The following is a 110,073-nucleotide window of genomic DNA, read 5'->3' as shown; positions in this document are numbered from 1 at the left end:
CTATTTAAATCATTTTGGTCTTCTAACTTTTAAAACGTCTATTTTATCCTCTCAGTTCTAAAAACTAATAATTTTAATCAACTTTTAAAATGTATATTTGAATTCTACGTTACAATCAATTAAAAAAAATTTATGCGGCTTCAATACATATCCAAATTATCACATTAATATACCAACTCAAAACTATTATATCCAAATAAGAGAGACAAAATTATAAAAATACTTATATTTTTAAAATTCAACACTAAACCAAAATAGGATAAAAAAAAAAAGTTTAGCACAAAATTTAAGGACTAAAATCAAATATACACAAATATTTTATAACATAAAATTTATGCACTAAATTTGATCCAAGCATTGAATTGAGGAGAAGAGCGAAATTTGATAAACGAAAGAAATGTGCGGCTGACCGCGAGGTCCAAGTGGTCCCCACAAAGGGTCAAAAAGGTCAGCTCAACGTGGGAGGGTAAAATAGTAACTTCGGCACCACCCTCCTGCAAATCGTGCCCCTCCAAATTACTTTTACCAGCTACCTGTCTACTATGGAAGTGAAGTGACTGCCGCTCCCCAGTTTTTGGTTAAATTCTAAATTTTCAATTTTTTCAGCAGAAGAAACTACCATTATTTGTCTCCCAAAAAACTACCATAAATAGTTCAATTTAATGCTATGTAGTATGTAAGACAAAATTAATATCAGTTTTCACTTTTTTCTTTGATACTATGGCATCTAATAATTATTAAATTATGTTTTCGATGGTTATTGAATTCTTTCTAACAAATTACCAAATGCATGACACATAAGATATCACATCCTCGTATTTAAATTTGCATTACAATGAGTAACATAGTTATTGAACTAAGAAATAGATTATAGAAGTAAAAATAGAAAAGTATCTAAAATCATTTCAATAATTTGCTCACTCAAACTTCTGGTTAGAATTTGTTTTGATCTCTTTAAGAGAATTTTCATCGACTAGTTTGAACGGAACACGGAACGGAGGGATGGGAGAAAGAAAATATTAAAGAAGTGGGTGGGGAGTGGTTTGGGCTTGGGGCTTGGTAGCTGATCTCTGTTGTCCCCCACACCCCACGTTGATCCATGTTGTTGAAAGAGAGTGATATAATTTAATATGATTTGATCGTGTTTGTGGAAGTAATTAAACAATTGGAACAAAGTTGATTAATCAATTGGAATTGGTTGGGTGTCAGACAAGCATAGCACACTAGATCCATAAAATACTCAGCTGCAATGGTTGAAACTCGAAACTTGAAACCGAAAGGAATCCAAATCGCCCCTCTTTGTTTGTCGAAACTCGAAACCAGGGAGAGCATCTGAGAGAGACCCATCATCCTTTTCAATCATCAAAAACACCATGTACTAGAGTAGACCCACAACCACAAAAGCAACAACAGAGTTCAAAAAAATCAAAATGGATCCAGCGGAAAGTAATTTGGTGCTTTTGTTTTCTTAGAGAAATCCATCCCAAAGATTTAGAATACAATACAGTGAAACCCTTTAATAATCTGATTCTGCCAAAAAACAGTGTATATCTCTCTCGGCTCGAATGGCAGTTTCAGAACCAGACTCAGGGGGAAACAACAACATGATTAGCATGGGAAAGGCGAACGCAGAAAATAACAAAGCATTCAGAAATTAATCAGATCTGCCGTTTGGTTCCCCAAGATTGAATCCGATCCCCTCCGAGTCATAGCAGCCGATGGCGAGGGCGAGGGCGAGCCCCATCCATGTGATGATGAAAACAGGGTGTGCGCGTGGATTGTGGTTCAAGAATCGGTGTAATCGTGCCAGCAGATGAGCATGGTGACGCAGCGGCGCATGATGTAGAATCTGGCCCTCTGCTCCTTGACCAATCGGGCGCACTTTCTGGTGAAGGAGCACCTCCTGTGGGAGTTGGAGTTGGAGTTGGAGTTGGCGGAGCGGTCTTTCTTGGACATCTTCCATTTGTCATGGAAGTAGAAGGGGCCGGTGCCGGTGCCGGGGCCGGGGGGATCAGCAGCAGCAACCAGGGAAGCCATGGATTGAGGGTTGAAGACGAAGATTGAAGAGAGATTTGGGGTTGAAGGGGGTGGGGTTAGTATTTATAAAGTAATGGAAATGAAATGAAATAGGCATAGTAGGGAGTAGCAGTGGGTATCACCTGGCGCTGGTGCTGGGCCTTGGCTTTGGAGAGGCCCACACCCACCCGCTTTTAAAATTCCCAAAATGGGAGTTTTAATTTAATAATAAATATTGTTATGTTATCACGAGGAAGCAGACGTCATGACGCTGGGGCTAGCCTACCAAACTAATGACACAAAGAAAGAGATGAATTTAATGCATCAATATCTCACTCATCACTCACCTAGGCTGCGCTGCAGAATCACATCTTTTTTTTTTTTAATAAAATATATTTTGATTTTCAATTTTTAAAAAAATTTGAGAGAAAAATCTATGTAGAGCCTATCTGAAAATAAAATGGAGACAATAGGAGTTAGACATGTCCTACAACATCCCCTCTCATTCTTCAATTTGAGAAATCAAGATCCGAGTTGAGGAATCCTTGTTTAGAGATGAAGATGAATTTCATATAGCCCAAAAAGTTATTGGTTTTAGTAATTAATTTTATCTATTTCTAGAGTTTACAAAAGCACGCTAATTTCATTTATTATTCTTCCACCAAAACAGCAACCAAACATTTCTTTAGAAATTTTTCCATTACTACACTACTATGGATGATTTTACATGATACTGTCCTAAATGAAATTAAAAGAATAGTGTGGTTCCAATAAAATAAAATAATATATTGCTTCTCTTTTAATTTTAAATGTCGAAGTCGACTCAATTTATATAAATATCAATGAAAGGTCGATATCGGTAATAGTTAGAGAAATTAAAAAAAATCATAAAGATTATTTAAATTAGGAAATAAATATTTTCTATTTATAAATAAGTTAAAATTGATTAATATAAGTATTATGTTATATTAGTGATACTTTTTTTTATATATATTTTATCGATTTCTTTATAATATGATAGAAATATCGATATCGAATCCATGCACATGAAAATGTCGACGTATCAATGAATATTTAATACATCTTCACAATCAAATCAGGCTCTTTGAGAAATATTGGTTGAATTTTAGCCCAACATCCTAATAATCATTTCTAGAAGTCTTTTACAATTTATTGCATGAAATTACAAATTTAATCTTTATAATTTGAGAATAGTTTTAATTTTAGTCGTTCTAGTTTAAATCTTAGTTGCAATTGGATTTTTTAATTTATAAAGATAAATTTGGTCCTTATGATTTAATCAAATAATGCTCAACTATCATTTACATTATAAAATGATTTAATTAAAATTTTTAAAAATGTATAACTAAATAAGTTTAAATTTAATGGATCAATTTTGTAATTTAACAACCTTTTAATTTTTTGGTTTTATTGATAGCATGAGTCTAGATATGTTACTATAACAATAATTTAATGATAGGTCAATTTTTTATTAACTTAATTTAATATTTTTATTTAACAATTTAACTTAAAAAAAAAGTTTTTTTTTTTTTTAACAAAATCCAACAGCACTTTTTACTAATTTACTTAATTGAGAAAGTTTGACATATTAAAAGTAAACTTGAAAATTTAAAGAGATAAATACAAAATTAAAAAATTATGTTTGAGGTTAAATGATAGCCCGCCATGTGGACCAATAAGAATGGATAGTCGTACCTCGTTCATTATCTCGACATACTTACCAACATTAAACTTAATAATTGGGCACTTGATTGATTGACTAGTTGATAAAACACATTGATCATATAGGTCGTGCTACCTCATATTACTCCTCCAAACATAAAAGTCTAGTTACACGATAAAATCAGTTACAACGGTGCAATCGTGTAACAACCTCTGCAATGACTATAACAAAACGGTGTGTCCCCAACATTTATAAATACACATTCACTCTCATACTAGATGTATGTGATTTTGTCTGAAATCCAATCTACTAAGCACAGACTTTAAACTAATTTGAGTATCGGAAAATTTATTCCTTACATGTAAATCTTTTTACATAGTTCACTCCGTATAGTTGGACTAGAAAAAGCTCACCACAAATATGGGATGGTCCACAATCTAGCATCAATAAATTAAGTAGAAAATTGAGAATATTTTGCATATATAACCTTTTCAATATTAATTAGAATGAGCCATTTTTCGTAATTACTTTTAAAGAGGTAAAATTTGAAAAGGAAAGTGAAAAGTGAAAATAGTAGTAAAGTCGAAATATTACCACATTACTATATTTATGTTTTTACCCAAGCCTAGTGGGTTCAATAATTGAAGGGTTTATTTGTCTGCTTCTTCAAATGTGACGTTCTGACATTGCGTCAAATTGGTTCCTTTGAGCATCTAGAATTTTCTCACTCCCGCAAAAATTTACATCATAAACATCATTTTTAATTGTTATCTACACTTCAAGAAAGAAAAATAACCGACGATTTATATTTATTTCACTGTTGACCAATAGAAATTTTACTTCTCAACTATTTCTTTTTTCACCCATCTTTCTTCTTGTCCTTTGGAGTAATAAATACAATCAAGGGGATCCGGACTTTTTTGTTCTCTTCGTCTCTCAATGGAATTATCATTTCCATAGAGAAAATTTCAATTTTATGTTTATTATTTCGTGAATTATTTAACAAATTCATCTGTCTATTAGATATAAAGTTGAAAGTTTCTAATTCTATTAGAAACAAAATTCAATAGTTGCACAACTCAAGTCGTAGCAACGTCCTGTCGAAGGTTCAACAAGTAGCAAAAGTAAAATATGTAAAATATTAATCACTTTGATTCGAAAGGTTTCTTTCTAGTCGAAAGGTGCTTGTGTATAGGATGTGCTACTAGAAATCAGACTTGAAGCTCCTGCCTTTCCAATGAACCGACGGTCGATGGCTGTTGGTCAAGACTACTACCACAAAGTTACAACGAAGAAGATCAATATTTCACATGGATCATGAACGTGAATCTCTAAGTTAAATAAGTTTATAAATTTTGAAAATGTCTAAGAGATAGAAATTAAAAGTTTTGGATTTTATGAGTTAAAATTTGATGGACTTAAATTCCTACCTTGAAATTTGGATTTAAAATAATAAGGTGTAAACTTGATAATATAGTAAAATAAAACAAAACAAAACACAAATTATCCGGAAACAGTAAAGAATCCTAGAAAACTCAGAGAGTTGAAAGAAAGAAAAAGGTGGATTGATTTGATGGAGACAAGTGAAAGAAGCATAGGTGTATAGAATGTGGCCTTCTCATTTATGGGCTTTAAATGGAAATATGAATGACATATCTTTTCAAATTTTGTTTTAATGTTCTCTTTTTATTTGTCCTCACTTGTGCAGCTGTCCAAGGATTGAGGCTCATGTGCCCCTAATCTTAATTTCAGTAATAATTAATCTTAGCCCTAAATTAAAATCTTCTATTTATCTTATTTATTTACAAGGTGCATATAATTAAGAGAGAGAGAAAAGAGTGAAGAAGGGCATGTGTTTGTCTTTTTGTAAATGTTGTCATCTTCCCAAAGGAAGAAAAATGTCTTTTCACACACATACTAGTATATATCTGTTTTGTAAAGACCCTCTAATCTCTAGAGCGGAGGGAGGGTCACTCTTCTGAATAATTGTCTTTGGACTTTGAAAAGACATGTCCATCCAAAAGGGTGTATTATTCGATACTCATTTTTAAGAAATGTTATAGTTTAGAGCTTTTTATGAAAGTATAGATAAAAATGCTCTCTTATTATTTTCTATTGAATGTCTAATAAGTATACAAATAAATAAATATAACATAAAATTTTAAAAATTAAATATTACAACAATGTTACAAATCCTTAGTGTCTTATTAGGAAATAATTCTGGCTTTGAATGTGTCATTTCTTGGGAAATTAATGGGAATAGTTTATGATTTGGGGCAGGGTTCAAAAAGGAAAAAGGAAAAAGAGGGATTTTTATTTTTTGGAGTGGGAAAATGCCCAAAACCCAAAGTGAGACTTGTGAGGTGAAGGCCTCGAGATGGGTCTGTTTCCTGCAGTGCAGGAACCCACCGACCAACACAAGTTAGTGTTTCAAACACCATTATTATTGCAAAAAACAATCTGTTTTATTTATTTTTTTTTAATTTTTTTGTTCTCTTTACAAAATTAATTAATGTTGGTCTCTTTCACCCAAACTAGATAAGGTATGCTGCTTTCTATTTTCTATTTAACCCCTAGCTTTTTTCCCATCACTTATATTCTTCAAATCCAATGAGCTTAGAAAAAAAAAAAAAAAAACCTTTATCTTCACCTACCGGCTACTTTTTTCATTGAAATTAATCATTAACACTACAGTCAACATCCCACATAGATGAGGGAGAGATTTTTGTAGCTTGTTGAGCAGAGATGTATTGAGATTAGTGGAGTCAAAACAACATCGAATCGGACTAGGGAAGAGTCGGGATCGAGCCGCGACGCGTCGAGATCGAAGCAGGGATGAAAAAAGAGAAGCAGAGCACTGCAAGCCATTCGGGTCGCGGCATTAGGGGACAGCGCCGCAGCACTATCCAGATGGGGGGCGTGCATGGATTTTTCCGTCCGTAACGCCATGACGCTGTTTCGACATTTATAAATATGCAATCTCGGGTTTTAGGGTTTGACCAGTCGAACAAGGGGTTATTTGCAGCTATTTTTTAGCGGGTTTTGTCAGCAAATCCGTGGCAGCGGCTCGGACATTGACAGAAACTTTGGGGTTTATCAAGATCGATATTATCGAATAATTGTATCTTGATTCTGTGAGTTTTTCATTTCTGTTCCTAAGTATTAATTGTGTAAAATACTTAGAAGCTAAAGGGTTTTTGTTGAGACCTCTAGGGGATATTTTGGGGAGTGTTATTGTATCCAATCTTTAACAATATTAGTGTTGGTGAATTACCCACATCTGAGTGGAAGACTCGACGTAGCCATTAGTGGTGAGGCAATATAATTTGCTGTGTCGTATTCTTGTTCTTTACTGTGTTCTTCATATTTGCATATTCTTGATTGTATTGGATTTCATATTTGCATATTCTTGATTGTGTTGGATATTTTCTGTGGAGGAGGAAATTATTCAAGTCAATCAATTTCCCAACAAGATGAAGCAATAACTCTTCTCTCCATTGATCTTTGATTAAGAAAATTATACAAAAACATTACAATTTTAAAAGTTTCTCTCTAATTGTTCATTCCTCCGTTATATATATACAGAATTCGGAAAAAATAATATCTTTTTCATAAGCTACCAGAGTGGGAGTTACATAAGGAGCAACCAAACCCATGAATACATATAGCATGCCAATACGGCATATGAATGAACCCATCATCACATAAACATAAAAATATTGTTCATACTTCATATAGAAGAATATGGTACATATGAATGTGATATGATGAACAAGGAACAATGGGTGTGGTTGTTACTTGTTAGTGTCAAAACACATAAACAAACAAACAAACTCTCAAATTTTGCACTCTTTTTCTTCATACTTTTTTACAGTGGCTTTCAATTTCCAAGTTAGAAAAAATTAATCATTCAGTGTGATGTGATTGTACGAAATCATGGTGATCTCTTTCTCGTTGATGTGGGCTTCATGATGGGTCGACCATTTAGGATGAACAGGGAGTGGCTCATCCTCAAGGGTCAGCCAATAAATAGCATTCCAATTTCAGCTTTTGCTGTGTACTCGAACATGAAACCCCATTATTACAACCTCTCATCATTTTTGAAATACATGTGCTACCATCCATCCCCATTAAAATTTATTAAATTTGAACTTAATTCACCTCGTTAAAACTTTATACTTCGAGGCCAAAATTATATGCTACTGACCAGTTCTTCTAAGAAGGTTACCATCGGGCTTCAACACTCGGACATCGAGATACGGATGGAACCCCTCAAGCATCATAACCTCTGGGCAGGGATCAACTTACACATCAACTCGAACCAACGGTCCGTGGCAGGTCACTAGACCGAACAGTCCAATATCCTAATAGGACAGGTAACTGCCTCCTTGACTACTATAAATACACCCCCACACCGTCAAACCAGTACGAGAATCTATCTGAAGCTAATTGGAGCGTCAGTGGCTTACCTGTTCCTGCAAACAACTCAAAGAATCTCCCGACAGCTCAGGACTTAGGTAGATTTTGGTATCAACAATATTGTTTTGTCAAACGTTGACGTTTAAATTCACATTCCTACATGGTTGAACTAAAAGAATGTCAAGTTTAAATTGTATCTAACAGGAGAACAAAAGAAGGGTTAGAACACAATGCAATAAAAGTTGAGATTTTAAGCCTGATGCAATGTCAAACTCTTTCTTCTAAAATTAATTTGAATAAAAAAAGGTGAAATTATAATTATAATCTGCGTACTTTTGACATTGTTAATAATTTTATTATATATGCACTTTCATTTGTTTTATGTTTGTACCTACCTTTTTTTGAAATATTCATCATCAATAATAATAATTATATCAATGTCAAAATGTACTAATTTGTTTATAAGAATATAAAGACAAATGAAACAAATTAAAGTATAAAGATAGAAGGGCGGCAAAAGCAAAACCAGTGTAATTCACCTCAAACAACTATTTATGAATTGACATAAAAATAAATAAATTAATACCCTATTTGTGCAATTATATCTATGTTGAAACTTTGTTTGTTAGAGAAATCAATTATGCAAGGAAGTTGTTCACTTTTTAAAGGGTAAATTTGACTTTATAGTTTCTTCTATTAAATTATATGCTCATTGAAAACTTTGTTTTATGGAAGGAATTATTTATTTAGGAAGTCATTTTGGTATTATGATTTTGACTTTTTGAGTTATATACTCATTGAGTGAAAACTTTGTTTAGCAAATGAATTAGTTATGTAAAGAAATTACTTAGGGGTAACTTTTTAGGGTAAAATATCTTGAAAGTTTTTGGCAATTAAATGAAATCATCATCATTGAAAGTTTTGTTTATCGAAGGGATTCATTATTAAATAATTTAACATTGGTGTTAGTCTTTTAGGGTATTGATTGCCATTTTGTGGCTTATATTTTAATTTAGTTGTATGAATTAATTGTTTTTATGTTAACTATTTATTTATTTTATAATTTCTGATAGATATAAACATTTGTGCATAAGGAAGAGTGTGAAACATTGAAATCTTATTTTTGGCTATGTTCCCTTAAGTATATGAATAAAATGCCATATGGAGATTTTGTTGTCTGTTGCAATAATAAGGTTATTCTTAATTTATATAAACATCTAGAGAAATTATAATCTTTGATATACTGGTTTGTATTTCTACACAATACCCAAATTATTAGCAGCTTAATATTCCCCAATAATTATCCAAATTTATTGTAGTTTTTTTTAATTAAGTTTATTGTAGTTGGTTGTGCAATCACTTTAATTTATGATTTTCTGATACTACATAATCCAACTATATTGTATTTCTATATTCTGAAAATTATTGATTCTTTATTTTCTAAAATTTAAAATCATTATTCTAACAAGTAAATTGATTTTTTTTTTTTTTTTTTTGTTGTTGTAATGTTGTTAATCTGTGCTTGTCAATCGTTGTCTAATTCTGGTGCTATCAAATGTCAAATATAATATTTAATCAAAGTGATAACTACAATTCATAAAATATTCCAATTTATCTAGACATCTAGATATATTTTTTATTTCTTATATTAATAACAAATAATGAAGAGGATGAGCATATACTTTAGTTTAGATACCTAAAATCGTCTCCTTCAAATTTGTTACACAAATAATAATAATAATAAAGGGAATAGAAACCTACTGCCTTAAAGAAGGTTATTAATATTTTTAATTATTTTTTTAGAACAACAAATACGAGCTAACAGATATTTGAACTTTCAATCTCTAGCAAAATAGATGTTATTTACTTTGAGCTATACCCATGTCAATTAGCTCGACAATCAATTTTTACTATATTCAGACCAAAACGAATATAACTCAATCGTAATTGACATAGCATGTATCCAAACTTTTGTTGTAGAAGGAAAAAAAAAGTCATATCTTAATTTTAGATTTTCACAAACATCTATGGATCAGTCAGCTGGCCTGAAGAAGGCTTGTACTGTACATTTTGTTGGAGTTGCATATGGTTGACCTTGAACAGGCAGCCCAACATGAGGTTGGCAGTCCAATGTTGGAGCCCAGGTCCAATTCCTTTTTTGTTTGAGAAGAAGCCCAAGCCCAATTCTTAGTTGTTAACAAGCCCAACAAGTCTCCTATACCTCTACCTTTCCAAATTATGTCAAGCATTTTGCTAGACTTGGAATTAAAATCTTATAAATTAATGATGTTATGATATAATTGGATTTATAATTATCTGCTATCACATCTAAAACACGAATTTAAGCGTAACTGATTAAGATATAATACATAGAATCTCTATTCTCAAAATAAAAAACTGTATAATCCAAGGAGAATGACAAAGTATAAATTTTTACTTAAATAATAAAATTTAATTATAAATTTAGTCCATGAACTTGTAAATTTATATTTGATAAGTCTGGACTAAAGAAAAAGGTATAATAAGTCCCCAAACTTTTAATTTGATACCTAATAGATCTTATAACTTTAAAAGTGTCCAATAAATTTCAAAACTTTCAATTTTGTGTATTGTAGGTCTTTAATCTTTTAAAAAATGTCTAGTAGGTCTATACACTTTTAATTTTATTTCTAATGGGTAGTTGAACTTTTAATTTGTTTAATATGGTATTGGACTTTTTGTTTGTCTAATAAATCATTCATCAAGATTAAAAGTTTAAGGTTTTATTAAAGACAAAATTCAATTCTATGCATCATCTGACGAGAGGCTATAAAAAGAGAAAAAAAACCAATGCATTAATTTTAAATTTTTAAAAATATATTAGAGACGACTATTAGAGGAAAAAAGTTGAAAGCTTTTTTCTTTTTTTTTTTTTAAGGAAACAAAAAAAAAGTTGAAAATTGGGAGACATATTTAAAAGTTTAGAAACCAAACTTTGTAATTCAACTAATAATAATTTTTTTTTACAATAATATGTCGGAATAGGAATTTGAACCTATAACCTTGTGGTCAGGATTTTTTTTAGTAGAACAAATGTGGGGATGAAAACCTCCGACCTCGGAAAAGGGAGTAAGTACCTTAAGCATTGAACTGTGCTCATGGTGGCTTTTAGTCGGGATATATGCTTTAAACAGATCAATTGTTGGTTAATAACATACTCACATGCATATGTTTATGCATTTATATTTGAAGTCGTGAATATGGATATCACGCATACCTAGGTTTAAATAGAAAATAAAAACTAAAGAGTTATCCAGGCAAAGTAAACCAACATAATTTTACCAAACTAAAAACTTCAAAAAAAAAAAAAAAAAGGAAGGAAATGTTTATCAAATGAAAGAAAAAGCCTATATTTCATAACTAATAGTTTAGTACATGTACATTCATCTTCCTGAAGAAAGCAACATATTTAAAAAAAATTGGTAAAAATCAACCTTCATAGGCAGCAGCCAGTGAGATTGATAATTAAAACTAATCCAAGAAAATGGCCCTTTCGCAACCTAGTACAGACAGTACATCAAACACAAATCGGTGTGAGAGTCAGAATGCAGAGAAATAAACACAAAAAATATAATAAAAGAAGAACCCAGGCGCTGCCGCAGCCGCAGCCGCCCTTGGAGATAAGTACATTTCCTGAACAATTTGGTATTAATTCCAAGTAAGCACATATTAAAGAAAGAAGTTGGAAGTAGAAAGAAGAATAATGTAATAATGTAGGGCATAAGCCATTTATTGCGGCTGCAGCATCATCAAGATTCTCAATGATATCCATGGAATTGGAGGAGTTGTGAATCTTAATGATACTGCAACCGCAACCAGTGGCTGTGTTATTTTACTGTTTTAGGCATCAAAGGAAAGAGTAGAGATCAGTGAGGAATGGATGTGGAGGGCAATGTTATAAGTTAAGTATTTATAGAGATTTTGTGAGGAAGCCTGAGCCTGAGCCTGAGCCTGTGTTCTAACTTCTAACTAGAGAGAGAGAACAAAATGGAGCCTGTTTATATCTATAAGTAGAAGAGAAGAAGAGGGGGATATTTACGTATTACAGTATTATTTACTATTAGTATCTATTAGGGCATTAAAATTAAATGGGGTTGGAGGATTTGTTGCGTACTGTATGAGCATTATGATCAAGTGGGGGCTGCACCAAAAATTGACACTTTGACAGGCCCTCTGCCTCACAATTCTGACTTCTGATCCACACTATATTTTTTTATTGCCACTTTTGGGGGTTGTTTATAAGTTTTGGCTGTTTGTATTGTATTGTATTGTATTGTAGTAGGGATCAAAGAGTGGTCAGTGGTGGGTTTAAAGATTAATGGGTGGTTTTTATGAGGAGGATTCACATGTTTTGTAAAGATAATCTTGATCTTGACTTGATTAGAGAGAGAGGGGTGAAAATGAAGGAGTTTAAAGGGAGATATATTATTCAAATTAAAGAATGAAAATCAAATAGAGTTTTTTTTTTTAATTGTGTGTGTTTGTCGTCATAAATATGTATAAAAGCATTGTAATGTTAAGTTGTCTCGTGATGGTTTGAAGGAGTGGGAGCCACACACATGTCCCCTCGTACGTCCATCTGCCTTATTCTCTTACAATTTTCCATTCCCTAACTTCCTTTTTTTTTCCGATGGATTTAGTTTTAGTGTTTTGCCTGTGTGACATCCAAGTAGAGAAGAGGTATATGGATGAATCGATACCATGTACAAATGAGAGGAATTATAAAATATGGAAACATGGTTGAAATACTTAAAAAAAATTGATAGTTATTACTTATATTAACAAGGTTGGTCCTAGGGGAATGGCAGGTCAATCAATTGTCAAATCCGAATTTTGAATCTTAGTTCAAATCCTTGACCTCGGGTGTTAGAGCTGGTTTGCTACTTACTATCATTAAAAAGTGTACTCACCTAAGCATCTCAATTTTTTTAGTATAATAAATATGGAGGGTTGAAATTTGAACATGTGAAAGAAGTTATTAGTATATGCATATTCTGCTCGTGAGCTAGATTTATGTTGTGATATTCTGATCGAACATAGGTGTCTTACACGTTAAGCTATGTTTAGGTAAGCTGTTATTCATTTCTTTTTTTCATTCAACAAATGTGGGTGAAAAATGGTACCTCCAATCTTAAAAAATGTAACTTTGTTTGCTTTTTTTTTTAGTACCGAGATCAAACTCACAACCTCTTGATTTGAGATATATATATACCAATTACCACGGTGCTATGCTCGCTTTTAACGCTTATTTAGTTTTGATTTTATGAAATTTATTTGGTTGACATCATTACTAAAATATAAATGTGACTCATTAATTGGATTTGGGTGAACGGGTGTGATAATTTGCCACATCGTGGCATCACAAGAAAATAAGCTCTAGTTTAATAAAATAAGGATAACAAAAAAAAAATCAATTTGAAATGTATTGCCTCCACTTCTCATTGATTTTCTTTGCACACCTACCATAATTATTTTTTTAAGTCGACCTACTCTCCCTATTTCACATCATGATAATTAATTATCACTAATTATTTCATTCAATATATCATGTCAATAGTTAAATGATAATATTAATAACATGAACTTGTTCAAAATCAAGATGGAAAAGTTCAAAGATGTAATAAAAAATATTTTTTTTAGTTTGGATACTAAATAGATTCACTAATAAAGCTTAAGCCATGCATGTTGGAATTAACACAATATATGACTACATCTTTGGATAGTACTGGTAAGATGAATTAAAAAAAATGCATTTGATAGTTAGAAGAATAGCTTAGAATAATAGATATATTAGTATTCGTTGTACTTGAAAAGTGATTCAACAAGTCTGCCTCTCAATAATACCGTTATTTAAATTCTCTCCCAGTTTGGCATTACACATTTTCATTATTGTTTCTATATTTCACTATATAAATATCGATTCATTACTCGTTTCGACGTCAAAATCTTAGACATATATGAAAACGTGGTCATGTCGATGAAAATTTAATACCGTGATTTAGATAAACGAAGAGGTGAAAGAGTTACGAGAGAGTGGCAGTGGTCAGTGAATGATCGAAATGGTGAGTGTTTTGAAGAACAAGTTGGAATACGAAAAGGGAAGTGTAGTGTGGGGTGGCACTGCAAACTGCAAAGTCTCCTCGATGATATTTCATAGTGGAGTGGGGGCTCTACGTACCATTTTCACCTTCTTTTTCTTTCCTTCTCAATGAATGAAATCCAATGCCAAAAGCCTAATTCATCATCATATTTACGCCAATACGCCATTTGTTTTTCCATGTAAGAATCTTAACCTCTCTTTCAATCCCTACACCCACCTTGTATCATCTATGTGTGTCTTTGTAGCTCAGAAATCATTTAAATCATTTGTCAAAACACAAGACAGCCAGAAATTTCGCTTCCCATACCATTTATTTGCACATTTTTTGAATCCCTCTACTTGCCTTTTGCATTTACTATCCCCTACCTTTACTTCAAATGGAAACTCTACCAATTTATGCTTTCTCCCTACGGCTTACCCATATTTCACAACTTCTCCTTTGACTTTCTTCCTTTCTATTTTTGAACTCCCTCCTAACGTTTTACATGCCATAATATGTTTGGGGATATGTATGTTACCAGTGCATACAAAAGTTGGTGTTGCAACAGAAGGAGATTTAGGTGAAAAGAGAGTTGTTGTATTGTGGAAGAAATCCATTGCTTTTGAAAACAATTTCGACACGACCATGGTGTTAAATCGTTCGTTCAACAATTGAAAACGAAGCTCAAAATATTTTTTTGTTAAAAACCAATGGAGTAAAACCTTTTCCTCTTCCGATTACTTCACAAGTAACCCATCGAGGTATAAAATAATAGAGGAAAAGACAAAAATATATAACGTTAAACAAAAATTAATTTAAAACGTAACTTCTAAATCTATAGTTATTTTGCTTTATTTCAAAAATAAAATAAAATAAAATACTCGTAAAATACATTTTTCTTTTGACATTCCCAACAGTTGGTGGTGGTCTATCGCGTGAAACCAAAAGTCAAGCCAGAAGGGTTATTTCTAAAAGTGGATTGTGGTCCTTAACAATACATGATTGTCTATACAACTTGAGAAGACAAAAAAGGCTTTAGAGATTAGTTAGAATAATGAAGAGAAAGGAAAAGGGAGGGATTAGGTGAAAGGGTTGTCAAGGTAATTGAAGAGAGTAGTAGCAATAGTAGTAGTAGGGGTGGATATATAGAATAGAATAGAAGAAGTGATGAAAAAAAGAGAGGTACAATAATGAGATGAGAGAAATGGTTAGTGAGGGAGGATCCGTAAAAGTAAAACTAATAAAAACCACCTGAAATGGGTTTAAAAATTGTGGAATCCAATGGCAGAAAGGTGAGTAAATAGGCTCACAAACTCACACAGAGATGCCCCAAAGAGCAGAGGATTAGTACATGGGTGCAGTCGTACCATTACCACCCTTTAATTTATTCACTGACTCTTCTTGTGCCAACGTACAATAATTCACAACTCTTCATAATATACACATCCAAATTAGAACAATCCCATTAATATAATATAATATATTCCAACGTAACTAGCTATAACTATACAAATTCAATTACAAGATGGATGGAATGGGAGCAAAGAGTCTGATTTTGAGGAAACACGACTGGGACTGTAGGCTATATGCTTGGCAATTGGCAGTCATCATTTTGCCGATCAGATCAGATCAGAAGAGCCACAAGAAATTGAAATATTGTGAAAGTAAAGTAACGGAATTAATAATTTTGTGAAAAAAAGAGGCTTTGATTCTGAATGCTGAATGCTCATGCATGCATGTACAGTAACCGGGGCCGACGTCCTTCCCTACATCTGCACAAGAGGGCCACGGACCCCAGGCCACACTATCATTCTAACTACATCATATATATATCTGTCATTTATATAATTTAATTCATAGATGTTAAAGAGTACATCTTTTAGCAAATATTTGTTAATATATTTTGATAGAAAGTTTACATTTCAGAATCTAAAGGTGTGACAATTGACATAAGGGAAGGAAGTGACCTATAGTATTATGGTATGATAGATGATGACGATCATCTCCATTGTTACGAGACTTTTTGAGATTTATATCCAAAGTGGACAATATCTCTCTATTGTGAGGATACTTGGGGGTACTAGGGTGCAAATTTCTATTAAAAATATCTTTGAAACATTACGGGCAAAGTTCAGGGTACAAAATTCTTTGTCATTAGTTCCATGCAAGAAAAAATTAAGCGTCAAATATCTAAATCTTTGGTTAAAATCTGAACAATTTATCGACTTGTACCTGCCATCATAGTCATATTATGACTGAGTTGATTTTAATTGGTTTTGTTCAGGTTAAGTTCGATTTTTTTGAATTAAATTTTGCTATTACTTTTTACTTTTTTTTTTTTTAAACGAATTCAACAAAGTCATATGCAACTGAAAATCTTATATATGATAGTGAATTAATAAAGCACGTAGATTTGATGAAATCGTTAGGTTAGACAAGATATGTATAGATATTCTGGGTGTGTAATTATTAAATATTCCCAAGGTCCTGAAACCTATTACAGGGTAGACCAGTTGATTATATTATGCTATATATTACAGCTTTTTAAGCTTATAATGACGAAGACTTTACTAATTTAGATGTCTTTTTGTCCGTCTCATCTGACTGGAACTTTGTTTTAACCTGGAGACTGAAAGGGTGTACGTAGATCCAACTTTTTAGTTGTCAAATATTTTATTGTTATATTCAAAATATTATTTTAAAATAAAACAATGGCTGTGAATATGTACAACTATGGCCTGTGTTTACATATACCTCTGACCTATTTGTAACTAATCATAAATGTATTACTGTATTAATCTTTTTTAATTAAAATAATAATAAATTTTAATGTTATAAAAACTTATTTAATATTAACAAATAATAAATAATTAAAATAAATTACATCAACTAAAATTATAAAATTTTATTAGAACAACCATGATTTAATATAAAATGTTATTAAATTGTATTGTTTGGAATTTTTCCAAAAAATAAAGTTCATATTTTCAAAAATGTATTGATATTAATTAATAATAATAAAGTAAAATTAATTAATTAAAAATTAAGTAGAAAATTGTATGAAATCACATGTGTTTTTATTAAAAGAAAAATTAATAGTGGTGTAAATAAAAAAATAAATAATAAAAATGTAAACAATTAATTAAAAAGTAAAAGGGCATGGTAAAAGTCGTAAAGTAATAATTATAAAAGGTGTGTGGACATGGAATAAGAAATAAGATTGAGATAGATAATAGGTTTTAGGAGAAGAATGAGATTACACACACCTGCAAAGTGATTACATATTGAAATAAACATGACTTAAATAATAGAAAAATACTCCTTCCTAAATCTACAATCGCAATATAGTTAGCTTAATTTGAAATTATAAAGGTTGATGCAGCACAATTTATATAATTTATAACCCAGGAGTCAAGCGGTCCTTTGCGCACTGTCTCTATATCTGTTATGTAAAGGATATTCCTTAAGGTCTCAAGTCATCCAAGATATCCCTTCGGGTCAAAAATTGCTATATAGTTAAAAAGAATCTCCAAACAACAGTTTCAAAAGCTTGAAACGGATTAATCTATGCGCAAACGCACGCAATCATACAACGTAATGAATGAAAGTATTCCATAAAGATATCGTTCTCGAATTCTTTAACTATTCAAACAGACTTTATTCTTCTATTATGCGCTTAATTTAGTTTTGCAAGTTCAAGAATTTTGAAATATTTAAAGAGAACTTTTTAATCAACAGCTCAAAACCCTATGTAGTACATATATAATGAAACTTTTCAAAAAAAAAAAAAGAAGAAGAAGAAAGAAAGTTGTGTATCCTCATAATTAATTCAAAGTTGGTCCAATTTAATGGAACTTTAGTTTCACTCTGTTAACCAGTATATTTAGATTAGTAGAACAAAATAATAGGATGAAGTGGGAAGCAAGAACTACTTTACAGTAATTGAATGATGTAATAACAAGTAGCCAATCATTTCACGTTCCAGACAATTAATATTATTAGTGTTATTATTGCAGGGTTCAATTAGGTTGAAAATAAGAACAATCTCTCTCCACTTAAGATTATAGGTAAATGGGCCTTTTGTACTGGAAATTAAAGAAGTTTAAAAAGTTGAAAAAGTTAAATCTCTTATTAGTTTTATTAATCGAGAACTGATGTTATATGAATAATCATTTCAGTGGAAGAACAGAAAGAACAGCTCAGATTACACCATTTTTGCAGAAACTCAAAGGCTTTATTCATGAAGTTTTTAATTTCTTCAGTTGGGTCCACTGTAGCCTATAGAACTTACTCCCCATAGATCACACATCATCCTCTTTACTTCTGTTGCTCCAGTTTTTGCAGAAACTAATTGCCCAAACCCTAAAATGGGAAAAATGCAGCTACCCTCCTCTAATAATTTTTCTTAAAATGGAATCAACCACTTAACCCCAACCGTAAAATATACCACAAATGTACGGTACAGTGGCAAGTGCTTAGGTATTGAGGTACCCTCTACTTTGAGGTCTTAAATTCGAGCCGTGTGTTGGTAAGCAACAAGCTCTATTTCGAAAAATTAAAAAGGTAAAAGATTGTAGAAAGATTTATATTTACCTTCCTCTAGGAAAAAAAAAGAGACAAAATCCTGTTGCCATTTTGGACAAATTTAAGATAAATGAGCAGAGACCACACAAATGTCTGCACACATTATGGCTTGAAAGAGATCAGAGGAAACACTGTGGAAGGAATGATGGTACCTTTGATCTGAAAAGCCTTACAGTTATCCAACACCATTAACAAATCAAAACATAAAGCAGCTGAGCTGATGATGATGATGATGGAGGTAAGAAACTGAAACAGAAGATATATCTTGGGGAAACCCCCAAAACAAAAGCCATCCACCAATTAAAAAAGGCACCCCAAATCAATAAAATCAAATTAATGGTACCAAAATTGTAAGCCAAGTACAGACATATCTGGGACCAAGGCCCTAGCTCCCATCAGAAAGATAATTAAAAATTCTGGACATGTGTCCTAAGAAAACCCTTTCCAAAAGTAAACCAAAAAAAAAATAAAGCACTCAAAATAGAACCACAGACATTACATAGTTTTACCACTTGTATCATGCACAACATCTTTTCCTCCTCTTTTCCTCACAAAAATCTATAAACTTTTTCACTTATACAAAATACCCAAATGAATTTAATGAAGTTGATTACATTATAACATGATAAAATTAAGATCTCAAATCAGAAGGATATATCCACAGTATATTACACCACAAGAAAGTGAGAGAGCCATTTATTGCCGCTGCAGCATCATCAAGATTCTCATAATACCAAAGGGGACCATTGGAGTTGAGTTAAAAACACCAACACCCCAACAAGAACACCCAATAAAGCCTGTGAATCTTGAAGATGCAGCAACAGCAAACAATGGCTGACGATTCTCCAGAGGATCGGTCGCGGCCAAGATTATGAACCAATAAAACAGGAGAAGAAAAAAGAAAGCATTTTGAGGGCAGAGGGGGAGGAGAGAAAATGAAATGGAGGGAGCTAGGGGAGAGCAGGCTTAGCTTGAAGAGAAGTGAAGATAAATGAAATGGTGTTTAGGAAATATGTATATATAGAGTTTGGCATTGGCATATGGAGGTGATGAAGAAAGCAAAGGGAAGGGGTTGTAAAAATTCTAATTAATAAGAGAGAGAATAAATGGTGTACCTACAACTAGAACAGTTAGCCATCGTAATCCTAGGTACCAGATTTACCAAAACCTTTAATCCTCTCTGACCACTTCTTTCTTTCCACACATGTCAATACAACATAAAACCAAATTAATCTTTCAGATCTTGGGATGTCTTCTTTTTGATTGGTAAATTGGGCCTTCATAATACTCATTCATCTAATTATGCATATTTTGATTGTGGAAGAGATTAAAGAGAGAGTTGGGGGAATAGTTTTTGAGTTGTTTTGTGTGCGTCCTTTGAGAGGGGGGGACGGCTCCGAATTGACATGACCCTGACCCTGACCCTGACCCACCCATGAAGCAAAAAGGTACAGTACTAAAATTTGGTGGCCTTCCTCATTTCTTTTCTTTTTTACTCTTTAATTAACCACAGTTTATGAGGGGTTTTGTATAAAGTGTGGTTGAATTATTTCGGTTTAAGACCTTCAAAATGTTTGTGGGTTTTTCGAGTTTTGAAGTTTTAACAACATATGGGAATGTTTTGGGATGAAGCTTTTTACAAAAGCATTTCAAAGTGCTGCTTGTAAAAGAAAATTTTGAAATTTGACTTTTGATATGATACCCAAATGCCCATTTAAGCTGTTTATGTTATATCTCCTTTGATATGGTGCATATATGTGATCTAAGTATTCCCATATATTCCTTCCCTATCGTCTCTCTCTTATTGAGTTATGTGTATATGTAAATAGAAGTAGAAGCTTGTCATTTAGAAGTGTCGTCCATTTATTTGGCTGTCATTAATTACTTGATTATAAATGTTCTTCTATTACGACAAATGTAGGGTATTTGAACTTTCAACTTTAAGAAGAGAAATAGATGTTTGCTGACTGTAATGACCAGCAAATTAGATTAAAAATCAATATCTTAAAACTTTAAAGTAAACTATTCCGTGGCCATCTTTAAATTGAAGAGTAAAATAGTGACGTAGCATTTTAAGAAGATGTTATTTCTATGTGAACTAATATTTTCTTAGATATTACTTATCGATAAATTTTTATCGGGTCATATTTCATTAAAAGCTCACTTGGTGGAGTATTATTATATGACACCCTATATTTCACTTAATTAAAAAGAAAAGAAATGTGGATAAAGTTTTGTCAAAGGAATCTGTCATGTCATATGCTATTGTTATTCACTTTTTTAAAGTTTTATTTCAAAAATTTTGTTTGAGAATTTTAAATACTAAAGACGAGATTGAAAAGTGAGGTAGAAATATGAATTCAAATTTCACCCAAGGGATACCATGAGCCTTACCGAAAGATTCAAAACCATTATAAGATATGATTTTATTTCTTAGTATAAAATGAACATTAATACTTCACTGAATTTGTATAATATATATTAAGTACTATGAAGATATACATATTAGAATATTATTTTATAAAGATATTCCTACCACCTAAAGAAAAAGTGTAATCGTTTTTCGATAGCTTCTTTTGTTTTCCCTTTTTTTTTTTAGTATCGATATTTTGTGTAATGAAAAAATAAAATAACTTATTTCTTTCTAAAATCTTGATGTACAACATGTCGTGCTTTTAAAAATATACACAAAACTTAAATTGTATTTTTCAGAAAAAGAAGATAAATCATTAATAAAAACAAAATATTGAGAGGTGAATATATACTATTATTTGGGAACCATAGATGTTATTTCCTATTAATTATTTGATAATAATTTCCACCCATTTTCTATATGGAAAATCCTTGGTTCCTTGATAGGAAGGAACAAATTTTGTCCTTGCCCGTTGAAAATTGACAAATTAAATTTTATAAAAAGTCACTAAGTTTGCATTTCTCTCCTTAGTTGTGAAATATTTAAGGGTGGCAAGGACAAAATTCATGTTACGATTAAGAAGCTAAGTATTTTCCTTCTTTATTTCTCATTTTGTTCTCTTACTCTTTCACTCTCGAGTAGGAAACAACGATGCCTGGGTGATCTTTGTTCATCGTCATAAAAGATCTTTGAAAAATAACTTTCTTACCTTTAATCGTCGTCTCATGTCGGAGAATAAATATTTGAAAAGTCTCCCAAATTAGGCAAGGACGGTAGTAGCATGCATTGAAATTTTAAAAAAATAATATTTTCTCCAACTCCAAAATGAAATTTGTTCTCGACATCGAGAGTCTCTTTGAATAACGAACAAGGGTTATGTTAAGTATATAAGAAATAGGAGTACTATATGTTGATTATCTAAACCTAGCATTAGAATATAGTGAAAAAGAAAGCAAAATGGGGGATATAAAGACTATAGGAGTTTGACTAATGGAAAATATAAAAATGACACAGAGATATAAAAGTGTTATGATGATAGTTTGTAGATACAAATAAAGAAATTAATTGGTAGTTGTGTTTGGTTAGAAAGAAATGACATCCCATCGAGAGAGTAGAGAAAAAGAAAGAAGCTGAAGAAAGGGGTTTTGCTTTAGTTGGAAGGAATGATATATGGTTCACACCAACTCCGCTATATGCTATGTGTGTTGTGTGTATGTGGGACTCTTGCTCTTCGGCCATTAACTTTCCCATTTTTGGTCCTTTCTTCTCTCTCTCTCTCTCTCTCATCTATTATCATATCAGGTTGTTGCCTTACCAATACCAATTTTCAACGTCTCTCTCTCTTCATCTCGACAATCATCCATTTTAGCTTTCATAGTTTGATTGTGGTTATAATGCAATGAAACCCTAGCTACTATGACTACGTCCAGTCCAGTTTTCACCTATGTACGAATTCTACCATGATTTGACAATAATGCAGCATACAAATCTCTCAATACTCTCTCTAGATTGGAATGAAAAGCTTCACCAATACTCACCAAAACAAGTTGCCGACAACGTACTACAATCCTAGAACTCTGTCCCTTCTGCTATGCTAATACACGGCCGTTGCACGCTCTATTTTGTGCCTCTTAGTCGTCATGAATTCTATGTTCGTGGAACAACACAACACACAAAACCTAAGCTAAAAGGTCTATAAAGAACTATGCGCTATAGCGTTGAGAAGCTAACAATAACATCTCAACGCTACGACTTGATAGCGTGAACGCCTGCACGCCTCTCCACGTTTTCTTCTTACTTGCGATAGCGTTGAGACGTTCTGCATAGCATCTCAACACTGTTCTCTCGACCAAGGAGCCATGTAGCAAATCTTCCTTCTATTCTGATTCCATGATCCCAACGATAATTTGGTTAAACTTGACCAATTATATTCATAAGTAATATCACGTAAAAAGAGGTGAAAACTATAGATACTAAATTGGATTGGAGGTAAAAAAAATTTTTAAGAAAAAGGTCCAAGGAATAATGTAATGACGTATTTCGTGATTGAAAGAAAAAAGGGAATTGGTAATTCCAAGGGTGTCGGATGAATTAATATGTGATGTGATTTAATGACGGCCAGGCGAATGGTATATCATCGGAGAAAAAGTCTGTCAATCTTTCAACTTTCAAGTTCCGCCATCTCCGTGGCTTGGGAGTGCGTGACTTCCTCTTCAACTTATTTGCTTCAGACCTCTCACTGCATATCAACCAACTCAAAACTTCTCGTTCTTCTCACACTTTCAACTTATCCTCTTCTTGCTGGGCTTTGCTTATTTGGCCCATTTTCACCTTTAATGGGCCGCACTATGGCCCGCCTATCCCATCAATCTTTCTTTTCTTTTTTCTTTTTACAGAGAAATTCGGCTTTGCTGTTTAATTGATTATCAATTTTTGTTTGTTTGTTTGTTTATAAGAAGAAAGAGATGATTTACTATTGAACTCAAACTACGAGTGGTAATAGTCTTGAGTTGGTTATCACATGATATACTTCCGCTTAATTGTTCATCTGAAGCTACAATTGAGAGGTAATTGCCTTCTTCAACTACAGTTTAGAGTTAGTAAGGAGTTGTTGATCTACTCAATTATATTGTCTTTTCTATTATTTATTATACTAATTGTTCACGCTTCTAATCTATATAGCTTTGTATTAGTGAAGCCTTCTTCCAATAAAAAAATTCTACTATTTTGAGAACACTTTTAGTTATCCATGTCCGCTTATTTTCAAATTCATCAATAGGAGATCTTATTCATAATTACAATCAAATTGTAATTTAATTTTCGTTAAAAAGAAACAACAATTATTAGTTTGCTATGAGTTAACATTTTGCCCTTGTTTTTCTCTCTAGTGTTGCATTGCATGAGCTAAAAAAAATGGATTGTTTTCTCTATTTCTGTTAGTACTTTAGATTTCAGAAACAAAACAACATTGAGAATATAGCTTAAAGTATATACTTTCAATTACAAGATGATGATTTGAAAGATCTATATGGAGCAACAAAAATTAGGGAAATTTTAAATAAGCATATGTATTATTTACAAAATATATGTACCTACCTTCCTTTGGAAAAAAAATATATGTAACTTGTAACTCAAGTCCAAAAATTCTTAGTGGGGTGTGTCATGGCGAGAATAGGAGTTCAATATTTGAATAACGGAAGTAGCCACTCTTTAGTGGATTGTTATATTTCGTCAGCTTGTAAATTGGTTTCTTCCTCGGTGTTGGTCAAACAAGTCATCGAAATTTTCCAACCGGTGTCCTGACATCTTGCAACATCCTAACCCCTAGCACCCCATATTAAACAAACTATACTATAAATTATATTAATTTATATTTGAATAATTAATGACTTTATATGCACGGTATAATATATAAGAAAAAAAAGGTGGGCCATCTCCAAGTTGGGGTTGGGTGGGTGTGGGAGCGTTTGAATCGGAACCACATGTTTCTTTCCCGCCAAAATTAATGGTGGGATGAATTGTAATGCATTCGATATGTGGAGCCCTTGGGAGATTTTAAATCGGGCTTCGACAGTGGGCTTAGAAGTTGCTTTCTGGGCCGGATCAGATCATGATCCAATCCGGTCCAAATTCAAGTTAACGAGGTACAAACCCTACCCGCCAGCTAAGGGAGGGAGATCTTGGTTTTTTTTTTAATATTTATTTTTACACACATGACCGTTGCAATGCAGAACTTTCCAAACAAGCCAGAAATTTTGAAAAAAAACGCTCCTTTTGTGTTTCTCCTTTATATTTCAGCCCGCTTCTTGACCGTTACCTCTTCGCCAGTGACCAGTGATCGGCAAAGAAGAGAGAAAGAAACAGAGAGGACTTGTATCAGTTTTCTCTGTTGCATTGATTTGATATTTTTATTCTTGTGCGAGATCCGGAAAGCGATTTTCTTTCTCAGATTTGAAGAAGAAAGAAGAATAGGATCATATGGATTCACCTCAAACAAAAAGTGGGCTCAATCTCCCAGCTGGAATGACCCAAAGGTCGCTTCGGCTCGAGACGTTTTCGGGTTCTTTTCGGGCGATATCGAGCCTCTCCTCGCCTTCCAAAACCTCTACTTGCAGCGACAGATTCATTCCCTGTAGATCCTCTTCCAGGCTGCACACATTTGGGCTGAATGAAAAGGCTTCCCCTGTGAAGGAAGGGGCTAACGAGGCGTATTCCAGGTTGTTGAAATCCGAGCTTTTTGGGTCTGATTTTGCTTCTTTTTCTCCTGCTGCAGGTTCCCAAGGCCAAGGCTCCCCAATGAGTAGTCCCAGCAAGAACATGCTCAGGTTCAAGACCGATCACTCCGCCCCTAATTCTCCTTATTCCCCTTCCATTTTCAGCCAAGATCCCGCTTTTCCTTCCGAAATCTCGACCCCTCCGAAGCCGCCTCGGAAAGTCCCCAAGACCCCACATAAGGTCTCTTCTCTCTTCTCAATTCTAACCTTCTCGTCTTGAACTCTGTTTCCTGTGTGTGTAGTCAGCTGAGTCCTTGATTCTGTTATTGCAGGTTCTTGATGCTCCCTCGCTTCAAGATGACTTCTACTTGAATCTTGTAGATTGGTCCTCACAGAATGTGTTGGCCGTGGGACTTGGAACTTGCGTTTACTTATGGAGTGCATCAAACTGCAAGGTAAATTCTCTACCACCAATTTACCAAACACCTCATTGATCAACTCCTATTCGAATTCAAACAAATGGGTGTGTGTGTTTATCCCATTTTCAGGTCACTAAGTTATGCGATTTGGGACCCAATGATGGTGTGTGCTCAGTTCAATGGACCAGAGAGGGTTCCTACATATCGATTGGTACAAATCTTGGCCAAGTCCAGGTAACACAATACAATAGAACATAAAGATTGGAAATTGAGTTCATGTTTCAGTTCTAAAATGTTTGTTTCCTTTTCTTTTTCTGTTGTTGTATGTGATTAATAGATATGGGATGGGAGTCAGTGCAAGAAAGTTAGAACCATGGGAGGGCATCAAACAAGAACAGGAGTGTTGGCATGGAATTCTAGGATATTAGCATCTGGAAGCAGAGACCGTAATATTCTTCAACATGACCTACGCGTTTCTAGTGAGTTTGTGAACAAGCTCGTAGGCCATAAATCTGAGGTGGGAACTTAATAACTGAGGCTAAATCACAGTTACCTTTGTAACAACGTTAAAAGCTTATGGATTCTTTTAAATCAATCCCCTGTGTAGGTATGTGGGTTAAAATGGTCAAACGATGACAGAGAGCTGGCCTCCGGTGGAAATGACAATCAGGTAGATATAGATATGATATCCATCCTGCAAAGAAAAGCCTCTTCCTTTGCGAACATTTAATAACAAAGCTTTTGTTGTGGTATCAACAGCTGTTGGTATGGAACCAGCATTCGCAGCAGCCTGTTTTGAGACTGACGGAGCACACGGCTGCAGTTAAGGCGATCGCCTGGTCGCCGCACCAGAGTGGCCTTCTTGCATCCGGTGGGGGAACTGCGGACCGATGCATTCGATTCTGGAATACTGCAAATGGCCACCAGTTGGAGTCTGTCGACACTGGAAGCCAGGTTTTGATTGCTTATGCTGCTTGTAAAGAACTGATATGATGGGAGCTGTTTCCCTCAGCTAAAACTTGATGAATTTTGTCAAATTCTTTCTCAGGTTTGCAATCTGGCATGGAGTAAAAACGTAAATGAACTTGTGAGCACGCATGGGTATTCCCAGAACCAGATTATGGTGTGGAAGTATCCATCAATGGGGAAGGTTGCTACTCTAACTGGACACACGATGAGGGTGTTGTACCTTGCAATGTCACCCGATGGCCAGGTATTTGTTCAAGTGTAATTAATTATCATAATATCCTCTTTCCCATAAGCAATTTCCTCTTTGAGAGTCTTATAAATGGCTTCTTGCAGACAATTGTAACAGGTGCTGGAGATGAAACTCTTCGGTTCTGGAATATCTTCCCATCAATGAAAACACAGGTAAAAAGGGGGTGACAGCAAAACAACCATCATCTTTCCAGAAAAATACTCTTCAGATTTTCCCTTCCCTTAATTTGCCTTAAGATTTAACGCTAACTTTGTTTTTCCAGACACCAGTCAGAGATACGGGCCTTTGGTCGCTCGGGCGAACCCAGATTCGGTGATGAATGCCTCACATCATCACATAGGGAAGCCAATTTTATTCATTCGTTTGTAAATGCAGTTTGATCCTGGCTCTGGAATTTCCACACAATTTTATTCAAAGAGTAACAGTGCGGTTGAACAATGAACAGTGAAGAGTATTCTCTCTGATTTGTAGAGAGTATGATATTGTTTGTATTCTGATTGTAAAGTATATGAATAAGAGTGTTCTTTTTTGGTTCTTGGTTCACACAATTTCAATGGAAGTCGTACTTCTATATTCATGGATTTAGATCTGAAAAGAACAAGTTAATAACAAGTAATCTAATGGCAGCCAAGTCTACTAAACAAATCTCATAAGTTAAATATGCGTTCTTATGACAATTAATAGCAAAAAGGTACCACTACGTCACTCAACAATCAACATAGTGATTTGAATCTTGATCGGATCCAAGCTTACAAAGCTCGATTCGATGTTGCCAGGGAACTCTGCTTCAGTCTGAAGGCTACCTTTTTGACTTGCTACATTTGGGTCTCTGGAGTAGGCTGAGGATTTAAGTTCTCATCCCAAATTTTGAAATTCTATTTTCTTGCCTGCAAGCTTTGACATATCAAATAAATCTCTCTTGACGACGATCTAGTAGCCTTGGGCCTCAACCAGGATGCCTTTCTGAACAGCGGTTTCAACATTCGGCTGAATTCTGGGGTAAATAATAAAGGAAGAAAGTAAGGATAATCCAAACATACATATCCTACATTAAAGTTTATGTGGAAATAATACTCTACCTTGGGTATCTTCACTCTCCAAAAGTTTTACGACGAGGTGGCCTCCTCTTTGTAGCAGACCATCATAATCTACAACTGAGGTTGAATCATCCACGCTGTCCTTTCCATGCATAACATCATCTCCAGAGCCTAATGCAGCTTCCCCAATAGCCAAATTAACTGCTTGCATCCCCAATTCAACTGATAAAGTCGCATCTCTAGTGGTGATTCCAGATACTGAGGGGCACATGTCGGAGAGTATTACAGAAAATCCTCTCTCCTGCAAGACCAATCAATAGACAATGTAACTTCTATTCTGTAACTTGCAAGATTTTCTTGCTCAATTACTGCACCTTCCCTCCGCACTCCTCGGGGGCAGGATTGCCGATAATATGTTTATGTTTTTACAGATATCAGACCATCAAAACCAAACCATTGCACGAATCTGGCAGTTCTATTCAATGCTATTGATATGGTTTATGCTAAAACCCGGATTAGGCAATTGAGTTTTTGAGTGATATGAGTAACATCATTCGAAGAGACTAGATGAAAAAAAAAATTCTTGAGAATACAACAGAAGAAATGTGAGGATATGCATTTGAAACTACATGACCAGTTGAGCTTATAGCATAGGTAAAAGTAAAATTATAAAACATTTCATACTTTTGATAAGTAAGCTAAGTTACCTTAGGAGACAGTGCCTTCAATTTGTTTCTGGGAAGGTTCATAACATCAGCAGAAACAGTTTGAACCCTTGAGTCACAATGCACATGAGGAACTTTTACCTTCTGTTCTGCAAGATCCACATTTCTTTTACGCATTATTACTATCTGAAAAAAAATGAGTTTCAGCAGAATGACAACCCAGTAAGAGATAACAGATCACCTTGAGATCAATACCCAAGACCGAGCCTCCATTCTTCAGAGGGCCCAGACTCTGGCAAGCCACCTGAAAGCAAGTGACGTAAATCATACTTCCCAACAAAAACAAATAAATAAAGAAGTAAAAGTTTGCGGAATGGATTTGAAAGCTGCAATATTGAGACCTGAAGCCAGGCACCGGGAGCACAACCAAGGTCCAAAACGGAGGAGCCAGAAGTTATCAATTTGAACTGCTTCTGAATCTGAAGCAGCTGTTATCAGCAGAAGACGAAATACATACACAGTTGATTTTGATTGGTGAGGGCGGAAGGTTACGAAGGAGGAAGAACAGAAGACGATGAGGGGAAGTAGGTTTTACCTTGAAGGCGGATCGTGCGACATAGCCAAGGCGCTGAGCCTCTCTGTAGAAGAAATCGGGTGTTCCTGCTCCACTCATTTCTTTCTTCCAAATGCTTCTAGGGTTTCAAATAACTTCAAAGACCAACGCCGTTGCCTATATTCGAACTTCCGTCGCATGAGCCTTTACGACGACGAGGGGATTCAGAATCAGAATTTTAGATTAATTTGGCCATCCTTCTTTTTATTTTTTTTTTTTTTTTTTTTTTTTTTCTGTCATTGCTCTTTGATAATTTTGAGTATAATATGTGAGAGCGGAAATTCGAACTCATGATTTTTTGGTGAGAGATAAGTGTTTTAACCACTTGAACTTAGTTTGACATAAGCAACTGTTAATACATGAGAATACTAACTAACTGTTAATACATGTCAAAGCGAGCATAGTTCAGCGATAATTAAAATATGTCTCCAACCAAGAGACTGTGAGTTCGAATCTCCTCCCCAACATATTGTACTAAGAAAAAAAACTGTTAATACATGATTAGTATCTAACTAATCCTAGCAATTGCTAATTAACAAGTACTTTACTCAATATCAAAAAAAAAAAAAAAAGTTCTTTACTCCATGTTATATTTATAATTTTTTTTGGTTATTTTTGTAATATTTTATATTAACTATGATAGATATATAGCAATAAAACCTGCACCCCACACCTGCCAAAAAACACTGTAATACTTGAGCATAAAACCTACTTCAAAACCACGCCCTACATAGAGTTTATAATTCTGCAGGGTGGGAAGTTTCAATTTTTATGCAAAATTCAAACTTGCTTGACAGAGTTCAGGAGGGGGAAAAAAAAACCTAGTCAAAATCAAAACATTATATTACTTTTTCTTCCATTTTTTTTAGTTGAGTGTAGATTAAATTTAAACTTCTAAGTGTCCTGCCGACATTAATGCATCTTATTTGTAGGTTAGAAACTTCACCATTTTATTTATATTGTAATACTCTAAAAAAATCATTATATACTAGATATACATGAAAGTATAAAATATTTTTTTTGGTTAAAGTACTATTTTGGTCTATGTTTTTTCAGCTTTTGTTCATTTTGGTATCTCTACTTTTAAAATGTTTATTTTGTCTTTATATTTTCAACTTTGGTTCATTTTAATCTCTATACTTTCAAAATGTTTCGTTTTGGTTCATGGACTTTTAAAAAGTAATAATTTTGGTCTCTATTTTTAAAATTTCAACACGATGAGGGAAACAGTCCAGATCACCAGCTAAGACCCCTAAACGACCGCTCAATGATAAATGAGGTAGGAGTCCAGAGGTAGCCAGGAGGTTAAAGATGAACGGGGCTAAGCGATTTGCCGATACTGTGGGATGTGAAAATGTATCGATAGGGAAGCGTTCCGCCTTAGAGGGAAGCACCCAAGAGAGTGGTGGTGGACGAAGCGGAAGCGAGAACGTCGACTTGAAGTAACACAAAAATTGATGAGAATCCAATGCCCCAAAAACCTAAGGGTTCCTTCGTAAGGTTCACCCTATATATATAATGGAACTCATTAATATAAAATAATTGTTACACTTCCAGAAATATATTGAATATATTGTCGTGTTGAAATCATGATTAAAAAAATGAGATTGAAAATAAAATAGAAAGATGAAAATAGTCCCTTTTTAAGGGTTAAGATTCGTTCAAAAGGGGTGTGAACTTAAAACCCAATCCAACAAGATTACGTTTTCAATATATTATTGTTTGAACAAACACTACATAATCAAGAAACCAACCTCTTACATACATGTTTACAAATACATATTTGGGTTGAAGTATTAAAAGTGTGATCATGTTAAATTAAAATGGTAAATCTCTAACTAGATCTAATCAAAATAAGTTTGTTTACATGAATTTCCATTATTACTTAACGTTGAAATTAATTAGAGTTAGTAATCAAATCTTTAAAAAAAAATAGTCCCAATGAAACAAGTTTGGTATGATAATGATATCATGATTTCATGCTTCATCATAGGATATATCTTGAATGATGTATAAGGTAGTTAGATAATTAATATGGTGGTTAGCCTTAATCAAGTCTGCTTCAAGGGCGAGCGAGAAATGACTAATGATTTGAGTTTAATACATAGCGGGGAAGCAAGCAACCTCCAATTATATCCAAAGATATTTGATCATATATATACTTTTGCTTCTTTGTGACACTTGAGTCTAGAGATTCATACAATTATTCCAACTAGATAGACACTCCATCTCTAAATATATATATTCACACCTCCAATCAATTAGATTTCTTTTAGGGGAATATTATCATAAAAATAGTAACAACTATATATGGAGGGATTGATTGAGTGTATGCATCATACCTCTATCTAGGACAATGTATATCTCTAAAATTAATATTTGAAATCTTTAACAAACTTCAAAAGTAAGAATAAATACATTAACATTTATTGAAAATCAAATTGCGTATTTGAAATCTTTAATAAACTTCAAGAATAAAAATAGATACATTAACATACATTTTACTGGGTCTCAAATTTCGTATTGCTACACTTACATTGCCCACGATATTGAAATTTGTAAATTATATCTCTCCTTTATTTTTTATCAAATATTTAGTTAATAAGTGACCTCAAATATATTCTAACCCGCACATCTTCTTTATTTACTATTTATTCAAGATGTAGTATTAACTAGCTCAATTTCTCAAGATTTAACCAAATATCGGTTTACTTATTATTTATTTACTATTTATTCAATATGTAGTACCGATTAGCTCAATCCCTCAAGATTTAACCAAATATGGTTTTACTTATTTGAGGAAAATTTTGAAATTGAATATGGGACCGGGTAATAGAGTAAAAAGAATTTAATTTAGGTTGAGAAAGTTTAGGTTTGGGATGGCAAATAATAATATAATTCACATAGTCACATGCAAGGGAGAGGTTTAATGGAAGTCAAACAAAGAGGTCGGTGAATTGTCGTTGGGAAGTCAAACCAAAGCTCTAACCTGATGACGTGGATGATTTAGTAGATCTGGTTGGTGGATGGATTAAACACTCTGCCACGTCACTTCCCAATCCTTAATGCAAAACCAGTAAAGCGCACCGTCTTGTGCCGTCCCAACTGTTTCCAATTCAACTCCCCGTTACGTTATCCTCCTTTCTTCTTAATACTTCTAATTTTCATTATTTTTCTTTTTCTGCAACGTATTTCTATTTTTATACACAAATTTCCACGCTCTCCCTCTCTCCTGTGACTATATTTAATAGGTACTGCAACTCTGCAATGATTAAACTTTATATATCTTCCAAAACATATTTGGTATTACATTAATTCATATATATGATTAATTAATTAATTAATTAATTAATATCCCAATATTGTAAAAGCCTTCCACATGAAGCTCGAACTAGAATAATTACCGCACCTTGTAAATCAAGTTAAAGTCATTAATTCTTTTTTTTTTTTAACTCCTCTTTCTTCCACTCCTATAAATAGCCCTTCACCCTCTTCGTCTTCCTCAATTCCTCAATCTTTCATTCGAAAGTTAAAATCTTTGTGCTCCAACAGCGAGGTGGGCAATGGCGGCAACTATTTCAAGAAATTCAGTGATATTATTGTCTGTGTTGGTAATTATAATGTCGTTAGTTGTGGAAGGCAGAGTTGCGGGAAGTTTCAGCAGTGGGCCGTGGCAGAGCGCCCACGCCACATTCTACGGTGGCAGTGACGCCTCTGGCACTATGGGTATATTAAAATATTTTATTTTTAAATCTCTTTTCAGAAACATTGATAATAATATATTGGATTTATGAGGATTTTGACTGGAAATTGACAGGTGGGGCGTGCGGTTATGGGAATCTGTACAGCCAGGGGTACGGCGTGAACACGGCGGCGCTGAGTACGGCCCTGTTTAACGACGGCGTCAGCTGCGGGGCGTGCTTTGAGATCAAGTGTGTGAACGACCCGCAATGGTGCCACGCTGGTAACCCCTCCATCTTTGTGACGGCAACCAATTTTTGTCCGCCGAATTACGCTCTGCCCAATGACAATGGCGGCTGGTGCAACCCTCCCCGCCCTCATTTTGACCTTTCCATGCCCATGTTCCTCAAGATAGCCGAGTATCGCGCCGGAATCGTCCCAGTCTCATTTCGTCGGTACGTTACAGTTCACCACTCAACTGATTAACATATCTATCTAATTAAAAAAAATTAACTTATTTATGATTTTGGTATCGCAGCGTGGCGTGCCGGAAGGAGGGAGGGATGAGGTTCACGATCAACGGGTTCAAATACTTCAACTTGGTTTTGATCAGCAACGTGGCGGGTGCAGGGGATATCGTGAGCGCGAGCATAAAGGGGGCGAATACAGGGTGGATGAGGATGACACGTAATTGGGGTCAAAACTGGCAGTCAAACGCCGTTTTGGTGGGCCAGTCCCTGTCCTTCTCCGTCAAAGCAAGCGACGGCCGGACTTCCACTTCATGGAACATCGTCCCTTCTGATTGGCAGTTCGGTCAAACTTTCGCCGGCACTAATTTCAGATTCTAACCATCTCATCTACCTTTCAATATTAAGTTAATTATAATGGTCATCAACAATGTATATATATATATATATATCATAATTACCAAATATTATATATATTTTAAAGTATGAGTGTTGCTTGTGACAATATCGTGACAATATTTACATTTATGTAAAAAGAATTGCTACAAATAAAATAGAAATAGTCATATGGATTATGGGCCTGTTTTATTAACCAGAAGGTTCAAACTTTTGGAACATTCACTATCTCAAAAAATCACTGCAATTACTTAGCGAGTGCAATTTTAGCCTCAAGCGTTCATTATTAAATTGTCTACACAAATGTCAACTTTTTTAAGATACTTTTTAAATATGTGACCCTGGCCTAAGATATCTCTAAATTTGTTTTGTAATATTATAAAATAAGAAAAAATAGATAACATTTTTTTAACATTTTATTATTTATCCGATGATTTTTTTTTTGCTCAATTTTATAAAACTAAAAATATAAGGATAAAACTTACAAAAACATTGATCCCATCCAATGTAACGATATTATAAAATTTTAATTAACTAATTAAAATCAAAATTAAACATTATTAAAAAACTAGTTTAAAACGTTTGGTTGTGATATTTGAACTTAGTTTATATTTGGTTCGTGAATTTAAAAATTCATCACTTCTGTCCTTGAAATTTGAATTTAGTTTCAATTAGACTCTTACCAAAAGTGACATATTTGATGAAGTTTTAATGTAATTTATAATTCGAACTCAATGATATTTTTCATTCTCTTTTGCACAAATAACAAAGTATAGTTAATATTTTTTCAAGCAAAAAAAACGAAATATAATTAATACATGTCAACAGTACTATCATTTTGAATGGTTGACTCAATTTTGATATAAATTATAGATTAGAAATTAAATTCCAATTTCATGAATCTTTAGAAATCAAATTCTTAGGAAGTAATTAAAAACTAAATTTAGACTTAAAATGGAACAAATATTATTTTGAAACTTAAAATTAAATTTAAAGTCTTTTTTTTAATAACTCAGTGAGCCGAAGCAAGTAAAAATCCGGGGATGAAAATGTAGTTTAGCCGACCTTTATTAAGCGGGATGAATTTTCGGAAACTCATTATATATATTATGCGTCCCTCCCCCGCGCCATCGGTATTTCCCCTTCTCTTGCAGAGCTTTCCCGTCGATTCGGCTCTCGCCGGCGCCGATTATCTAAAGATCGGAAGGGTTTTTTCTATTTGGTACGAGGGCTGTTGAAGGCTCATACCACTGCGATAGAATACTTCACACTAAACACAACCTTCGAGCGTGGAAGGTAATCAATTATTGTCTTCAAATTTAATCAATACCATGAATTGAATGAATTTTTGTTTCATAGACCCATTTGTGTCCTGATTTGACGACCCAAAAGGTACTATTTTTCACAACACCCGTCTATACGTTTTCAGCTTTTTCGAAGATTAGATTAAAAAAGGTTCAGAACACAGGATTTCATTAAATGAAAAATTGAATCCCGTCATGCAATTTCGGAGAGACTCTGCATCCACGAGGCTAAGGTGAAGATCGAGGGAGTTCTTCTTCTGATACCAGATTGTGCATTTGAGTGAACACTGAAGCTCGAGGGCTGGTGGAGGCTTCTTATGAGACCAGACGTGAAAGCTGACACCAGAAAGTAGTGAAGAGACAGGTATTTTTCTTCTCATGCCATCGCGTAAGGATATTTTGCTCGATAATCGATATGTGCTTTATTTTTCTCTCCTTTTCTTATTACGTATGGGTTTTGTTAAATCTGAGTCATTGATCGTTAGATACGAAGAGTTTGATTAGAGTTAAATCTCTTTCACTGCCCTTGGAGTTATGAACATTCCAACTTTTTGATTGGTGGCTGTTGCTAATTGGGATGTTTATTGGTTGGACTGTTTACTTTGTTGTTTCTCTTAGGAGCGATATTGTATTATTGGTGTGTTCCACCTTTAAGTTTATGTGTGTTGAAATTTTGGGTCATATTCCTTCTCAAACTATCGCCATATCTTATGATGAATGGAAGTTGTTCTCTAAAGAAGTCGTTAAAGTACTGCAACATTATCTTTTTTTTTTTTTGGCCATTCTTATGCGCCTGGTTTCATTTATGATAGTTGTTCTTTGTGCTTCAGTTTTATTGATTTAGACTGAAGTTATGGAGGAGCAGTTTGTACTCAGGGTTCCACCTTCTGTTGCTGAGCGAATTGAACGTTTACTAAATGAAAATGCTTCTTCATCTGAAGATGGCTCATTGGATTTGTCATTCTCTGGTAAAATAACTTATCCAATTATATTATGATGCTGTCTTCCTGATCTATGCACTTTCCATTACATTTGCGGTGATGTTGTATGAATGGAAGATCTTTTAGGCTCTTGGACAGATTGGCTTTATAGGCTCTTAAAGAAGCAAAAGTAATTTCTCATACAAAGCACACTTTTTTTTTTAACGTTGACATTTTATTAATCGCCTGTATGTGCTTCCTAGACTATTTTCTGCACATAGTTGATCTCTCTCTTGACATTTCCCTGACCTGTTTGTGCTTTTTTATGTTCTGGAGGAGATTTGAAATGTGAACCTCTGTACTTCTTTTCTCAAGGAAGCATTTTCATTATACTTTGGTATAGTTATGTATGTTAGTTATTGTGAATGGATTTCTATCTGGCCTCTTAAATAAGCCAAATATTTGTTTGCTGCAAGTATTTTCTGGAAAATAAATTTTGGAAGTAATATCTGAAAATAGAAAGAGATTTGGAAAGAGATCAAAGTGTGCATTATGGTTTTGTTTTTATTTTTGGCTTGGTTTATTGTCTATTTACGGTTCCTTAAATTGTCATCCAGAGGATGGGAGAAGTGGCACTTTTGCCATTGGTGATGATCACTTTCCAGCATCTCTTCTGGATCTTCCCTGTGTGGTGGAATCATATAAAACTTACGATGATACTGTGCTAATCAAAGCTGCAGACATTGGCCAGGTAAAATGGTTTCAAATTAACATCATTAGCACAGGCATTTAGAAAGACATGATCGCTCCATTTCTAATGTTTTATGGGATGATCTCATTTCCAACAGATGATTATGGTTAGAGAACCAAGTGACCCTGCTCCAGAATCAACTGAGTATAGACATGGTCTGACCCCTCCTATGAGGGATGCCCGAAAACGTAGATTCCGAAGAGAGCCAGATTTAAATGTATGATCTTCTTATCTCTCTTACTATCCTGGATGTAGGATTTTTTTGTGAGTGGAAATAAATTGCTGTACTGAAATTATAATTCATTGAGATTTCTACTTCTATACAATGAGTAGGTAGTTGGGAGATAAATTATTGAAGGATGCTAGTACAATCTACAATATAGTTTGTGCTACATATGCGCATCGTATATAGAATAAGTTGACATTAATTTCTTTATCTTATTGGTCAACAACAATATCTTAAGCTCTTTTCAATACCAACCTCATTCAATAGTTTCTCAATACTCGAAATATCTTTTCAAGAAGTAGTCAGTCATATCCTTGCATTCGTTGAGCACTACAAAATTTGTTGCATTTACTAAATGCCTTCTGACTCTTACATACTGATTCTTTTTCCTGTTTTTTCTTTCTCTTTTTGGCAGCCTGAGCTTGTACGACGTGTGGAGAAAGACTTACTGAACATCATGGCAGGAGGAGCTACCGAAAATGTGGATATCCTTAATAATTTTTCAGTTTCATTTGTGTTTTAAAGTCATTACCATGTTAAGTTATGAAACATGTACCCATCCCCATTCCAACCTGCACCAGGAGCTAATAATTATGGCTGATTGAGAATCATTTTAATTAGCAGTCACAAAATTCTTGATTGAAAGACGTATGGCAACAGGAAAATGACAATTGCTAGTTGAGGCAATTGTCTTGTTTTTGACATGAGTTATGATGTGGTGCAATTAAACTTGAAAAGTTCCTTGACTGAGCATTCTCACATGTTGGAGTGGCTGAGCAACAGAATGATAGAGATAATCATGCAAGTGCAAAGCCTGCATCCGCACCTGCAACAAAGCCTGATGTGATGGAAACTGAAACAAATGTTGGAGAGCCTGAAAGAAGTGACTCTGATGACACTGATCATTCTATTGATTAGGTATTATATTATGTAGTTCATGTGCAGTCTCTCTGTGTATCAAAGAATATGAGGAACTATTGTCTGTAATCCAATCCAAATCTTTGGTGATGATATCAAATTGATGAATCATTTCTTGTGTCTAGAAACACCGGAGGATTTATATAGTACATTTTTCGACTTTAGTACTGCAATGATTGAACAGATTAGGAGAACTGGAACATTCACAGGTTTGATTTGGTCGAATTTTGTCCAATCGAAATTGAACCTACTTTTTTTCATTCTATGAATTACAATCAAATTTAAACATCATTAAGTTAGAATTTGGTTTCAGTTGGATTTTGGCTTTTGCTTAAAAGTAAAGACTCTGGCTCAAACCTGCAATTGAAGCAGCCTTCATAATCAAATTTCATAACGAGGCAGCATAATTTCTACCGAATCTGGAAAGGGAAAGCCTCGAAGAAATTGTAATGAGATTTTGGGAAGAGGTGATCTTTTATTTGATACAACATAAATGAAGATTATATAGCTCAGTAAATTCCTCTCTCGCATCTGCATACAAATTTAGATTTCACATGGACAGCAAGTAACGAAACTCAGATTCATAAGGTTGGATTTCCACCATTTTATGGATAGGAGATTTAGTTTCACCATTTAAACACTCCATTATTGACCTCTTCAAGCTTGCGGAGCGAGGAAGTTGGCTATAAATCCACTCCAACAGCGATTCCATGTCGTCTGCAAAGTCTTTCATGTGCCATTGAAGAAGCTTCGGCACCATTATCTTCTTCTTGCTTGTCATCCCAACTGATGCTTCCAAATACTCCACTTTTGCCAATCCCAACTCATTCACCACTTCCTCTGGGGTATACACCCTTAACTTCATAAAATTTTAACAACTTTTTGTCAATTTTCTTTCAGAGATCCATTGAGGCTCATAAAACATGTAGCAGCATAAAGACACTTACTGCAGGAGATGACCAACTGCCTCGGCAGAGAGCGAATGTCACGTTTGGTTCTGGATATCCTAAGCCATAGGCATGTCGAAGCAGCATTTCCTTCTCATCCACAGGCTTCAAAGAGAACCCGTAATATATTCGATTCGTTACGTTACATTCCATCATCTATATAATTACTGTTATAACTACACGACGATATTGCTTACATATTTTGTTTGACTTGGATGTCGAAGAATGAAATGTTCAATTGCCAGAGCATTGAGAACTATCCCACCAACATTAAGAGCCGCCTGCAGGCCAGAGGATTCACATACGCCTCAGAGAAGTTTAATAAATATGGTAATACTTGTTATGAATTATTTTTGTACATGGGGGTTTGGACATTGGCATATACCTTGTTCATCAAAGCCAAGAGTTTCTCTGTCGTCGATGGCAGCCCGTGTTCGAGAAATGCCTGAAATTTTGTTAAATACAGTTAGTATATTCAAATAGGAGCATGGCTATTATTCATCAGTGTCTTACATGTCTTACAGTACATGCATTATAGAGGAGTTATAAATGTTTATCCAGAATGCTAACTTCTGTTTGTATGTCAAAAAGGTCAAGTCCACACTGCTCAACTTATGAATCAAAATCCTGCGCAAAGAAGGAAGCAAAAGAAAACTTCAAGTTTCAAGTTTCAACTCTGTTTAAATGGTGCGCAATCCGGTTAAACATACTGCCACTTACCTCAACTTTCTGATTGACGTCGAGCAAGCGGGCAACCTGCCGATGTCGAAAGACATTCTCGTGATGTGGATGAGGTTTCTATAAGGGCCAGTGTCCCTCACACTGCCTTCTGAGTCAAGCAGAATACTATAAGGAATGGGATTGGGATTGGGATTGGATGAGCTGTAATCAAAAGACAAGGTGAGTTGGGGTGCTTTGCAACTGAAGCTGGTCTTTGCAATGCAGCGCTTTGAGTTGATACAGGAAAGGCCATGTTTTGGGAGAGTTGGTGAAGATTGGCTGTTGAGTGATGGCTGGTTTAGATCAAGATAAATGCCTATGAGACACTTTAGCAACTGTTCTGAAAGCTCATTTGGTGTCTGAATGCAACTTTCTTTCTCTAATTGGCTCTGTTTTCGGCTTCTCCCCGCATTCTTCCTTGAACCTACATGGTTAAATTTACTTGGGTAATGATCAGACCCTGAAAATGAGAAGTGGGAAAAAGAACAAATGAAATTTCCTTTATAAAGTCGCATGCTTTTTTGAATGCAGAGAGTTGATTACCAGTGGAAGACATGCTAATTTGGATATCAGAAGCAGCACTAGAAGAGAATCTCCTCTCAGTGAGCATTATATCTTTTCTGAGTTCATCAAAATGCTGGGATCTGGATCGCTGCCCATTAAGCACAGACCTGTTATTAATCTCATGTCCATTATTCAACAGCAAATTGTGTTGCCAAAGCCTTGTAAGCCGCTGCTGAATTTCCCATTCCTTGTTCTGTTCCCTCTCTTTGTACAAGTTCAATTTCAGCTCTTCAACCTTTTTTTCTAACCTATCAATCTCTCTCTCCACAACCCCCAATTCTTCCATAAGCAGCTGCACCTGCAGAGAAGAAAGATCAGTAAATAAAAAATTCTCTGTTTTATCTCTATTGGGCAATGAGAAATGGGCCTACCTGAGGTGGTAAAGAGGAAGAAACATGGGGATGGGAAATGAGAGGGCCATGGAGAGCCCAATGCAGAGCCTTGTTGAGTTCTTGCTCGCCATGTAATTCTGCCTGCAACTTCACAACCTGAAGAGAAACCGGATTATTATTAAGGCTTCTGTTTGAAAAAGTGAAAAACGTGGACTAAAAAGGAAAGGAATCACACTTCAGTCTCAAGATCAAGTTTGCGCTGATGCTCTCCTGTTGGCTCCATTAGAAAGTCTTCGAATTTCATTATTTTTGAGTTTGAAAAAACCATATAGAAGAATAAAACTAAAACTGAAACAGGGTACGAAGAGGGGTTTTATTTAAAATGGAGGCTGTGTCGTGGGTGCCATTAAAGGCAAGAGTAAGAGTTGACCAAATATTTGAGTTTCAGAAGAAAAGTTTGAGGAGATGAATGAGAATTTGGGAGAGTTGTTGTGGCGGTGGAAGAATATGAGGGTTGTTTTTGTTTCTTTTTCTAATGGAAATGGACGGTTGACATTACTATGAACATTGGCATTCTCATGCTCTGTGCTGTGAGAAATCAGAATGTGGATTTCATTAATATGAAAGGTGGGGAGGTGAGGGACGTGAAATACATGAACACAAAGACAGCAAATAACTGAATTTTAGGAAAGTGAAACAAAATGTAAATATCAGATACCGCCGTCTGTGGGGATCGAACCCACGACCACGTGGTTAAAAGCCACGCGCTCTACCACTGAGCTAAGACGGCTTTGCTTTCAAAAAAAAGCTTATTGCATATTAGTCCAATTTTGTATTTAATTTTATAATCGCAAAATACAAAAGAATTAAATGAAAAACGCCGTCTGTGGGGATCGAACCCACGACCACGTGGTTAAAAGCCACGCGCTCTACCACTGAGCTAAGACGGCCCTGTTGCTAAAGTATCAACTATATATTATATATATTAAAGAGTATTCAGCCTACCTCCATTATCAATACTATCATCAATACTTTCTTCTTTTTAAAAAGTAGAATTGCATGCTTTCAATATCCATGAATTCAATAATGATAAAACTATATTTTTATTTATGTTTTGGAACAAATTGGAAATGAGAAAAGAAAGTTTCCAAAAGAAACAAAATCGTAAGTAAAATTGAAACTGAAAAATGACGTTACCAAAGAGGCTCTAAAAAACCTACATAATCTCTTAAGATTGAGGAATAATCCCTTCAACTTTGCTTTCTTGTTTCCAATTGAATAATAGCTTTCCTTATCTTTTAATATTAAAAAGTGTTATCTTTGAACCTACTCTTTCTATTGCCTTTATGAATTTGAGGTTTGCATTTAAAAGTTGGAACTTATTGAAACGATCAAATAGCAGGATGGTCTTATTATCTGAACAAAGCAATCGAGATGCCCAACAAATCTTCAACAGGAAGGAAATTCAAGTTGGTTTCAACACAAATTTAACCTTTCCCAGAAAACCAGCACTGTAACTACAAGACCAATTGTGTAGGTTCTATCTTTCTTCTCTGAGCAATTACACATTACAAATATGAAGATTTACAAGCACACAAATGGGGCACACTTTCATGGAAAAAACTTTGCCACCTAGTATTGGCTTTGGTTCCATCCTCCCAATTCTTCTCCATCATATTCATCCACCTATTTCATTTCATCAAACCAAATAAGCAAACTTTCCAAACAAATATTCATGTCATTTTCAGCAACAACATGATAAATTACCTTCTGGGTGAAGCTCACTGCCACTTGAATTTCTCCACAGTAGTTCAGATCAGCACCGACAACGCTGTACTTTTGTGCCCGTAGCTCCGATTCGCCATTTTCGACTCCCACAGCTAATAAATCTTCCACATATATCCTGCAACACAATACTCATTCATTGGGAACTTCTTTCTAATGCAATGTCGCCATCAATAACTCAGTTTTGTGGAAGAAGATCAAAGATCTTACGAGGCTTGGCCAATAAAATCATCAGAAGAGAAGGTGTCATGGTCCATGATTTTGAGGACCAGCTTGAACTCGTCGCCATTTCCGGGATACTCTACTCGGAATGTAAATTTCTCATTCCACACTGGACTTGCTCCTTCATCTACACCATTTCAAATGACACAAAACAGAAATGTCAAGAACAGAACAGGTTCTCGCACCAAAATTCTTCTTTAGAGTATTAAAATTGATTACCATATCAATTTATCATCTATGAGGATGGAAAGAAAAAAGAGAAACGCAAACCTCTGGCAACGCGGCTCTTGCGTTCTTGGCCCTTGTACTGAATCAAAACGTAAGGGTCAATTCGACCTGCAATATGAGAACAAAATCGTTTGCTTAATTACAAAGTGGATCCAATCCAATTCGGAACTCAGTTAATGTTAACAAACGATTGAAAGCAGCTTGATCCTCCGGACCTTCCCATGTAAATTAGTCATAAAAATCGGAAATGGGATCTAGAAAGAATCTGAAGAACACCCAGATGAGAGATAGCTACAATTTCTTCAAAACAAAACACAGGGTTATGAGAATGAACAGGATTACCCAGAAAATCTGTGCCTTTAAGCCCTTTGGCGTTGACCAACTTCACCTCCAATGTTCCAATCGCCATCGCTCTGTCTCTGTCTGTTTCTCTGGAGTGGCTTATATAGATGGGGATGGCCAGCCGCTGCCGCTTGCGAGAGGGCGTCAAAATTGACGACTGCACCAACTACAAGAATCTGCCTCGCGACGCGCGCCCATGTCCAATTGGGAGGCTGCGTGTGGGTTCGGAGAAAGAGAGATTATTTGAACCGCTTCCCATGCCATTAGACGTGTGATTAAAGGAGAAACCTTTTTGTTACAAGCTTCACACGATTCTCATAGTTAATATACAACGACAATACGCAATACCCCTGAGAGAAGAAACCGATTTATCATTCATAGAGGAAAAATGGAATAACCCATTTTGGCATTTTCTTCACTGCACTCTGTTTCTCATCATTCTCTCGGTAGCTAGAATTTGTACATCTCACTAGCCACAAAAAGATACAGCTCCACCCATGTGTGAGTGTTTGTACATATTTTTTAAGATCACCTCTAAAAGTATAAAATTGAGATCTTCATACGCTCTAATACCATTGCAGAAGTACAAAACAATATTGGTTCGAACACAGGACCTCTATACCATCTTAATGATAAACAAATCACCACTCAATCCAAACATTTAATTTCATGAATTTAAGTAATTTAATTCATTTATAGATATCTAATAACTACAGACAAAAATTACATCTTCTGGATTTATAGCTAAACCCAAATAAGAACAAAATCATTACATTCCCATAAACAACTTTTTCTGATAATTACAGCACTGTTCTGTTACATGCAGAAACCCGATGTCATTTCAACTTTTCCACTATATTCAACTCTATATCTTTTTCATTTGGTTAAAGCTTTATGTTTGGAACAAGTTGTTTCAAACTTCTGATGCCTAGTCTTAGTGGAATTCAATCTTATTCTTATCGAGTCAGAACAGGAAACACAAGGAGAAACAGATTCGGGAAAAAATTAAGCAAAGAAACAACTATACAGTGTTTTAGTACAAACATGAGTGTGTTATCCAAACACAATCTTTACCTTTTATTTCATCTCATTTTCTATAGATTGAGTACAGAAGCAGATGGTCTAGGATATGAAATAGCTTTGTTATTTGTGGAGCCACTACTGCTGCCTTGACTATAATTTTTAAGGGGTTCGCTTACAGGGCCCCTTGACCCACCGGTTTCACTGGAATCCTGAAGCTGCTCCAATATTTTCACCACTGCGTTCATGTTCGGCCTTAACTTGGGTACGGTGGATATGCATTGAATGGCAAGTTTAGCTGCTTTCAGCGCTGCTCCCGTAGAATACTGGCCTTCGATACGTGCGTCCATCATTTGGAGAACTCTTCTTTTGCTAGTGAGGTAAGGCTTTGCCCATTCCACTAGGTTGTGTTCTCCAGATGGTCGGTTTTTGTCTATAGCTCGTCTCCCCGATAAGATTTCGAGAAGAACAACTCCAAAACTATATATGTCGCTCTTGGCAGTTAGATGACCTTCAAAAGAAGAGAATGTATCCAGGTTTAGGCATTTTATACCAAGTAGTCATACTTATCATGTTTGTTACTGATCTAGAGTACGACTATTCATAAACTAGAAAGTAAATTTATAGTTGTCTTGTAACCACAAACGCTTTCTACAACGTAATATTCGTCGGTCTAGCATTCATTTTGGAGACAGAACAGAAATAAGTGCTTCTAACTGTATCAGAAAGCAAGCAGTTTTGGCCGAATTTTTGGTTAGATGTTTGGAAATTTCCAATGCATAAGTAGATAGGCTTCTTGCAAAATTTGCCATATATGTTCTCATTCGCTCAAAAGACTGATTTTGGATACCTGTGATCATATATTCAGGAGCTGCATAGCCATACGTTCCCATTACCCTAGTAGAAACATAGCTTCTATCACCTGAAGGTCCATCCTTGGCCAATCCGAAATCAGAGAGCTTCGCATTATAGTTCTGTCATTTCGAAGCTCAAAACAAATGAGATCAAATTTAACAAAAATTTCAGAAACATAGGTTCGAAAAGGATGAATTGTTTCGCATACCGAATCAAGCAAGATATTAGAGCTTTTGAAGTCCCGGTAGATTACTTTCGCTTCATCGCTATGTAGAAAAGCTAGACCTTTAGCGGCACCGAGGGCAACTTTCATTCGGAGGCTCCATGATAGAGGTTGAAAGTTAGAACTCCCTAATTCCCCCAAAAAGTAAAAAGGAAGATCTAAGTCATTCTTGCAATACAACTACATACTTTTAATTTTGTTGTTCGTGCAGTGAGAGTGTTGAAGTAATTGAACAGGTGAAATAAGTGAATAACTTACTCCTAAATAAATGATTTTCCAGGCTACCCCGGGGCATAAACTCATACACGAGAAGTCGATGTTCATCCTCTAAGCAAAAGCCAATCAATCTCACAAGATTAGGATGATGCAGCTGTCCCAGATAGTCAATTTCTGTCTGTAAATTGAGACATCCACAAATTAATCCTACTTTATATTTGGAACTGAAATACAAAGGTATCATCATCCTTTCCAAACTCAAAGCTATAATTTGCTATCATATCTGATAACTAGCTCGAAGTACAAAATATGACAAATCAAACCATCTACAATGGGCAATAAAACGATACTAACCAGCCATTCTCTGTGACCCTGGAAACCTTCCTGGTTCAGCCTTTTTACTGCAATGACCAAGCCAGTCCCAGGCTTGGTAGCTGCAAAGGACTGCTCATCAATCCACCCCTTAAAGACAGAACCGAAACCGCCCTCTCCCAGGACACTATCTGGCCGGAAGTTTCGGGTGGCAGTTTTAAGCTCATTGTAGGTAAAGTTTTTCAAGTTGGAGGACTGCAAGATCTCGCCCTCTGTTCGAGGAGTCCGAGGGGTCGAGGCAGACAAGGAATTGCTGGTTGAACTGCCTTTATCGTTTCCATCTTTGCTTGCATATTTCGAGTTCAACCCTGTCCAGGCGTTACATACAACTCTTATTACAAAAGCAGAAGCAAAGAGTCATTCGTTGGCAGCTAACACGAAAATTGATGCTTCACAAGGTTTCTTGTTTTAGTTTTGAAGTTGATTTGAAATTTAAGAAAAAGATTTCCTCATCAGAGAAGACATAATCAGTAATACTCAGTACAAAATCAACCAAATGCCTGCTTCAGTTTTCCCACCAGACACATATGGAAGGAAAATCCTAAAAGTAGAAACTTTTTACAAACCCGCATCTTCTAACAAAGTAACCCTTTGTTTGACATGAACTGGACAAAAAGATTCCAAAATTGGTCTCTCCAATCCAACCGTTTTATCAATCAAAGATAACACAAATCACAATCTAAATCAGAGACAACCCAATAACCAACCATGCGAAATATATCAAAGTAGCAAATAAGAGCAGAAATTAGAAAACCTAAAAGTAAATGCAAGGTTAAAGAAGAGGTTGAAACCATTGTGAAGAGGGCTCTCAGCTTTAATCCTAGCACTGAGGCAGGACCCCATCAACCGTATGCTCAAAGGAAAGCTCTCGCCCGAGACAGAGCAGCTCCACAGCTGAAAAAAATAGGAATAGGAGCAGAAGGGGAGAGAAATGAGCGAAAAGGGGGGCTGCCCAGCCTAGCCTTAGCCCTTAGCCCGTGAATGGGAACTGGTTCTGTGTTTGCAAGTGTGAAAGGTAGAGGCTTTTCCTTGACCAAGCTGTCAAACAATCCCCATTTGAATTCAATTTTCAAAAGGAGAAGGAAGAAACTTCTGGGGGGTTGAAAACTTGGAAAGAAAGGCTTCAAGTTAACTATACATTTTGGAAGTATGCGCGTGGCTTGGTTTCTTGTTTGGGGTTTTATGGGGAAACAGCTTTATTCGTTCCTATCAAGAAAAGAGGGGGGGAAAAAAGAGAGTGTTAAAAGGGTTGACTTGGCCAAGCTCTACAACTACAACTACAACTACAACTACAACTACATACACTCACACTCTCCATCAGCAGCAAGTGGGAACGGCTAGATTCAGAATTGGCATTAATTTCCCCAAAGCTGTGGGCTGCTCTCTATTCTCTAATAGTTTTATTTGGGTTTCAAGTCAATAATTGAAAGATTTTGACACAATTCGCCCTTTCCCTTGCATCTAAAAAACTATCTTTGTTGGCTTCTCTTTAGACAAAAAGTTCGTTTGTTTTTACTACCAAGTACCAAGTTGCTCTCCCCTTTTGGAATATACATGATGAACTAAGCTCTGTATGAAAATTACGTTTAGATACAGTTCTGTAGTTTTTAAAAATATATCAAATTTGCTTTCTTACATAAATCTAAACAGTTTTTCTTAAGTAGCTTTCGTTGTTTGCAAGGTATTTACTTTATTTTGACAATATGAGTCAACGTTTACCTAAATTAGAATTAGAATTGGTATATATATTGCAATATTTACCTTATATTAAGATTTTGTTAAAATCTTTTTACTAATTTCAACCAAAGGCAATGTAAGAATCTCTCAAAATCTAAAGATTTCAAACTAAAATAAAGATCTATTTTCAAAAAAAAAAAAACTAAAATAAAGATCTAACAAATTGATGCACAAAATAAACTATTTAATAAACATCATAAAACTCACCCCAACTAATTTAAACAAAAAAATCTAACCTGATATCATAACTTTTTTTAAGTCCCATCAATTTCATATCAGGCTTCTATTTGCAATCCATTAAATGGCCTAACAAAACGTAAAATTGGACAAAAATAAAATTATTAAAAAATTTTGAGAAACCTTACCAAGTTAAAGAATAAATATGGAACCTCCTCTCTTTTTTAATGTTGAAATTTCGAACTAATTGAGATAGCAATAAAATAAAAATACAAGAAAAATATATATTCTTCAAACAAATTTTTTTTAAATGATAAAAAATAGTTTTTGTTTTTTGTTTTTTTTAGAACTTTGAATTGTTAATTTATAAAACAATCTTACCCTTCATAAAATAAAAAACACTAAAACAGGATGGAGACTGGCGAGCCCCTAAAATTAATAACATTAATTTATTAGTCCGAATTTATGATTTCTGCATTTTAAAATAATATTACACATGACCAATTGCTGTTTTTATTTTTTATTTTTCGGCCGGCAATGTTGACCAGTTGACCTCTTACCTGTCATGTGGGCTACAGCAGTTAATTTGTCCCGCCGAAAGCCATTAAAATATATATATATATACAATTTTTTTTAGTACTAAAAATATATATATAATTACGTAATAAAGTATTTATATTTCTCTTTCCATTATCCAACAGTTCTTTTTTTAGTAAAAATATATTTTTATATTCTAATACACATGATAAGCGATATAAAATTATTATCTTAATCAGGTCGAGAATCATAAATTAATTATGTTAATTTGTTAATGTGATGTAAGTTGTAACACATGGTGAAATTATATATCAATATAATATGACAGATCTAGTCAACAAATTATTTAAAAAATAATTGAAATTGTTCAAGTTGAAAAATAAATCAAACAATTAAATCGTCACTATAAATATAGATTTATTCTTTTTAGTCATTGAAATAATTGAAAGTCGAGGAATTTATGTATTTCTATATTATAGTACAATAAAATTTAAAAATACCCGTGATTGAAAAATGTAATATATTTTAGTATGGTGGAGCGAAATGTGGAATCTCTCGTGATAACATCACTTTTTTCCAAACAAAAGCTTTGGTTTTGACTTTTCACAAGTATGATGAATAAACTTGACGTTACCATGTGTTGACTTTTTTATTAAATCTAATTTATATATTTTTCCCTATTTTCTTTAGTTATTTGTTGAAAATTCAACAACCAACCATCTTCAGTTTTGTGCTCATTCATGATCTTGACTTCTGAGAAATGGATATTTTTCAAAATCATAAGAAGTATCGTATTTTGAAATATCTTGAAATTAGGCCAAAACACTGCCAAAGAGTTGTTGTTCGTTATTATTTTTTAGGTTTCATTGCATATTTTCATTTCTTTTCAATGATTAGAAGTTGAAATTTTGTGGGTTTGGATAAATTGGGTCTTCAGACGGTTTCTTTAACAAATTATTAGTATGGGATAATTTTTTGCAACTCTAACCTTTTACATTTGTTTGAAATATAAGTTTTTTTTTTACTACGACATATGACAGGTGAAAATTCGAATTCATGATCTTTTAATTGAATATAGGTAGATGGATCAATTTAGCATTGACAAATACAAAATTAAATTAAAAATACAAATTAATACTACATATAAGTTTTAAATTTTACAAAAAATACAAAATTAAATTAAAATTTGTTTAAGCTTATCAGACCATTAAGAACCGATCAGAGCTCTATTAAGTAACATTAATACGTATTAATTGGCCAGCCTGCATGTCTCTTTTTAGAAGTTAGACATTTTTGTAATATTCTTGGAAATTGAACATGTTTCTCTTTTTGTTTTGTATATATGCAATAATAATAAATTTAATATTAATTTATCTGAAACTTTTGTGAGAACTTTATAGTTCATTGTGTTTTAATTAATTAAGTAAACTCTTAAAAGGTTCGTACTTTATCTCAAAAATTAAAAAATAATGAGTTAAATGGATTGGTGAAAGAAAAATATACAGCAAGCTGTTGGAGGTGATTTCTCACCGGCCATGTGTCGATATACGATGCAACAACAATGATAAATCAGCATGGAGATTCACACGTGGGAGTAACTATACCGTGAAGTAACTAATACACCTCAGACCTCAAATCTCCTCAAGAGGTCGAGTCGATCTATTGAACACGGTTGTCGCAAGTCATGAATAAGACAAACCAACCTAAGTCTCATATACCTCAGTCACTTGAGATACCACCTGAGTCAAACCCAATGTCGGAGTGCTTATAATTACTCTCTTCCGTAGGTCCCCTAATTACTATACCACTTTGTTTGAGGAGTTAGTCAAAATTGATCAAATTCTTTTTATCCAACTCAAGTTATGTTTGTAAAAACACGACATGAGACAAGAGATTAAACTTTTTGAAAAGATTTTAAAGATATTTAAATTTATCTTTTACCCTTGACACACTTGTGTCTACAAAAGTTGACCTTAAAATTCTTATTTCATAGAATTAAATATGAAATTTAAATAAATAGTAAAATTATTTTTTTTCATTAACTGAAATTCATTTTAAAGATTTAGGGCAAAATTTATGGATTTTTGTGGTCTTGAATGAGGATATATTTTGAGTGATTCAATTTGCTAGTGTTGTGATATCGCAAATCGATAGAAAGGATGTAAGAAATACGAGTTGGAAATATTCTCTATTATATATTATTGATAAGAAGAAATACAAGTTTCCACCCAAATATTCTCTTATTATTATAATTTTTTTTTAATAAAAAGGAAAGCAAAACATTACAGAAGCTCCTCCAAGTATTCCATTTCTAAACCGCTCTTCAACTACAGTGACCAATACTCCATCCAGATCGAAAATTCATGAAGAAGGAGAACCCATCGAGCCAACAAGTGAGCCGCTTTATTACCCTCCCTCTTCACGAAATTGAAACTTGCATGTAAAGTTTAAGTCCAGAAACTCTTCGCCTTCAAAACGATTTCTTCCGTTTTCGATAGGTCCTTCGAAGATTGAGAGAAAAGATTGAAAATAGGAGATGAATCCGTCTCTGAAAGCTAGGATTTATGGCTCTATTATTATAATTAACAGTGATTTAATTTGAACTCATCCGGCCTCTCTCTCTCCCCTCTCTCTCTCCATATATAAATTTTGACTAACATTTAGAAACTTTTTAAAATATTGGAACAAAATTACTTGACTCTAAAAGCCTAAATAGATCACCAAATTTGTGTGATTGAATCTAAAATGAAAGAAAGTAAAAAGAAAATCAATAAAAAAAATCCTTCAGTCATCTCACCATTTTTAGATTGATTTGTCTTCGGTTCCATTATGAAGACAATTTGGCGTTGTTGGGTCCTGTACTAAAAGATTGTACAGTTACTAAAAACTTCTTAAACTATATAAATCATAGATACAAATCTTGAAAAAATTCAAAGACGTAATAATATTTAGAAACTTTTTGAAATATCACGACAAAATAGACATATATATATATATAAGTCAAAAAAGCGGGTGTGATTGAACCTAATCTGAAAGAAAGTAAAATGTACTTGGAAAAACAACAGGGAGGCCGTGTTGAAAAGCAAAAAAGGGATCGGAAGTAGAAAAACCTCAACAAAAAACACATTGTGAAAAGATACTATTAGGTAAGGTAGAGACGAAATTGCATATGCTCCAAAATTAAACACATTAATTCCTTCACATTTACATGATCAATATGTCTCACGTTTACGTTTTGAACCCAAATTAACGAAATGCAGAATTAATAATAATTGTTTCTGCCTTTCTTTCCTCATAATGGGCTGAACTTAACCAAAATCCTGTGCCTTGGCTGGCTGGCTTCTTCTTCTTCTTCTTCTTCACTTATTCAAAATCCTGAAGTTGCTCCAATTCCATCACCACTTCATCCATGGAAGGCCTGCGTTTGGGGTCTTCCGAGAGGCACTTTAAAGCAAGCTTTGCTGCTGTAAATGCCTTCTTTACACAGTACTGCCCCTCAATTCTGCCGTCCATAATTCTCAAAACTTGCCGTCTGCTGCTCACATAAGGCCTCGCCCACTCCACTAGATTCTGTTCTCTCGGTGGCCTTGTTGAATCTAGCGCTCGTCTCCCACATAAAATCTCCAGTAGAACAGCCCCGAAACTGTACACGTCGCTCTTCGCCTTTAGATGACCTTCCAAATTCACCAAATTCAAGTTCAGAATTACATGTTTTTAGTCCTTAACTTTTAATTTTGTGTGTTGATACTTACCTGTGGCCATATATTCAGGAGCCGCGTAGCCATAGGTACCCATGCACCGGGTCGAAACATGGCTTTGATTCCCCTCTGGCCCGTCCTTGGCCAATCCAAAATCTGAGATTTTAGCCTCGTAATTCTGTAATAATTAGTTGAGAACATATTATTAGAGAATTAATTAAGAAGTTGAGTGTGTAACAATTAAAGTACATAAATTTGCATTGCATATTATATAATTATACCGCATCAAGAAGAATGTTTGAGGATTTGAAATCACGATGGATAACTTTTTCACCATGTAAATACTCCAAACCCCTCCCAGCGTCCAGTGCGATCTTCATACGCAGCTTCCATGACAATGGTTGAGACCCAGATCCTCCTGAAAAATTAAATATTTATTCACTCTCAATTTATCACATTTTGTAATTTCATAAAACCCCCAATAAATAAATAACTTTGAAATTTTTACTAAACTCACTTCCAAAAAGGTGATTGTCCAAACTACCCCGCGACATGAACTCATAGACCAGAAGCTGGTGCTCATTCTCCAAGCAATAACCAATAAGTTTCACCAAATTAGGATGATGCAGCTGCCCCAGATAGTTAATTTCTGCCTTTAAATTCCAACAATACCCCACATGTTAACTTATAGAATAAAATTAAAACTATGATATATAAGTAAAAAGACAACATTTCAATCGATACGAACCAACCATTCGTTGTGGCCTTGCATACCATCTTGGTTGTGGCGCTTAACGGCAATGGAGATGCCGGTGCCGGGCTTGGTGGCGGTGAGGGAGTGGGGGTCGATCCAGCCCTTGAACACGCTCCCGAAACCACCCTCGCCCACCATGCTCCGCTGCCGGAAATTGCCCGTCGCCTTCTTCAGTTCGTTAAAGCAGAACCTCCCCAGATTTGAGGACTGCAAAATCTCGTCCTCGGTTCGTGGACTTGGATGAACCGACGCCGACGAGCTCGTTGCTCCTGCAGAACGGATTTGGCTTCCATTTTCAGCCCCAATAGTGCTTACGCAAGACCCCATTAATGGAATAAAATACCTGATCAGAAACACAAACCCAATGAACCAAAGAGAGTATAATTCTGTGGATTTATAGTATCAACATTCTTCAAATTCGTGTAAAGCGTTGAAAAAATTGCCAAAAAGGTACACTGGGGGTTGACTTGACTCTTAATTGGCAAATTATATTTTTAAGGATTATTGTGGGTTCTTAGCTGTGTGTAGTCTGCACAAAATCGTACCCACAAAACAAAATCTTAGATTTTTCATTGTGATAAGCAATACCAATAGAAATTTATCAAGTAAATTTTGCAATTGCCACGTGGGTCGGTGAACAAAAACTTCAACCACCTAAATTAAGCTAATTATGAAATTTTTAGGAGGGTTCCATGAAGTTGTGAGGAAGGAGAGCCTTCACAAAGTAATATGAATGAGTTCATACCCCCAAATTTAATCTAATTTCGCTTTCGGTGAAATCTAATATAGTGATCAATCTTATAAATTTTGTTACATAGTGAAATTATACCTACTTTTTCGTGCACTCCCTTTGAAAAGAAAAAAAAAAATTATCCATTCTGTTATAATTAAAGAAAATAGAATGGAAAGTGTATTGAAGATTGTAATTATTTTGTAGAGATTTGATTATCTTGAATTTCTAGTTTTTGTGGAAGTGGAACATATAATGGATATGTGACTAAAGTACATCCATTTCGGATATGCTTTCCCTTTACCAATATACCAATCATCATCAATATTGCAAGTTGTAACCTATCAATTCTCAGAAAACGGAAAAAAGAAAAAAGAGTTGCCACCTATTTAATCTTACTCTGAGTTCATAGTGCTTTTAGTTTATATTTGGTCTGTCATCCGCTCTTTGAACACGTTGTTTCTCTTTTTTTCACCTCCAAATCCAAAATTATATATTGGTCCTCGATCTTAAAATTTATATTGGTGGGAGAAAAATGTGTTTGAAGAGGGAGTTTAGTGAAAAATGAGGGAGAATTTTGTGTCCAAACAGTTTGAAAATTTTGGACAGGGAATAATTGGGGAGATATAAAATGCATTATTGATTAATAAGAAGTCGAAGATGAGGTGTTTGAATAATTAAAAAAAAAACACTGATAAAACATCTATGAATTATTGCTTTTTTAAAGAAAAAAAAAATACTATGTGAAAATTCTACGGTGTTATTTCATATCGGAGTGGCCATCTACATAGAGCAAGATCCTGCCATAAAAAATTGTGATTATCAAAATATTGAAATAAAAAAAATTTCACTCTTGACAGTGATATATGTTGTATATGTAAATCCTAGATGTGAAAATATGCGGAATTCCTATGAAAAAAAAAAAAAGAAAGGGTATAGGTAGAAAAAAGAAAAAAGACACCACAGGGATATTAAATGAATGGAATTGGGATATGGATGGAATATAATGAAATAGAGCCACTTTGAGGTTCTCTATGAAATGAGGCATGGAACGGAGCCACTATGAAGAAGTTCTGGGAGTTACGAAGGAAACCTCGAGCTCATATTGGTCATGGGTTGAGAACGAGAATTGAATTCTATGAGAAATAATTTCCCGTTGTTCCTCAGTAGCTCAGTGGTGGAGCGGTCGGCTGTTAATTGATTGGTCGTAGGTTCGAATCTTACCTCACTACAACCCCCTTTGTGAGTTGGCACCCCTTCTCCCGAAGTTACTATTTTGTCGAGTTCCTTGGAGAGAGTTTCTAATTTAATTCTGTACAATATTTTATCTTAAAAAAAACACATTCCCCTAATGTAATTAGGTCATAAACCACTACAGCCTAAGTTGAACTTCTAAATTAACATAATTAATTGCACATTAAGCTTCATGAATGGCTGGAAAATCGCTTTTGATTACTTAGAAACGACACGACTTGATAAAAAATATATTTTTCCTTGACACTGGAACTTTTGACCCAATTATTCTTATAATTAGTTAATATCTTATTTTAGAAATTGTAATTTTAAAAAGAACTTAGCTTAGTGCTGACCATAATTAATTTGAACAACCGGCAGTTCCTCTTTATATTTTCAAAAACACACTCATAAACAAACCAAATTGGATTTGGTAAAACCTTTTATTATCATATATAGGTTAGATTTAGATTAGATTATATTATATTGGAACTTTGAACAATCTTATTCCACCCTCTTAAAATCTCCTCAGCAACGCAAACCAACTTTCTCCACCAAAAAGAATATTTAGGGAGGGGGAAAGAAATAGATAAAGATATTATTTGATTAGATTTTACATGTTAAAATATAGTATTCAAAATTCATTATTAAAATCTATGAATATAATGTGTATAAATTTTGTTGTATAAAATATAATAAAAATAAGAAATTAATGAAATGAATCCATGTGAATCTGAATCAAAACGAAGTGTTATTTTTCTTGAAAAATTTTGTTTTTCCTCCATGGTCTCTTGAAAGATAGATCCGACGAAGTCAATAACATGACATGGATCTAGTACTAAAAAGAAAGGATAAAAAAATTTTGAAAGACAAAATTTATTTTTTAAATGTGAGAAATAAACTACATATTTAAACAATATATCTTTGATCAAAGACGTATACCTTTTCTTATAAAATTTGAAAAAAAAATATTCAACATGACTATTAATAATGAAGGTAAATTTCAAATGCTATGTATCACCGTTCATTAATACAAATAATTAATTTATGGGTTATATAGTGAAGTTGGTCTTAAAAAAGTGGAAGACAACCAAACTTTTAATTACGTTTAAGGTACACCAATTATCTTTGAGATTTGTGCAAACTAGCTCATAAAATTGCAAAAGTCAGATATATATATATTTATTTATTTTTTCCTTTTGTTTTCTTTTTTCTTTTAAAGATTATGATTGTGTCTTTAAGTTTTATGCATGCTTTTAGCAAATAGCATTGAGAGAGAAAAAAACAATGCAACTTTTTGTGATTTTCGGAGGAATTATATTTCGTGACTAAATAAATTTGTGTTGATATTTGAGATTCATACAATCTCTAATATTTATCCGACTTGTTGATCTTGATCGACCTATTGACGGTTTGTTTGTCTTGATCGACCTATTGACAGCTTGTTGATCTTATTAGGTGAATGAATCCCTCTATTTGTAGAGTTTTTTATGGGGTTTAGGTGGGCTTGGATCCATATAAGACATGACAAATTTTGATTGGATCAATTTATATGTCATATGTGGTCAATCTTATTAGATCAACTTATATCATCACATGGTTATAATATAATTTGATGGTTCCAATTCAAATGCCCAAAGATAATACGTGACATTATTTAATTGGCCTCAATTTAATGACATATAATTTTATTATTATAATTACGTGATAATTTGTGATTCGCGGAAATTTATCGCCAACACTTTTTATTTTATTATTATTTTTATTTTTTAAATGAAAAGAAAAAGCAAGTTTTACAAAGCTTTTTCTTAGAAACCAAGGATATAGAATAAATTCTAATGGGAGTTGGGGCCCACCCTAATTATTAGTCGTTTTTCCAATGTGAAAAAAGAGATTTTCTCAGGCTGAAAAACAAAAGTATAGAAGACGAGAAAGTTAATTTTCTAAAAAGAAAATGTGAATTTAAGAATAAATTAGAAAGAAAAAAAATAGGCTATTTCTTTTCCTTTTTCCTGTAAAAGAGAGGGTTTTTTGCCCTTTTTGTCCGGCATGAGCTAAATTTGTCCACCATAAAACGACATTTTCCCAATTATTGACAAAACATTACTAAATCACTAATTAGAAAACACATGTAGGACAATAATCATATCATAATATTCTCTCTCTCAATTTTTATAACACCACGACCATTTTTCTTATCAAACAAAGGAAATATTACCAAAATTCTCATTTAAAAAAGTATTATAAAAGAGAAAATTCAATAAAAAAAATGGGTAGAATGAAATTATTTGATTATATTATTGTGAAGCCCAACTAAGAAGGAAGAGTATATGAATGAACCGATATCACATCTAATCCTGAGATCATGGAAGAATGATTAAGAAAATGTTTAAAATAATTGATAGTCATTACCTAATGTAGTGCACTTTTCTCTTCGGTGGCTCAATCGTAAAAACTCAAAAGTTAAGCATGCTTGGCTTTGGGTGTCGCAGAGGAATGTCGAGGCGATTAGGGCCAAATCCTTTTTTTAACTGATTCTCTGTGTATCAATGGGGTCGACAAAATCTAAAATATCTTATAAATATAATGTAAAACCCATTCGTGGGTTTGGTGGTGTGAAAGTCGAATGAAAAAGATATTATTTCATTGGGTGCATCTCATGTGTAACACAATTTGTACCCTAAATTATTGTTATTTTTTAGTACGTTATTGAAAAATAGGTTCCTTGGTCGGCGATCATTCGCTCTTCTTTTTCTATTCTATATATATTTTCATAGAGAGAGATGTCAAAGTCATGGAAAATAATGGACCAATAGGGTGAGAGAAAAAAGAGCCTAACACGTAACTAATATCTTGACCGTGTTACATATGTGGATTGCTTTTCATTACATTTTGTCTTATTTTAATTCGAGTCTTCAAGCTTTTTTTCATTATTTTTTCCTTATCGGTTGTTCCTAAATTTTTATTGAACTTTGTATTTGATACTTATCATTTTGGCTAGATACATTATTAACATACTTTTTTAAAAATAAAGCTACAGTTATGATATTAATCTATTTTACATCTTTATGCTCCTATACTGGATATGTGCACTGTCTCCATATCCATATATATTGGTAGTTTTAGTGTTTCAAATTATCTATAGCGTAGAGCTTAGAAACAAGAATTCAATACTTTTTGAATCACTCGAATCGGAGTTCGAATGGATACGTTATGACCAAAACAAATTTAGGAAGAAAACACATGTGACAGGTGACGTGGATAGTCCGACCAATTAGAACTGATATGTGGTAAGTAACGTGGCATTTGCTGATATGGCCGATGACATTTCAGGTGACCTGACATTTTGCTGATATGACAAATGTCGAGTGGTATTTAACAAATCAAATTATGGTGACATGGTAGTGATGTGGCAATAACATGACATAACGATTTTTCTAATGTGGTGGATGACATGGACGAATCATGTGGTGGCGTGACAAATTAAAATAAATTCAGAATTAATAATTTTGAATTTTCCCTCCATTTCCACCATTTTCTTCCCATCTCCATAAATTTTTTAAATTTCTTTTACTTATCTTTTCTCTTAATCCCCATTCCTCATTCTTTTTTGTGCTAAATCTAATTGTCAAAATTTATCCTCGAAATTCCATATAAAGCCACTAACTTTATTCTTCCCCACATCAATTATTCCAAGCAAAAATCATATTCCTCTCTTCTTCGAAATTTTCATTCCCTCCCACATTAGAGTGTGGTTTTTAGTCATTGCTTTAGTGTGAAATTTGTGTATTATTCTACCTCAGCGAGGTCTTTTATTTGTATTGTATATTTTGCATCATTTGGGATATTGTATTAAGGTGTGTATGCACCTTGAGATTGTGAGTGGTTTGATCTTTAACTATTAAAAATGATTATAGCAGTTTGATCTTGAACCATGAAAAATGTTGACGTAGGTTGGATCTTGAACTTATTAATTACTCTTGAGCCTACAAAAAAGAGTGGTTAATCGGTTTGATTCCCACCCGCAAGAGAGTGTTGAAATAGTAAACTATTTAAGGAGTCTTGGGCAATGAAGTAGGAGTTCCGAACCACTATAAAAACTTTTGATATTATCTCTCATTCTTACCCTCTTTAATTTATGCATTTAAAATAACGTTTGATTTTTACAACTGCTTGTTATTTTTTAATTCATTTACAAATTTAAAAAAGTTAGGTATTCACACCTGTCGTTACCAAACCATTAAAAAAATGTATAACCGATAATTAATTTTGAATCTACTTCCAATATAGATCATAATATTTTTGGTCAAATTATACGTCAGGTCAAATTTGATACTAGCACATTACCTGGAAACTTATTCGATGGAGGTGGCGAAGTTGGTGAATAAAAAGGATAATGCTGACATTTCTGAAATTTCATTATTATCTTATTATCATCCATGATTATTCAGAAAAAAGAACAACATTCTAATTGGTTATTTTATAAAGTTGAAATATGGGGGATTCGAATTCCACCCTTTAGTCGGAAATAAATGTATTAACTAGTTGACCTATACTAGGTTGACGAGAGATTTTATATCTAAACGTCGGTGATATCCTATCGTATTTAAAAATAATACTAAATGATGATCAATTAATTTGGATTCACCTTAAATTTGATTATTATGGTCTTAAAAGCTCCCATCCCTTTAGTTTTAAATTGATTCTTAATAGTTGGTTTAATTTTCACAAATTGTCTTTGTTATTACACGTTACTACTTATTTGAATACATGAGATGTTGAGATGTTTTACATCTATGTGACAATAAACTAGTATTTTTTTATTTAGCCAATAATGTTATCTTATTGTATTATAGTTTTAAGATTGAAAAAAAACAGACCAGTTGTGAAATTTAATTAAATCGTAATATCAAATTGAAACTTATGGACTAATCTGAACCTAGCTCAATCAGCTAAGACATTTATCCTCGAGGAAATATTGTAGGTTCGAATAACGGAACTTTTAATATATAATAAGGATCAAACTAAAACTAAGACTAAAATGCACAGTTTATAGACCTTTCGATTTGTGTACTTTATCTTAAAATATTTTGAATAAAAAGAATTTTAATTACGCATTTGGTTACAATTTTTATTTACAAGTGTGCCGTTTAGTTCTACTATATTCAAACGTCATAATTATGTACTTTTTTACTATTGATTTTTTGGTCGATCACTTTTTTAAAAAAAGAGTTAAAACAATATATTTTAAATAATTTTTTTAATATTTATTATTTATTGTAGATTTCTTAAAAAGTACCTTTAGTAATCCAAAATCAGTACAAAGCTATACTAGAGATCCTCAAAATTAGTAATTTTTCAAAAAGTCGTCTCAAATGGACACTAAATCACATCAACTTGATTGAAACTTTTAAATTGTTGGAACAAAATTGAAATTAAACCCAATTGATAATTTAACTTTAAAAAATAAATAAAATATCAACTTTGGGAAAAAGGTTGAGACCTAAATGAATCGAAATCTAGTAGAGTTGGGCCGGTCCAAACATTCTCCAGTTGGAAAGCCCATTCCAAGCATGCCTATAGGCTATATCCAATCCAAACAAATGATAAGAAATATTGATTTCGTCACCTGTCGGTGTCATAATTTTAGTGAAAGCACATGCCTATAGGCTACATTTGATTTAATCATTGGGTGGATGAAGGACCGTTTCCAAATTTCTTGGGATGGGAAACTGCTTTTTCTCATAATTCCAATCTCATATCTACATCCCCTCAAGATTCCACGTCACTGAACTTTAATTTAATACCTCTCCCTACTTGCAACTTTAATCTCTAATAGTTCTTTATTGTTGAAGTTTAAAGTTACCTTTCATTAAAATAATAATAATTATTATTATTAAAAATCACTATTTATTTATTGATCCTAAGTTTTAAAAGAGACGCCTTTAAATTTAAATGGTCATTTACTTAATTATAAATAGTTTTAAAAAGAGACTTTAGAATTTAGAAAATAATTTCAAATAGTCTTTTACCTGCTTTAACCTTTACTTGATTTAGTTGACTAGCTATAAGACAACGTGGTAGTTAGATGGATTTTGTTTTACTATTTTTTAATTTAGTTTTTTTAATATATAATTGGGTTTCTCCCTTTTTTTTTCTCTTTTTCAAATTATCTAAACATTTGAACTTCTTCTTCCTCCTCTCTTTGGTTGAAACTCACAAACTAGCTTCAACTAGCCATGCTAAGTGAATGTCACTGCTGCCACCGTTGCTGACCTTTGGAGATCTTCATCGACCATGAAGAGGGGACGAAGGAGAGGGGGAGCTTCCCCTCTCTCCTTTGTCTTGTAGTGAAGGACATCGGAGGTTAGAGGGATTGACGTAAGCCAATGAACCAAACATTAATTTCTCGTTAAAATAACACCACGTATATAATTGAAACTAATTTCACGGTTACGTGGTTCTAATCCTTGCTGGATCTGCTCTTGATTATTGTCATGCAAATTATTGCTTTTTTATTTATTAATTTTATTTTAGGAGAGCTGGTGTGATGTGGCTAGCTACTTTTGGGTACAATTATTAGATTCCATTGTTGAATGGCCAAAGAAAAAGAGGGTGTTGGTTTTGTAGCAAATAATTAACGTCTTTATATTCATTTGGTCCCTTTTTTTCCCTCCAAGTTTGGTCCCTTCAATTCCAAAACACTCTGCTTAGCTTCTTGAATCATGTTCTCTTTTTTTTTTTAATCTATATATTATTAATATTCATGAGTTTCATCTCAAAACTAACGTGGCTCTTTTAATTTAAGTAGTCCTGATGGATGTAGTCCAATGGCTAAAGCCCTGCTAGCTTCTGGTAGACTGAACTCTCTTCTCTTTAGTTTAGGCTCCGAGTTGTTTTTGGGTGGGATGGTAGAAATTTTCTTCACCACCAGTGGCAACGAAATTCTTGGTAATTAACAAGGGGGAAGGAAGATCTCCACTCATTTCATTCATTGAGTGCCTGCGTTGAAGCGCGACCCACAACAAACAAAGGGGGAAAGCTTGTTTGTTGTAACCTAGCCTTCTTCTTGTAGACTCCTGTAACCTGACCATGCTCTCTTTGCGTCTGCTACTAGATATGCTTCTGGCTTTGCCATTTCTATTCATTATTATCGAATTTTGATTTAGTCACTATGCAAATTTGATTTGTTATGTTTATAAGGTCTCTTAATTGCGCTCGAGCTCCTATCTCGGGGGAGCCCTACACTCCCTACGCTTACTAGAATATTCATTCTCCCCTATTAAAATAATAATTTATCCAGATAAAAAAAGAAAGTTGCTCGTTTAAGTTTTTTGGATTCTATATGTTAATCTATTGTAGTTGTTTTCGGTTTAGATTATGAAATTGGAGAAGGAATCTTGGTATTTTTCTTGTTTTTTTTTTTAAACTTAAACAAAATATTTTTTCTATAGGTTGAATATTTGGATTGTAGAAAATCGTATGTCGGGTTAAAATACACATCAAATTGTTATTAATGGGTATGCAAAATTTTGTTTCATTTTCCATTCTTAATTATTAAGGACCCATATAATAGCTATACAATTAAAAGGCAAAATCCATGATTTAATACCACAGCCACACGATTTAATATTTCTGGTCTCTCCCTCTCTTTTTTATAAATTATGGTCCCCATTAAGTCGTTAAAAGACCACGTGTCACCGCACCTCAAATTGATTGGTGATCTGTTCCTGACAGATGCCACCGCTTCGGTGGCTCCCCCTCCTCCCATATTAAATTTTAAAAACAACAATAAATACAAATCATATGGTTGGCGTGTTTTTCTTCATTTTTATAAAGTATATACTTTTTTTCCTATCTCAAGGAGTTAGAATATTTATTTTAGATATTTGTTAATCAACATTAAGTTATGGTTGTTTTAACAAAGACTTATTTTCGATTAAAATATTACGAACTCAAATTCTAAACCTCACGTGTTGTATTCAAATAGAAAAAACTCTTTTTATCTTGTTGCTCTTTTAATTTTATTAAATCTTGCATGTCATTTTCATTATAAATTATCGTCATATTAAATACATTATTTTAGGGGACTATAAAATTAATTTGTAAGAATAAATTTAGATTCAACTGGAGAGTTTTTGAAAAGAATGTTAAATTATAATGACTGAATTGATATTTGTATTTTCACTCACGTAGATATTTGACTAATTTATACGCAACCCAAATTATTCTCCATATACTTTGAAATAGAAAATTTTTTATTTTAAATTGAAGTATGATGACTTCTAAAATTGTCAAATTAAATTTTATTATAAAATTACACTACAAAATTATTATAAAAATAGACATGTAAATTCAATAAATTAACATCGGGTAATATGTAGAGGTGTGTTTAAAGATATGATATTTTGATATAAAATACATACCTTAATTAACAAATTCTACTCAAGTTAGCATCATTATCACGTCTAATCTTTATATAAAAAAGTTTTTTTTTTATAAAATTATAAGAAAAAGTTATAATTTATAATCTAATAGATTAGATCATCATGAATGAAATAGATGGAAAAACCCGTTTTATTGATGTTTGATTGTGACTTGGTCTCCAAGGTTGATCCGCTAAATGACTACTTTACCCTTTGCAGCCTATATTGTTAGGTGGAGATTAGGTGGCTAGTTTTTATTGTGTTTAATGTCAATTAATATATATCCCATCTTTTCTGCCTTCTGTTTATTATTTTATACATTAAAATGGGAAATTATCTTTATTATTTTGCTTCAGAATTATTCAACAAAACACGGGAATCGAATCTCATTCTTTTATTCAAAATTAAAAAATCAAACCAAATCCTATTTGTTATATTAAAAAGAAAAAAAAAAAACAAAACAAAACCAAATAGAATTCTCGAAATATTGGGTCAAATTTAAACAGTTTACGATTATACAGTATCGGTATTCATTTTAATATAATTTCATCCTCTTGACAAAGAGATATCAATTTTTTATTTAGTTTTTTCCCTTAGCGTAGAAAAGACGACTTATTTCTGGGAATAGAAGAAATCTAATAAAATGACAAAAATGGACAAATTGTTTTCTAAAATAATTAAAAAAAAATTAACTAAATAAATTAAAGTGGTTTTTTTTCCTGCAATAGTTTTCTCGGTCTGTTTGGAATCTTTTCCAGAAATGAAAATTATAATACCTACTCACCAACATAAATAGAGAATCACTTTTTAAAAAATTTAAAAAACAAATAGAAATTAATTCAATTTTGACTTTGTTATTGCTTGATTTTGAACAAACAACTAGCTCCATCAAGTTGGTTGCCTACCTGTAATCTAGTTGGAGGTGAGGTGAAAATATTGGTAACAAGCTAGAACATGATAAGCAAAATAAAATTTCTGATTAGAAAGTACCCACTTCGATTATGTGTCATTTCAATAGAAATTAAATGTGTTTTTTTTCATTAGTGATATAGAAAGTTACTAATCGTGGCAATTCCATACCAGTTCATTTTTAACCCCATTTTATATCAAAGCCAGCCACGGTCACACTATTATTTTCTTGGTTGATTCAATTAATTTAATCGTGGCAGATGATAGCTTAGAAAAATCCTACCAATAACAAATATCTTTTACCGGAGAATCTAACTGGTTTCGATATTTTTGGCAGTTTTTGTTGCCAACTGAAATTAAGATAATTTAACAACAAAAAGGTAAAAGATTTAAACTACCCAACGGATTTTTATCCGTGGTAGGTGAAAACAAAATCCAATTCTGTTTCGAACTCTATTATAATAATTAGAAAAAGAAAAAAGAAAAAAGAAAGAACAGCTTAAATTAATGGGAAAAAAAATAAGAATTTGTTTAATTTTGCGTCTTGGTTCAACTAAATAAATTTCCCTCCTTATCCACTATTACGATATTTCCGCGTAAACGAGGAGACTTACTTGGTCTACAAGAATATCGGAGGATATTTTCGTCCTTTCATTATTTATCTTCTGCTTTATATGCACTTCATCCCCCTTTCGTTGTTCGTTCCGTCCACCGTCCTTTGGATCCTTTGGGTTTTGCAGGAAAAAAAGGCATCATCATTTTTTGGTCTCTCTTTTTCAGCTCTTTATTTCTTCTCTACCCATTTGGATCGTATTTCAAGAACCAAGCGGCCGATAATACCAATTACCCGTAATCCAATTTTTCTGATTGGTGCAAAATCGGAAACGCGCAAATTCAATTTTCCCCCCCTTTTTGTGTTCAATCGTGAATACGACGATGAATTTCGCTAATCCAGGGGATGGGAAAGGGCATTTGTGATTTCAATCAGAGGGCCGTGGGAAGCTGGAGAGGTACAGGGATAGTGGTAAAACAGAAGGTTTTGTGGCCCCGGAGATGGACTGCCGGGTATGCGTTCCGGGTGGGGATTTATGGGTCAAGGTAGGCGGCCGCGGTGGAGGCGGAATCGGACTCGGGGGTGTGGCTCAGATGGGAGGTTTTAGCCATGAGAGCGAGCACGATTTGGCTCTCATGGTCAGCGATTTCTTAGAAAATGGGAGCGGTGGGGCCGAGTCTTGGTGTAGCAGCGATAGCGATTCTGGTGTCTCTGATCTTCCTTATCTTGCCGAGAAGATTCTGGTAAATTCTCTTGTTGATTGATTTGTTCTTAGCCTGGTTCTGTAGATATCTTCGCTGAATTGTGGATGTAATTATATCATTACTCTTTTTTGGAAAATATAATTATATGTTTTTGACTTGTTGATGTGTTTAATGTTTATGATTACTAAACGGGACTGGTTTATTATAATCCTCCGAGCAATTGAACGTTTGCCATGATCTTTTAATCTCCTTGGATGGAAATTGGACGGTTACGTTTTCTTTTGTCGGACGGAAATAACTTTATATCTTTTTCTACTGGAAATGGGATTTTTGTTCTTTTCCTTATTATTAACTATGAATAGTGATTATGAATATTGAAGTATCGATTGGAACTGCGGTTGGGAGTCCTGCTGCCTATGTATTTGTTATTTGATCCGAGAATTGGGTTAGAAAACGAGAAATCGAAATTAACCCCTTTCAAAAATGTAGGAATTTGTTTAAACTCATTGTTTAGAGGGGTCAAGTTTAGTCCTTTGAATTTTAACTTTTATGTTCATCAAATCGAATTATAGACTTGAATTAGTTGTAAAATGAAAACCACTGTTTGGGTGCATGTCTTTTGGAGATCTCTAGTTGGATGTTGGAATTCTTGTACTTTAACGAAATTCCTATAGTGGATGTTCTTTTTTCATTGAGAGTTTGTTTTGGACGAGCTTTGGTCATATTGGCGTTGAGCCTGGGACTTTTTTGTTGTTTGATAGGGTCGGATTGAGTATCTTTGTGGCTAGATTTTGTAAGTTCTTTTGGCTGCCTTCTGGTGTCCAATTGGATAAATTTGAGGCGATTTATTAGTTGATGTATGGGCAATTCTAGACAATAGTTATATCACTTAAACAAGTGCTTTAAAATTGAATTACAGGTAAAAAAATGAATATCATGGAGCTTAATCTACTCCAGCTGCCTTTCTTTTCTTTGAAGAACATATAACCCTCCCTATTCAAGACTCGTGTTATGTCTTGTTTAATGTACCTGAATGTTGAATTTTCTCTGGGAACTGTTGCATGAAGTCCATCTATCTAGTTCTGTCATTTGGTTCTGTCCTGCATATTGTTTTGATCTAACCAAGTAAAAGATAGAGATAAATTAATTAAGTTCTTACAATTTATTGTTTGTTGTTCCAGTTCTATAAAAATCCAGTATCCCAATATGAAAGTGATTTGCTTTCGGTGGTTCACTCGCTCACGTTGTCGATGAATGAGAAGGATTTGCACATTAACAATTCTGCTCCTTGCAACGCCAGTTGCATTCGCTTTTCTTTGGTAAAGCTACTGAGACTCTCAGGTTATGATGCTGCTGTATGTGCAACCAGATGGCAGGGTGCTGGCAAGGTCCCTGGAGGTATTCCCCCTCACAACCTTATTCATTTACTTTCGAAAATCGAGAATTTTCTGTTTAAATAATAAATAGAAACGGAAAATTTTAAACTTGGAGTGTGCGGGTATGGCTTAATTACTTTTCAATTGTAGATCCCTTTTTTAGAGCATAAGAATAAGCTTCTGTTTCCCAATGTATGCCGTCAAATGAGAAGTGATATTCTCTGCCTTTTTAGTAGTGCTGAAGGGTATAAAATGTGGGAGTTTGATACTCTGATATATGAAGAAAGGAGGCTGAAACCTTCTCTGCGTTGAGACACCTTTTCTTTATTCGGCATAACGCCTTCTTCTCTCTCGTCTACAGGAGATCATGAGTATATTGATGTCGTTAACTACAGCTCTGGAAGCTCAGAGAGACTGATTATCGATATCGACTTCCGAAGCCATTTTGAAATAGCCAGGGCAGTTGAATCGTATGATAGGATATTGAATTCACTTCCCGTAATCTATGTTGGCTCTTCAGCACGGCTTAAGCAGTTTCTTCAAATCATGGTTGAAGCTGCGAAGTCTTCGCTTAAGCTAAACTCCATGCCACTTCCTCCATGGCGATCCCTGGCATACTTGCAAGCCAAATGGCAGTCACCATGCCAGAGAACGGTTAGTCCAGAAAAACAGCAGCAGTTGGGGAGCAGAGACATTCTGAACCACAAGCAGTGCAGTGGGCATTTGAAGAGACTTCAGTCAGTTCTCCAATCGGAGATCGAATCAGATCGGTTTTTGAGGCCAGTGAATGGCGATAACATTAGGAAGATAAAGCCTGAGAGGCGACGACACTCGTTGTTGAGAGCCGTTTGAGATTGTGTACAGACGAGAAGGAGAAATTTTGAGGAGGAGACGAAGAATTGTGTACCGCGGATTTTGATATTTTTTTGGTTGTTGGGTATGAGTATGAAATAAGTGTGAACCCGGATGGAGATGGTGATGGTGAAGGTGTGAGGTTCATGCAGCTGCAAAATGTAGAGGAAATAAAAGGGAAAAGAAGGGTGCGACTGGGGAAATTTCAGCTTCATTTTGGGGAGTGGTTCTGGGTTTGCTCCTGGCTCCATTTTTATGCAGCAGCAGAGCAAGCAAACGTTGATGTGATGATGGATGGATGGAATACAATTACAATTTACGATTACGATTACGATTACAAATCACAACCAACGACAGGGAAAACACTGCTTGGTTCTTATTTTGGGCTTCCTTATACAAAATAGAATTAGAAAATTAATTCTTTTTGCCTTTTTTCTCTCCCGTATTCCGTGCCTGTTGTTTTTGTGGGCTTTTGGGAACTCTTCATTTTTATCTCATATATGTATTTTAATTATTTTATTTTATTTTATTTTTTTTATTTATTAATTTATTACTCTGTTAAATGAAGCTGAACCCATAGTAACGCCATTTTCACCGCATATTTTTTTCCCAATTGTCTGATCAAATTTACTTTATCTTTTACTTTTTATTTCTCTCATTTTCTTTATTTCTTTTGTATAAATAAATATCCAGAATTATTATGACATTCGATTATTGATGCGGGTCATTGCGTAAGATGGGCCTCGTCTGAACTTCCTTCGCCTAGGCCTGGATTGTGAAATTGCAGCCTTTAAACAATTAATTAGGCTAATTTTCAAAATTTAAATTGCAAAAAGAAATTTGTCTTTCGCATTATAGGCTTTCTTATAAACTCAATTAATATTATTATTATTGTAGCTTTTTTTTTTTCATTTTAACACTTGAAAATAGCATAGATAGTTCAATTATTATTATTCATCTACTTGATCTAGAGGGATAGTCATAGATATTATGAAAAATATATCTATCATTTTTTATATAATAAAAAGTATCAGATACTTTTAACTTTTATCGAGTGTGCAAAGAATTATTGATATTTTTTGGAAGTTTATATTATAGCCATACATTTTCTTTTTATATAAACTATATAATTAACAAAGTTAATTGATATGAATTATATGAAAAACTTTTAATTTTGAAAAATAAATATAGCCATTAATAGTTGTTGAATTAATAAAGTAAATAATTGAATATTGTCTCAATAATTATTGATTCATATTCAGAAATGGTCATAGTTATAATAAAAATACTAAATAAACTGTTTGATTGTTCATCCCAGCAGTTCCTCTACATTTGTTAAACAAATTATTAGTTTTTTAGTTCGACAAATTACTCGTTATGATAGAACAATAAAATCCATATGACATAATAGTAGTGATTTGATAAGTTAATCATTTAATTTGTAGATATGTTTCAATAATTATTGAATCTTAATTATGAGTATATTAATTAATAAAACTTAATCTTTTTTAGTGAAGAAAACTCCATTGTTAATTTGTTATTGACAACTATTAAGTGAAATGGACCATTTTTATAATTCTTTTCAATTTTTTAGACTTTTAAAACTATTTAACTCATAATATTTTATATTTTTTTAAAAAAACTTTTGAAATATGAGCCTAACTTAAAAAAAAAAAAAAAAAAAAAAAAAACGGAAACTTCGTTTTTAAGTTTTCACAAATTTTACTGGGAATTAAAAAGAAAAATTAAAATTTCAAAAAGTTGTTAGCCAACAAACTTTAACTTTATTATTATTACTATTATTTAAAAAAAAAAGTCATTATTAACTAGACCTTTAATTATCAACATATTAATTGACATATAACCTCAATTTATTATATTACAAAATGAAAACTAGACTATGCGAAACATCTTATAATAATAGTTAAAACAAAAAATTAGGTGCAAACATATTTGTAGACATTAATTGTACAGACAAACTAAAAATTTGTTAAAAAAAGAACAATGTTAAAATTGAAAAATTAGGTGCTAAATAGTGAGTTCAATCAAGCAAATGACCTGAAAAAGTTGTGGCTTCCATTCCATTCCATTCCATAACCAAAATCATTGTTTTATTTAAAGAGTTTTCTTTTGATGATTAATAATGTTCACCATTCAAAATACAAAAACTAACCTCATCTTCTCCACCATTATCATTATTCAACAAACACCTCTCTCTCTTTTTCTTTTTGGTGATTGATAATCATTGTTAGGTATTCTGTCTATTGCATTAGATGTAGACCTTCAAAAGCCCTCCTTTATAGTATTAACCTCATTTTTAAGTTGAAATTTTATTAACAAAATTAGAATAGGAGGTGGAGAATCAAAATTCTAAAGCATTCTTTCTATAGGTCAGTTGCATTATCCTAACAAATTATTATAATAAGCAAATTGAGTACATGAATATCGCAAATGACAGGCAAGGGGAGAAGTTCCTTTCTACCAGTATGCTTCACATGCCTTATATCATATGATTCTACAGCTCAAGTATTTGCTTCAATTACAGCCTTGAATTGAATGAGGTGGAGGAAGTTTGAAAATCAAAATTTTTGCCCCAGTCCAATGGTAATGAGGAAAGAAAAGGTTGATATGAAAGGTGGTCAACTTAAACAAGTTTTCTTAACCACATTGAATCAATTTTATCATCCACAGGAGATTTAAGCCGCTCCAATGTGCACTAGTTATTGTTTGCACAATAAATCAACTATAAGTAAAAAGATTTTATTTTAAAATACTAAGGTCAAAACTAGATTTAATTTAAGGAATGGAAGAAAAAAAGAGAGTATATTATTATAATGAGAAGGGCATGAATGGGGTGAAACAAACTTTAGGTGAGGGCCATAATGTCTCCCTCCTAGTAAGGGTTATTTATTAGGTCCTCCTCATGGCCTCTCTAAGTTTCTTTTCTCATGATATGATTAAAGGCAATGGTGCCTTTAGAAGGAAACTAGCTTTATTGAAAGGACTTCTAGGCTGTCAATTTGGTAACCCACCCTTATCTCTCTCCAAAACATACAACAAATGTCTTCAATACAACCTCCCTTTTAGTTCTTTTTTGAGAATCAAATCTTATATACTTTTATTCAAACCAACTTACTTTAAAAATATGACTGCATAATTAAATCAGTTAGAAAATTTTTACATAAGTCACCTGAAAGGTTTAGCAATTAAAAAACGCTCAAATGTAGTCTCAAACCTTACGAAATAAGCCACTTGGTTAACAAAACTTATTGGTATGACAATGTAGTCAAGTACAATGTCTTAATTTGATGAAATTAAAATTCTAAGATTGAATTCGACTTGTTCAGTTATATATACTTTGAACAGCTCCTGATACGATACTGATCAAATATTAGAATGATAATTCTATAATTTTCTTTTATGATATGAATCAATCTTATCCCTCTTTTTGTCTTCAAAATGTTCCATTCTTATAAGCATCAATTCATGGTGCACAAAATGGGTAATGAAAAACGAAACCACTTGAACTACTATTTGAACATACTTTGGACTTTTAATAACCATTTCTCATGTATTATATATATATATATATAACAAACAACATACATTCTATAATCTATGCTACCGATGGAAGGTGAAGTGAAAAAAGGGTTATAAAAATTAAAAATTGAAGCATTACTTGAAACTTTTTAGCCTTCCAAGGTTAAGAAGTTGAACAAATGGGTGTAATTATGAAAGTTGGGAAACAAATGAAGTTCTTGATTCAAGTAATTTTCCTATTTGGGTTCACAGTTCTGTGGTCCTCCTCCTCTGTAATTGGGCATCATGTAACCAAATTTAGAAGTTCATGGTAACCTAAAAAACTAGAATCTTCCCAATTTTCAAGGAGGAAAGAAATTATATTTTTATTCCTATACTTTTTTTAGGTTCCTATATTTTTAAAAAATAATTATTTTAGTCTATTAATTTTTATTTTTATCTTATTTATTTCAATAATAATTTTAGCATCACATCTTATTCACTAAATTTTTTGAAATATAGCCATAAATACGTATTAAACGTATTAATTTTGTGTCAAAATTTTGTAAATATGGACAAAGTTGGTCACTTATTAAAAGTAGAACTACCAAAATGAACCTTTTGAAAATACAAAGACTAAAATAAACAAAAATTGAAAATATAACTACGAGTAGAGTGAAAAGTATTTAAACAAAAAAGTTTGCACCTAATTTCAAACTACAAGATAAACATCAAACTAGTTATTGATCCGTTTTGTTTTTCTTATTACTACCTCTAAAGTCTAAACTACTATAAACTTTATCTTAGTCTCAACTATGCAACAAATCGAGTTGAAATAGTTACTAAATAAGTTTTTTTTTTTTGAAAAAATAAAAAAATAAAAATGTTATTTTGAGGGGAAAATGGATGGGAATGCGATCTAGCTACCAATGGTTAGGATCTAATTCCCACCAAACACAGTGATATCGATACAACATCTGATAACGACTTTGTGCAACAACATCTCTCTCTTTGAGTTGTAATGTTTATGAGATAAATAATTCATTAGTTAAGAATGGAATTGTTATCATCATTAAGCTGAGTGGCCAAATAAGAATAAAGATGCTTACTCAACACCTTAAAAGATAAAATCTTTTGAAAATGTCATTAAAATACACAATTTGGAGGATTTGACGTGTCGATTATCAACACAAAAATAATTTTTTGGAGTTTCCATAACATTCTATTATACTATGTGTGTTTTTTGGAGGAAACTAAATGATTTTTTTTTTAAAAAAAAATCAGTAATAACTCTTGAAACAAAGGTTGTTCATTGTACGATGACAAAGGAGAGGATTGGTTTTTTAATTGTGGAACCAGCAGGAACAACAAAACCCACCACAAGCAAGGGAGAAGAAAGAAGGGCGCAAAGAAGAAAAGAAAAGCATGGAGAAAACAGAGACAAAGAAGAACAAGAAGAAGAACAACAACAAGAAGCAGAAACACCAACACCCAAATGACCAAACCACCAAACCAGCTTCTGATTTCTCTTTCAAGCCAAGCTCCGATGTCAAAGGTCTCAGATTCGGCGGCCAATTCATTGTCAAATCCTTCACAATCCGGCGAGCCAGGACTTTAGAACTCCTCCGGCTCCTCTCTTTTCCGCCGGCCACCAGAAACTCCGGCCACCAGCCGCCGTTCCCTTCAGCCACGGCCTTCCTCCCCACAAACTTCACAATCCTCGCCCACCACGCCTGGCACACACTCACTCTCGGCCTCGGCACCAAAAAGTCCAAAGTTCTTCTCTTTGTATTCGAAAATGAGGCCATGAAGGCAGCCTTAGACCGTGTTTGGCCGACGGAAATCCCTCTTGGGGAAGTGAACAAGAAGCTGATAAGAGGGCTAAGTGGGTGCGAGATGGCTCGCTTCAAATTCAGAAAAGGGTGCATAACTTTTTATGTGTATGCAGTTCGAAGAGAAGGGTGTTTTGGGTTTTCTTGTGGTGATGATTTGAGAACCATTTTGGAGTCCGTAATTGCTCTCAAGGATTTCTTGGATCACACCGCCATGCTCGCCATGCCCAACCAGAGAACCATCAGCTATGCTGCGCCTCCTGTCGCCATGGCTTATTAGGCTCTAATTATATCATTACTATTCATTTTCCTCCATCTCATATCAAGATTTGCCACTTTCTGGTATTTTTAACCAAGCAGCAGGGGATTGGTAATTGGTGATTGGTTTATTTGTTCAAACTCTTCTCTCTTTCTTTTCTCTTTCCTTTTTTTTTCCAGATGAAATTTGTACCGTAGAATGAATAAGACTGGTCGGACTACTTATATACTGGCAGTATACATTTTCTATGTGCGGAATTCTGTCTCTGTTGTAATGGCATGGAAGAGCATCCACTCTTCAAAAACATGAAATTCTATGTGTAATTACAAAATAATTTATTGGTGATTTTGCATCCAGAGACACCAAAAAATCCCTCCCCTTTTCCCCATTTCACTTACTTTCCTAATCTTCATCTCCAAACTCAGGCAATAGGATAGACTTAAATCTAGTAATCCCCTGCTGTTCATCTTTAGTAATTTCCTCAAAGATCCCGAATTAGCTATATACTGCATTGCACATGTCAACATATAAACTGTGATTCCAATCCCAGAAGATGCTAAAAATGAAACCCGCCGACTCCTACAGACTCAATTGTTTTTTTCACAACATGAAGTGTCAAATCCCCAGTTGATTCACCCAAAACGCCAAAAACATCCCATTTGTTTCACAACTCACACAGTATCCAAAACTTTCCAAGCATTTTCTCATTTCCAACTATTATTTTTCTGTGCGACATTATATCAAACGCTTGACGCATGTGAAGCAATGGTGGTGGTGAACAGGTAAATGGGGATAAGAAAAGAAAAGAATGGTGGGGGGAGGGTGCAATTAAAAGGGTGAGGTCAAAATCTGCACCACCACCATGACTTTGTGGTCTAAGAAAGAGAGAGAGAAAAGAGAAAGAAGACTTAGCTTTTTGTGATTCCCCGAACTCCATGGCATTAATCATGTCGAGAGAGAGGGCCCATCCTCAGTCAGCTTTATCACGCGAGTCATCATGATCAAGTACAGCACCACCACCACCACCACCACCACCACTTGACTTGAATCAAATGAAATTGAAGCCTTCACCATTATAGGATTGCGCTCTTCCTCTGTTGCAGGAATTCTTATCCACAATCAATCCCAATAGGGTTTCCTGATTTTGCTAAAACATGAAGAGTTTTCAATGGATCCCAATTTGTCGTATTGATTTGTCGGCTTCAACTTATTAAAAAATTTTCTTTTTGTGTTTGATTTGTAGAGAGAGATAAGGAGACACCATTATTTTGAAGAGAGAAAATGTACAGGGGCTTTAGTGTTACTTCCCATGCTTGGCATCACCATTGGAAAATGGTGGCACATCACACACATCATGTTATATTATTGTTGGAGTTGGCTACTCATTATAAACAATCGAGATTAATTCCCTACTTATAAATACCTGCCATGTCTTATTTAAACTAATTATTCTCATTGAAAAGTAACTTGAACTAAGTTCAATAGTTGCCTGTTTGTAGCATGAGAGAGGATTTGCAACTGATTTCGGTCAACCACATGTTGTCCATGGTATTTCTCACACAGATGAAGAAAAACTTAGTTGAAAAAACTATCGAGGATTTAAATATAGTCCCACGTAGCTAGTTAGAAGTAAGAAAGAACATTGATATTCTTCGTACGTAAACGTGAGTTCGACATGATTGTTGAAAAAGTGAAAATACTTCTAGTTAATGAGAAGCATTTTTCAAAAATTTCGTGACTTTTCGGTAGACCTAAAAAATAATTTTGGAGATTCTTAAAATTAAAAGACCCTTTAAAATGATTTTACTAAAAACACTTAATTAGAACTTCTTTCAAAGGTGAAAAAGTATTTCAGTCGAAAGAGATTTTCCCAAAAATTATCCTAAATTCAACAATAGTTTCATTTGTACGAAACATTTTAGATTGAAACCAAAAGTAAAATTACATATGCTTTTTAAGTCCAAATGAAATAATATCGTAGGTAGAATATTTTCGCTGGCCAAATTCTTTTGTGCCAAAAATGAGCTTGGGGCCCAAACCAAACATGAAATATGGCCCAATCGGCATATTCAATAATTGGCCCATGAAGATGGATTGGGCTGATAAGAAGAACTTGGGAACAGAATTAATTAAAAAAAGAACGACGCCCACCGTGGGGCTCGAACCCACGACCACAAGGTTAAGAGCCTTGCGCTCTACCGACTGAGCTAGACGGGCTTGTTGATTAAGATTCCCAACATACGTTATTTAACGAATATTAACTCATTTTCTTTTTTATATTCTTTGGAAAGCTCCAGTTGTAGACTGCTCAAGGGCGGAGTAGCGCCAAGCCGCCAACCTCTCGGCCCCCCCGCTGCAATTTGAGCTAGCCAATGGAGTATCCATGGACGATATTCTTCATTTTGATCAGCCTTTTTTTTACTTTCGCCGCAGGTTTGGTTTCTGCTATCATCCTCAAAGCTTATAGGAGGAGATTCAATCACGAGTACGCTACTTCTGCTTCCTCATTGATATTATATGATATGATATGCAATTTTTAATTTTCTAATCGTCGTATATCTGTCTGGATGAGATATTCATTTGGTTCGTGTTAGGCACGTTGAAGCTCCTGCAATCTTGGAGGACCCAAACTCGTTGAAACGGGTAACTTTTGATCCATTTTCTTTGAGCTTCGATTGGGACTTTTATATGTCAGAGATCACGTTTGATCGCTTGAAAGATTGAATAATACTTTTGTTAATATGGACTCTCGAGCTTGTTAGTATTTCAAATTTTCAATCACTCCAAGCTTGTCTTTGAAGAAATAAAATTTTTAGGCAGCTAGAGGTTTGGTTTAGTCAAACGATCTGCAATTTGTTCGGAAGATTGTATTTACCTTAGCTCTAGTTCTGTGTTGATAACTTTATCTCCTATGGAATGGAGATCTAACCCTAGATGTTTGGTCCGTACATGGTAGACTGGGTTTTACAGCCAAGGCACAAACACTATTGTTATGACACCAAGAGATAGGACACGAGGACAGATCAATGTGAAGTTCTTTTGAGAATAGACTGGTCCAAGTTAACTCTACAATCACATTAGCTTAAGATCTATAGTCTTTGTTCTGCATTTAACCTGGACTCAACACCTTGCTTCTTGGATTTTCTTGGAACTAAACTTTCACCAAGATAGACACAGTGTTCTCCTATGGATCTTCTACCCTCCTTGCTTCATGCCCCATTGGTATCTAAGAAACTAAGCAAACGGATTGTCTCACAAGGTTTTATATGGAGGCTTGATGTTCCCCTCAAGTATGGAAGGATTCTTTTGACCCCTTACGAATGATGGGTGTTGGACTTTGGAATTGTTGACCTAATTTGTTCACACTGCAAGTTATGTTGGGTGTTGCGTAAGCTAAATATTGTTGAACCCCTATTGCACTTCTGAAAGTTCTTGGGTCACTCATCAATTCATATTCCACATTTTTTAATTCCTTAGTACAGCAGGAGTGGAGCAGGCCTTCAAGTGTAGTTCAATTTTCTCAAGATAACAATGACATACTTGCATTGTTATAGATAGATCCCAGAGTCATCTTTTCATATGGTCCCAAAAGGTAATGCAACTCACCAAGATTCTTAGATACGATGTGTTTGCTTTGTTCAAGTCTGTAATGAACTCTTTTACTCTTGCATTACTATTTTCTATTATTAATCAATTATCAACATAAATGAGGATATAGACAAGGAAGAACAAAGAACCTGATTTAGAGTCATAAAGCCCCAACTTAGTAGAAGTTGTTCTGAACTTTTTGAGCCTTGGAGCTAGTTTTAGACCATACAATGCCTTGTGTAACTTGCATTCATGTTTAGGGTTTTTTGGGTCCACAATTCACATATCCTTCCAGTTGGAGCATATACCCATTTTATTTGATCTATCCATTCAAAAAGGAGTTATTTATATCCAGTTGCCTTTTTATGAAAGTTTTTTTTTATTCATATAAAAACAAGAGATCCCACCGCTTCAATTCACAGCCTCTAGTTATTGCTATGGGAACCGGTTGGGATGATTCTGATAGTTGAAGATTTAACAATAGGGATATGGGTTTCATAATTCATTGAAGTTTATTCTAGGATTTTGATGGAATCCTCAACGAATCTGGCTTTAACTTGTGCAGGGAATTATCTGAGTCCCAACGATATTTAATTCTGATGAGAGAGGAAAAAGGGTCCAATTTTTTTTTTAAGCAAGGCAGTAAATTCTTCATAACCTTTAACCTTTTCCAATGAGGAGAGGCTAGAGCTCCTTATCGATTATATACTGTATCTTTCCTCTTCATTTTCAATCTCCGTTTTTGGACTAGATGAGGTCAGTACCTTTTGGGAGTTAAGATCCCATCCTCTGCTCCAGTAACATAGGTGCCCTTGATTTTGTCCCATTCTTTTTGAGGACACCCACAGTAATCCTTAAGTCCTTTCCGAAGCTCTTCTGAAGTCATACAATGAGACTTGTATTGCAACATCCAAGTGAGACGATGGTACAAGTTTACAACCAACCAAGGAGTGATTGATACTTGATCATTTACAATCCACTCACACTTATAATTACAAATAACCTGAGTTGAGTTTCAATCTGTGGTTGCTCAAATGATTGGAGTAACCTTAGTTCTCTTTATAAGATAGTTAAAGCCTTATACATCTAAATCAAGCAGCGGAAGATATAGCAGATAGTTGTTGGGGCTGCTTAGGTGTAGTGGAAGTCTGCCTGGTTTAAGTCGTTGTTGAGATGGTTGCTTAGCTGGTCTATGATTTATTAAGCTGGGGATATGATTGTTTGAAATCGTTAGAGGGAAAATGCAAAATTATGAGACTAACTTAAGTTTTTATTGCTTTGTTAGTTTTTCCGGAAGGGGCCTCCTCGTCCCCTATCCTTAGGCTGTTATTTTGTCTTTTTGACTTCTTAATCAATTGTTTTATTATCCAAAAAAAAAAAAAAGAACTTGAAGTTTTTTTTATTAATTTCAGAAGATAAATTAACAAAGCATTCTTCAACAAACTGCAATTGGATTAGATAATTTTGAATGTGATTAAAACTTGATACTGAAACATTATTGAGTTTGAAAATAACAATAACAATTAAAATGCTCTCACCAAGCCTAGACTTAAATCTTGGAAAATAAGTTCATTAACTATTTCCAGGTTTGCACCTGGAACTCTGTTCATTATGCTGAAGACAAGTTTACTTTCTGGTTAAATGAGATCGAACAACCTACTTTTATTCTGCAGAACATGATTGACTATTTGAAACAGCTGAGATACCATGAAGTTTTGGGACCCTGGAGCAACCATGATTTGAAGATTAACAAACAATTGGCTTAATAATATTCTGAATTATGACTTCAAATTAAAAGCCTTTTCTTTGTTTGCATCAAGTAGTTCATAAATAAGAAAAAAGATTCCTTTAAGTAAAATTAACTTATAGTTTTCCTGTTGGAATAAATTGATGGACATTATATATCACATCATGTTTATGTTTATAATATTGGATCAAAATTGATACCAAGTGTTATGTAGAATGCATGATAGCAAGTTTTTTTGGAATCTTTTTCAGGTTCCTTGCCCTTCAATTTTCGATCCAGCTGAGAAGTATATGTCCTTGATCGTTCCTGCTTACAATGAAGAGTACAGGCTTCATGGAGCTCTTGAGGAAACTATTAAGTACTTTGAAGCATTGCTTAAAGCATTTCATTCTTTCCAATTAAATATTTGCACTTATTTTTTATGCCCAATAGCTCTCTTTGATCTTGGCTTTCTCTGTATACAACCCCCTCCGCACAGATTTGTCCTAATAGTCTCTACTTAGCTAGATACGACTGCCAAAGAAAAACCCTAAGAGCATGTTTCTAAACTTTTCAAGGCCATAATTATTTCCTATAAATAGAAAATATTAAGAGGCCTAAAACAAGCTACTAGACAAAGTATAATCTCATACCTGCCTTGCTTTGTAGTTACCTTCGACAACGTGCAGCAAAGGACAAAACATTTTCATATGAGGTATTTTCTTTTCTTTTTCTTTCTTTTTTTTCCATTTCTTCTTTTTATTTTTGTTATTGTCTCTTGATCATGGGAATTGATCGTGAATACTCTAAGAAAAATGGTATTTTTAGTTTGTTGATAATCTATCTTTTATATGCCTATACTTTCTTGCTTATTATTCCATGATATATTCACTTTCTTTTTCCATTAGCTCATGATGCTGGAATATTTTATATGGATTTATCCACACTCCACAGAAATAGATTAAAAAATATACATTAGCATTCTTCTATACTTGGAGAATGGGCCGATTTGTTTATTCTCTTTATGATTATTGAAATAAGCCCATCATTATTATTATTATTATTATTTTATAACTGGGAATCGGAGCTTTGCTCCACTATACCCACCCGCACTCGCCCCAAGGCCCAGACCTGAGAGACATTAAGGATTTTTTGTATTGAGCTCACGAGATGGTTTGAACCTGAGACATCTAAAGCCTTTATGACCAAGAGATCCCAAGCCCTTATTCAAAGCCCTCCTAGCAATAGGACATGAAAATTTCCCCATGATTAGGGTTCTTGAAAGATTTTTTGAACAATTAACGAATTACGCTACTTGAGTAGTGAAACCTTTGCTTTTCTTCTTCCGAAGATGAATTTATTTTCCAAACTCAAGAACCCTCACCACCCCCCTTCCCCATTTTTTTTCTTTTTTCAATTTCTCAATTTAAAAATGATAGGATATTCTTATTAGTTTTATTGAATTAGTAATTAGGGAGACTGGATAGTTTAGAATTTAAATTACTGAGGATAATTAATTGGTTTTATCATTCTCTCTAAAATTAACATTTGTAAAGGACATAATGGTGTCTAGAACGTTTCTCTAAGTTTGGGCTTTTCTAATAAATAATTGATCATTGATCTTTGGACTACTCTACTAAAATAAGTAGAAAATTAACCAAAAGATATGATTGCTCATTGTCTCCCATCTCCGCCCATCTGAGGTAAAAGAATAAGAATATGTGATATAATGCATGAGGCTGACTTGGTCATTCAGGAACCTTCTTCGCCTGCTTTCCCTTTTGTGCTGAACTTTTAATCATCCAACATGAACACAGGTGGTAATTGTTGATGATGGCAGTGTTGATGCAACTAAAGGAGTAGCTTTCAATTTGGTTAGGAAGTACTCTGTAGAAAATGTGAGGGTTATACTTCTTGGGAAAAATCATGGAAAAGGGGAAGCTACTAGGAAGGTGAGTATGGGCTTTGCACTTTATTTGTAACTCTTATGTGATTTATCTTTACACCATTTCGTGATGGCAAGTTGGTGAGACTCCTTTTTAAAAAGCATTTTCAAGCAGGGAATGCTTCATTCACGTGGTGAGCTACTTCTAATGCTGGATGCTGATGGAGCAACCAATATCACTGACCTAGAAAAACTTGAAAACCAGGTTTCGTCAAACCCTGTCTACTTTCAAGTGCAATCTTTTCAATAAAGTTAGCTTATAAAAGAAAAGGCCCCAAATTTTAAAAATGTGGACTAGTTACTCAAGACTTAATTTTTCTCCCCCAGATTCACGCAGAAGTAAAGAAGGAAGCTTCAAGAGATTCAAGTGTTAGAATATCTGATGTTCCAATCACTGCATTTGGTTCTCGCGCCCATCTTGAGGAGAAGGCTCTGGCTACAGTTTAGTGTTGCTCATGCAGTTATCTCGGTTACTTGTTTGAAGTTGAACTTTTTTTTTCATTTGATAGATCCTCTTACTTTTCAGAGGAAGTGGTACCGCAATTTCTTGATGAAGGGATTTCATCTCGTGGTTCTTCTGACAGCTGGTCCTGGAATACGGGATACACAGGTGATTCCCTTTTTAGTTTGCGTGAACATGCTCCTTCACGTGTATGTGATATTATCTCTGTGCTTATGCTGTGCAGTAATACAGATATAGTTGCTTTATACTAACTTCTGCCTGAAGCTGCTAAACTTCATTTTTTTAATACTTGCTTTCTATCACCGTGATCATATGCAGTGTGGTTTTAAGATGTTCACGAGATCTGCTGCAAGGAAGCTTTTCACCAACATCCGTTTGAAGAGGTAAGATCCCTCCCCAACATATCTCTTGAAAGTTATAAGCACGACTAGGTCTAATTTAAACCATCATGACATACGGAGTAGATCCCGCTCTCTTTTACATGCATGCGACCATGACCACACCAGAAATAGTATGCTAAATCAGTAAGTACGAAATTGTGGAATTTATTGGATCCAAGCTGAGAGCAAAACCACAACACGAAAACTTTGTTGGCTTATTTTGTTTTCCCATTCTCTTTCTTAGTCCTGCCAATTGTCGGTGACTCCTTTTCAGCAATGTTGTGCTTGTGCTTCCATGAAATACTGAAACTTCCTTTGCAACCAGAATCGAACGGCTTAGCAATACTGAAACTTCCTTTTCAGGTGGTGCTTTGATGTTGAGTTGGTTTACCTCTGCAAATATTTTGGCATTCCAATGCTTGAAGTATCTGTGAACTGGTCTGAAATACCCGGATCCAAGCTAGGTCCTTGGAGCATTTTAAACATGCTTTGGGAGCTCGCACTCATGACTGTCGGATACAGAACTGGAATTTGGAGAATTTCAATCTGAACTTCCGACTGAATTTCTTTCTTAGACAAGCAAGGGAAGCTGATCAGTTCACCATACGGTACATGTCACACCCACAATAGTTCGTGGTGTGCAAAACTTAGAGCTGAACAGATTTTGAACCAGCGATTACCCTTAAGAATAAGTCCATAAAATTTTGTTCAGATCACTAATGTGATTATTCTTTCTAATTGTTTTTCAAATTTAGCATCATCTTAGAAGCATTTGGTTTGAAGCCTGTGGCTAAATTTTTCTATTTTGGGATGACATCTTTGAAACTGAACTTCCGGGCATCTAAAACGCTTGATCGTATTTAGGGCAAGTAATACAAGTGATCGTGGTGCAACCAAGTTCATGTTCACATGTTACCCTAAGCCCAGTTCAGCACCATACTCATTTAGTAACTAATGGTGTACGGGGAGATTTAAACATTGTCTAGCACTAGGTAATTGATGTAGTTCTTCGCATCAATGATGACTTTTTTTTTAGTTCAATAACAAGTAGAGGTAGAGATTCAAATGTTGATCTTGTAGTCGATGATACATGTTCTAACCAATTGAATTATGTTTAAATTGATGTTAGAATAGTCATCTCATTTAAGTTTTTGAGTTTTAAATAACGATGATTACGAGAACAATTTTGATTAGAGCAGAAGGCGATGACACAAATATTAATAAAAGAATGGTGTTGTCTCGGAAACCAACTCCAATACCTTCTTGAAATCAATTACTTAAACATTAGAACGATAAAGAAGGATAATAAAGCCAGAACGAAAAAGGCTGTAGCCTTTCATTCCGAGACATAAAACAGTACTCCCACGTCTTAGCCGTTCTGTTTCTTGTCATTTAGAAGCATTTCCTGTGCACAATCGATGGCCCAGATTCATCATACTCTGCCTTTGCAATCCACATCTGCAGCAAAAACAAGTAGAACATAAGGGGAAGGAAGCAAAGCTGAATGCATTTCAAAAAATCTGAGTGCGGAATTGAAATTGTTTGATATAAACCTGCTGGAAGGTACTCAAAGAGGCCAAGATAGAACCACCAATCCAGACACTGTATTTTCTCTCTGGAGGTGCCACCACCTTAATCTTCATGCTGCTCGGAGCGAGTGCGGAGATTTCCTTGCTCATTCTATCAGCGATGCCTGTAAACATGGTCGAACCACCAGAAAGTACAATGTTGCCATACAGATCCTTCCTGATATCAACGTCGCACTTCATGATAGAATTATATGTGGTTTCATGAATGCCTGCTGCTTCCATTCCGATCATGGATGGCTGGAAAAGCACTTCCGGGCATCTAAAACGCTCAGAGCCAATGGTGATGACTTGCCCATCAGGCAACTCATAGCTCTTTTCAACTGAGGAGCTGGTTTTGGAAGTTTCGAGTTCCTGCTCATAGTCAAGGGCAATATATGAAAGCTTTTCCTTCATATCCCTCACAATTTCACGCTCTGCTGAGGTAGTGAACGAATATCCACGCTCCGTCAGAATTTTCATCAAGTTATCAGTAAGATCACGGCCAGCAAGGTCAAGTCGAAGAATGGCATGTGGGAGAGCATAACCCTCATATATGGGGACTGTATGGCTCACACCATCCCCAGAGTCCAACACAATTCCTACAAAATAGAAAAAGAAATTCTTTGAGAAACAATGTGCTATGCTATCATCCCACTCCATTAGCCTAAGAACATCAGGGCACAATCAAACCGAAGCATAGGCGATTTAAACGATATAACGAGGCCTTACCAGTTGTTCGACCACTGGCATATAGTGAGAGAACAGCTTGAATAGCCACATACATGGCAGGAGTGTTGAAGGTCTCAAACATGATTTGGGTCATCTTTTCACGGTTAGCCTTGGGGTTAAGAGGAGCCTCAGTTAGGAGTACAGGGTGCTCCTCTGGCGCAACACGAAGCTCGTTATAGAACGTGTGATGCCAGATTTTTTCCATGTCATCCCAGTTGCTCACAATACCATGCTCAATTGGGTATTTTAGTGTCAAAATACCACGCTTAGATTGAGCCTCATCACCAACATAAGCATCTTTCTGGCCCATGCCGACCATCACACCGGTGTGACGAGGACGGCCAACAATGCTAGGGAAGACTGCTCGGGGAGCATCATCCCCAGCAAATCCAGCCTAATGAAACCAATGCAACAAACAAAAAGTATTAGCCATACCATACACAAAAGGCTATAGCAGCTATATACCAGAAAACGTGACTTTCTTTATTTATACCTTAACCATTCCTGTTCCATTATCACATACGAGAGGCTGAATGTCCTCTGTATCTGCCATCTTTTATACCTGCTACAGAAGTTGCAAATGAGTCAATTGTCCAAAGACCAGCTTAGGCAATAATACAATTTCTATTTTGTAATGGCCCACGCCTCAGAGCACTTTTACAATACAAATGCCCCATAATATGTTGTTCAATTTTTAGATTTCTTAGCAATGAAATTGAGAATTAGATATCAGCCTAATTCTAACATGCTGATGCACTCAATTGAAATTAAAAAAAAAAAAAAAACAGCTTCCTCCTAACCTAATATAGGTTTAACAAGTGTAGAATGCCAATGTAATAATTTCTCCACAGAAAGAAAGAACAAGAATCCAGAGAAAAACATGATGGATCAAAATGAAAAGTAGAAAGCAGCTGAGAAAAATACCAATACGAAAAGGGTAAGAGCAAACAAGAAGAATGAAGCGTTTAACCTTTGAAATTGAAGGTGAGCAGCGGGAGAAACAGAGAGGGACCGAGGAGAGAGGCTTCCAAAGGGAGAAATGGAAATGGGGGAATATAGAGATGACAATTGGATTCAATTTCGATCGTCTGAGTAGAGAAAGACGTTCAGTTTCATGTTAATGTGGATCTGCGAGAGGGATGCCGGTTTCCTTGGCCTCGCCTTCCCTTCTTAATTCATGGGGTCGTTATTTCTTCTCCATGCATACGCTTTTTTACTGTGTTGCCCTCCCATTTCTTTCCTTTTTTCTTAGTACAGTAAATTGCAGCCACCAGAGTTTTAGCGTCTCAGACGAAGTAGATGTTATTTACTATTAAGCTAGGATCGTACAAGTTTTGCACTCCCATTTCTTTCTTGCCCCACTCATTTTCATCCCCGTACTCAATCCTATGTCTACTTTCATTTATTCCTAATACAAGTAAACAAATTAGAGTTAAAATACTAGTGCGGTCTTGTACTTTTAACATGTTTACTTTGATCCATATATTTTTACTTTTGATTTATATTATTCTCTATACTAGTCTTTATATTGTCAAAATATTCGTTTTGATCTTGTACTTTTATAAAGAGACACTGCATTCAATATATTTCTTGATATATAACCATGATTTTATATTAAGAGTTCCAATTATGTATAGAATTCATGTGAAAATTTTGAAACTAGGGACCAAAACATCACTTTTTAAAAATATAAGGACCAAAACGAATATTTTAAAATATAAAAATAGTATTTTAACCAAAATTAAATACTATTTTAGATTTTCCAATTTTAAGATATAAAAAAATGTTAAACTATAAATTTATATATGGTTCACACCGTTAAAATAGTATAACATGTGAAAGAGCTTAACTCAATTAATCAAGACACCTATATCTAACCAAGATGTCATAGAGTCAAATTCCATCCGACGTATTATGTATTATATTTTAAAAATCTTAACTTTTCCATTATTTTGAAGCTAAAAAAGATGTTCTTAAGGCTATTAGAAGAAAACATACAATACAACCATCAGTCGCCAACAATACACTAGACAACAAAACAAGACAAAAAAAAGGACCATTGTCCAAACTGTTAAGAGAAGACAACAACATTAAAGAACATAAATTGGCATTGGAAAAATGGTGTCTGTGTGGTGTCTTTCAAGGGACACAGTAAACTAAAAAGCTACCAACTTGGATGGATTGGATGGATGGTGAGGCCGTCCCCAATCCTTCTACAAAAGTGGAGGAAGTATCACCCATCTGCGTGGATACTTTGGCCTTCCCTCCTTCCCATCAAACAGCTGCACATGAAAAACCATGTCCAAATGACACCCAAAATCACTACACAAATGCCAAGCAATCTGCCAAATATCTTCCAAAATAACAAAATCACAAAACCGAAAAATGTGATAGGAATCTCGAGTTGTCAAGACTCAAGAGTCGAGACAAGTTGTAGTCCAAGGGAATCGTTAAAACACGGAGTATGCCAAACCGTATGGACCATCCTTTTAAATCTTTGGGTCTAGTATTGATTTTATAGTATCAAAGTAAGAGGTGTTTAGTTCAAAACATGTATCATTTTCCTATCTACTTGTTAGTAATATACTCTAATCTACAACTTAGAGGTGATCTGAATAAAAATGGTTGAATTACTAATAAACCTAAAAGCTTAAACTGTTGAAGTTAGATGATACCTTCTTGAGGCGACGGTGCTTCGCAAGAGCCCAGTTTGTCATGATAAGAGTAGCAACCACAAGGAAGATGTAACCAGCAACAGTCTGTGTAGCTATGTTGAAACCTACCCACTGATATATTTCAGTTGTGTAATTTGCACATGTCACGATGTTGAACAGAAACCCCTTTGGGATTTGATATCCCCCACTGCCTTCAGGGTTGCGCAATTTTCTCAGCAAGATATGACAGTACAAGTTTGACACTTGACACAGCAAACCAAATGCGAACCCAATCTTCATTTGAAGCTCACTAACAGGGGTATAAAGTGGATGATTAACATAATACGCAATATACGCGCCAAAGGTCCAGTAGTAAGCACAGTTCCGAAACACGTTTGAAAGTGGTGAGGTCGCGTGGCTGAACCGATGCACGAAAAATGTTTCCAAGATTCGTTTGAAATAGTGAAAACACCAGTAGCACATTGCATACGTCTGAACTGGATGGATGACACGTTCTGCCTTGTAGCCAAAGAACTGATATACAGGGAAGTAGTAAAAGATGGGGTAGAGGATCAAGGGACCCAAGTATTCCCAAAAGAAGAGTGTACGATATGAAACTTGCGTGCCCAAGTCCTTGAAGACGACAGTTATGTTGTCCGAGTTGTCGCTACAATATTCTCTGAGGCTTTTCTTGTAGTTAAGAACAGTAGGCCTCTCCTTCGAACCCGGTTGAAGGGGAAGAGTTAACCGTTGCCTGGCAGGGTAGAACTTTTTTGCTGTTTCAATAAAACATGGAAATCAGGTAGCTAAACTTTACTTAAGAACTGACATCAAAAGCATCAAACAGTTCATTATAAGATGAACTATAGTATAGACACAACTCCTTTATTTTCAATTTCTTTTCGTTTCTTCTTGATAGAATTCATATTGAAGTTAAAGGAAATCTATTTCACCTCTGTTAGAAACTAGGTTTTGTTACCTCATCCTTCCAAATTTAGTGAGGCATAGTGGAAAGGGCTTTAAACTATGAAAATATTGTGACAGAAGTCCAAACTGAACGTTCTGGTCAGGTACTTTATGTTTTAAAGCATGGTTTTTTACACCACAACTACACTGATACAAATATCTATTTTAAAGCTATTGAGGTGCATTAGCAATCATATTGAACCCCAGAAATTAATTTTACACCTCCTCCCCCACCCCATCCAAGAACAAAAAGAAACTAACCAGATATAGTGAAATCATTTCATTCTTTTCCCACAGTAGGACGAGATAAATGAAAACTCTATACAACATAATCAAGAACGATAACCATATAGTCAGAAAAAATCAGAAAAAAGTCAGCATATATGATATACCTGAAGATCAATCCTCATCTTTAGTTACGTCTAGAAGTAGATAAAGACTAATTTTCTGGAAGCATGAGACTATTTGAAATACCTTACTATCTATGAACTAGTTAACAAAATTTCGATTCCGCAGCAATTCTATACCCAAAAGCTTATCATATTAGGGAACGCCAAATTTAATCTTTTGGATTCTTTCTTTTAACAACTACGAAAATCGAATAAACCACAAGTAGATATCGTAGCATAACATCTGCGAACTCCAGTACTGTCACTCACCTCCTATAAACATGACCAATCTGAGCTAAGCAATCCAAAAAATGTAAGCTAATAAGAACATGTGTGCAACAATTAAAGGAAACATTCTACTATCTATCACTCACTTCGCTTATAAATCGCTTCCTGCAGATCGGCCACCGAAGCCTGCAAAAAAAGACGACAACTTCCATGAAACTGAAAATCCCATCTTCTACTCATTCGTAAGAAGCAAAATTGATAGGTCAATTAACTGAACACAGCCACCAGGACAAGCTGTACTCTTTTCATCCTTTCTTCTTTTCCAAGAATCGAAAAGGGAAGTGATAAAGAAACATAAACAGTAATTCAATCAAAATCTCAAAAACTTACAGAATCGCTTAGTTGAATGCCGCCCTTAACAACCTCCCTTCCACTGCGAGAAACTACTGAGACCTTCATTTTTGCAGCCAAATCCGAGAACCAGTAGGTGAAGTAACCCTATTAATTCTGCCCAGATCCTAAAACGAGCAGAAAATGAAGACCCAGAACCAGGAATGGCAATAGAATGAGATCCGCAAATGGATTTTAAAAAGAAAAATGGTAGAGTTTCTGGGTTTTGAAGTGGGAGGTTGGGAAGTAAGTCTATTAAATGGGGTGCAGTTGGGGTAGGAGAGCTAATTCCGATGACTGATAAACCGTGTCCCTAATCATCTCTGAATTACAATCCGACACATCGGCGAGGCTGGAGGCCGACAGCCAACCGAATAAATTTATTGGAATGAACGTGAACCCAAATTCTTAATTGCAGGGTCAAGATGAGGAGAATAACACTGAAAAATCTGAGACCATGGGTATCAAAAAGCAACCCCGTGTAAATTATGGTGAGTCTTGGGAAGTGAATTTGGGGTGTTAAATAGTGAGGGAATTTGGGATAATTACGATCATGGATGAATTTTCTTTTGTTTTGGATAACATCATGAATGAAACATTGAAGATAGTATAAGATGTCACGGGTATATTAATGCTACACTCCTTCCCATAATTGGAAATAAGTTGTACTTGTATGATAGGGTATGAGAAAGTGGATCAATAATCAATATAGATCATGGATGTATGTAGATATTTCTATACCAAGATAGCCCGTGGATGGATGAATGTTTGGGACAATATTTGACTCAATATATGAGATTTGGAGATGGTTATTGATAAATGCAACAAAGGAAGGCAATCTTATTTTATGATGAGCTAGCATGGTAAACTCGTGATGTGTTAGTACGCTACAAAGACTCGTGTTTTAAATATGTTTTGGCATAGTTAAGACACAATACTCAAAGAGTTTCAACTCAATATACGAACAAGATGATTTTGAAAACTATAAATAGTTAAGATTGAAACAATGGAATCGCAACGACACATTAATTTTTCTTTTTTACCTATCTTAGATGCAATGGGAAATCGTAGAATTCGAATCGAAGTAAAGGCACGAATTGAGTGTATAGATACATATGCACAGTTAATCAGATGTCATTAACGTTTTTTTCCCGAGTACATCATGTGTGGATGGAAAATCAAATTCACGATCTTTTAGTCGGAGATAGATATTTGAACTATGCTTAAATTAATAATATCATTAAAGTTGTGTGACTACTTGTGAGCATAAATATAAATTAATAGATCAGGTAAGTTCACCCTTGTTTTCTAAAAAATTGTAATTAAAAATTGTTAAAATAGAAATAACTAAATTGAAAATTTTAAAATAAATTAAAAAATATGAACTTAACCGCAGTGGTAATGGACACTAAAATATAAATATATGTTTAGTTTTGTTATTATTATTTAATCCTAGATTATACATAAAATCCGACTGAGGGATCCCCGGAGAGAATATTTAAAGGGCGGTGGGCGGGTAGATGGAATTATGGAACCATCTTCAGCGTATTAGAGTTGCCTTGGTCTGTAATAATTGTAGCCAAAACTGAAAGTCTGGGTGGTCGTTGAGCTGAAACCATGGCTCAGAAATTCGGGGGTGGGAGAAGCCCCGTTGGAACTCCATCACTGGGTTGGTCCTTTGTAGTCGTCATCACTTCCCTTCTCGCCGGCGCCTCCATCGTCCACAACATCTACAAACCAAATCTTGTACTCTCTCTCTCTCTCTCAATGTTGTTATATGTGTGTATCTGTATACAGTCATGTGTGTGCCGATTGCCGAGTGTAATATAGTTTGATAATGCCCGTAACCTGTTCGATGAAATGTCTACATTGTAGTTTATGCCTATGTTCTTATTTGACCATAAGCCTGATCAATGGAGTTCGGAACAATTGGTTAGCTATGTTCTTGAAATCAGATATCAATATCAGCTTCTTAACTTTTTCAGAGATGCCGTCGTATGTTTGCCCACTGCAATTTAACTTGACCATGCCTGTAACCTGTTCGATGAAATGTTAAACTTGTAGTTTATGCCTCTTGTCATCTTATTTGAGTAGGAGCATGTCGTTTTCTGTTTTTGATCAATTAATTCAGAATAACTGTCTTGCTATGTTCTTGAAATCAGATATCAATTTCAGCTTCTTGTTTTTTTTTTTTTTTTTTTTCCGAATATATCTGAGGATCACCAAGCCATTTTCTGTTTCTTGTTTCTCTTTTATTAAATTTTTATAAAAAGTTTTTAAATTTGTTATGTTCCTACATTTTTGCTATCGTATTTCTTCAATTGTCACAAACTAACTTTTGTAGATTTTAGCTGATCATCAATTTCTCTTGTTTCACTGAAAAGTCCTCTATCCAGAATGGTCTCTGAGTTTCTAACTTTTTTCTTTTTTAATGTCTTTGTAGACCCTGCATCCAGTGGAGAGTGTTCAAACAACCAACAAGAAAGATCCTGATTAAAAATTAATTAGTTTATAACTTTTAGCCTATAATTTAGTTTATTTCTTTCAAGATACAAATGTTGTTTTTCACCTGCTTTGACGTGAAAGTTCTCTATTATTGGGAGAGGAACAAAAGCACCTTTAAAGATTCATCTCGAGAGCTTTTAGTGTTATAAAATTCACCAGTTATAAAGGATACATTCTCTCTTCTGTTATTATAATTCTCTTTATATTAATGTCAAATGCAGTAGTTTTTTTGTAATCTTCTCTTACAGCCAAGGGTTTGACATGCCCTTTCTGTACTTTTCGTACATGAATGAGAAGTTTTTTGTTTCCCCTCCCCCAAAATAGGTGATAGTTCACTATGAGCACCTTATACTCTTACTCCAAGTTCGATGAATTTGTTAAGTTTTTAGAATATTTAAATAAACTACTCAAAGGTCTTTTTCAGCAAAATTGTGTAACAAATAATATAAATGATTAATTTAGTTTCATTTCAGTTGGTCATTCATTTGAGGGCATTATCAATTGAATATGATAACCAAGTAACTTGTGATGGAAGAACTTACTGAAAAAGCTTGGAATTAGTGCTTGGAAATTGTTACTTTCCATTACAGATTTGGACCATGTTCACTAGAATAATAGATTCGTTCAAGTGGAAAGTGAAGCACATAGATTGATTTAGGGAGTGAAGTGGCTTGATGATACCTTTAAAGGGTCTTTCTATTCTATTTCTTTGAGTTGGAAAGTGGGAAATTTTCCTTATAGCCAATGAAAATAAACGGGAGAAATAAAAAATCATTTAAACTAGAATTTTCCTTCTAGCGAATAGATTGAATCATGTATGGAGTTGCCTGCTAATACTTTGCAAGATCATTCTCTCCACCTTCTCTTCTGCACTTAATACGTATATCTACTGTTCTCTGGTGGATGGAGAATTTGAATGTTTTGGTTGTTAGATTGATTAGAAATATGAGGTAAACTTGGGCATTTTGTTTTCTTGATGAACGTGAAGGGCCTGATGACAGTCTCTTGCAAAATCAAGTGGGTTGTGTATGTTCATAGTCTGAGCTTTTCTTTTGATGGAATAACTTTCTTGGATGGAAGACTAAGAGGTGATCAAGTTCTTTTTGTTAAGTAGAAAATGGGTGTTTTTAAACTTAATGTTTGTGTTGCAATGAAATTTGAGCCACAAAAGGAATGAAGCAAACATGGAAACTGAGCGGGCAGGATCAAAAAGTCTTGTGGATTTGCAGATGAGATTGAGATATGACCTCCACATTAGAATCCATTTTTCTGAACATATTTAATTACCTTAAAGTTAGTCTTTCTGAATCAAGATCATGTTATACTCAGGACTCAGTTTTTCTCTCCATCTTGGCATGGAAGGGGAGGAGCGAAACTCTGCATCATAGGAGCCGAGTTAGCACGGTTCTAGACAGGTTCTTTCCTACCTCTTTGATCACGTTGATTCAAATGTGACATCTTGTTTTACGTATACTAAATGTTTTTTTTTTTCTTAAATGGGAACAAAAGAAACCCCAGATTTGAAAACAACCGTGGAACGATATTTACCGTATTCAAGCTTACTTGATTACTGAATGTGAGAATGCAAGTGACATGTATACAACTTATAAACCTAGTTGGGAGAAAATTGAAATGATTGACCAGCAGTGAAATTTCTCCCTTCAATTTCTTTTTTTTTAAAAAAAAAAAAGAAAGAAAGAAAAGAAAAACTACCTATTTACCTAGAAATTGGTGCTTATAAGAGAGTCAGACCTAGAAGCTTCTAAACTTCCCCTCAAAGATGTCCCAGAAACATCACATTTCAAACTTTGTGTGTTTCTTGGAAAATGACATGCAAGAAACTTGTTGGTAAAGGTATAAGACAAACTGTTACATTTTTGTTGTTATTATAATTAACTAAGAAATAATAAATGGGAAACAAAATATCACCTTCCTTTGCTCTCACATGACTTTGAATCTTGGTCTTGGTCTCTAACTCTTAACATTAGGAATTTCAATTGAATCACACAACAAATCCCATCCTATAACTTTTCCACAGGAAGCCATTGGTCGGTTCCTCTTGGTGGGGACAAGTCAATCAAGTTTGAGACTTAAGGATATCATTACATTACCGCAACGATTCAATTGACTCTGTAGTTTGATATCACATCGGAGAAAGTACCAAGCAAATGCAATCTTTTGTCTCGTTATCTTATTCTTTTACTCAATTCTCAATTTGATCTTGTAAAAAAAATCTAAATTTAAAATTTTCATTTTTTTTTTAAGTAGCATGTCCATGTATCATTAATAAAACAATAAAAAAAAAGGTTAGGTAAAGAACTAATTGAACTTTTAATACATTGAAGGTAGGAATTGAAAATTTTAAAAAGAACAAGGATCAAATTGAAAAATCATTAAATATTAGAGATTATTTGGTATATTTAACCTTTTATATATTTTTAAATTAAAAAGGTAATTGTAAAATTAGCTTGGGTTCGATACATACATTTTTATCCTTCTTATATAAGTGGCGACAAAATACAAATGTTAATGAACTAATTAAACATTACATAACAAGAACAATAAGTCATTGAGAAAAGTAGTCCAACGCGTGATTAACAGTAACACATAAAATAGAAATTTCGTCCCAATTCATATGGCATTGGAATGCATAAAGAGGAATACCTGAAACTTATTTCCTTCCTATTTGGTCATATAAATAGCCGCATCTCTCATCTGCCACTCCTCAAAATCTCTTCACTGCTATTCCTGTACTGCAATCTTCTCAAAATCTATTCTTTGTTTTCCTTGTCTTCTTTTAAGGCCACACAGAGAAATGGCTACAGGGTTTCGTAATCCAAGCCACCCAAAGCATAAACTGGAGCTGAAGAACTACCTGAAACCTTACACCTGCAATGGCTGTAAGGAAAGGGGCTCCGGGCCTCGATACCGATGCGAAAAATGTGATTTCGATCTTCACCGAGAGTGCATGTTTCCACAAACCTCACCATTTCAGCATGAATTCTTCCCGGGTTCGACCTTCAAGTTCCTGAGAACCCCACCAAAAGCCTGCCATGACCACTGCAAACTGCAGTGCGACGCTTGCAGAAAGGACATCAACGGATTTGTCTACCACTGCGAGAAAGACGACTTGGACCTCCACCCCTGTTGCCGAAAACTGAAAAAGAAATATCACATCAAAGAAGAAGAAGGAGAAATGGTTTTCAATCTCCACAAGGAAGTCCAAGGGAATTGTATGTGGTGTCAAAAAAAGAGCATCAAAGATGGAGAGAAAAGCAATGGGTGGTCATACATCTCCAAGTGTGGAAAGTATCATGTTCACGTGGCTTGTGTCACCGAAATGATTTTGGAAGAATGGAAACAGAGAAAAGCCTGCACCAAAGACAGCAGCAACCCAACTATAGCTCTACAAAAGGTGAAGAATCTGAAAGCAATTCAGGTTCGAGGACATGGCCCCGAGGGAAGAGGAAACAAGTTCAAGAGAATTCTTAAGGTTTTCATCAAGACCATTGTTAGTATTGTTATTGGAGATCCCACCATGGTTCTGGCTTCTGTGTTTGTGGAATTGATTGCACCCTGAAAGACCCTTTTGTTATTCCATCGTTCTTTTACTAGAGTGAAGACGGCATAGAAAGAGATATTTTTCCATTTCTCATACAGAGAAATAGCTGTAAAATTTTTGAGTGACAAGTTATGTGTAGAAATGTTGTAATAACAATGTTCTTTCTTTAATATTATTGGATTGCTGATGATTTTTCTTGTCTTATCAAATTTAACATAAACAGAGAGAAGCAAGCTTTCCAAGATGAAAATTTTGAAATAATTTCTGATTTATCCAAGAAAAGAGGTAGGAGTGGAGGCGGTTTGGTTCGGATCGGGTCAGTTTTCCATCCAAACTGACAACCGAGAAATTAAATCCAACTAAATCGAACTGACCGAATAGAGAGGAGAAAAGCGCTAGGACCGAACCAATTTCGGTTTGCTAAGAAAGGAAGAAGGATTTGAGAAAGACAGAATTTAATCAAAATTTGAACACTTACAGATTCATTTATGCAGTCAAATGAAAGAACCAGCTGGGAAAGTGACCCTATTATTATTTCTACTTCTACAGAATAAGAGTACCCAGAACCAAGAATGAGAAACAAAACTTAAACTCATTTATATTTGAAATCATAAAACGATAATTAAAAGGGAAAGACAAGATCACCTTCTCACACATAACTTGGAGTCTTCGTCTTCAATACTCGGAATTTCAATTGAATTATACAGGAAAAGAAATCCCACCTCATTTTCCCCAGGAAGTTCCTTGTAGTCAGTCCTAGTTCCCCATGCAATTTCATCTCTTAAGAGGGGCAAAAAAGTCAATAAAGATCCATCTCCATGACTTGAGGAAGTAATTTCATAAGATTTCCAGAACAATTCAATAGGAAAGTACAAAGCAAATGCAACATCTTTAATTATTAAACTCCTAGCCTTCCATGAAAAAATAAGAGAAGCTGCTTTGCCCTTTCTCCTTAAACTCAATTAAGTTACCTTCAAATATATGCATATATATAAAGTCAAAAAGTCAATGTACTTGTAAAATAAGTTTGGGTTCTTCTATACTTCGTTCGTTCATATTTGAGATGATTAAAATTTTTAAATCCTCCTTATATATAAGTGGCGACAAAATACAAAATGTAAATGAACTAATTAATTAAATATTAAGAATAAACCAGCCACACAAATGAAACAAACGTCATTACATTACAAAAGCTTAGCAAAGGAGTAGAGAAATCTACCGCGTGAAATTGCTAGTGTTTAGAAATTTCATTCGAATTCATATGGAATTTAAATGCATAAAAGAGGTAAATACCTCAACCTTCTTGCCTCCAATTCGATTATATATAGCACACTTTGCATTTGCCTCTTCTCACAATCTCTTCTGCCATTTTCATAAATCTCTTCTCTGTTCTTCCTGCCAAATCCTTTCTCCTCTCTGCTCTTATTTAGTTCCCCTGCAACCCAAAATTGTTCTCTGGTGTTATTTCTTTCAAATGTAACACAGAAGAAATGGCAATGGGATTCCATAATCCAAGCCACCCGAAGCATAAACTGGAGTTGAAGAACTACCTGAAACCTTACACCTGCGATGGCTGTAAAGAAAGGGGATTCGGGCCTCGATACCGATGCGAAAAATGTGATTTCGATCTTCACCGAGAGTGCATGTTTCCTCAAACCTCGCCATTTCGCCATGAATTCTTCCCGGGTTCAACCTTCAAGTTCCTAAGAACCCCACCAAAAGCCTGCCATGACCATTGCAAACTGCAGTGCGAGGCTTGCAGAATGGACATCAATGGCTTCGTCTACCACTGCAAGGAAGATGACTTAGACCTTCACCCTTGCTGTCGAAAGCTCGAGAAGGAATACCGTGTCAAAGAAGATGATGAAGAAATGGTTTTCAATCTCGACAAGAAAGTGCGAGGGAAGTGCATGTGGTGCAAGAGAAAGAGCATCAAAGAAGGTGACCATAGCAACGGATGGTCATACATCTCTGAGTGCAGGAAGTACCATATTCACGTGGCTTGTGCGACCCAAATGGTTTTAGAAGAATGGAAACAGAGAGAAGACTGCATCAAATATGGCGATGACCAAAAATGGGCTCTGGAGAAGATGAATCTGAAAGCAATTCGAGCTCGAGGGCATGGCCATGGAGGAAGAGGGAATAAGTGCTGGAGAATCCTTAAGATCTTCATCCAGACCATTGTTAGTATTGTTCTTGGAGATCCCACCATGACTCTTGCCTCTCTATTTATCGAACTGATTGCTCCTTGAAGAAACTTATTTCTCACGTCTTTAATTCTGAATTGTAGTTTCTCTTTTCTTTTATTCCAAAAGCGTGGTGTACAGTGTACACAGGCGGCTGGGAACTCTGCTAGTTTGTTTGAAGTTTGATTTTGTGCCTGCCAATGAATAAATAATAATGTTATTCTTTGTTATTATATTATGGAGTCATTGATTATTTCTGTTGTATCAATTTGAACAAATATAAACTCCAGTTCTGCCACTCACTCCTATAAAAATTTCGATTAAGATTAAAAAGAAAATCTTAGTAAGAGCATGTGTACAACAATTAGAGGAGAGATTCTACTGTCTCAGAGCCTGTAAACAAGGAAACAACACATGAAACTACATGGACCAAAATAGTATTTTAACCAAATAATTTCTTTAGTAAGGCAATCAAATTGAACCAATCAGTGTACATTCATATTGGTGCTTATATAATAGGTTAACCAAGACAAGTGTCAGAGACCTAGAAGCCTCTGACTGCAAAGATATCCCAGAAAGAATTTCACATTTATTGTTCTATTAATTAATTCAAATTACAACATGGAAATTGGAAGGGAGAGAAAAAATCATCTTAGGAATTTCATTGAATTATACAAGAAATCCAATTCCCATAAACATAGCTTTTCCACAGGAAATTCCTCGTCCTCAATTGACACCTCTCAGAAGGGTAAAAAAAAAGCCATTAAAAATACTAAACTTCCTGTTCCAAAAAAAAAAATCCTAAACTTCCGGAGTCATTAGATTACCACAACAATTCAGTCCATTGTGTCGTTTGCACATTGGGAAAATACAAAGCAAACGCAATGTTTTATTATTACCATGAAGACTCCTTGAAAAAAAATATTACTTAGAAAGGGGAGGGAGAAAATAAATAAATAAATAAAGAAGAGATCTTCTTTAGGTGAATGGCGTTACAGACTTCAGTCGAATGTAGGAAATAACAGATTTATACATATTTAATGTATTTTCTTTTTTGACAGATATATTTAATGTAATTTTAAACATTATATACATCGAAGTTGCGGTAAGGAATTATAATGTTATTACCTTTACTTAAGTGGCGACAAATACAATGTTAATGAAGTAATAAAATATTAAGGATAAACCACGTCATTACACTGCACCGATTGCGGGGAAAGAAAGACAGACTCTTGCCTGAGAATTAGTGGGCGTTGGGTTGCAGCGACCACGGGCGTTTGAATGCATAAAGGCCAATATAATAGCCACACCTCGCTTCCAAAATCTCGTTCTCCTCAAAATCTTCTCTGCTCTTCTAGACATCTTCTCAAATCTCTTCTCCATTCTCCCCTTCCCCTGCATCCAAAATTGTTCTTTTTGTTTTTTCTTTTCTTTTGAAGGCAACGCAAAGAAATGGCGATGGAGTATCGCAATCCAAGTCATCCGAATCATGAACTGGAGATGAAGAAGTACCTGAAGCCTTATACTTGTGATGGCTGCAAGGAAACAGGCTTTGGGCCTCGCTACCGGTGCGAGAAGTGCGATTTCGACCTTCACCAGGCCTGTATGTTTCCACAAATGTCATCGTCGTCGCATGAATTTTTCTTGGGTTCCATCTTTAAGTTCTTCAGAACCCCACCAAGAGCCTGCCATGACAAATGCAGAAGGATGTGCGACGCTTGCATAAAACCCATCACAGGATTTGTGTACCACTGTGAGAAAGACGACTTAGATCTCCACCCCTGCTGCCGAAACCTGAACAGAAGTTACCGAATCGAGGATGTGGAGTTCAATCTCCACAAGAAAGTCCGAGGAAAGTGCTTGTGGTGCAACAAGAAGAACATCAAAGGGAGTAGCAACGACAATGGGTGGTCCTACATCTCTACATGCGAGAAATACCATGTTCATGTGGCTTGTGTCACCCAAATGGCTTTAGAAGAATGGCACAAGAGTGGAGGAGACTGCATTGCTGACCAAGACCAGCCACTGGCTCTGGAGAATGTGAATCTGAATGAAATTCGAGCTCGAGGGCGCGGGGATGGTGGAAACAAGTTCTGGAGAATCTTCAAAGTATTCATCAAGACCATTGTCAGTATCGTTCTTGGAGATCCCACCACCATTCTCGCCTCCCTGTTTGTGGAACTCATTGCACCGCCTTGAAAATTCTTCGACTTCTCTTTTGCATTTTCTTTCCCTCTGTTTTTAATTTCAAATTGTGTTTTTTTCCTTTTCTTTTATTCCCCAAAGCATGATGTACAAGTGTACACAGGCGGTTGGGGTACTCAGTTTGAACTTTGAAGTTTGATTGTGTACCTGCCCATGGACAAAGAATAACTTTGTTATTATTGGGTTATTGACAATTTAAATATAAATAGAGATAAACAGGTCTCGTGTTGTTTCAAGATGGAAAATTTGAAGTCGTTTTCCAAAACTAATTTAATTAATAAAAGTACGAAAATTATCCAACCAAATTACCAATTACCGAATTTTCCGGGAAAAGAAGCTGGGAGCAACCGTCTCAAGCCAGGAACAAGCGGTTCGGTTCGGTTCGGTTTTAATTCGAACCGTACAAAATTACACAAGTCAAGTCAGCATAGAGCCCTAAATCGAAGAAAGAAAGATAGAAAGAGAAATCGGAAGCAGTAATTTAGGGAAGGGCGTAGATGAGATTTAGGGGCTAATCTTGCAATAATTGCGAATCGAAGTTACCTGACCTCATCGTGTTAAACTGCAAAATCAATCGAGTAGGCTGAAGTTAAATTAAACTCCCATTCCCATAGCAGACCACCATCAAAGGAACGACTAATGGCCGACGGCTACTGGTGCAGCACTTTCCATTTCCGCCGGCGAAAGGCGACGGCGGCGGGAGCCAATAATTGAGAGTGGTTGAGAAAGGAGAACTGACATGCAAGTGAGAAGTGAGAAGTGAGAAGTGAGAAGTGAACCTGAATTGGACCGATGATTGTGGGCTCAATACCAGTGGATTATTGGGCTGACCAACTAACTTGGGTTCGCTTTGGTAATCCTTCGAAGGCCCTCTCGGTTCTACTTCTTTCAATTGCAGAGCCGAAATTTTCCTTCGTCACAAAATGAAATAAAACTTGCTCCCATACCTTAGGATGCCATTTTTTTTTTCTTTTTCATATATAATTTTAAAATTTTTATAATCTAAATTAATTAATATACTCTATATAATCAAAATTAAGTATATTTTGGATCGAATTTTGCTGCCCTCAATTTGTGATTTTTTTTCCTTTAATTTTTATTATTGTTTTCTTAAATAACAAAAAAATCTGCATTTTTTCCTTTAATTTTTATTATTGTCTTCTTAAATAAGGATTCTTTAATTAAGGGAAAAAAATCCTTCCCGTTGGCGCCTCCCTAGTCCACAACATCTACAAACCAAATATTATACTCTCTCTCTCCTTTTTTATAGTGGTTTCTTTTAATGATTATTCATAATTTGAAATACGGTCATGTCTGTGCCTGCAACGTACAATTTAACTTGATAATGCTTATAACCTATTCTGAAAGGTCAAAATAAAAAAAAAAGTAGGCATAAACTACAAGATGGACCTTTTGGATTTTGGTATACCATCGTTGGTTCGTATTTTTCTTCTAAAAATACAATATAAGAAAAACTAAATTAAATAAAGCGATATTAATACCAAGTGTGTTGTATGTTTATTGTATCAACTTCTCTTTATGGAATAACTTCTTGGATGGAAGACTAAGACGTGATTATATATATATATATATATATGTCAAGTAGAAAATGAGGTTTTTAAGTTAAATGTTTGTATGCAATGAAATTTGAGCCATGAAAAGGAACGAATGGAACATGGAAACTGAGCGGTTGCAAGAGCAAAACTAAAAATTAGAAAGTTCCCTAGTCTTTTGGTCAATTCTTTTTTTGTTTTATGATTTTAGTAAATAATAATAATACATAAATGGAACCGTAGACAAACAAAGAGGATGAATCAGAGATATGCCAGAAACACGACGATACGAACTTCTATGTTTATTCATTGGAAAATGACATGAACAGCTGTTACATTTTTATTTTGTTATTTTAATTCTTTTAAAAGTAATAAAAGGGAATTGGAGGGGCAGAAAAGAGAATCTTTTTACTTTTCAATTTCCTCGCACTTTGACTTCCAACCAATAAAACTTCTAACTTTCCCCCTCAGGCCTCAACGCCTTCCGTTACTCACTAAAGCTTCAAACGGAGTAGAAAATCTGCACGGGAATAGGGATGGGAAATATATTCTCCGTATTTTTGTGTATATATAAATACATACACGAAAACTTTATTTTCTAGCCAATTGCGGGGTTCCTCGCTGGAAAATTTTCCTCCTTTATTTATTTTTTTTTATTTTTCAACTAAATAATTTTTTAAAGAAATTTTAATCAATTGCCTAATTTCGAAATATATATAGTAGGAAAGAATATTTATACGTGTATACTCGAAGGTTCTAGAAAAGCTATCTTTTAATTAAATTATGAGCTTACACGGAAGAAGTCCCATATACTTGGTTTCTGATGAATCTTTTATTAGGGGCAAAAGAGTCAATTATGCCTCACCACAGCACAATTCAACCTTGGAAAAGTATAATAGTAATACAAGTGTTTAATCATTATTTTCTGTCAAATGTACTTTCGTAAAAAGATATTACTCAAAAATAGGAGGAAAGAAAGAAAATAAGAAAAAGAAAAGTCTTACATCCCAACCCCAACCCAAGCGGGTCTAAAAATGTAAATATGAATCAAAGTATGGTTTATTTGCATTTTGCCCATTTTCGTCACATAAAATTCGACGTCGCATTCTATTAATGCCCGATGCTCTTTTTTTTTTGTCGCGGAAAGCCGTATCAGGGGATGCCACGTCAGATCAAGTGGGAGGGTGCTACCGCACCGCGCTCCACGCTCAATTTTGTTTACCTGTTATAAGCAGTTCAAGCAGGCACCCACATAAGTGTAACGAAGAAAGCATCGAAGAAAGAACATCTTGGTCTCTGCTCTCTTCCTTGGCCAGATGGAGGTTGAAGGAAGTAGTGTAGAAATGGTTGAAGAAATTGAAGAGGTGGCTGTAGAGATAGAAGAAGGCAACAAATTAGAAAGTAAAATAAATCGAGGTATAGCCAATGCAGTGTTCGCCGACTCGCTTTCATGGCACCGTGTGTGACCAAGCCGGCGTGATGAGGAAGAAGCGAGCCTTCTTCTGAACGAGGAAGAGCTGCCGGAGAATCCAGATAACAACGCGGCGGCGGGGAGCCTGGAGATCTCCATTTCTGTCCCCGAGCAAGAGCAAGCAGAACAAGTTCCAGCAGCTGGCTGGGTTGATCGATTGAAGAGATTGATGAAGGAGATCTTAAAGATCCTTTTAAGAGTCTTCACAGAAGTAATTCTGGAGCAATTTTTTGATTTCTGAATGTCTTACTCTTACGCTCAAATGTGAATACTGAATACTGTTCATTCTCTCCCATATTAATACGTCTGTGTCTTGTCTATATGAACAACAAGTTTTATTTCAATATTAACAAAAATTATTACTCTTCTAATTTGTGATACTTAATTAGTTGGACTTTCATATTAATGAGAAGACGTATATTTTATCCTCCATTTCTCATTCTTCTCTCACCAGTTTTTTAATATTTCACTTCCGATTCCCTCTGCTTGGTTTCATATTTTCTCCATGTTTCTGAACCACTCACAGATGACAATTTTTTGTATATCAAGAACAAGTCTGATTGCCAATTCGGATTAAGGTTCAGAAATTCTGCCCTTTACTTGCCTGCAACTGTGCAAATGGCTCAAGTTTGGTTGAACATGCAGCCCCACCAAATCCTGATTCACCTTAATTATTGTCTCTTTGAGATCATGGAAATGGCTTAATGCTGCAAAAATGCTTTTGTTGTTCATTTATGGGGTGCCGTTGTTTCTTTACTTTTGTTGTTCAATCAAAATATTAAGGTAGCTAATTTGTTCGATAATATTTAAGTTTTGGTCTCACTGTTACAAGGCACCGACCTTTGGAATAGTTTATTAATTTTAAAAAATTTTAATAGATCAAAGTCTATCAGCACAATATAAGTTAGACACTTTTAAACACAAAATCATTTTATAATATAACATTATACCTTTTAAAATAAATAATAAATTCCCTCTTACTAATTACTAAATCATTAATCATTGTATACTATTTATCATCTTTATTTACTTTTTTATTTTATCTTGGTCATTTATAAAATTTTGAATATCTTCGATCACTAATTACATTAAGTTAATTAGTCTATCAGAAACTTGATAAATACTAATTGGCTCTTTGTATATATCTCTTTTTTTTTCTTTTTCCCTTATATTTGATATACACAAATATTCCAAAACAACCTCACACTCATTGTTTTCATTTGAGAACTGCCAAATACTTGCTAAATTATTAGCCTTCTCCATTATTGATTGATTATGAAATATTAAGGTAGTTAATTTCTTTGATTTAATATAAAACTCCATTGCTTATTTTCTCATCAAAATATCATTGTAGGTGCTATTTCTATTACGCAGATGCCAAACCCAATAAAAGGAATAATAATAAAATAAAACGGAAAAAACATACTTAGGTGGTTATATATGCAAGTCCATCCAAGAAACGAGCCAGGCTGTATTTCAATTGGGCTTTCCAGCCCAAATTTGAAGCCCAATCTTACATCCTATAGCAAGAACCGCACAGCACAGACAATTTCATCAGCATCACACCAACATGTAACTATTGTTATTTTGGCATCAATTATTTATTATTTTTTTTGGTAGAATAAATTAATTTTAGTTGGTGCGTATGTGTTTTTTGTTGGATATTCAATCCTACCATTTTTTAAATGGGTATGCCTTCGAAACTATATAATTTTAGTTGATTCATTAATCAATATTTAAATTAACCACGATCTAACTCCCATCCTTGTTAATTGTTGAACTAAAAATATAAGTCTAATATAAATGATGTTGTTACTTGGTTTATTAGTATTTCAAACCTAATATCTTACAAGTATGTTGGTATAATATTAAAAATGAATGTATTAATTAATTAGAGATTAAAGGTCAGATACCCGGTGCACTCTTCTTCTCCCATTGAGTTGCCCTATAAAATTCACCTTCCACATAAGAAAAAAAAAAGTGTTTGGACATAACATCCTCACATCTTAGAGCTTGAAGATATTTCATTTTCTCTAGAAGCAGAGCTCGTTTTAGTGGCATATCGAGACAAGACACGTGAACATGGTACGTACTTTCCACATCTGGATATGTAAGACCATCCATTATCTTAAGCTTTTGCATGTTAGGACTAAAATATCGACAAATTTCATATTGAGCTATGGCGATAATTTTGTGCGGAAAACTCAAATGTTGTCAAAACACTAGTATATAGTTGATGCTAATGTTTATTTATTAAAGTTTCAAACCTAATATGTTGTAACATATGTTGATAAAATAATAAATATGAAGTTATTAAATCCTTCACTTCAACGCCCAACCCTTTCGCTTAAACAGCCCCTTAGAGAATAAATGTGAGTAAATATCCTCTTCCGCGTCACCTCCTTCAGAATTGCTTTCAAATTCACCTTTTTCAGAAATAGAAGTAGAGTGTGTTACTTGGTGGTGATTCATCTTTTTGCGATGTACGACCATTTGGTGGACACAAGCTACGTGAGCATGGTACTTCCCACACTCTGACTCGTAGGACCACCCATTGTTGTCGTGGTCGTTGGCATTGATGCTCTTCTTCTTGCACCACGTGCACTTCCCTCGGACTTTCTTGTCAAGGTTAAAGTACACAACCTTGTTGTCGTCGTCTCTGACTTTGTAATGTTTCTTGAGCTCCATACAATTTGGGTGGAGGTTCAAGTTTTGATTTTGGCAGTGGTACACAAAGCCGTTGATGGGCATTGTGCAAGCCTCGCAAGTCCTTCTATGGGAATTTGGTGGGGTATTGAAGAATTCGAAGGTCGAATTGGGGAAGAATTCGTGGGAAGTTTTTTGTGGAAACATGCAAGCTTCGTGTAGAATAAAGTTACAGTTTTCGCATTTGAATCGTCGCCCGTAGCCTATTTCCTTGCAGCCACAACAAATGTAAGAATCCTCGGACCATATCTGATCATCATACGAGTGTTTCACATTACACAACTCCGTAGTCATTTCTTTGTGTTGCCCTTCAAAAATAACAACAGAAGAACTATTTTTGGTCTCAGGGGAGGAAGATGAGAGAATAGATTTAATTTGAGAAGATTGGAGGGGAGCATACAAGAATATAATAGAGAGCATGATATAGAAATAATTCAATTAATACGTGCATGGCTTGATTTTTTTAGTTAATCAAATATTTTCATAATAAATTCATGCTAAATCATGGTTCACATAAATAAATGCACCATTAATTATTATTGTGTAATTAATTCTATTTTATAAATGGTTAAATACAATAATTAACATAAATAAATGTAGAATCCGCTATCAAAATTGGAAAAGTTACTCCAATACCATTAGCTATGTTGAGCTATCATCGATTTGACAAATTCCATAACATTCTATACATTACCACGTTTTATTAAAAGAAAAAGTTATTTTTAGTATATTTTTAAATTAAGTATGTAATATAACTTTTATGAAGTAACGCTCTCTTCCGTATCTCGTTATCTTTCCTTTTATGATTTTATTTTATTTTCTTCATTTGGTTGCTTTTTTTATGTAGTATGTCAATTCTTAGCGTGGACACCACTTTACACATTAGATTACTATCTATGTGATGTAAATTGTATTATAAACCATATAATTTCTTATAAATAATTTATTTCATAAGCCGTGGAAATTATTTTTAAGATTATTGATCGGCCTATCATAATTAGTTTCCTACTATGTAAAATTTATTTGGCATTGTGATTTTCCTACCGGAGAATTGCATAATGCGAAAGGAATTATTGAAGTTTTTGATAAGAATCTACCGAGAGAAGAAAAAAAAAAAGACAAATGACTTTGAACCAAAGTATATCAAATTGTGAATTTGAACTCATACCCTACCTGTTGTACCAAGAAAAGACAAACCACCCTCATTGGAAAAAAAAATATCGAGAATGATTATTATCAAACCACTTTTCTTAATGGGAAGTAATAATTTATTAGAGCTAATTAACTAGTTTTGGATAAATCCTTCCATCACAACCTACTTGGTTACCCCATCACATCCATATTCAATTTCTAATGGCCTCAAATGAAATTTCGACTCTCTTATTTCAAACAAAATAATGAAATTGCCCTGCCCCTAAGAACGAACGAAATACTACTTTTATTTGTAAAAAATCAAAAAGAGAGAGAAAAAAAAGGAGGTGATCTGAGTCATGTATTAGAACAAATTAAAACCCATAAAATCGACCCTTCCCTCCCTTCTCAGTTCTCAGACGCATTTCAACGACTCAATTATTGGCTCCCACCTCTCGTCTCTCCTTCGCCGGCGGAAATTGAAAGTGCCGCTGCTGTCGCCGTTGATGGTGGTCTGCCAATGGGAGTTTAATTTAACCTCGATTGATTTTCTGTTCTGCACGATGAGGTCAGGTAACTCCACTCCGATTTCAATTATTTCAAGATCAAACCTCAATGTCCATCTGATTGTGATTTCTCTTCAGCTTTCTTCGATTTAGGGTTCCATGGTCTTGTGCAGTTGCTCTGCTCTGGCGATTCTACTTTCATTACGACTTCTTTTAATTGGTTGGACAATGTTCATATTTTACAAAAGCATAATTTTAATTTTTAGGTACTACACCATATTTGAGATGGCAGGAAGAGAACAGAAGAAGATTTTGAGGAGGGGTAGCTGACAGGCGTGGCTATATAATATATAATCAAATTGAAGGTAATAAGTTTCAGGTATTTTCCTCCATTCAAATGCCATATTAATTCAAATGAAATTTCTCAACACTAGCAATTTCACGATTTCTCTTCTTGTTTGCAAAGTCCTGTCCTTTAGTATAATGCAATGAAGTCATTTAATTTGTGGGGTTGGTTTATCCTTAATAGTTTGTATCAAGAACCAGAACCAACTCTGATTTTACAATAATTTTGAACTTATTAGAAGGAAAAATGGAGAAGAAAACTGATATTTCTCATCTTATTTACATGCTCAGAAAGGTGTATATACGCAAGATAACAAAGTTAGACAACTATATATCTAACGTACACAACAGAAAACTGTATATCTCCTAATTTATCTAACTACCAAGCTAACAATCCATGTCCTAATAGACCTCTTGACTTTCAATATATATAATGTTTAAAATCAGTTTAAATAGGAATAAATCTATTACATCCTACATCCAACTCTGTACCGCCCTTCACCTAAAGAAGATTGATTCTCTTATTCATTTTTGTTTTTATTTTTTTGTTTTTTTGCCCCTTTTGAAGTAATGCTTTTTTTCCATGGAAGATAACTAAAATCAAGGAGAGTTTAGTTATGGGGCAGTTGTCGGCTGTCATGGTCTTTGGTGCTGTCTTCCCTCCGTTTCCATTTCTCTAAAACAGTTTGGGTGACACAAGCCACATGAATATGATGCTTCCCGCACTCGGACATGTATGACCATCCATTACCATGGTCGTCCTTGCACCACGTGCACTTCCCTCGCATTTCCTTGTTGAGATTGAGAACCATTTCTTCGTCTTTGTCATCATCTAATTTGATATGGAGTTTTTCCTTGAGGTGTCCGCAACAGGGGTGGAGGTTCAGGTCGTCTTTCTTGCAGTGGTAGACGAAGCCATTCACGTTCATTCCGCAAGCGTCACACTGCCGCCGTTTGGTTGGAGTTGTGAGGAACTCGAAGGTGGAACCGGGGAAGAATTCATGGGCAAATAGTGAGGTATCAGGAAACATGCACAGTTGGTGGAGATCAAAATCGCATTTTTCACATCGGTATCGAAACCCAAAGCCAAGTTCCTTACAACCATTGCAGGTGTATGGTTTGTTGTACTCCTTCGACTCCATTAAATGCTCCGGGTGGCTTGAATTACGGTCTCCAGTTGCCATTTCTGTGTGTGTTACCTGCCAAAGAAAAAAAAACAATTTCGGGTTGCAGGGGAATTAAGGAAGAGCAGAGAAGAAAGAGATTTGAGAGAGCAGAGGAGATTTGTGGAGATAGCAGGAAGAAGAGATGAGTTTTGTGAAGATGAAGTGTAGATATATATAATCCAATAGGAGGCCACGTAAACACTACTGATACGCTGCTAATACACTCTCCAAAGAACCTTCCTTACCGCCACGTAAACACTGCTAATACGCGCTCCAAAGAACCCTCCTTACCGCCATCGCAGGTGTAAGGTCTTAGCTGTAGAAAAAATGTTTTGCTTAATTTACGAATAGTCACAGAAACATTCTCTTTTTAATTATTAAATTTAATAATAGTTACAGAAAAGATGTTCTAAATTTATATCTAAATATTAATTAACTATTATAATAATAATCAAACAACTAATTAACTTACTACATATTGATTGACCGTGATCTTTAACATAAGTGTACACGTATTCTAACTTTTGTTACATTACCATAATCCCGATAACTAATCTAAACATCATGTATATCAAAATCATGCTTGCTAAATACAGTTATCTCTAACTTTCCGAAAATAATACTCTAAAATAAATTATATATACTTGTTGGGTCTAGTTTAAGTTGACTTTTTCTTTTTTGAATTTTCTCACAGGTTATCAATTATAGTTTATATTTTTCATTTTTTTTCTTTTTGTGAATCAATACCGTACCTTGGAGGCAAAAATGAATGAAATTTCACAATGGATAACAAAAGGGAATTTTTTTAGTACACGAATGATACTTCTTCCCTTCATTACCTAGTTTGACTTTTAATTAGCATATTTAAACATGTGAATATGTTATTAGAACATTTTATTTCCCACAATTCTTCCCCAATTCCAACTTCAAATTCTTCATAAGCCCACAAAATTAAGGCCTGTCATGGAAGGATTTGTGACACTGGCATGTCTTGTCCAAGAATAAGGACTTGGACCTCCATTCTTGCTTGCTTAGACCTCAACAAAGAACGCAAAATCGGAGATATGTTGTTCAATCTCCACAACAAAGTTTGAAGGAAGTTCTTGTGGTGCAACCATGAGAGCATCAACAAAGGTAGACATGACGATAATGGATGGTCTTGCATGTGGAGGTGCAGAAAGTACCATGTTCACGCGTCTTATCTCAATATGTCATTAAAACGAGTTCTGCTTCTAGAGAAGTTGAAATATTTTCCAGTTCTAAGGTGTGAGGATGTCATGTCCACACACTTTATTTTCTTACGTGGAAGGTAAATCTTAAAGGACAACTTATGTGTCTCTCCTATCAATTTATGTGTCTCACCTCATAAAAATTCTTCGTCCCCTTTAATTTCGGTACCTTTTCCAAATAACTCCTGTAATCCTATGGTGCTGGATTAGATTATCATGATAGATACAGTTTGCGTAATTATTTATTTGGCGTTGCACAATAATTGGTCACTTCAGCAGCTTGACGTTAACAATGATTTTCTTCATGGACTCTTGGAGAGGATGTTTTCATGTCCCAACCACCAAGTTTTAATAAGACACTCTATCACTTTAAGCAGGCACCTCGTGCTTGGTATATAATGAGCTTCAGAGCTATCTACTCGGTTGGTTTCCTCAATTCTCAAGCTGACTCATCTTTATTTATTTATTCGGGTGACGATGTTACTCTTATGTTTCTTGTATATGTTGATGACAATAGAAAACTGTTCCAAAGTGATTAACAATTTTTTTTGCATGGAATAGGTGTGGGATTGTTCCTCTGCGCTAGAAATTTCGTACTAATTTAGTGGAAATATTGATAAACATGTAGAATTTTCCAGAAAAAAAAAAAGAACACACATTTGAAGTGTGAGACAATATTGATATAAATACAAATATTTATGATTGATAAGACTTTTAATTTATTTAATTCAAATAATTTTACGAGATCCTATGATTTCTTTTCCTGATCAGCTTCCGCCACCTCAGCTCTATGGTGCCACCTCATCGAGTCCTGAATCACTGCTCTAGCCACGCCCAAGTTAACCAACAAACGTTCCTTTTCTTCGCTATCTATCTCCATTTTTTCAATTTCCGCCCTTCTTCTCTTCAGAATTTCTTCAATATCATCCTCCTTGTTCTCCATTTTCAAAACCAACACAAAAACAGATGAACAAATTTTGGATTCAAAGGGAAGGAAGATCAGCAGCTGTGTGAGGAGTGAGGGGAGAGGGCAGATTGATTCTAGCTATTTAAAATCAAATAGGAAGAATAGTAGGGTTACTACGTGATTTAGTTTATTGTAATTATATCTTTAGGATAATTGTAATATTTTTATTTACCAATTACACATTGATTTCATTCATCTCAAGAGGAGATTTTAAATATGGATACAAAAAAGAAAAAAAAAAAAAACTATTGCCGAGCATGAGCCAATTACGTCTTTTGTCCATTTTATCTGTTTCCTCAAATGTTTAATTACCTAGAAAAGTTATATT

The 110,073-nt window shown here is 34.6% G+C and overlaps 19 protein-coding genes and 3 non-coding genes across 27 annotated transcripts; 9 read left to right on the top strand and 13 right to left on the bottom strand.

The window, feature by feature from the left end:
- Nucleotides 1-1,442: 1,442 nt before the first annotated feature.
- On the bottom strand, nt 1,443-2,135 carry LOC148212075 (uncharacterized). Its single transcript, XM_088123139.1, has one exon. The coding sequence runs from the start codon at nt 2,035-2,037 to the stop codon at nt 1,786-1,788; it is 252 nt and encodes an 83-aa protein (XP_087979265.1). The 5' UTR covers nt 2,038-2,135; the 3' UTR covers nt 1,443-1,785.
- A 22,842-nt stretch (nt 2,136-24,977) lies between these two features.
- On the top strand, nt 24,978-27,660 carry LOC111006420 (protein FIZZY-RELATED 3). Its single transcript, XM_022278362.2, has 9 exons — nt 24,978-25,690; nt 25,782-25,904; nt 25,998-26,102; nt 26,206-26,385; nt 26,476-26,538; nt 26,628-26,822; nt 26,917-27,081; nt 27,171-27,239; nt 27,350-27,660. The coding sequence occupies exons 1-9, from the start codon at nt 25,214-25,216 to the stop codon at nt 27,401-27,403; spliced, it is 1,431 nt and encodes a 476-aa protein (XP_022134054.1). The 5' UTR covers nt 24,978-25,213; the 3' UTR covers nt 27,404-27,660.
- LOC111006421 (uncharacterized) lies at nt 27,636-29,572 on the bottom strand. 2 transcript variants are annotated; one of them, XM_022278364.2, is made up of 6 exons: nt 29,385-29,572; nt 29,191-29,268; nt 29,031-29,093; nt 28,832-28,933; nt 28,167-28,425; nt 27,636-28,081 (listed from the first exon to the last, which is right to left on the bottom strand). In XM_022278364.2, exons 1-6 carry the CDS (start codon nt 29,460-29,462, stop codon nt 27,963-27,965), a joined length of 699 nt encoding a protein of 232 aa, XP_022134056.1. In that variant the 5' UTR covers nt 29,463-29,572; the 3' UTR covers nt 27,636-27,962. The 2 variants fall into 2 exon arrangements, with proteins under 2 accessions (XP_022134056.1, XP_022134055.1); XM_022278363.2 differs by having other exon boundaries at nt 29,191-29,277; nt 29,385-29,571.
- A 3,336-nt stretch (nt 29,573-32,908) lies between these two features.
- Nucleotides 32,909-34,119, top strand: LOC148212074 (expansin-A6-like). The gene is made up of 3 exons (XM_088122386.1): nt 32,909-33,128; nt 33,220-33,538; nt 33,622-34,119. Exons 1-3 carry the CDS (start codon nt 32,966-32,968, stop codon nt 33,929-33,931), a joined length of 792 nt encoding a protein of 263 aa, XP_087978512.1. The 5' UTR covers nt 32,909-32,965; the 3' UTR covers nt 33,932-34,119.
- Nucleotides 34,120-35,048: 929 nt separating this feature from the next.
- On the top strand, nt 35,049-38,229 carry LOC148212073 (transcription initiation factor TFIID subunit 7-like). Of its 2 annotated transcripts, none has more exons than XM_088122783.1 (7): nt 35,049-35,242; nt 35,415-35,614; nt 36,081-36,218; nt 36,788-36,921; nt 37,019-37,138; nt 37,563-37,634; nt 37,910-38,229. In XM_088122783.1, exons 3-7 carry the CDS (start codon nt 36,104-36,106, stop codon nt 38,063-38,065), a joined length of 597 nt encoding a protein of 198 aa, XP_087978909.1. In that variant the 5' UTR covers nt 35,049-35,242; nt 35,415-35,614; nt 36,081-36,103; the 3' UTR covers nt 38,066-38,229. The 2 variants fall into 2 exon arrangements, with proteins under 2 accessions (XP_087978909.1, XP_087978908.1); XM_088122782.1 differs by having other exon boundaries at nt 35,376-35,614.
- A 116-nt stretch (nt 38,230-38,345) lies between these two features.
- LOC111006766 (ternary complex factor MIP1 leucine-zipper protein (Protein of unknown function, DUF547)) lies at nt 38,346-41,407 on the bottom strand. Of its 3 annotated transcripts, none has more exons than XM_088122781.1 (9): nt 40,864-41,407; nt 40,668-40,784; nt 40,246-40,594; nt 39,733-40,156; nt 39,540-39,639; nt 39,398-39,457; nt 39,210-39,293; nt 39,013-39,117; nt 38,346-38,924 (listed from the first exon to the last, which is right to left on the bottom strand). In XM_088122781.1, exons 1-9 carry the CDS (start codon nt 40,954-40,956, stop codon nt 38,616-38,618), a joined length of 1,641 nt encoding a protein of 546 aa, XP_087978907.1. In that variant the 5' UTR covers nt 40,957-41,407; the 3' UTR covers nt 38,346-38,615. The 3 variants fall into 3 exon arrangements, with proteins under 3 accessions (XP_087978907.1, XP_087978906.1, XP_022134548.1); XM_088122780.1 differs by having other exon boundaries at nt 39,733-40,192; nt 40,276-40,594; XM_022278856.2 differs by having other exon boundaries at nt 40,276-40,594; nt 40,864-41,402.
- On the bottom strand, nt 41,347-41,418 carry TRNAK-UUU (transfer RNA lysine (anticodon UUU)). Its single transcript has one exon. It is a non-coding gene; the product is annotated as a tRNA-Lys (tRNA).
- An 88-nt stretch (nt 41,419-41,506) lies between these two features.
- Nucleotides 41,507-41,578, bottom strand: TRNAK-UUU (transfer RNA lysine (anticodon UUU)). The gene has a single exon. It is a non-coding gene; the product is annotated as a tRNA-Lys (tRNA).
- A 429-nt stretch (nt 41,579-42,007) lies between these two features.
- Nucleotides 42,008-43,495, bottom strand: LOC148212070 (16 kDa phloem protein 1-like). Its single transcript, XM_088122784.1, has 5 exons — nt 43,206-43,495; nt 42,906-42,971; nt 42,624-42,762; nt 42,396-42,531; nt 42,008-42,314 (listed from the first exon to the last, which is right to left on the bottom strand). Exons 1-5 carry the CDS (start codon nt 43,270-43,272, stop codon nt 42,261-42,263), a joined length of 462 nt encoding a protein of 153 aa, XP_087978910.1. The 5' UTR covers nt 43,273-43,495; the 3' UTR covers nt 42,008-42,260.
- A 644-nt stretch (nt 43,496-44,139) lies between these two features.
- On the bottom strand, nt 44,140-47,127 carry LOC111006767 (receptor-like cytoplasmic kinase 176). The gene is made up of 6 exons (XM_022278857.2): nt 46,683-47,127; nt 45,874-46,199; nt 45,562-45,697; nt 45,289-45,431; nt 45,076-45,199; nt 44,140-44,736 (listed from the first exon to the last, which is right to left on the bottom strand). Exons 1-6 carry the CDS (start codon nt 46,732-46,734, stop codon nt 44,300-44,302), a joined length of 1,218 nt encoding a protein of 405 aa, XP_022134549.1. The 5' UTR covers nt 46,735-47,127; the 3' UTR covers nt 44,140-44,299.
- Nucleotides 47,128-51,484: 4,357 nt separating this feature from the next.
- On the bottom strand, nt 51,485-53,295 carry LOC111006406 (receptor-like cytoplasmic kinase 176). 2 transcript variants are annotated; one of them, XM_022278340.2, is made up of 5 exons: nt 52,789-53,295; nt 52,558-52,693; nt 52,322-52,458; nt 52,095-52,218; nt 51,485-52,016 (listed from the first exon to the last, which is right to left on the bottom strand). In XM_022278340.2, exons 1-5 carry the CDS (start codon nt 53,119-53,121, stop codon nt 51,706-51,708), a joined length of 1,041 nt encoding a protein of 346 aa, XP_022134032.1. In that variant the 5' UTR covers nt 53,122-53,295; the 3' UTR covers nt 51,485-51,705. The 2 variants fall into 2 exon arrangements, with proteins under 2 accessions (XP_022134032.1, XP_022134033.1); XM_022278341.2 differs by having other exon boundaries at nt 52,815-52,948.
- Nucleotides 53,296-64,779: 11,484 nt separating this feature from the next.
- LOC111006670 (cruciferin (DUF506)) lies at nt 64,780-68,176 on the top strand. The gene is made up of 3 exons (XM_022278710.2): nt 64,780-65,388; nt 66,531-66,747; nt 67,087-68,176. The coding sequence occupies exons 1-3, from the start codon at nt 65,146-65,148 to the stop codon at nt 67,575-67,577; spliced, it is 951 nt and encodes a 316-aa protein (XP_022134402.1). The 5' UTR covers nt 64,780-65,145; the 3' UTR covers nt 67,578-68,176.
- Nucleotides 68,177-72,340: 4,164 nt separating this feature from the next.
- On the top strand, nt 72,341-73,539 carry LOC111006150 (uncharacterized). Its single transcript, XM_022277920.2, has one exon. It carries the CDS (start codon nt 72,522-72,524, stop codon nt 73,206-73,208), a length of 687 nt encoding a protein of 228 aa, XP_022133612.1. The 5' UTR covers nt 72,341-72,521; the 3' UTR covers nt 73,209-73,539.
- A 1,792-nt stretch (nt 73,540-75,331) lies between these two features.
- On the bottom strand, nt 75,332-75,404 carry TRNAK-CUU (transfer RNA lysine (anticodon CUU)). The gene has a single exon. It is a non-coding gene; the product is annotated as a tRNA-Lys (tRNA).
- A 75-nt stretch (nt 75,405-75,479) lies between these two features.
- Nucleotides 75,480-82,197, top strand: LOC111006250 (uncharacterized). The gene is made up of 10 exons (XM_022278046.2): nt 75,480-75,672; nt 75,782-75,830; nt 78,774-78,880; nt 79,171-79,216; nt 80,319-80,453; nt 80,562-80,651; nt 80,774-80,887; nt 80,973-81,056; nt 81,228-81,292; nt 81,653-82,197. The coding sequence occupies exons 1-10, from the start codon at nt 75,560-75,562 to the stop codon at nt 81,837-81,839; spliced, it is 990 nt and encodes a 329-aa protein (XP_022133738.1). The 5' UTR covers nt 75,480-75,559; the 3' UTR covers nt 81,840-82,197.
- A 285-nt stretch (nt 82,198-82,482) lies between these two features.
- Nucleotides 82,483-85,427, bottom strand: LOC111006249 (actin-97). Its single transcript, XM_088122808.1, has 4 exons — nt 84,080-85,427; nt 83,587-83,980; nt 82,843-83,456; nt 82,483-82,747 (listed from the first exon to the last, which is right to left on the bottom strand). The coding sequence occupies exons 1-4, from the start codon at nt 84,137-84,139 to the stop codon at nt 82,682-82,684; spliced, it is 1,134 nt and encodes a 377-aa protein (XP_087978934.1). The 5' UTR covers nt 84,140-85,427; the 3' UTR covers nt 82,483-82,681.
- A 139-nt stretch (nt 85,428-85,566) lies between these two features.
- Nucleotides 85,567-88,749, bottom strand: CER10 (3-oxo-5-alpha-steroid 4-dehydrogenase family protein). The gene is made up of 4 exons (XM_022278411.2): nt 88,214-88,749; nt 87,970-88,009; nt 86,262-87,016; nt 85,567-85,868 (listed from the first exon to the last, which is right to left on the bottom strand). The coding sequence occupies exons 1-4, from the start codon at nt 88,280-88,282 to the stop codon at nt 85,800-85,802; spliced, it is 933 nt and encodes a 310-aa protein (XP_022134103.1). The 5' UTR covers nt 88,283-88,749; the 3' UTR covers nt 85,567-85,799.
- Nucleotides 88,750-93,173: 4,424 nt separating this feature from the next.
- Nucleotides 93,174-98,119, bottom strand: LOC111006494 (uncharacterized). The gene is made up of 7 exons (XM_022278470.2): nt 97,979-98,119; nt 97,703-97,861; nt 95,831-96,660; nt 95,574-95,715; nt 94,926-95,060; nt 94,011-94,090; nt 93,174-93,875 (listed from the first exon to the last, which is right to left on the bottom strand). Exons 3-6 carry the CDS (start codon nt 95,943-95,945, stop codon nt 94,051-94,053), a joined length of 432 nt encoding a protein of 143 aa, XP_022134162.2. The 5' UTR covers nt 95,946-96,660; nt 97,703-97,861; nt 97,979-98,119; the 3' UTR covers nt 93,174-93,875; nt 94,011-94,050.
- LOC148212069 (uncharacterized) lies at nt 93,534-94,318 on the top strand. Its single transcript, XM_088123208.1, has one exon. It carries the CDS (start codon nt 93,534-93,536, stop codon nt 94,296-94,298), a length of 765 nt encoding a protein of 254 aa, XP_087979334.1. The 3' UTR covers nt 94,299-94,318.
- LOC111006137 (uncharacterized) lies at nt 96,044-96,532 on the top strand. The gene has a single exon (XM_022277906.2). It carries the CDS (start codon nt 96,044-96,046, stop codon nt 96,530-96,532), a length of 489 nt encoding a protein of 162 aa, XP_022133598.2.
- LOC111006136 (uncharacterized) lies at nt 97,878-98,784 on the top strand. The gene has a single exon (XM_022277905.2). The coding sequence runs from the start codon at nt 97,919-97,921 to the stop codon at nt 98,663-98,665; it is 747 nt and encodes a 248-aa protein (XP_022133597.1). The 5' UTR covers nt 97,878-97,918; the 3' UTR covers nt 98,666-98,784.
- Nucleotides 98,785-106,631: 7,847 nt separating this feature from the next.
- On the bottom strand, nt 106,632-107,699 carry LOC111006131 (protein VACUOLELESS GAMETOPHYTES). Its single transcript, XM_022277900.2, has one exon. It carries the CDS (start codon nt 107,565-107,567, stop codon nt 106,995-106,997), a length of 573 nt encoding a protein of 190 aa, XP_022133592.2. The 5' UTR covers nt 107,568-107,699; the 3' UTR covers nt 106,632-106,994.
- Nucleotides 107,700-110,073: the final 2,374 nt, after the last annotated feature.

This window comes from Momordica charantia (assembly GCF_013281855.1).
Source record: "Momordica charantia cultivar OHB3-1 chromosome 4 unlocalized genomic scaffold, Mcharantia_2.0 BLBB01000004.1, whole genome shotgun sequence".
Classification (NCBI taxonomy): domain Eukaryota; kingdom Viridiplantae; phylum Streptophyta; class Magnoliopsida; order Cucurbitales; family Cucurbitaceae; genus Momordica; species Momordica charantia.
Note: the sequence above shows the minus strand (reverse complement) of the source record. Positions and strands in the feature narration are given on the sequence as shown.

What these genes read in the sequence shown, in the direction of transcription:
- LOC148212075 (XM_088123139.1), bottom strand. Translation starts at nt 2,037, where the DNA reads ATGGCTTCCCTGGTTGCTGCTGCTGATCCCCCCGGCCCCGGCACCGGC.
- LOC111006420 (XM_022278362.2), top strand. Translation starts at nt 25,214, where the DNA reads ATGGATTCACCTCAAACAAAAAGTGGGCTCAATCTCCCAGCTGGAATG. An exon ending in TCCCCAAGACCCCACATAAG is followed by an intron (nt 25,691 to 25,781) that starts GTCTCTTCTCTC and finishes CTGTTATTGCAG; the next exon opens with GTTCTTGATGCTCCCTCGCT. An exon ending in TCGTAGGCCATAAATCTGAG is followed by an intron (nt 26,386 to 26,475) that starts GTGGGAACTTAA and finishes TCCCCTGTGTAG; the next exon opens with GTATGTGGGTTAAAATGGTC.
- LOC111006421 (XM_022278363.2), bottom strand. Translation starts at nt 29,462, where the DNA reads ATGAGTGGAGCAGGAACACCCGATTTCTTCTACAGAGAGGCTCAGCGC. An exon ending in TCGCACGATCCGCCTTCAAG is followed by an intron (nt 29,278 to 29,384) that starts GTAAAACCTACT and finishes TGCTGATAACAG; the next exon opens with CTGCTTCAGATTCAGAAGCA. An exon ending in GGAGAGTGAAGATACCCAAG is followed by an intron (nt 28,082 to 28,166) that starts GTAGAGTATTAT and finishes TATTTACCCCAG; the next exon opens with AATTCAGCCGAATGTTGAAA.
- LOC148212074 (XM_088122386.1), top strand. Translation starts at nt 32,966, where the DNA reads ATGGCGGCAACTATTTCAAGAAATTCAGTGATATTATTGTCTGTGTTG. An exon ending in TGACGCCTCTGGCACTATGG is followed by an intron (nt 33,129 to 33,219) that starts GTATATTAAAAT and finishes GGAAATTGACAG; the next exon opens with GTGGGGCGTGCGGTTATGGG. An exon ending in GTCCCAGTCTCATTTCGTCG is followed by an intron (nt 33,539 to 33,621) that starts GTACGTTACAGT and finishes TTGGTATCGCAG; the next exon opens with CGTGGCGTGCCGGAAGGAGG.
- LOC148212073 (XM_088122783.1), top strand. Translation starts at nt 36,104, where the DNA reads ATGGAGGAGCAGTTTGTACTCAGGGTTCCACCTTCTGTTGCTGAGCGA. An exon ending in ATTGGATTTGTCATTCTCTG is followed by an intron (nt 36,219 to 36,787) that starts GTAAAATAACTT and finishes ATTGTCATCCAG; the next exon opens with AGGATGGGAGAAGTGGCACT. An exon ending in GAAGAGAGCCAGATTTAAAT is followed by an intron (nt 37,139 to 37,562) that starts GTATGATCTTCT and finishes TCTTTTTGGCAG; the next exon opens with CCTGAGCTTGTACGACGTGT.
- LOC111006766 (XM_088122780.1), bottom strand. Translation starts at nt 40,956, where the DNA reads ATGGTTTTTTCAAACTCAAAAATAATGAAATTCGAAGACTTTCTAATG. An exon ending in AACTTGATCTTGAGACTGAA is followed by an intron (nt 40,785 to 40,863) that starts GTGTGATTCCTT and finishes GTTTCTCTTCAG; the next exon opens with GTTGTGAAGTTGCAGGCAGA. An exon ending in GCAGTTGGTCATCTCCTGCA is followed by an intron (nt 38,925 to 39,012) that starts GTAAGTGTCTTT and finishes AATTTTATGAAG; the next exon opens with TTAAGGGTGTATACCCCAGA.
- LOC148212070 (XM_088122784.1), bottom strand. Translation starts at nt 43,272, where the DNA reads ATGGCGATTGGAACATTGGAGGTGAAGTTGGTCAACGCCAAAGGGCTT. An exon ending in CAAGAGCCGCGTTGCCAGAG is followed by an intron (nt 42,763 to 42,905) that starts GTTTGCGTTTCT and finishes GAAATGGTGTAG; the next exon opens with ATGAAGGAGCAAGTCCAGTG. An exon ending in CAGTGAGCTTCACCCAGAAG is followed by an intron (nt 42,315 to 42,395) that starts GTAATTTATCAT and finishes GAAATGAAATAG; the next exon opens with GTGGATGAATATGATGGAGA.
- LOC111006767 (XM_022278857.2), bottom strand. Translation starts at nt 46,734, where the DNA reads ATGGGGTCCTGCCTCAGTGCTAGGATTAAAGCTGAGAGCCCTCTTCAC. An exon ending in AGGGTCACAGAGAATGGCTG is followed by an intron (nt 45,698 to 45,873) that starts GTTAGTATCGTT and finishes CTCAATTTACAG; the next exon opens with ACAGAAATTGACTATCTGGG. An exon ending in TCCTGAATATATGATCACAG is followed by an intron (nt 44,737 to 45,075) that starts GTATCCAAAATC and finishes CTTCTTTTGAAG; the next exon opens with GTCATCTAACTGCCAAGAGC.
- LOC111006406 (XM_022278340.2), bottom strand. Translation starts at nt 53,121, where the DNA reads ATGGGGTCTTGCGTAAGCACTATTGGGGCTGAAAATGGAAGCCAAATC. An exon ending in CAAACATTCTTCTTGATGCG is followed by an intron (nt 52,219 to 52,321) that starts GTATAATTATAT and finishes TAATTATTACAG; the next exon opens with AATTACGAGGCTAAAATCTC. An exon ending in TCCTGAATATATGGCCACAG is followed by an intron (nt 52,017 to 52,094) that starts GTAAGTATCAAC and finishes TGAATTTGGAAG; the next exon opens with GTCATCTAAAGGCGAAGAGC.
- LOC111006670 (XM_022278710.2), top strand. Translation starts at nt 65,146, where the DNA reads ATGGACTGCCGGGTATGCGTTCCGGGTGGGGATTTATGGGTCAAGGTA. An exon ending in ATCTTGCCGAGAAGATTCTG is followed by an intron (nt 65,389 to 66,530) that starts GTAAATTCTCTT and finishes TTGTTGTTCCAG; the next exon opens with TTCTATAAAAATCCAGTATC. An exon ending in TGCTGGCAAGGTCCCTGGAG is followed by an intron (nt 66,748 to 67,086) that starts GTATTCCCCCTC and finishes TCTCGTCTACAG; the next exon opens with GAGATCATGAGTATATTGAT.
- LOC111006150 (XM_022277920.2), top strand. Translation starts at nt 72,522, where the DNA reads ATGGAGAAAACAGAGACAAAGAAGAACAAGAAGAAGAACAACAACAAG.
- LOC111006250 (XM_022278046.2), top strand. Translation starts at nt 75,560, where the DNA reads ATGGAGTATCCATGGACGATATTCTTCATTTTGATCAGCCTTTTTTTT. An exon ending in ACCCAAACTCGTTGAAACGG is followed by an intron (nt 75,831 to 78,773) that starts GTAACTTTTGAT and finishes AATCTTTTTCAG; the next exon opens with GTTCCTTGCCCTTCAATTTT. An exon ending in GCTCTTGAGGAAACTATTAA is followed by an intron (nt 78,881 to 79,170) that starts GTACTTTGAAGC and finishes CTTGCTTTGTAG; the next exon opens with TTACCTTCGACAACGTGCAG.
- LOC111006249 (XM_088122808.1), bottom strand. Translation starts at nt 84,139, where the DNA reads ATGGCAGATACAGAGGACATTCAGCCTCTCGTATGTGATAATGGAACA. An exon ending in TGCCAGTGGTCGAACAACTG is followed by an intron (nt 83,457 to 83,586) that starts GTAAGGCCTCGT and finishes TCTATTTTGTAG; the next exon opens with GAATTGTGTTGGACTCTGGG. An exon ending in CTTTGAGTACCTTCCAGCAG is followed by an intron (nt 82,748 to 82,842) that starts GTTTATATCAAA and finishes TTTTTGCTGCAG; the next exon opens with ATGTGGATTGCAAAGGCAGA.
- CER10 (XM_022278411.2), bottom strand. Translation starts at nt 88,282, where the DNA reads ATGAAGGTCTCAGTAGTTTCTCGCAGTGGAAGGGAGGTTGTTAAGGGC. An exon ending in GGAAGCGATTTATAAGCGAA is followed by an intron (nt 87,017 to 87,969) that starts GTGAGTGATAGA and finishes TTATTGAAACAG; the next exon opens with CAAAAAAGTTCTACCCTGCC. An exon ending in AGCACCGTCGCCTCAAGAAG is followed by an intron (nt 85,869 to 86,261) that starts GTATCATCTAAC and finishes TTTCATGTGCAG; the next exon opens with CTGTTTGATGGGAAGGAGGG.
- LOC148212069 (XM_088123208.1), top strand. Translation starts at nt 93,534, where the DNA reads ATGGCTACAGGGTTTCGTAATCCAAGCCACCCAAAGCATAAACTGGAG.
- LOC111006494 (XM_022278470.2), bottom strand. Translation starts at nt 95,945, where the DNA reads ATGGCGAGGTTTGAGGAAACATGCACTCTCGGTGAAGATCGAAATCAC. An exon ending in TTGGAGGCAAGAAGGTTGAG is followed by an intron (nt 95,061 to 95,573) that starts GTATTTACCTCT and finishes GCCCCTCTTAAG; the next exon opens with AGATGAAATTGCATGGGGAA. An exon ending in TCCAAGTTATGTGTGAGAAG is followed by an intron (nt 94,091 to 94,925) that starts GTGATCTTGTCT and finishes TCTTTGGTGCAG; the next exon opens with GCTTTTCTCTGTTTCCATTC.
- LOC111006137 (XM_022277906.2), top strand. Translation starts at nt 96,044, where the DNA reads ATGGACATCAATGGCTTCGTCTACCACTGCAAGGAAGATGACTTAGAC.
- LOC111006136 (XM_022277905.2), top strand. Translation starts at nt 97,919, where the DNA reads ATGGCGATGGAGTATCGCAATCCAAGTCATCCGAATCATGAACTGGAG.
- LOC111006131 (XM_022277900.2), bottom strand. Translation starts at nt 107,567, where the DNA reads ATGGCAACTGGAGACCGTAATTCAAGCCACCCGGAGCATTTAATGGAG.